The sequence below is a fragment of the Nicotiana tabacum genome, chromosome 9 (genome assembly GCF_000715075.1).
Source record: "Nicotiana tabacum cultivar K326 chromosome 9, ASM71507v2, whole genome shotgun sequence".
In the NCBI taxonomy this organism is placed as follows: domain Eukaryota; kingdom Viridiplantae; phylum Streptophyta; class Magnoliopsida; order Solanales; family Solanaceae; genus Nicotiana; species Nicotiana tabacum.
In genome coordinates, this window is record NC_134088.1 from 108,144,916 (window position 1) to 108,289,094 (window position 144,179).

General features: G+C 38.7%; 2 protein-coding genes across 2 annotated transcripts; both read left to right on the plus strand.

Moving 5' to 3' along the window:
• Positions 1 to 56,591: 56,591 nt before the first annotated feature.
• Positions 56,592 to 104,396, plus strand: LOC107796255 (heavy metal-associated isoprenylated plant protein 3-like). Its single transcript, XM_075221250.1, has 5 exons — positions 56,592 to 56,703; positions 103,054 to 103,176; positions 103,289 to 103,473; positions 103,939 to 104,026; positions 104,125 to 104,396. Exons 1-5 carry the CDS (start codon positions 56,592 to 56,594, stop codon positions 104,394 to 104,396), a joined length of 780 nt encoding a protein of 259 aa, XP_075077351.1.
• Positions 104,397 to 141,712: 37,316 nt separating this feature from the next.
• LOC107796260 (uncharacterized) lies at positions 141,713 to 142,663 on the plus strand. Its single transcript, XM_016619011.2, has one exon. It carries the CDS (start codon positions 141,713 to 141,715, stop codon positions 142,661 to 142,663), a length of 951 nt encoding a protein of 316 aa, XP_016474497.2.
• The last annotated feature ends 1,516 nt before the right edge of the window (positions 142,664 to 144,179 follow it).

Sequence of the window (144,179 nt, forward strand, 5' to 3'; positions counted from 1 at the left end):
TGAGCATACGCTTAGTAACATTTATGTTTGCAATGTCATTACTCATTATCAGCATATCATCCACATATAGGCAAAAAATGACTATGTGATTTGGAACATTTTTAATGTACACACATTTATCACATTCATTTATCTTAAAACCATTTGACAACATTGTTTGGTCATTTCGCATGCCATTGTTTGGGTTCTTGTTTTACAACATTGTTTTCCTCCAACTCTCAATTTAAGAAGGTCGTCTTAACATCCATTTGATAAATTTCAAGACCATACACTACAACTAATGCTACTAACATCCGTATGGACGTAATTCTTGTAACTGGAGAGTATGTATCAAAGTAGTCTAGACCTTCTTGTTGTCTATACCCTTTGACTACGAGTCTTGCCTTGAATTTATCATTAGTGCCATCATCTTTGATTTTTCTCTTAAAAATCTATTTAGAACCCAAAGGTTTATTTCCAGGAGGAAGATCAACCAATTCCCATGTATGGTTGTTCAATATGGATTCTATTTCATTATTGACTGCCTCTTTCCAAAACAATGATTCGGAAGAAGTCATAGCTTCTTTAAATGTTTGAGGTTCATTCTCCAATAAGAAAGTCACAAAATCTGGTCCAAATGAAGTAGACGTTCTTTGACGTTTACTACGTCTTGGATCCTCCTGATTACATATACTTTCTTTTGTTTCTTCCCGAGGTCGTTTAGATCCTTCACCAAACGACTCACATTCCTTTTTATACGGATATATATTTTCAAAGAACTCAGCATTATCTGATTCTAAAACCGTATTATTATGAATGTCGGGATTTTCTGATTTATGAACCAGAAATCGATATGCTTTATTAATTGTCGCATATCCTATGAAAACACAATCAACGGTTTTCGGTCCTATCTTTACCCTTTTGGGTTTAGGAACTTGCACTTTTGCCAAACACCCCCACACTTTAAAATAATTCAAGTTGGGCTTCCTTCCTTTCCATTTTTCATATGGAATGGATTGTGTTTTGCTATGGGTAACTCGATTTAATATTCTATTAGCCATAAGAATGGCTTCCCCCCCCCACAAGTTCTGTGGCAAACCAGAACTTATCAACAATGTGTTCATCATCTCCTTTAATGTGCGATTCTTTCTTACCGCAATCCCATTAGATTGGGGCGTGTAAGGGGCTATTGTTTGATGAATAATTCCATATTCTAAAAATATTTCTTCAAAAGGAGATTCATATTCACCACCCCTATCACTTCTTATCATTTTTACTTTCTTGTTAAGTTGCGTTTCAACTTCATTTTTGTATTGCCTGAATGTGTCTATTGCTTCATCTTTACTATTCAGTAAGTAAACATAGCAATATCGAGTACCATCGTCAATAAAAGTTATAAAATACTTCTTTCCACCGCGAGATGGTATTGACTTCATGTCACAAATATCTGTGTGAATTAAGTCTAAAGGATTTGAATTCCTTTCAACTGACTTATAAGGATGTTTAACATACTTAGATTCCACACATGTTTGACATTTTGATTTTTCGCATTCAAACTTATGCAGTACTTCCAAGTTAATCATTTTCCGCAAGGTTTTATAATTGACATGACCCAAACGTACATGCCATAAATCATTTGACTCAAGTAAGTAAGAAGAAGCTGAAATATTATTATTGTTTTCCACAACCATTACATTTAGATTGAAAAGGCCTTCGGTGAGGTAACCTTTTCCTACAAATATTTCATTCTTACTTATGACAACCTTGTTAGACACAAAAATGCACTTAAAACCGTGCTTAACAAGAAGTCCAGTAGAGACTAAATTCTTTCTCATTTCGGGAACATGGACATTGTTCAAAGTCATGACCTTGCCAGAAGTCATTTTCAGAAATATCTTCCCATATTCTTCAACTTTTGCTGTTGAAGCATTTCCCATATAAACTGTCTCTTCGGGTCCAGCAGGAGCATAAGTAGCAAAAGCTTCTCTAACTGCACAAACATGGCGAGTGGCTCCCGAATCAAACCACCACAATTTAGGATTTCCCACAAAGTTACATTCAGAAAGCATGGCATACAAGTTATCAACATCATCATGCTTTACTACCATGTTTGCTTGATCCCTTTTCTTGTCTTTCTACGGAGCACGACACTCCGTAGATTTGTGTCCGATTTTCCCACAGTTGTAGCAGTTTCCACTGAACCGCTTCTTGCTTGGGTTGTATTTGGGACCAGAAGCATACTTCCTCTTTTTGTTATCTTCAACAATATTTGCTCCCATTATTGTTGAATTTCCACGGCCTCTCCTTTCAGCAGCTTTATTGTCCTCTTCGATTCTCAACCGAACAATGAGATCTTCAAGGGACATTTCCTTTCGTTTGTGTTTCAAATAATTTTTGAAGTCCTTCCACAACGGAGGTAACTTCTCAATCATTGCTGCTACTTGGAATGCTTCATTGATGACAAGACCTTCAGCAAGTAGATCATGAATAATCACTTGCAATTCCTGAACTTGGGTAATAACAGACTTGCTATCTACCATTTTGTAGTCCAAACATTTTGCGGCAACGAATTTCTTCATCCCGACATCTTCAGTTTTATATTTCCTTTCAAGCGCATCCCACAATTCTTTTGACGTCTCCACGCCACTATATACATTATACAGATTATCATCCAGTCCGCTAAGAATATAATTCTTGCATAAAAAATCAGAATGCTTCCACGCTTCAATCACGATAAAGCGTTCATTCTCTGGAGTTTTATCTGGCAGATCAGGAACATCTTCCTTGATGAACTTCTGTAGACATAACGTAGTTAAATGGAAGAACGTCTTCTGCTGCCAGCGCTTGAAATCAATCCCGGAAAATTTTCTGGGTTTTTCTGCCGGTGCCAACGCCGGTGTTCGGCTTGTCGATGCGTTGGCAGTCAGCGTCGGAACAACTTAGTTTTCGCTTTCAGTCGTCATTTTTTCCTGTAAAAGAATGACACAAACAAACGTTTAATAAATGTTTTCAAACTGGAGTAAAAATCACGTAGATTTTAATCTCCAACAAAACGCCACAAAGGCTTTACTCTCCAAAACGGGAGTACACAAAACCACAAAGGTTTTAGTTTGCAGAATAATAAGAATAAAACAACAGAATAAAAAGAATAAAACAAATTACAGAAATAAATATTAAAATCCTTAATATTGTTAGTCCCGCCAATATTGCTGTATTTGTAAATAATAATTCTGAAAAATATAAGTTATCGTAATGAAACAGTAATTAATTCGAGCCCACTGAATTCACAGTGTTTCCTTAAGGAATTTAATCCCCTCCGAGTACCCAAGGTTATGGATTATTTCCTCCCAGGATAGAACGAATAACACACTGGTGTAGCGGTACTTCAAACCCCAGTGTTTCAGCGAACACAAAGTTCGGTAGCAAATCACACTTACAGTTGCTTTGTTTGAAGTTAAAACAATGCAGAACAAAGTAGTAGAAACTCAGAAAATCGTATGGAAATGCTGAGAGGAAGGAGTGCAATGTATAGCCAAAGTTGAGCGTTTTCAGTTTGGTGTTTGTGTTGTGTTTTTGTGTCTTTCTTCAACAGCTGCTTCACATATATATAGCAGCTAGCTTTGAAGATGAACGACCCTCCACCCTCCATGGTGGAGCATGCACTAGCTTGTTTGTGGAGCAAGCACTTGGCCATGGTGGAAAGAGTGGAGCAAGCACTTGGCCATGGTGGGAAGAGCATTAGGCGGCTGCTATTGCAGCTGGTGGTCAATACACGGATTGGAACATATCCGTTACAAATGCGGATAATCTTACATTAATATTTACTATTAACAAATAAATTTGGTCCAAAAAATTAATCAATCAATCGATCATTTGACAAAATCTGAATCTGAATCTGAATCCGAATCCGAAGCCGAAGCCGAGTAGAGCGAGCGACGACGACGACGACGTGAGGCTTGCTTTCTTCTTAACTCTTTAAGAGCTACAAGAAGAGCAATAATATATATACCCACCAAAAATCTTTTCCTCTTCCAATATGGGACAATGTCTCATTGTCAAGAGGGGGAAACTTAAAATTTTACTCAAAAATTTCATTTTCTCTCCATTTCCCATTCACCCTTATTTTAAGACTCTTACATAAAAACCTCAACAATCCCCCACATGAATGGGGAATGGCTATATCACGGAAGTATGCATGGAAAAACTGTGTGATTTGCAAGCAAGGATTAATCGCATCTGGATAAGTAGGTTTCCCTTTGAACTTTCCGTAGTAAACTTATGTCGGATATACTCGGTCAATCGGTTGATTTGATATCTTTGAACCGTCTATCTTTGGTGTATACCTAGACAACCATAAGTCATACAACCGACCCTTAACCGTCTTTGGCTCTCATTGTTGTGTTCGTTTCAGCCATGAACACCGCCTGGTTTCATAAGTGCGTAGAGAACTGGCCTTACAAAGTTCTCCTTGAAGCGGCTAATACTTCACACTTACATAGGTGATTCCTAAACGTGTCATCCTGTACATACACTATTTGATATACCCCGTATCAAATTTAGAAATCATAAAAAGCCTTAATGCTTTATCCTTGGTACTGACCATTGTCTCATCACGAGAACGGACTAAAGTTTTATTTGACAATGTTGAACCGTCATTAATGACTTTGTTTGATCTCCTTGAACCTAGATCTTGGGATCTCCAGTCTTCTAGGTAGAGTTACCGCCACAATGACTTGTTCTATGCCATAACCCCGTTCCCCTTGATGATTTCTCAACTACCTCTCTAATTAGGCCTTTTGTAAGTGGATCCGACACATTATCACTTGACTTTACATAGTCAATTGTGATAATTCCTCTAGAGAGTAATTGCCTAACGGTTTTATGTCTTCGTCGTATATGACGAGATTTACCGTTATACATAACGCTCCCAGCCTTTCCAATTGCCGCTTGACTATCACAATGTATGCATATTGGTGCCAACGGTTTGGGCCAAAATGGAATGTCTTCCAAGAAATTCCGGAGCTATTCAGCTTCTTCACCGGCTTTATCTAAGGCTATGAATTCAGCCTCCATTGTAGAGAGGGCAATACATGTTTGTTTGGACGACTTCCAAGATACCGCTCCTCCACCAATAGTGAATACATATCCACTCGTGGACTTAGAATCAATTGAACCGGTGATCCAATTTGCATCACAGTATCTCTCAATCACCGCAGGGAATTTACTGTAGTGCAAGTCAAAGTTCTGGGTATGTTCTTTATCCCAAAACTCATTTCATTGCCATCCAATGAGATTGGCCTGGACTGCTCGTATATTGACTCAATTTACTTATAGCACAAGCTATATCTGGTCGTGTACAATTCATGATATACATTAAACATCCCAACACACGAGCATAATCCAATTGTGATATGCTTTTGCCTTTATTCTTTGCTAATGCAAGATTCACGTCAATTGGAGTCTTTGCAACTTTAAAGCCCAATTGCTTGAATTTTTTAAGTACTGTCTTAATATAATGAGATTGTGACAATGCCAGACCTTGAGGAGTCTTATGGATCTTAATTCCCAAAATTAAATCAGCAACGCCCAAGTCTTTCATATCAAAGTTGCTATTGAGCATACGCTTAGTAGCATTTATGTTGGCAATGTCATTACTCATTATCAGCATACCATCCACATATAGGCAAACAATGACTATGTGATTTGGAACATTTTTAATGTACACACATTTATCACATTCATTTATCTTAAAACCATTTGACAATATTGTTTGGTCAAATTTCGCATGCCATTGTTTGGATGCTTGTTTTAGTTCGTAAAGAGACTTAACAAGTCTACATACCTTCTTTTCTTTACCTGGAAGCACAAACCCTTCAGGTTTTTCCATGTAAATTTCTTCCTCCAACTCTCCATTTAAGAAGGCCGTCTTAACATCCATTTGATGAATTTCAAGACCATACACTGTCGCTAATGCTACTAACATCCGTATGGACGTAATTCTTGAAACTGGAGAGTATGGCACACAATCTATCAACATCATCATGCTTTACTACATGTTTGCTTGACCCATTTTCTTGACTTTCTTCGGAGCACGACACTCCGTAGATTTGTGTCCGATTTTCCCACAGTTGTAGCAGTTTCCACTGAACCGCTTCTTGCTTGGGTTGTATTTCGGACCAGAAGCCTTCTTCCTCTTTTTGTTATCTTCAACAATATTTGCTCCCATTATTGTTGAATTTCCACGGCCTCTCCTTTCAGCAGCTTTATTGTCCTCTTCGATTCTCAACCGAACAATGAGATCTTCAAGGGACATTTCCTTTCGTTTGTGTTTCAAATAATTTTTGAAGTCCTTCCACAACGGAGGCAACTTCTCAATCATTGCTGCTACTTGGAATGCTTCATTTATGACTAGACCTTCAGCAAGTAGATCATGAATAATCACTTGCAATTCCTGAACTTGGGTAATAACAGACTTGCTATCTACCATTTTGAAGTCCAAAAGTTTTGCGGCAACGAATTTCTTCATCCCGGCATCTTCAGTTTTATATTTATTTTCAAGAGCATTCCACAATTCTTTTGACGTCTCCACGCCACTGTATACATTATACAGATTATCATCCAGTCCACTAAGAATATAATTCTTGAATAAAAAATCAGAATGCTTCCACGCTTTAATCACGATAAACTTGGTTTTCGCTTTCAGTCGTCATTTTTTCCTGTAAAAGAATGACACAAACAAACGTTTAATAAACATTTTCAAACTGGAGTAAAATCACGTAGATTTTAATCTCCAACAAAATGCCACAAAGGCTTTACTCTCCAAAACGGGAGTACACAAAACCACAAAGGTTTTAGTTTGCAGAATAATAAGAATAACACAAATACCGAAATAAATATTAAATTCCTTAAGATTGTTAGTCCCGCCAATATTGCTGTATTTGTAAATAATAATTCTGGAAAATATAAGTTATCGTAATGAAACAGTAATTAATTCGAGCCCACTGAATTCACAGTGTTTCCTTAAGGAATTTAATCCCCTCTTACTACCCAAGGTTATGGATTATTTTCTCCCAAGATAGAACGAATAACACACTGGTATAGCGGTACTTCAAACCCCAGTGTTTCAGCGAACACAAAGTTCGGTAGCAAATCACACTTACAGTTGCTTTGTTTGAAGTTAAAACAATGCAGAACAAAGTAGTAGAAACTCAGAAAATCGTATGGAAATGCTGAGAGGAAGGAGTGCAATGTATAGCCAAAGTTGAGCGTTTTCAGTTTGGTGTTTGTGTTGTGTTTTTGTGTCTTTCTTCAATAGTTGTTGCACATATATATAGCAGTTATATTTATAGCAGTCAGCTTTGAAGATGAACGACCCTCCACCCTCCATGGTGGAGCATGCACTAGCTTGTTTGTGGAGCAAGCACTTGGCCATGGTGGGAAGAGCATTAGGCGGCTGCTATTGCAGCTGGTGGTCAATACACGGATTGGAACATATCCGTTACAAATGCGGATAATCTTACGTTAATATTTACTATTAACAAATAAATTTGGTCCAAAAAATAAATCAATTAATCGATCATTTGACCAAATCCGAATTCGAATCCGAATTCGAAGCCGAAGCCGAGCCGAGCAAGCGACGACGACGACGGCGCGAGACTTGCTTTCTTCTTAACTCTTTAAGAGCTACAAGAAGAGAAATTATATATATACCCACCAAAAATCTTTTCCTCTTCCAATATAGGACAATGTCTCATTTTCAAGAGGGGAAAACTTAAAATTTTACTCAAAAATTTCATTTTTCCTCCATTTCCCATTCACCCTCATTTTAAGACTCTTTCATAAAAACCTCAACAATCTCCCACATGAATGGGGAATGGCTATATCACGGAAGTATGCATGGAAAACCTGTGTGATTTGCAAGCAAGGATTAATCGCATATGGATAAGTAGGTTTCCCTTTGAACTTTCCGTAGTAAACTTATGTCGGATATACTCGGTCAATCGGTAGATTTGATATCTTTGAACCGTCGATCTTTGGTGTATACCTAGACAACCATAAGTCACACAATCAACCCTTAACCGATGTTGGTTCTTATTGTTGTGTTCGTTTCAGCCATGAACATCGCCTGGTTTCATAACTGCGTAGAGAACTGGCCTTACAAAGTTCTCCTTGAAGCGGCTATCACTTCACACTTACATAGGTGATTCCTAAACGTGTCATCCTGTAGATACACTATTTGATATATCCCGTACCAATTTAGAAATCATTAAAAAGCCTTAATGCTTTATCCTTGGTACTGAACATTGTCTCATCACGAGAACGGACTAAAATTTTATTTGACAATGTTGAACTGTCATTAATAACTTTGGTTGATCTCCTTGAACCTAGATCTTGGGATCTCCAGTCTTCTAGGTAGAGTTACCGCCACAATGACTTGTTCTCGGCCATAGCCCCATTCCCCTTGATGATTTCTCAACTACCTCTCTAGTTAGGCCTTTTGTAAGTGGATCCGACACATTATCACTTGACTTTACATAGTCAATCTTGATAATTCCTCTAGAGAGTAGTTGCCAAACGGTTTTTTGTCTTCGTCGTATATGACGAGATTTACCGTTATAAATAACGCTCCCAGCCCTTCCAATTGCCGCTTGACTATCACAATGTATGCATATTGGTGTGCCAACGGTTTGGGCCAAAATGGAATGTCTTCCAAGAAATTTCGGAGCCATTCAGCTTCTTCACCGGCTTTATCTAAGGCTATGAATTCAGCCTCCATTGTAGAGCGGGCAATACATGTTTGTTTGGACAACTTCCAAGATACCGCTCCTCCACCAATAGTGAATACATATCCACTCGTGGACTTAGAATCAATTGAACCGGTGATCCAATTTGCATCACAGTATCCCTCAATCACCGCAGGGAATTTACTGTAGTGCAAAGTCAAAGTTCTGGGTATGTTCTAAATATCCCAAAACTCGTTTCATTGCCATCCAATGAGATTGGCCTGGATTGCTAGTATATCGACTCAATTTACTTATAGCACAAGATATATCTGGTCGTGTACAATTCATGATATACATTAAGAATCCCAACACACGAGCATAATCTAATTGTGATATACTTTGGCCTTTATTCTTTGCTAATGCAAGATTCACGTCAATTGGAGTCTTTGCAACTTTAAAGCCCAAGTGCTTGAATTTTTCAAGTACTGTCTTAATATAATGAGATTGTGACAATGCCAGACCTTGAGGAGTCTTATGGATCTTAATTCCCAGAATTAAATCAGCAACTCCCAAGTCTTTCATATCAAACTTGCTATTGAGCATACGCTTAGTAGCATTTATGTTTGCAATGTCATTACTCATTATCAGCATATCATCCACATATAGGCAAACAATGACTTTGTGATTTGGAACATTTTTAATGTACACACATTTATCACATTCATTTATCTTAAAACCATTTGACAACATTGTTTGGTCAAATTTCTCATGCCATTGTTTGGGTTCTTGTTTTAGTCCGTAAAGAGACTTAACAAGTCTACATACCTTCTTTTCTTTACCTGGAACCACAAACCCTTCAGGTAAATTTCTTCCTCCAACTCTCCATTTAAGAAGGCTGTCTTAACATCCATTTGATGAATTTCAAGACCATACACTGCTGCTAATGCTACTAACCACAGTTTAGGATTTCCCACCAAGTTACATTCAGAAAGCATGGCACACAAGTTATCAACATCATCATGCTTTACTACCATGTTTGCTTGACCCCTTTTCTTGTCTTTCTTCGGAGCACGACACTCCATAGATTTGTGTCCGATTTTCCCACAGTTGTAGCAGTTTTCACTGAACCGCTTCTTGCTTGGGTTGTATTTCAGACCAGAAGCCTTCTTCCTCTTTTTGTTATCTTCAACAATATTTGCTCCCATTATTGTTGAATTTCCACGGCCTCTCCTTTCAGCAGCTTTATTGTCCTCTTCGATTCCCAACCGAACAATGAGATCTTCAAGGGACATTTCCTTTCGTTTGTGTTACAAATAATTTTTGAAGTCCTTCCACAACGGAGGCAACTTCTCAATCATTCCTGCTACTTGGAATGCTTCATTGATGACAAGACCTTCAGCAAGTAGATCATGAATAATCATTGCAATTCCTGAACTTGGGTAATAACAGACTTGCTATCTACCATTTTGTAGTCCAAATATTTTGCGGCAACGAATTTCTTCATCCCGGCATCTTCAGTTTTATATTTCTTTTCAAGCGCATTCCACAATTCTTTTTACGTCTCCACGCCACTGTATACATTATACAGATTATCATCCAGTCCGCTAAGAATATAATTCATGCATAAAAAATCAGAATGCTTCCACGCTTCAATCGCGATAAACTTGGTTTTCGCTTTCAGTCGTCATTTTTTCCTGTAAAAGAATGACACAAACAAACGTTTTCAAAATGGAGTAAAAATCACCTAGATTTTAATCTCCAACAAAACGCTACAAAGGCTTTACTCTCCAAAACGGGAGTACACAAAACCACAAAGGTTTTAGTTTGCAGAATAATAAGAATAACACAAATACAAAAATAAATATTAAATTCCTTAAGATTGTTAGTCCCGCCAATATTGCTGTATTTGTAAATAATAATTCTGGAAAATATAAGTTATCGTAATGAAACAGTAATTAATTCGAGCCCACTGAATTCACAGTGTTTCCTTAAGGAATTTAATCCCCTCCTAGTACCCAAGGTTATGGATTATTTCCTCCCAGGATAGAACGAATAACACACTGGTGTAGCGGTACTTCAAACCCCAGTGTTTCAGCGAACACAAAGTTCGGTAGCAAATCACACTTACAGTTGCTTTGTTTGAAGTTAAAACAATGCAGAACAAAGTAGTAGAAACTCAGAAAATTGTATGGAAATGCTGAGAGGAAGGAGTGCAATGTATAGCCAAAGTTGAGTGTTTTCAGTTTGGTGTTTGTGTTGTGTTTTTGTGTCTTTCTTCAACAGCTGCTACACATATGTATAGCAGCTAGCTTTGAATATGAACGACCCTCCACCCTCCATGGTGGAGCATGCACTAGCTTGTTTGTGGAGCAAGCACTTGGCCATGGTAGGAAGAGCATTAGGCGGCTGCTATTGCAGCTGGTGATCAATACACGGATTGGAACATATCCGTTACAAATGCGGATAATCTTACGTTATTATTTACTATTAACAAATAAATTTGGTCCAAACAATTAATCAATCAATCGATCATTTGACCAAATCCGAATCCGAATCCGAATCCGAATACGTATCCGAATCCGAAGCCGAAGACGAGCCGAGCTAGCGATGACGACGGCACGAGACTTGCTTTCTTCTTAACTCTTTATATACCCACCAAAAATCTTTTCCTCTTCCAATATGGGACAATGTCTCATTGTCAAGAGAGGGAAACTTAAAATTTTACTCAAAAATTTTATTTTCCCTCCATTTCCCATTCACCCTCATTTTAAGACTATTTCATAAAAACCTCAACAATCCCCCACATGAATGGGGAATGGCTATATCACGGAAGTATGCATGGAAAAACTGTGTGATTTGCAAGCAAGGATTAATCGCATCTGGATAAGTAGGTTTCCCTTTGAACTTTTCGTAGTAAACTTATGCCGGATATACTCGGTCAATCGGTAGATTTGATATCTTTGAACCGTTGATCTTTGGTGTATACCTAGACAACCATAAGTCGCACAATCAATCCTTAACCATCTTTGGTTCTCATTGTTGTGTTCGTTTCATCCATGAACACCGCCTGGTTTCATAAGTGCGTAGAGAACTGGCCTTACAAAGTTCTCCTTGAAGCGGCTAACACTTCACACTTACATAGGTGATTCCTAAACGTGTCATCCTGTAGATACATTATTTGATATACCCCGTATCAAATTTAGAAATCGTTAAAAAGCCTTAATGATTTATCCTTGGTACTGAACATTGTCTCATCACGAGAACGGACTAAAATTTTATTTGACAATGTTGAACCGTCATTAATGACTTTGTTTGATCTCCTTGAACCTAGATCTTGGGATCTCCAGTCTTCTAGGTAGAGTTACCGCCACAATGACCTTTTCTCGGCCATAGCCCCATTCCCCTTGATGATTTCTCAACTACCTCTCTAGTTAGGCCTTTTGTAAGTGGATCCGACACATTATCACTTGACTTTACATAGTCAATCGTGATAATTCCTCTAGAGAGTAATTGCCTAACGGTTTTATGTCTTCGTCGTATATGACGAGATTTACCGTTATACATAACGCTCCCAGCCCTTCCAATTGCCGCTTGACTAACACAATGTATGCATATTGGTGCCAATGGTTTGGGCCAAAATGGAATGTCTTCCAAGAAATTCCGGAGCCATTCAGCTTCTTCACCGGCTTTATCTAAGGCTATGAATTCAGCCTCCATTGTAGAGCGGGCAATACATATTTGTTTGGACGACTTCCAAGATACCGCTCCTCCACCAATAGTAAATACATATCCACTCATGGACTTAGAATCAGTTGAACCGGTGATCCAATTTGCATCACAGTATCCCTCAATCACCGCAGGGAATTTACTGTAGTGCAAGTCAAAGTTCTGGGTATGTTCTAAATATCCCAAAACTCGTTTCATTGCCATCCAATGAGATTGTCCTGGATTGCTCGTATATCGACTCAATTTACTTATAGCACAAGCTATATCTGGTCGTGTACAATTCATGATATACATTAAGCATCCCAACACACGAGCATAATCCAATTGTAATATGCTTTGGCCTTTATTCTTTGCTAATGCAAGATTCACGTCAATTGGAGTCTTTGCAACTTTAAAGCCCAAGTGCTTGAATTTTTCAAGTACTGTCTTAATATAATGAGATTGTGACAATGCCAGACCATGATGAGTCTTATGGATCTTAATTCCCAGAATTAAATCAGCAACTCCTAAGTCTTTCATATCAAACTTGCTATTGAGCATACGCTTAGTAGCGTTTATGTTGGCAATGTCATTACTCATTATCAGCATATCATCCACATATAGGCAAACAATGACTTGGTGATTTGGAACATTTTTAATGTACACACATTTATCACATTCATTTATCTTAAAACCATTTGACAACATTGTTTGGTCAAATTTCTCATGCCATTGTTTGGGTTCTTGTTTTAGTCCGTAAAGAGACTTAACCAGTCTACATACCTTCTTTTCTTTACCTGGAACCACAAACCCTTCAGGTTGTTCCATGTAAATTTCTTCCTCCAACTCTCCATTTAAGAAGGCCGTCTTAACATCCATTTGATGAATTTCAAGACCATACACTGCAGTTAATGCTACTAACATCCGTATGGACGTAATTCTTGTAACTGGAGAGTATGGCGCACAGGTTATCAACATCATCATGCTTTACTACCATGTTTGATTAACCCCTTTTCTTGTCTTTCTTCGGATCACGACACTCCGTAGATTTGTGTCCGATTTTCCCGCAGTTGTAGCAGTTTCCACTGAACCGCTTCTTGCTTGGGTTGTATTTCGGGCCAGAAGCCTTCTTCCTCTTTTTGTTATCTTCAACAATATTTGCTCCCTTTATTGTTGAATTTCCACGGCCTCTCCTTTCAGCAGCTTTAATGTCCTCTTCGATTCCCAACCGAACAATGAGATCTTCAAGGGACATTTCCTTTCGTTTGTGTTTCAAATAATTTTTGAAGTCCTTCCATAACGGAGGCAACTTCTCAATCATTCCTGCTACTTGGAATGCTTCATTGATGACAAGACCTTTAGCAAGTAGATCATGAATAATCACTTGCAATTCCTGAACTTGAGTAATAACAGACTTGCTATCTACCATTTTGTGGTCCAAAAATTTTGCGGCAACGAATTTCTTCATCCTGACATCTTCAGTTTTATATTTCTTTTCAAGCGCATTCCACAATTCTTTTGACGTCTCCACGCCACTGTATATATCATACAGATTATCATTCAGTCCGCTAAGAATATAATTCTTGCATAAAAAATCAGAATGCTTCCACGCTTCAATCACGATAAACTTGGTTTTCGCTTTCAATTGTCATTTTTTCCTGTAAAAGAATGACACAAACAAACGTTTAATAAACGTTTTCAAACTGGAGTAAAAATCACGTAGATTTTAATCTCCAACAAAACGCCACAAAGGCTTTACTCTCCAAAATAGGAGTACACAAAACCACAAAGGTTTTAGTTTGCAGAATAATAAGAATAACACAAATACAGAAATAAATATTAAATTCCTTAAGATTGTTAGTCCCGCCAATATTGTTGTATTTGTAAATAATAATTCTGGAAAATATAAGTTATCGTAATGAAACAGTAATTAATTCTAGCCCACTGAATTCACAGTGTTTCCTTAAGGAATTTAATCCCCTCCTAGTACCCAAGGTTATGGATTATTTCCTCCCAGGATAGAACGAATAACACACTGGTGTAGCGGTACTTCAAACCCCAGTGTTTCAGCGAACACAAAGTTCGGTAGCAAATTACACTTACAGTTGCTTTGTTTGAAGTTAAAACAATGCAGAACAAAGTAGTAGAAACTCATAAAATCGTATGGAAATGCTGAGAGGAAGGAGTGCAATGTATAGCCAAAGTTGAGCGTTTTCAGTTTGGTGTTTGTGTTGTGTTTTTGTGTCTTTCTTCAACAGCTGCTGCACATATATATATATCAGCTATCTTTGAAGATGAACGACCCTCCACCCTCCATGGTGGAGCATGCACTAGCTTGTTTGTGGAGCAAGCACTTGGCCATGGTGGGAAGAGCATTAGGCGGCTGCTATTGCAGCTGGTGGTCAATACACGGATTGGAACATATCCGTTACAAATGCGGATAATCGTACGTTAATATTTACTATTAACAAATAAATTTGGTCCAAAAAATTAATCAATCAATCGATCATTTGACCGAATCCGAATCCGAATCCGAATCCGAAGTCGAGCCGAGCAAGCGATGACGATGGCACGAGGCTTGCTTTCTTCTTAACTCTTTAAGATCTACAAGAAGAGTAATTATATATATACCCACCAAAAATCTTTTCCTCTTCCAATATGGGACAATGTCTAATTGTCAAGAGGGGAAAACTTAAAATTTTACTCAAAAGTTTCATTTTTCCTCCATTTCCCATTCACCCTCATTTTAAGACTATTTCATAAAAACCTCAACAATCCCCCACATGAATGGGGAATGGCTATATCACGGAAGTATGCATGGAAAAGCTGTGTGATTTGCAAGCAAGGATTAATCGCATCTGGATAAGTAGGTTTCCCTTTGAACTTTCCGTAGTAAACTTATGTCGGATATACTCGGTCAATCGGTAGATTTGATATCTTTGAACCGTCGATCTTTGGTGTATACCTAGACAACCATAAGTCACACAATCAACCCTTAACCGTCTTTGGTTCATATTGTTGTGTTCGTTTCAGCCATGAACACCGCCTGGTTTTATAAATGCGTAGAGAACTGGCCTGACAAAGTTCTCCTTGAAGCGGCTAAAACTTCACACTTACATAGGTGATTCCTAAACGTGTCATCCTGTAGATACACTATTTGATATACCCCGTATCAAATTTAGAAATCATTCAAAAGCCTTAATGCTTTATCCTTGGTACTGAACATTGTCTCATCACGAAAAGGGACTAAAATCTTATTTGACAATGTTGAACCGTCATTAATGACTTTGTTTGATCTCCTTGAACCTAGATCTTGGGATCTCCAGTCTTCTAGGTAGAGTTACCGCCACAATGACTTGTTCTCGGCCATAGCCCCATTCCCCTTGATGATTTCTCAACTACCTCTCTAGTTAGGCCTTTTGTAAGTGGATCCGACACATTATCACTTGACTTTACATAGTCAATCGTGATAATTCCTCTAGAGAGTAATTGCCTAACGGTTTTATGTCTTCGTCGTATATGACGAGATTTACCGTTATACATAACGCTCCCAGCCCTTCCAATTGCCGCTTGACTATCACAATGTATGCATATTGGTGCCAACGGTTTGGGCCAAAATGGAATGTCTTCCAAGAAATTCCGGAGCCATTCAGCTTCTTCACCGGCTTTATCTAAGGCTATGAATTCAGCCTCCATTGTAGAGCGGGCAATACATGTTTGTTTGGACGACTTCCAAGATACCGCTCCTCCACCAATAGTGAATACATATCCACTTGTGGACTTAGAATCAGTTGAACCGGTGATCCAATTTGCATCACAGTATCCCTCAATCACCGCAGGGAATTTACTGTAGTGCAATTCAAAGTTCTGGGTATGTTCTAAATATCCCAAAACTCGTTTCATTGCCATCCAATGAGATTGGCCTGGATTGCTCGTATATCGACTCAATTTACTTATAGCACAAGCTATATCTTGTCGTTTACAATTCATGATATACATTAAGCATCCCAACACACGAGCATAATCCAATTGTGATATGCTTTGGCCTTTATTCTTTGCTAATGCAAGATTCACGTCAATTGGAGTCTTTGCAACTTTAAAGTCCAAGTGCTTGAATTTTTCAAGTACTGTCTTAATATAATGAGATTGTAACAATGCCAGACCTTGAGGAGTCTTATGGATCTTAATTCCCAGAATTAAATCAGCAGCTCCCAAGTCTTTCATATCAAACTTGCTATTGAGCATACGCTTAGTAGCGTTTATGTTGGCAATGTCATTACTCATTATCAGCATATCATCCACATATAGGCAAACAATGACTATGTGATTTGGAACATTTTTAATGTACACACATTTATCACATTCATTTATCTTAAAACCATTTGACAACATTATTTGGTCAAATTTCGCATGCCATTGTTTGGGTGCTCGTTTTAGTCCGTAAAGAGACTTAACAAGTCTACATACCTTCTTTTGTTTACCTGGAACCACAAACCCTTCAGGTTGTTCCATGTAAATTTCTTTCTCCAACTCTCTATTTAAGAAGGCCGTCTTAACATCCATTTGATGAATTTCAAGACCATACACTGCAGCTAATGCTACTAACATCCGTATGGACGTAATTCTTGTAACTGGAGAGTATGGCACACAAGTTATCAACATCATCATGTTTACTACCATGTTTGCTTGACACATTTGCTTGTCTTTCTTCGGAGAACAACACTCTGTATATTTGTGTCCAATTTTCCCACAGTTGTAGCAGTTTTCACTGAACCGCTTCTTGCTTGGGTTGTATTTCGGACCAGAAGCCTTCTTCCTCTTTTTGTTATCTTCAACAATATTTGCTCCCATTATTGTTGAATTTCCACGGCCTCTCCTTTCAGCAGCTTTATTGTCCTCTTCGATTCTCAACCGAACAATGAGATCTTCAAGGGACATTTCCTTTTGTTTGTGTTTCAAATAATTTTTGAAGTCCTTCCACAACGGAGGCAACTTCTCAATCATTCCTGCTACTTGGAATGCTTCATTGATGACAAGACCTTCAGCAAGTAGATCATGAATAATCATTGCAATTCCTGAACTTGGGTAATAACAGACTTGCTATCTACCATTTTGTAGTCCAAATATTTTGCGGCAACGAATTTCTTCATCCCGGCATCTTCAGTTTTATATTTCTTTTCAAGCGCATTCCACAATTCTTTTTACGTCTCCACGCCACTGTATACATTATACAGATTATCATCCAGTCCGCTAAGAATATAATTCATGCATAAAAAATCAGAATGCTTCCACGCTTCAATCGCGATAAACTTGGTTTTCGCTTTCAGTCGTCATTTTTTCCTGTAAAAGAATGACATAAACAAACGTTTAATAAACGTTTTCAAAATGGAGTAAAAATCACCTAGATTTTAATCTCCAACAAAACGCTACAAAGGCTTTACTCTCCAAAATGGGAGTACACAAAACCACAAAGGTTTTAGTTTGCAGAATAATAAGAATAACACAAATACAAAAATAAATATTAAATTCCTTAAGATTGTTAGTCCCGCCAATATTGCTGTATTTGTAAATAATAATTCTGGAAAATATAAGTTATCGTAATGAAACAGTAATTAATTCGAGCCCACTGAATTCACAGTGTTTCCTTAAGGAATTTAATCCCCTCCTAGTACCCAAGGTTATGGATTATTTTCTCCTAGGATAGAACGAATAACACACTGGTGTAGCGGTACTTCAAACCCCAGTGTTTCAGCGAACACAAAGTTCGGTAGCAAATCACACTTACAGTTGCTTTGTTTGAAGTTAAAACAATGCAGAACAAAGTAGTAGAAACTCAGAAAATTGTATGGAAATGCTGAGAGGAAGGAGTGCAATGTATAGTCAAAGTTGAGTGTTTTCAGTTTGGTGTTTGTGTTGTGTTTTTGTGTCTTTCTTCAACAGCTGCTGCACATATTTATAGCAGTCAGCTTTGAAGATGAACGACCCTCCACCCTCCATGGTGGAGCATGCACTAGCTTGTTTGTGGAGCAAGCACTTGGCCATGGTGGGAAGAGCATTAGGCGGCTGCTATTGCAGCTGGTGGTCAATACACGGATTGGAACATATCCGTTACAAATGCGGATAATCTTACGTTAATATTTACTATTAACAAATAAATTTGGTCCAAAAAATTAATCAATCAATCGATCATTTGACCAAATCCGAATCCGAATCCGAATACGAATCCGAATCCGAAGCCGAAACCGAAGCCGAAGACGAGCCGAGCTAGCGATGACGACGGCACGAGACTTGCTTTCTTCTTAACTCTTTAAGAGCTACAAGAAGAGCAATTATATATATACCCACCAAAAATCTTTTCCTCTTCCAATATGGGACAATGTCTCATTGTCAAGAGAGGAAAACTTAAAATTTTACTCAAAAATTTTATTTTCCCTCCAATTCCCATTCATTTCATCTTAAATAACAAAAACCTCAACAATCCCCCACATGAATGGGGAATGGCTATATCACGGAAGTATGCATGGAAAAACTGTGTGATTTGCAAGCAAGGATTAATCGCATCTGGATAAGTAGGTTTTCCTTTGAACTTTCCGTAGTAAACTTATGTCGGATATGCTCGGTCAATCGGTAGATTTGATATCTTTGAACCGTTGATCTTTGGTGTATACCTAGACAACCATAAGTCACACAATCAACCTTAACCATCTTTGGTTCTCATTGTTGTGTTCGTTTCAGCCATGAACACCGCCTGGTTTTATAAATGCGTAGAGAACTAGCCTTACAAAGTTCTCCTTGAAGCGGCTAACACTTCACACTTACATAGGTGATTCTTAAACGTGTCATCCTGTAGATACACTATTTGATATACCCCGTATCAAATTTAGAAATCGTTAAAAAGCCTTAATGATTTATCCTTGGTACTGAACATTGTCTCATCACGAGAACGGACTAAAATTTTATTTGACAATGTTGAACCGTCATTAATGACTTTGTTTGATCTCCTTGAACCTAGATCTTGGGATCTCCAGTCTTCTAGGTAGAGTTACCGCCACAATGACTTGTTCTCGGCCATAGCCCCATTCCCCTTGATGATTTCTCAACTACCTCTCTAGTTAGGCCTTTTGTAAGTGGATCCGACACATTATCACTTGACTTTACATAGTCAATCGTGATAATTCCTCTAGAGAGTAATTGCCTAACGGTTTTATGTCTTCGTCGTATATGACGAGATTTACCGTTATACATAACGCTCCCAGCCCTTCCAATTGCCGCTTGACTATCACAATGTATGCATATTGGTGCCAACGGTTTGGGCCAAAATGGAATGTCTTCCAAGAAATTCCGGAGCCATTCAGCTTCTTCACCGGCTTTATCTAAGGCTATGAATTCAGCCTCCATTGTAGAGCGGGCAATACATGTTTGTTTGGACGACTTCCAAGATGCCGCTCCTCCACCAATAGTAAATACATATCCACTCATGGACTTAGAATCAGTTGAACCGGTGATCCAATTTGCATCACAGTATCCCTCAATCACCGCAGGGAATTTACTGTAGTGCAAGTCAAAGTTCTGGGTATGTTCTAAATATCCCAAAACTCGTTTCATTGCCATCCAATGAGATTGGCCTGGATTGCTCGTATATCGACTCAATTTACTTATAGCACAAGCTATATCTGGTCGTGTACAATTCATGATATACATTAAGCATCCCAACACACGAGCATAATCCAATTGTGATATGCTTTGGCCTTTACTCTTTGCTAATGCAAGATTCACGTCAATTGGAGTCTTTGCAACTTTAAAGCCCAAGTGCTTGAATTTTTCAAGTACTGTCTTAATATAATGAGATTGTGAAAATGCCAGACCTTGATGAGTTTTATGGATCTTAATTCCCAGAATTAAATCAGCAACTCCCAAGTCTTTCATATCAAGCTTGCTATTGAGCATACGCTTAGTAGCATTTATGTTGGCAATGTCATTACTCATTATCAGCATATCATCCACATATAGGCAAACTATGACTATGTGATTTGGAACATTTTTAATGTACACACATTTATCACATTCATTTATCTTAAAACCATTTGACAACATTGTTTGGTCAAATTTCGCATGCCATTGTTTGGGTGCTTGTTTTAGTCCGTAAAGAGACTTTACAAGTCTACATACCTTCTTTTCTTTACCTGGAACCACAAACCCTTCAGGTTGTTCCATGTAAATTTCTTCCTCCAACTCTCCATTTAAGAAGGCCGTCTTAACATTCATTTGATGAATTTCAAGACCATACACTGCAGCTAATGCTACTAACATCCGTATGGACGTAATTCTTGTTACTGGAGAGTATGGTACACAAGTTATCAACATCATCATGCATTACTACCATGTTTGCTTGACCACTTTTCTTGTCTTTCTTCGGAGCACGACACTCCGTAGATTTGTGTCCGATTTTTCCACAGTTGTAACAGTTTCCACTGAACCGCTTCTTGCTTGGGTTGTATTTCGGACCAGAAGCCTTCTTCCTCTTTTTGTTATCTTCAACAATATTTTCTCCCATTATTGTTGAATTTTCACGGCCTCTCCTTTCAGCAGCTTTATTGTCCTCTTCGATTCTCAACCGAACAATGAGATCTTCAAGGGACATTTCCTTTCGTTTGTGTTTCAAATAATTTTTGAAGTCCTTCCACAACGGAGGCAACTTCTCAATCATTGCTCCTACTTGGAATGCTTCATTGATGTCAAGACCTTCAGCAAGTAGATCATGAATAATCACTTGCAATTCCTGAACTTGGGTAATAACAGACTTGCTATCTACCATTTTGTAGTCCAAAAATTTTGCGGCAACGAATTTCTTCATCCCGGCATCTTCAGTTTTATATTTCTTTTCAAGCGCATTCCACAATTCTTTTGACGTCTCCACGCCACTGTATACATTATACAGATTATCATCCAATCCGCTAAGAATATAATTCTTGCATAAAAAATAAGAATGCTTCCACGCTTCAATCACGATAAAGTTGGTTTTCGCTTTCAATCGTCATTTTTTCTTGTAAAAGAATGATACAAACAAACGTTTAATAAACGTTTTCAAACTGGAGTAAAAATCACGTAGATTTTAATCTCCAACAAAACGCCACAAAGGCTTTACTCTCCAAAACGGGAGTACACAAAACCACAAAGGTTTTAGTTTGCAGAATAATAAGAATAACACAAATACAGAAATAAATATTAAATTCCTTAAGATTGTTAGTCCCGCCAATATTGTTGTACTTGTAAATAATAATTCTGGAAAATATAAGTTATCGTAATGAAACAGTAATTAATTCGAGCCCATTGAATTCACAGTGTTTCCTTAAGGAATTTAATCCCCTCCTAGTACCTAAGGTTATAGATTATTTTCTCCCAGGATAGAACGAATAACACACTGGTTGTAGCGGTACTTCAAACCCCAGTGTTTCAGCGAACACAAAGTTCGGTAGCAAATCACACTTACAGTTGCTTTGTTTGAAGTTAAAACAATGCAGAACAAAGTAGTAGAAACTCAAAAAATCGTATGGAAATGCTGAGAGGAAGGAGTGTGTGTCTTTCTTCAACAGCTGCTCCACATATATATAGCAGCTAGCTTTGAAGATGATCTTACGTTAATATTTACTATTAACAAATAAATTTGGTCCAAAAAATTTGACCGAATCCGAAGCCGAAGCCGAGCGAGCGACGACGACGGCGCGAGGCTTGCTTTCTTCTTAACTCTTTAAGAGTTACAAGAAGAGCAATTATATATATACCCCACCAAAAATCTTTTCCTCTTCCAATATGGGACAATGTCTCATTGTCAAGAGGGGAAACTTAAAATTTTACTCAAAAATTTTATTTTCCCTCCATTTCTCATTCATCCTCATTTTAAGACTATTTCATAAAAACCTCAACAATCCGAACTTTTAAGTAATCCAAAACTATGTTCTATGGTTTAACTATTCCAACTGTAATACCATTTGATCATCTTCTTAAGGAAAAATAAATTTATGATCTGAGATATCTTAGAATGTAATGAGAACTATTTTTCATCGTTTACTGGGCATAGGTAATATGTTTACTGTAATAATACCAATCCAATGTAGTGGAAGAGGGGTTAGGTCGGGGAGCAGGGGAAGTGACCTTATTTTTCTTTTTTTATCTTGCAACATCTTTACATGTCACTTATAAAAAAATATTTTTCTTTGCATGTATGGATAGGTATTCTAACTAATGGTAGTTTCTATTTTGTCTATTCTTCATTCTTTGTGTGTCTTTCTTTATGATCTTACGTTTCTCTTGATCTTTTCTTTTGTCGAGACCATCTTTTTCTTCAATAAATTGAACCGTACACTAGGTAGTCATTAGATGAGAGCTGAACTTTCGATTTTTTGATAGCCACTGGCAAGCTATATCATGGCCATCACAGTTATTTCTGTTCGATTTTGATCTCTATTCGTTTTTCCAGTTGCTGGATTTTGTAGAAACATCAAGTTAAGCTCATTGAGCAGGTTGTCTTCTCGGATCCCTACAAAATGTCACAATATAATCACTGCACATCTCCTTATGTAGATGCTGATGCAAAGGCAGTTCGCAACAATAATGGTTTAAAGATTGAAGTTGCTGAGCTTAAATCCAAGTACGTTTGTGATTCTATCAGATGTTGCCTTATAGTCCATCTAATTCATGTGCTTGACTATTATTTGTATTGCTGATAATTTGATTGTTTTATTTGACTATACAACTGATGGTTATGAAATTTGTTAGGAAAACATGAATGGAAACCAATAGAATTTAAGTAGATCCTAATTTATGGTTTTACTCTCCTCTCTGCTAAGCCACAGACTATACATAAAGACTTTTTGACTACCATAGGAAATCACCACATGCAATGACAAACATATTAGATGTATTGGGACATATAATCTTTTCTGCCTATCGAGTATGAAACAAAAATCTGATTCTTCTCTTTGAAGTCGATATGTTAGTTAAAGCACATAGTAGTTTAATATTTTCAACATGTCTGCTTAGGATTTACTGGATAATTTGGTTATTTCATCTTTCGATTAATATTACTGCTTTATTAGCTGACTCCTTGTATATTCCTTTTTCCAAGGCGACTACGAAACCAAAAAGCGCTAAATCACCAACTGGCTTTTGATTACCACTTGATCGACTACTAGTTGTTCAAGCAACTTCAAAGAAAGAAAAAGTACACATTACAGTTTACAAGCTTTCTGAATACTCCTACCAATCTGAATGTTTAGATGAAAGCTTTAGTTTATTTTGTAATTCTAATCTAAACATTGATAAAACTCAAAAGCAGATGTCACTTCTTTTTACTTAGGTACTGTTGTTTTAAAGTGTTTAATAGTTGAATCATTTGTACAATATCAGGTATCTATATCATTGATACTAAAATTGTTTTCTGCAAATACCTTCTACACAAACACACTGACCAATATATTCAAAGGGTATTATTTTGTTAGCCAAAGTTAACTGGTTTAAGATGTCCCTAGAGCCCACAGACAGTTGTAGTTTCTACTGGATGTCTTATTGCGCTTTGACAAATTTGAAACATTTGAAAATGAAGACTTCTCTTAATTATTTACAACTATGTATCAGCGGATGCTACGGGAAAGCTAGACATTTTTGGATGACATATGAATTAGAAATAAAAGGATTAGAAAGAGTAGCATTTTTGTAATAGCTCTGTAGTCTTTTATTTCACTGTCAAGTAACATCTTTGTAGCAAATCTGTATCTTCTATTTCTCTTCTAGACACAAAACTTATTCCTTGCTGATAACAGTATAGCTTTGTTGATGTTGGGCCCGGGCTATGCCTCCACTAGTGTATATATACACATGACTTGTACAAAAATAATTGGGGTATTATCACTTTTAGCCCGCGCCAAAAATTATTTATATTTGATAGCCAAAAAAGTATATAAAATTTATATATTATTTGTATATAATATAACGAAAATATTATTTTAATAGCGCCTATACAATATCATTTTCCCGAAAGAATTCAATTTGAATATACTAAAAAAGATTTCAGCTACACAAAATTCTCTCCTACGTCAATGAATTTTATTATGCGATCGATCAGAAAAGTTGATCTGTTAATGCTGAGGGGAAAAGTGGAGCAGAAAACACACAGGCATGTTGAACTGGTTTTGCCGGTACCAAAGGACGGCAAGGGAAACGATGGCGACGGCGTCAACAGAGGCAACGACGGAGGAGGAGAAGAGAAGAAGAAGATTTTTCGGAACAAATTGATTCGGAACTATGTTTTCCACAACATGTATTCGATCTATCTTAATTACTATACTACTTATTACTAATATTATCGACCGATTCTCTTTTCTCGATTTGTTCAACTTTTCGCGTTTGCTTAATTTCTGATCGAACAGCTTTCAGTGACTACTGCAGTACTGTTTAAACTTCCTCTGCGACTAGTGGTGGCAAAATGATTAAAAAAAATAGTTATCCACTAATATTATCCGCTAAAAAAATAGTTTGGATAATGAACTTTTTTAAAATGGATCAAATATGGGTAAGAACTATATTATCTATTTTGAAAATGAATAACTAATTGGTTTAACTTTTACATTTGTAAAGCCTAAAATTGGGGGTTGCTCAAGTTTGGGAGACTAGGAATTCTTCCAAAAGTAGGGGTTGGCATAAAAACCGAAAAAACAGACCATATCAAACTAATTTGGTTCTTCGTTTTCGGTACGCTATTCGATATTGGTATATTAATATTTCGATATTTCAGTTCGATTCTCGGTATTAGGGTATCGATATTTCGGTATTTTGGTATATACCGAAATACCAAAATTTTTAAGTTACTACCTGAATTCTTTTGACTGCTCAAGCTTGCGGCTTCCCTTGATGTTGGATTCCATATCTGCAAACCCATAAAGAATTGACTCATCATGAGGAGGTTTTAGATTACCCTTGATATCGATCTTTATATTTATTTTCCTTTAATATTCAAAATCGCTTTCTCTTCAGCTAGTACGCGAGCCCTCTTATTAATTTTCTTGTTCTTATGGGTTTCTCTTCTGCGTCAGGCCTTTACTTGGCTTGTACGCTCTTAGTCTCTTATTGTCACTAATTCTTTTTCTCCTTTTTCTTCTTTTCTTGTTCTCTGATTTGTTACGGTATCACTAACAACTACTGAAACTTCCTAAAGTTAGTCTCAAAAGTAGAAAATGGAGGTTCCCAAAAGGTTTCAAATATCCACGCAATAGAAGTACAAAACAGTAGTATTTAAAATAGACATGATTCTGTTAATGTTTTAAATCAAAACCATACCGAAATCATACCGAACCAAATAAGAAATATTGAACCGTACTGAACCAAAGTTCAAAATTGTCACGACCCAATTCCCACTATAAGTCGTGATGGCGTCCAACGTAGTCGTTAAACAAGCCAATGGTGAACTATCAATTCAATTATTCATTTTTATTATTTTTGAAATCGTAAATTTTATTAAGTAAAGAATTCAATGCATTTAGGTGCCATAACACACCATAATCCGTTAGGTGACAACTCTTCAAATACCCAATTCCCAAAAAAGAAACGAGTTATTTCCCCCATGAATGTCGAAACCCGGACTTCCCCGCTAAAGGAAAAAAGGGGGTGCAACAAATACAAAATAGACAGAATAAAGTAAATAAATAAGATGGAGACACTGAGGGCTGCGGTGCGTAGCATAGAAAGCAGCTCACCATAAAGTTCCCTTAGCAGTTGCGCGTACGAGCCAAGATGACCATCAAATGAACCTGTCAGATCCTACACATTTAGTACAAAAGTGCAGCATGAGTACGTAAATCAATGCGTACCCAGAAGTATCTAGCCTAAACCTGAAGAAGTAGTGACGAGGAGTCGATATCGACACTTACTAGTAGTCCAATAATTAAAATGCAGGAATCATAAATAGGATTGAATTACAGCAGGATCAATAGAATAAGGAACAGTAGATAAAAAATCAGTTAACATCAATTATCTGTTAAAATGTCCACAAGGGCCACACGCTATCACAACAAATAAGAACCCTCAATTAGACTTCTGATCTCATGTCATAAAGAAAGTATTACGTAATCTCCATGTTTAATTAAAAGGGTAATCTCGTTGGTGCTCGGACTCTTAGCGATTTTACGCACGAATTATGCTGAGGTCGTTTGGCCCGATCCATATAGTAGTGTACATACAATGCCGAGGTCATACGACCCGATCCATGGATACATCCCATAATATATATAAATATTGATGAGGCGTGCAGTACGATCCAAAGGAATAGAGAAACTCTTCGAATTTGCGAATTATGTATTTACAACCTCAAGGTAAGCCCATAAAAGAATATAAATTCTCATAAATGATTAACAGTCCACCAGATCTCTAGATAATGAAGCTCGATTTAATATAATCTTTAACCAAATTCTTACTTATTAATTCAAGCAATTCAAACTAGAAAATTGAGGTCAAATAGTGCAAGTAATAGCATAAATAAGGACTACGTCTACCTGGACATAACGTGAATCTAGCTACGTACGGACTCTCATCACTTCATGTGTACGTAGAACCCACAACAACTAGCACACATCAAATACATCACCTAGGGGGTAGTTTCCCCCTCACATGGTTAGATAAGAGACTTACTTCACTCCAAAGTCCTAATCACCGGCTCAAATGCCTCTCTAGCTCCTCAATTCAAAAGCCAAATGATCCGAAACTACTCAAACAACATGCAAACTAATAAAAATATACTCCAACCCTCATATTTAATTAATTTGTAACAATTCCCAACTCCGCTAGAAAAGTCAACAAAGTCAAACCCCGGGCCCACGTACCCAAATTCCGAAAGTTTTCAAAGATAAACTTTACCCATAACATCACCAACTCAAATATATAATCTATTCTAAATTTCATGTCCAATTTCGTGGTCAAAATTCAAAATGCCAAATTTTAGGTTTTCTCTTAAAATCCCACAATTGCTGCAATAAGTGGGAATCACTTACCTCGTGTTGCTTGACAAATAACTCCTCAAACTAGCTCCCTAAATCCGGCCATCCAAGTGTAAAATGAGAGAAATGAGAGCTAAGTCCTGATTTAAAAACAAGTCTGCACAGGTCCTTCTTCTTCGCGATCGTGGGAATACCTTCGCGGTCGCGAAGGCCAAATTCAACTGCCCTAGATTTCCCTTTATGCGAACGCGACCAAAGCAACGCAATCGCGAACCTCTTACTCTCTTCCTGATCAGCCTACGCGAATGCGAGCCCAGCTCCGCGAATGCGAAGGCCAAACCTTCATGCCTCAGACCAACACCTTCCGCGATCGCGAACCTATCCATGCGATCGCGAAGAACAACCTTCCAATCCCAGGCCAACCCGCTAACACTTATGTGTTCGCGACCCTTGCCACGTAAACGTGATGAACCATTAGACCAAACTCCGCGATTGCAATCCACTATGCGCGATTGCGAAGAAGAGCTTCCTAGTCAACACTACGCGATAAAAAACCGAAACAGCTGAAACCAGCAATCACAAAACAAAGAAAAATGGTCTGAAACCATCTCGAGACACACCCGAGGCCCCCGGGACCCCGTCCAATCTCACCAACCAGTCCCAAAATATAACACGAACCTGCTCGAGGCCTCAAATAACACCAAACGACATCAAAACTACGAATCAATGATCGAAACCTTTCTTTAAACTTATAAACTTCGACGAACGCGTCCAAATTACACTTAAACATTCCGGAATAACACCAAACCTTACGTACAAGTCATAAATCACGATACGAACCTATTCCAAAGCTCAGAATTCCAAACGGACATCTGTAACATCAAGTCCACTTCAAATCAAACTTAGAAAATTCTAAAACCTTCAAAATACTAACTTTCCACAATAAGCGCCGAAATGCTCCCAGGCCATCCGATACTCAACCCGAGAACACGCCCAAGTCCGAAATCATCATAGAAACGTATTGGAACCTTCAAATCTTGATTCCGAAGTCGTTTATCAAAAGTCAAACCTTGGTCAACTCTTTTAACTTAAAGCTTCCCAATTGAGAATTTTCATTGCGAATCAACTCCGAACTTCCCGAAATTCAATTCCGACCACATGTACAACTCATAGAATATGAAATGAAGCTACTCTAGGCCTCAGACCAATGAACGACGCGCTAGAGCTCAAAACGACCGGTCGGGTCGTTACATTCTCCCCTACTTAAACATACGTTCATCCTCGAACATGCCAAGAACCATTCCGGAGTTGCCCAAAATCATTATTTAACATTTCGTGCACCTACCCGTGCCACCGCATCCCACATGAGCGCATTAGCTCGATCCAAACTGAAGACCCTTCCTTTTTTACCTTGGCCAACAAGCCTTAGAACCATATTCTATGAGACCCGATTCTAACATACGAACATCGTATCAGTCTTAACCCACTGTATCAAATATGATCATGCACCCATGCCGAAACAACGCAATGCACTGCGTGATTTATATGCCCATAATAACATCCCCCAACCACAATAGCTAAAATTTTACTAATCTGATGCCCGTAATACACCTCTTAATGCATATAAGCCCTGTTCCGACTCTCGTAATACAACCACGACAAATGAGACCCATAGAAGCCCATAATCGCTTGCCAAAACAATAAATTATGGGGTCTCTCTACTCGATAAGAGACATTAACTCATTCTGAACTGAATAGTGATATTTTCTCTTTAATATACCTTACTTGAATCATCACACTGATCTCAGGTCCAATAACCCCGTCTCACCCAGTACAAGCTGCTTGTGCAACAAGCCACCTCAAACACTGTCTAAAATCTCATATGACGCCATCAATACGCTAACAAGCTACAACTCAAATATGAACCATAAGGAAAAACTAACTCTAGCAGGGAAGTAACGAGCCAACGTAGCGAATAAAACGGCCGAATAGATGCTATGAACATATCTGAGAGATGAGAAACAAGACACACAAAATAAGTATAAGGAACCGTACTCAATATCTCACTGTTGCGGCGTGCAACCCGATCCACACATGATTCCGTTGTGGCGTGAAACCCGATCCAAACATGATACTCTTGGCGGCGTGCCACCCGAACCGTACATAGCCATCAATAAGGAAGTACCTACCGAGCCAAACTATTCCTACCTACGAAAAGCCCAAATATGGACAACAAGCACGACAAGTGCATAAACACAACCTTGGGGACAGAAGCCAAGCTCGACTAAGGTGCATCAAATGGCCAACATCTTGCTCATATAATACCACAAGCTACGTCAAATCACCACACACACACGAATAATCAAGCCGTATCTCAACACATATGACATAAAAATAGTAGTATCTGAAATAGACGATGCTAGGAATATCATCCACTATGCCCGAAGAATCATCCACAAGCAATGCTATGCTGGACGGTCACATCTGACCTGATGTAGAGCATATGTTCACATTAGATCTACTAATGGACCTCACGGCGATTCCGATCATCCCACGTTGGGCCAATAACCTTTCAATAATCCACAATGACCTCATCCATGACAAATACAAACAATCATCCAATCCGGAACAAACTTCAACAGTCCACAACCAAAGGAATAAAGCGTCTCTCGATCATAACCTCTTTCACTGGCGACAATACCAAAATCCCCATACCCGATGTCAATCTCTAACAATCAAATGACTAACTCGTCACACCTATACGACCTTCTTGTGGGATATACTTCCACAACCTTTCGCACTGGGTAATGAAATCTGAACATCAATGGCCATCGACCATGCTATATATGCAGTGCCAAATTAAGAATCCACAAACCAATGCACAATGCCTCTCTTACAGAACACCTTTCTTAGGCGACATTAAGTTAACATCAGCTTACTCTGAACTTCTAAATCCTTTCCCCCGCTCCTCCAATATCAGGACATTCTTATCAAAACTAAACCATAACATTAATCCTTAACTTCCAATTTCCATTGCTCACTGCACCTATAATGCCGCTAGAGTCCAAGAATTTCATCATAACCTCTGAACCACCAGTAGAATAAACACTTCATTGGCTAGAACCCCTTTCACTCCGCTCACCCCAGAAGAACTATTGCAACTCGTAATCGAATTCCCACAACCCTAGATAATACAAACCTCGAGTCGTAGTCTAAACCGCCATAACTCTTCTGGGATCCATTTACACATAACAAGGCCATCAGAATCGAAGACTTCCCAAATCAATCAAATTATTGTGACTGTCAAGCCTGCACATACAACCACGTATCACCTATATAACTAATTGACTCAACTCCATTACTAATTGACTCAACTCCTTCCAATTTACTCTTGACTTGCCCTTGGAACAATAGTCCTATTCAAACACTTAACGGACCTCAAACAACACTCATCCCGAGTGACCAAAATCACGAGGCCACATCGTCTCGATACCCATAAGCCATATCATACCCTTCTCGTGCACTCCATAGTATCTTCAACTAATACACCCCTTCCGGAAGACATTCTGTGAATCCAAAGCTATTTCTCTAACACTGCACCATAGATCTGATGATAACATAAAAATTCCCCAAGTATTCTTCACCCTATGCTGAAAAATCCCCGGCTTTCAGCCACATAACGAACCCAAAATCCTTAGACACGTCACTTTAATTTTTGAACGCACTAGAACCATCGTTGAGAGTCACCCAATATGACCTAGTGTCGAATGTATAACCAAACACTGGTGCTCTACTAGCACATGAACACTTCCAAAGGAACAATCAGACTAATTATTTTACATGTACATCACATCCACAAGAAGCATAAACTCTGATTCATCCAAAAATCTGTATGGAAATCGATAGGGCAAAATGTAGCACACAATCATCAAGTCTTTTGCCCGAACTACCCTTGATGTTTTCTTTCCTTATTCATAACCAATCTACCAACGTACCAATAGCCCGATACTACCAAGGCACACAATCATGTGACTTAATCACAGACGGTGGGATCCACCACTTAGCTTCAAGCCACAATTACATCAATCCATAATTCACAATGACTCTTCCTCCTCGGTTACCATGATTTCGCACTGTCGCTCCGCCAATTTCCTCGTAATATCTTGTTAAACTTGCACAACATAACTCGAATTATCATCTCCAATCACACACTCGACCTCCTGACCGCTACACCATCTTATCAAAGTGATCCCATCTCACATCGCAATACATACTTCATGTTAGACAGAAAGTAAAGTTCTTCTGAGGACCTTTACTAGAAATCACACAACTCCTAACACTTCATATGAGATAGCCCACCCGTGTAACCCCATATTGACATTTTCCAACTATATTGCCCTGATTACAGCCATCAAAAAATTAATTAATCCTCCTGAGTCCGCGATCGCCCAACAGCCAAAAACGCCCGCCCATTTCTATCAACATCAAACGAAGGTCCAGCGGCACATCCAAAACTCGAAGTCACATTACATCCCAAGCAACTCCTTTTGTCATATTCAAACTTCCGGAATATGAATCCCCATCTCAAATGATTTACACAATTTTAGTCATTATCCAACATGATCCCCAAATCGCACTAAAATTTCTCAAAGTATGTCGCTATCTTACCACGTAATTGGTACGCTACGCTAACATTCCCACTCTAAGTCAACCATCTTCCGAAGCACACTTTTCGACCTCTAGCAATTCAACCTCCGCGAGACACATCCCACCATGTCCTACCACATCCTTCGTTGCCCAAATACTCCCTCAAGTCATAATCCATCTCTATAGCACCCAAACTAGTAGATTGCTACCAATTCTAAGCCTCCTCGAAAATCATCTTTCTCGAGCCGTCAATATTAGAAATATTGATTCGACTCTGAAACCGCTACATATCGCCATCTGACAACCGCTGTTGATACTCAATTTTTCCTTCATATTATATAAATATCATATATACTTTTAGAATATCATTCTTGCATCATCACCAATTTACAAGAATAATATAAGTATTTTCTATAATTTTTCATAATTTTTAAGGCTTTAAATTTGATTTTCTTGCATTTAAATTGTTCAAATATTTATTAATTACTCCTTCAAATTAATGTGTGATGACTTAATCATCCAAATTTATTATTTATACCTACATATATGCCTTAATATATTTTACTTCATTACAACTGCATTTTTTAACTATTTACGCATTTATTACAATAATAGCATGTACTTTACAATTAATTACATGTTGTCATTTTATTCAGAGTGAAAATAATTTTTTTTATATTTTTATAACCTGCAGCTATTATTTTAAAATGTCAATGTTTATAAATAATATTTTTATATTTATTAAATTATTCTCCCTTAATTTCTTGTATTTAAAATCTAGTCCAATCCCCAAGCCAATATTTGGACCAAATAGGTAGCCCAAGGACCCCAGACCTTAGCCGAATAGCTCTCAGCCCAAACAAAACAAACCTCATTCACCTAACTCGGTTGTGACCCACCTTATTATCCACCCTACTTCTCCTTTAATCATGTTCGTTGATCTTAGATGATCAACGCCCCACAATAGCCCTTCCCCATTCTTTATATCTCCCTAACTCAAACCCTGGAGACATTTCTCTCACCCATCCGCCTCTACATTCTCTCATCTCTCCACTCTCACACCAAACCCTAGCCGACCATGGAGATCCTTTCTTATTCTCTCCTTATACGTGTTCATAAGCGGGTTATACTTACCTTTCCTGCTACTTTCACTCATTTATGGTAACTTTCATTACCATGGTACTTATGGCAAGCTCGATTCTCATAAATTTGGCTTTGATTCTATGGTTCTTGGTGCGTTTGTGGTTCTATACACTAGAGAAGAGAAATATCTCTCTTGTGTATAGTATATCTCCGTTGATTCCGTCGTGATTAGGGCTTGTGAACGATTCGCCCTGAGTTCGATTCTTACTAGGGTTTGGATTCCGATATTTTTTTACTGTTTCTATCATTGACTGCATGTGATATTTTCTTTCCTTATTTTGTGCTTAATTGAATATCTTGTATGTTTGTCCGTTCAACTTCTACCACTATTTAAACTCCTCCCCTAATTCCCTAGGACAAGGGGGTTGATTCACTGAAATTAACCATTACTACTCTCTTATTCTCTCATTCTATATTTATTCGAACTTTGGCTATTGGCTAGCTGAAAGCCAAGGCCATCGAAATTTGACTAGTTAACCTTTTTTAGTGCGATCACTGCTCGGGGTTCATCTGAAACCCTTGGGAACTATGATGCACTAAGATTATTTTGGGTTATGTTTCTCTATTGACATTTGAATTACCACTGAGACTATTCTGCATGTTTATTGGTCTGTCAATTGATAGCTGGTAAGTTCTTTGACCTTAGCATTTCATCCTCTTGCATTTGTGTTCATATTTAGTATATTCATGCCATTGAAAATTTTGTGAATCAATATGTTCCTATGCTATCTATGTTTGCAACCTTATTAGCTCTAAAGATGTTTTATGACTCTAAACTCTCTTTCTAGCATTCAAACTTGCCTACAATTCCCAACTTTGATATATGTGTTCAGTATGAATAATTTCTGACCCTCTAAAGCATGTTTACCCTAATGTGTGTGTTCGAATGCTTATCACTTGCTACTCTTCCCGAGTTTATTCCTTACCTTTTTCTGCATCCTTACAATAAACCAACTCATGTGTTCTAATGTGTTTGATACCCTACTGCGACCAATTCTTAACTGTGATGTCATCCAATTGTGAGCTTTACTATATTTTCCATGCTTAATTCAATCCTGTGTTATTTAATCATACTTATAGTCTATAAGATGAAATGCAATTTGCAGCCTTTATATGGCAATCTAGTCCTTAATATGCCCTTGATTATTGAGAGTTTGGGCTCTACTAAACCTGTTTAGTCTGCTATGTTATGCTGATGTTTGTTGTTTGCTTTCCCACATGTAATGGATTGTTATGTCAACCAAACTCATGCCTAGGAAGTCCATTCTTAACTTGTTACTCTGCTGATCATGTTGTTCATGAGGGCCTGTTATTATGTGTTTATGAACCTATTGTGTATTTGCTAACTTTTTCAATCCTGCATTCCTTAGTACCAGTCAAAACCTTAGGAATAAATCTTACAGCTAACATTCTTTTACCACACATGGCCAAATAGTATTATATTTGATGCTTGCTTTCTCTTACTATTGAAGTTTGATATCATCTCTTATACTTTGATTAATGTTCAGTATGATAAGTTTCTCACGTTAAGTAATTACTCGACCATGAACCTACATTGTCAGTACTTATGTTAAACCTAATATATTAAGGTTGTTATCTGTTGATTCCCTAGCTTTCACGATTAGATCCCTTGTTTGAAAATGGCCTTAAGTTGTTTTTGACCATGTTAGTGTTTGAAACTTCTCTTGAAAGAGTCTGTTATCCTATGATGATCAATCATGTCCCCCTAAACCTTTAAAATACAAACATGAACATTCCTTATGTGTGCCCTGCCAGCATGCCACATGAATCTGTATGTATGTCTTAGTGATAATTAGTTTTACAGTCCTAAGAAATAAGTGGATGAATTTCCTGCTCTGTTTAGTTAATTCAACATATATTCTGTTGTTGTTAGGGTGTGATTCATTTGTTTGGGCCTGGTGTTTGGTTTTATATGATGTTGGTTTTGGCTGTTGGATTCCGACTTAATATATTGGTCTTATGAGGTGGGAATTGAGTCTATTGGTCATTGCAAAGGGAGTTGTCGAAGGCCCAGAAAACACTGGGTTATTTTTTATGGGGCCTATCATTAGGCCTATAGTTTCTCTTTCTTAAACTGCTCATATTTGGTTTGTATTATTCCATTTGGGCTGTAATAACTTGTAATAACAAATAATAGGGAAATTATTAAAAAGGGGTTGGGGTACTCTAATATTTACATAAAAGGGTTAGAAAACAAGCATATATGGTCTACGTGTTTTGTTTGTTATCTTTTTCAGCATGACTTACATGTTATTTAGTATGTTGCATATTAATCATGTCTATAGGGATTACACACACCTCACTCGTACTCTGTTCAAGCATGTTAATCCAAGGTATTTGCCCCACTTGTTTCTATGTTACTACTATGCACTTAGACAACATTCTTATAGGTCGTGACGACATATTCTTTGTAAATCGAGATACCATGCCTATATGACCCCAATTAATCAATGAATCACTTGCTTCTGTTACGCTACTCCTTTAGATATCATGCATATAGGATCTTAATCAACTACTTGGTGACTTTTTCGCTTTACCATACTTAGACGACATGACAATAAGGATAAATATATTTCAACTGTTAGAAACCATGTCTATAGGACACTTTCATTTTCCTAAGAAGCATGCCTATAAATTGGTAATTCAGATCGTTTTACTGCCTCGTTGTGTAAACAAACCGAAATCATGCCTATAGGACCTGCAATACTTTAACCTACCTATACATTGTAGTATTGCCTATGTAATATTAATTAGAATCACATAGGAGCCATGCCTATAGGATTTAACAACCCAAATATGTCTTAACTCTGAAACTGTCTAACCAGAAATCTGAACGCATGCTTTTGTGCTTATGTGTGGAGGCTAATTTGAAACTTTCATTGCTATTATGTGCAGTCCTACCTGTTTTGAATGTCTTCTAGTTTTATCATTTTGAGCACCTTAAGTAAAGTCTATAACCACTCAAATAGTAGGTCCAAAGGCTCTTAGACCATAGGCATGGGACGGGTAGTGCATACATAGGATACGGCTTAGAATTGAATTAAAGCGCCTTTAAGTAAACAACTTCAACATAGTACTTGGGTAGGAGGAGATGATAGTCTGTGCACGCTGAATAATATGAGTAACCCCTACCTTAAGGGAGTTGCGAATTATTATTTATCTTACATGGGGTGATCCTTTAGGGTGAAAAACTTAGAACCCCTTCCCTTTATATGCTTGTGTTCACACTTAATCATTAAATATAGACCAACACAATTGTGTCCCTGTAACCTCTAAGACTTGTATTGATTTATTTTAACTCTTATGTTGTTTTCTTCCCACTTGTTATAATATAACTTCCAATTCCCACATCTTTCTTCCCTCATATGATCACCTAGCCTAATTATCCAATCCATATAGTTTAAAATTTTTCCGGAAACCACAGTTGTGGACCTCGAAGAGTACCTAACTCCTTCTCTTTGAGGTAATTTGAACCCTAATCCGATCTTTGTTGACGTAGACTAGTTAAACAGAGTTGTTTTTGAGTAGGTGACCTAACGCACCTTAAAAAGTATTAGGTGGCGACTATTCTCTTTTAATACCTCATTTAAAAGAGTTGTCACATGTCAAAACCCGAATGCGCGAGAAAACATGGCGCGACAGCATATCTACTCTGCTGGGGATACTTAGGCTCTTACCATAACGAAATTGGATGTTTGAATGGTTTCCTAGTAGTGAGTTCATCATCATATCGAAAGTAAATACTCACTTGGTATTAATCGGGCCGCGAGGCATCTACCCTTACACTCTTATAAGGGTAATGATTGAAAAAAAAACAAGTCATACCTCAGGTTTCCAACATGGTTCAGTACAAGGAAGATTTCAAGGGAGATGTCATCCCATTCAAGTTCAAAGCGCAACACATGTAGAACCAAAAGATCATCGTGGAAGGATAAACTATTGAGCCAGACAGGTATCACGCCGACCATATGTACTACTATCTTAAGATGACATAGCTGGGGACGTCAAACTAGGAGTCAATCTGAAGGATAGGATCATAGATGAAGTGGCTGAGGCACAGGTGAAGTACAAGGGGCTATGCAAAAGGGTGTTCGAACCCGAAGCTAAGCGTCTAGAACAACATAAAGTGAACATGGAGGCGATAAGGGAATGGAAAGAGATTGCCAATAAGTCGATAGTGAGGTTAGAATACTTGGAGCAAGGATTGATGGAGCTAGAAGGGAAGGTGAAGAAGAGACTTTGGGATTGTTAAGGCATGGACGATGATGAAGGAGGGAAGCTAGCGAAGGCTTACTTACTACTGGACATGCGCGATTTGGGAAATATGATTAATGGGGTTAAGAGATCCTAGCATGGATAAGGTCCTTCACGGACCAAGTAGATTAGGAGATGATATTCTTTACTGATTTCTAGCTTAGATTAGATTTCAAAGTAATAAGGCTTAATGCCATTAGTAACTTTATTATTATTATTATTATTATTATTATTATTATTATTATTATTATTATTATTATTATTATTATTATTATTATTATTATTATTATTATTATTATTATTATTATTGTCGATTTAGTGGAAGATTATTTTGGCTTGTTTTCACACTAATGAAATGAAGCAAATGTTGGCATCAATTTTCTCCAAGTGTATGTGTCACTTAGGCCTACCTCGGGCACCATGAGGTCCTCAAAATTAGGATGCGAATTATTGCATGACTTTTTGTGATACGTGCTTAAATATTGCAAACACTCTTTTACTTCGCCATACTGACTTGGTTACCTTTTATTGTTATTTCTTGTATTTATTCCCATTCCCGAAGGTTGATTCGCGCATACTGGCATCATCAGCATACCACACTAGATTCAGAGGTCCTCCACCTCCTCTTCCACCTAGCGACCCAAAGAGCAAAGGGAAGATGGATGATTTAAGTGGTATTCGGAAAGATAATACTACTGCGGCAGAGAATGTTGAAACCTCAGATGGTAGAAGTACTCCCGAACATAATTAGTTGTTCTTACGTTTGGAGCAGAAAATCCTGGAGCTACAGGGTGAGCTTGAGCAGGTCCAAAATCTAGAAACCCTTTCCCTTACTCTAAATGTTCCTGACATCAACCAACAAAACCCAACCACTCAAAACCAAACATCATTACAAAACACACAAAATCTTAATCCACCACCCAAAGCTCCGAATCCTCCCGCACCGCACCAGTATCACCATCCTGCACCTCCCCAAAACCTTAACCCACCACCAATGGAAACTCCCCAACAACACCACCATACCCTAACTCAATATTTGCAAACCACCACTTATCACACTTCCCAAAATGCACCACAACCTACTCCCGATCCCAAAACCTCAATCAATGATCACCCATATACCCAAGTTCCAGAAACTCATCAAAGCAACCCAATATACGTGGAAACCTTACCCCATACCCCGTAAAAAACCCTATACATACCTGAGTCAACTGAGAAGGACCTGCTCATTCGAAAGATGGCAGAGGAACTCAATAATTGACAGGGAGAGTCCATAATATTGAAGGAGGGAAAGGCGTTAAAGGTTTAAACTATGAAGATTTATATATCCAGCCAAATGTAGAATAGTCGGAAGGTTTTGAGATATTTGATGGCGCTAGTGATCAGAAGGTACATCTGAGAACCTACTACGACAAGCTTGTAAGAGTGGGTAAGAAAGAATCAATCCGCATAAAACTGTTCATGTGAAGTCTTACATGAGACCCTTTGTCTTGGTATATCAGTCAAAACTCGAATAAGTGGGAAATTGGGTAAGTATGGCATCGGATTTCATGGATAGATTTAGGTTCAATACAGAGAATACGTGAGACGTTTTCTATATTCAAAACCTTAAGAAGAAGTTGATAGAAATGTTCCGCGAGTATGCTACTCGTTGGAGAACAGAGGCCGCAAAGGTAAGTCCAGCACTTGAAGAAGAACAAATGAACAAATTCTTTATTAGAGCTCAAGATCCCCAGTATTATGAAAGGTTGATGGTCATCGAGAATCACAAGTTCTCAGACATCATCATGTTAGGAGAAAGAATAGAAGAAAGAATCAAGAATGGGATGGTGAAAAATTTTAAGGCACTGTAAGCCACAAATAAGGCCTTGCAATCACGAGGTATTTCAAAGCAGAAAGAAGTGGGTGCCGTGATGGTAGCCCAAGGCCCTAAGTCTCCCCTTACATACCAAACACCTCCACCCACATATCAACCATCACCTCTAAAATACCAATACCCTGCCAACACCTACCATACCTATAACACTCAACCTGCATATTACCATTCACCTCCACTCGCCCGCCAAAACTGCCCAAATCCACGCCCAAACTTCGACCATAGAGCTCCCAAACAATACACCCCAATTGTTGAACCCGTAGCCTAATTGTATGAGAGACTAAAGGCCGCTGGTTACTTCACCCTTATTTCTGTTGTTGTTGTCGAGAATCCTTCCCAGTGGATTAACCCCAACAAAACTTGTGCCTATAACTCAGGCATGAAGGGTCATACCATTGAGGAGTTTCAAAAGTTAAATGACAAGATTCAGACACTGATCGACACCAAAGTTATACATGCAAAGGAAGCCGCACCAAATGTCTGCAATAACCCTCTCTCGGACCATAGGGGAGAGAGAGTGAATATGATAGAAACAGACAAGGAGCGGGATTAGGAAAGATCCATCAGACTTATTCGAGAGGGAGATACTCCTAAAACATCTCCCATCACCCTCACACCAATTGTGGTACAAACCCAGACACTATTTGAGGTTGAGGTAGCTACACCTTTCACTGTGATGGTAGCTCCCACACAATCTTAAAAGTCTGATGTCGTCCCATGGGATTATGTTGCGGAGGTGGGAAGAAAGAGAAAATCCAGGATGGAAGAGACAAGTATCGCGCAAGGTATGACTAAAACTAGAAGAGTTTATACACCTGAGAATCTGGGAGGAACGAGTAAAGAAGTTGCATCTAAGCCGCATGTCATTAAGATAGGCACTGACGATCTTTGGAGGAAGGTACAAGCAAGGGAATATTCTATTGTTGACCACCTAAACAAGACCCCCGCCCAGACTACTGCAAAATTCAGATGCACATAAGAATGCCTTGATGAAAGTGTTAAGTGAAACTTATGTACCCGCCGACATCACTAGAGGATAGAGGGCTAACATGGTTGGACAGGTACTAGAGAGTCACAAAATTACTTTCCATGAGGATGAGTTACCAGAAGAAGGGTTGAGTCACAACAAAGCGTTGCATATCACCGTGCAATTCGAGGATAAGTTCATTGTTATGGTCCTGATAGATGGAGGTTAGTCCTGATAGATGGAGGTTCGAGCCTAAACATATGTCCGCTGACCACTCTGAAAATATTAGGTAAAGGCCTACATGAGATATGAATGGGAAGCATGAATGTGAAAGCATTCGAGGGATCCCATAGAGCCACTATCAGAGAAATCAACCTTAATCTACATATAGGCCCGACTTGGTTTGATATCCAATTCCAAGTGCTAGATATATCTGCTATTTACAACCTGTTGTTGGGACGACCATGGATATATGCAGCTGGGGCAGTGGCTTATACTCTGCACCAGTTTGTGAAGTTCGAGTGGAATCATCTGGAAGTGATTATTCATGGAGACGGAAGCAACCCTATCTACCCCAACCAGGTCATTCCAATCATCAAAAACAGGAGAAAACTAGGCGGAGAAACATATCACCACATTGAGTGGGTGAACATGATTGAAAAGGATCGATGGTGGAGAAATAACATAGAAAGAATATTTTTGTGGACTAGATATGAACCAGGAAAGGGTCTTGGCCGAAAGCATCATGGGATCACAAAACCCATACAGCCACGTATCATGGTATGGCCTTTGGACTCAGGTGTTAGGATTGGATACCGGCCTGGTGCGTCAATACTATCCATTAGAACAACCTATACCACCTTTGCACCAGACATTCCGTCAGGCTGATATGATGTGGGGATCCGAGGAAGATGAGATTTTCCCCAGCATGAGGAAGTTGTTTCTGGATGATGAAGACATGGACTGCAGTGTAATTATGGAGGAGGAGGAGGAAGATCTTACTATTGAGATAATAGGAGAAGGAGTTGTTCTCAGGAATTGGACCGCCACACCATCCCGGGCTTACCGAGTACCTGGGTAGCCTGGCAAAATTAGCATAACTTTTTTTTAAATTGTTTTTGTGCATTTAAAACATTTTTAGTATTTTGTTTTGAAATAATTACTCGAGCCATCGAGTCGTACTTGTTGACAGTTTTAAGCTCTATTAATGCATTACTTATTTTAGTATTTATTATTATCTTTCTACATTCTTTTGAGCATAATATTACATTTTCTCATGAAACTACGACTGTGACATGTAATAAGACAACTCAACATAAGGACAGTGATTTAGAATATCTGGAAGATGATGTAATACCCGAGAAAATTATCAAAGAAGTAGAGAATTTTGAAAACAGACTGAAGTCTAACTTGGAAAAAAATGAGGCTATTAACTTGGGGGATTTTGAAACAATCAAAGAAACTCTCCTAAGCATTCATCTATCACCCTCAGAGAAGGAAGAGTATATCAGGTTTCTAAAGGAATATGAGGATACTTTTGCATGGTCCTATGATGACATGACTGGATTAAGCACATCCGTAGTAGCTCACAAGTTACCTACCAATCCCATGTGTCCGCCGGTAAAGCAGAAGCTCAGAAAGTTCAAGCCAGATATGAGTTTGAAAATAAAAGAGGAGGTTACCAAGCAAATAAAATCCAAGGTTCTTCGAGTGGTCGACTACCCGACCTGGTTAGCCAACATTGTCGGTTCTAAAGAAAAACGGAAAAGTTAGAGTATGTGTCGACTACCGAGATTTGAACAGAGAAAGTCCTAATGATGATTTTCTGTTGTCCAATATACACATACTAATCGACAATTGCGCTAAGCATGAACTCCAATATTTTGTGGATTGCTTCGCAAGATACCACCAGATTTTGATGGACGAAGAGGATGCCGAAAAGATAGCCTTTATCATACCTTGGAGGATATATTGTTAAAACATGATGTCGTTTGGTTTGAAGAATGATGTGTCTGCCTACATGAGGGTCATGACGACTATCTTCGATGATATGATACACAAGTAAATAGAGGTGTACGTGGATGATGTTATTATCAGATCCAAAACGAGTTCAGACCACATAGCAGACCTGAAGAAGTTTTTCGACCGACTTCGAAAATACAATTTGAAGTTAAACTCCGCAAAATGTGCCTTCAGAGTCCCTACTGGAAAGTTGCTAGGTTTCATGGTCAGCCGCCGGTGTATTGAGCTAGATCCATCAAAAATCAAAGTTATTCAGGACTTGCCACTTCCAAAGAACAAGAAGGATGTGATGAGTCTTCTAGGATGCCCTAACTACATCAGCCGCTTTATAGCACAATCAACGGTGATATGTGAGTCGATCTTCAAGATGCTGAGGAAAGATGCTGCAATAAGTTGGACTGAAGAATGCGAGAAAGCCTTCGACAAAATCAATGAGGATTATCTAAACCGCTCGTGTTGGTCCTGCTAGAACTAGGAAGACCTTTGATGCTCTATCTTTCCATGTTGGATGGAGCTTTCGGTTGTGTTCTGGGAAACATGATGAAACTGGGAGGAAAGATCAGGCAATATATTATCTGAGCAAGAAGTTCACAGCTTACGAGGCCCGGTACTCTCTATTGGAACGCACCTGTTGTGCTTTGACATGGATAGCCCAGAAGTTGAGACATTATTTATGTACGTTCACTACATATCTCATATCAAGGATAGATCTACTAAAATAGATCTTTCAGAAACCTATGCCCACGGGTAAGTTAGCAAAGTGGCAGATACTGCTAAGCAAGTTCGACATCATCTATGTGACCCAGAAGGCAATCAAGGGGCAAGTGTTGGCTGATCACTTGGCGGAGAATTTCGTAGACGGAGAATATGAACCATTAAAGACGTATTTTCTGGATGAGGAAGTGTCGTTTATAGGTAAAGATATTAACGAAGTATACGACGATTGGAGGATGTTCTTCGACAGAGCAGCAAACTTCAAAGGAATAGGCATTGGAGTTGTTTTAGTATCAAAAACCGGTCAACATTATCCGCTATCCGCAAAACTCAAGTTCTCGTGCACCAACAATATGGAATAATATGAGGCCTGCATCTTGGGACTCAGGTTGTCCATCGACATGAACGTTTAGGAGTTGCTAGTAATCAAATATTTTGATCTGTTGGTACACCAGGTACTAGGAGAGTGGGCTGCCAAGAACACTAAAATATTGCCATACTTGCACTATGTACAAGAATTGACCAAGAGGTTAACAAAGATAGAATTCAAGCATATTCCAAGGATTCAGAATGAGTTTGCAGATGCATTAGCTAGCTTGTATTCCATGATACAACATCCAGACAAGAATTTCATCAATCATATCCCAATAGGAATTCATAAGTAGCCAACTTATTGTGCTCATGTTGAAGAAGAGTTTGATGGAAATCCATGGTTACACGATATCAAGGAATACTTGGAAAAGGATACCCAGAGAATGCTATACACACTCAGAAGCACACACTTCGAAGATTGAACAACTATTTCTTTCAGAGTGGAGAAATTCTATATAGAAGGATTTCTGATTTAGGATTATTGCGATGTGTTGATGTCGAGGAGGTGTCTAGATTCCTTGAAGAAATACACGTTGGAACTTGTGGACATCAAAAGAACAGTTTTATTTTGGCCAAGAAGATATTAAGAGCAGGATATTTCTGGATGACTATGGAGAAAGACTGCATCAAATATGTTCAAAAATATCACTAATGCCAGATAAATGCTAATATGATACGAGTGCCGCCCAACAAACTCAATGCAACGATTTGGCCCTAGCCTTTCTCTGCTTGGGGCATAGATGTCATCGGGCCAATTGAACACGCTGCTTCAAACAGACACAGATTCATTTTGGTGGCTAAAGACTACTTCACGAAATGGGTTGAAGTCGTTTCCTATAATGTTGTGCTAAGAAGCTCATAGCAGATTTTGTTAGGGATTGCATTGTTTGTCGATTTCGAGTACTTGAGTCAATCATTACTGACAATACCGCCAATCTCAATAGTGATTTGATGAAAGCTATGTGTGAAACATTCAAAATCATGCATCAGCATTCTACATTATACAGGCCGCAAATGAATAGAACCGTAGAAGCTGCAAAAATATATCATAAAGATATTGAGGAAAATGGTGGACAACTACAAGAAATTGCACGAGAATCTACCATTTTCTTTGCTCGGGTATAGCACGACAGTTCGTACGTCAATTGGGGCATCTCCCTATCTACTGATCTACGGTACTGAAGCTGTTATTCCCACCGAAGTGGAGATTACCTCCTTAAGAATCATACAAGAAGCCGAGCTTAGCGATGCGGAATGGATATGAAACTAGTATGAATAACTGACTCTTATTGATGGTAAGAGAATGAACACGAACGCGGTATGTCACGGTAAACTCTACAAAAATAGAATGGCAGGGCTTTTAACAAAAAGGTTAGATCGAGAAAATTCACACCGGGGCAATTCGTGTTGAAACAAATCTTCCCACATCGGGATGAACCAAAGGGAAAATTCTCACCCAACTGGAAAGGTCCTTACATGGTTCAGCGAGTACTGACAGGAGGAGCACTTATACTTGTAGAGATGGATGGAGAAATATGGCTAAAACCTATCAACTCGGATGCAGTTAAGAGATATTATGTTTAAGATTATGTTTGCACTTTCTATGTGATGTATCCTGAACTACACTTGACCTGATTTCCATTTAAGAAGGGATACATAGGGAGACTTGTGGATTCAGTTATATCATAATACAATTTTCCTTCCCCTCTATGGTCAGAAACTAGGGAAAAATCTCGAGTTTGTCAGATCTCATTATGTTAAGGATCACCAAGAAGTGTATCGCCAGAAGTGCTGTAACATCCAAATTTTTTACTAATATTTACATTTTTGATTGAGTATCTTTATAATGAAGATATATTTTACTTCGCACTTCCTAAACGTGAAATTGACAATACATGAAAATTCCTTACTTTAGGTTGTGTTAATATTGACAAAGAAGTTCCATGGTGTTGATATGTGTAACACTTAATATTATTTTGATGAATTGTTATTAAATACATTATATTATTAAGGTTTTGGGCTGCCACCCTTTCGTATTTATTTAAAGATATTTAGTAGGTTGGGCAGCCACATCTTTCATATTTCTCCAAACTTTAGATATTACTTTAGTTGACTTGCTTTTCCATAACGTCCTCTCATATTTTATTCTTTCAAGACAAAGAAAACCCCTACCCTCTCTCCTTCTTATCACTTGAAAAACTTCATGAAAATCATCATAAATTTTCACTAAACTAACCAGCAAAATCCGTTCTTAGTGAAACTCAAGTTGCTCCTCTCTTTTGTGGTAAGTTACTAAACCTGTTTTTATACTAGACAACTATTAGTCTTTCCTTCATATCTTTTTGTATAGAGATCCATTTTAAGTGATCTATGACTTTATGAAAAGTTATTTCATAGATATATAACTCTTATTCAGGAACCAAAATTTAATTTTTTCGGTATATACCCGAAAAGGGATCATGAAATACAGGGCAGGTGCTACCCAAATTTTTAATTTTAAAAATACTCCATGTACTACTGTTAGTAATGTTAGCATAAACTTTTGTACGAAATTGATATTGGGATGATTCAAGATGTTATGAAATTCTAAGACATATATCTACAACTTTAAAGATGACCATACAGTCTAGTTTGTCCTTTTTTATCTTCAAAACGGAGTCACAACACAAGACAGTGATACTGTCCAAAATTTCTGTTTCAAAACTTTTGGGCAATTTTCACCAATATCATGTTTAGTTTGACATGTTAAATCACTGAACTTATATATATATTTGATTATGTATTTAAGGTATATATACCCTTGTAAAATCTAAGGGGAAGTGTTTGAGGAAGTTGACGGATTTGGTTTAGTTATGGCATAGACGATTCGATTGTCCTCAAGTTATGGTTGAACTATTTTGTTGTAAAACACCAAGGTTTGTGTATAAATTTTATACTTTTTTACTTGCTAGAATACTTTGAAATAAACTTATATTTTATTTTTTTTGTCTTCAATTTATATCGTTGTATTCATGTTATATCAAGTATTGTAAGATATTCGCTAAATCACCCACTTGTACGGTACTTGATCATTTTGCATTCTTGTTAGGACTTTGTTATTCTTGTAGCTGTGAATTTGTCACTCATCTTGGCATGCCTCTTGATTTGGATCTTTTGCCATCTTGACTTTGGATTTGTAGTTCGTCTTAAATTATGGAACTTGTCTGTATTAAGTATGAACTAGGAAGCCATTTTTAATATGGTTCTTGATTCTCTTGACTATTAGGTTTTGACCCTACTTGATTTGGGGATTCGGTTCATCTTGATATCTGATTATGCTTAGTGTGATGGCATGATGTACATATTGGGCAAAAAATGGATATGGCAAACTCTCTTGAATTGATAGTATACGCTTTCTCGACTCTTGAACGTTGTTATTGATATTTTATACGTTTGATATATTTGTTCACTTGTTTTAAATTATGTTAAATTTGAGCTACCTATGACTAAAAAGGGGAAATTTAAAAATTTAATGGTTCCAAGCCCAAAGTTTATATGCCACTAAGCTTTATGCTTAGCGATATTTGTTTTCTATCGTAGATAATGTACGAGATGAAATTTGAAGATGGTCTTATGACGTAGTCTTTTTGGTAGCACTTATAGAGATCACATTTGCATATGCACGTTGGTTTTGTATAAATTCAGCATATTACAAGACTTGAATTATTAACACACCCTAAAACAATAAAACTAGTTACCAAATTTAAGTTACAATATTTTGGTCTTAAGTACATACAAGACTTGTATGTTATCTGGAGGCTTGTTGGATCTTAAGACCAAAATATTGTAACTTAAATTTGGTAACTTATTTTGATGTTTTAGGGTGTGTTAATAACTCAAGTCTTGTATGTTATTTGGAAGCTTGTTGGATCTTAAAACCAAAATATTGTAATTTGAAGTTGATAACTTGTTTTGCTGTTTTATGGTGTGTTAATAACTCAAGTCTTGTAATATGCTGAATTTATACTTTGTCTTATAATTATATACAAAAGAAAAAATTATTTTTCCTTTTTATACCAGATAGTTTGAAATTTATGTACAATACAAACTTGCAGTGATGTGAAATGAAAGTATAATTTTGTTAGGAAGTTACTTTAAGGTGTTGATTATTCAAGAAGGGTTATATCACCTTATGTTGATATTTTGACACTGTATTTTATTTTAAAAATAAAATTAAGAAGTGTATTTTCAAAAAAATAAAAAAATAAAAAAATTTCATTTTGAACTTTATCGCATGGGCCTATTTCCACTACTAAATTATTCTGAATTTTTCTAAACTAATATCTTCTTAATGTTGTAAGTAGAAAATTAGATTTATTTTGTAAGTAGCACCCTCCCAAAGGGGTTGCTACAAGGTTTGGTATCAGAGTCTAGGTTTGTGATTCTAGGATTTTTGTTGTGATCGTACCTAATATTTTCTTTCTTCAAAATGACTTGGAGATTATAAATTTTTGCATACTTGTTTATTGTTATTTGTTCTATTCCTTGTGCATATGCATCATGTACATGTCCCTAATGCAATGTGATCTTATCTTTTATAGGAATTTTAATATGGCCTCTTTTTTGAATAGAGTTATTGAATCCGTTGATGAAAGTCAGGCCCATTATAATGCTCCACCTCATCTCCAGGAAGGAGATGAGGAACCCTTGCCTAACCTAAATCATCATCGTGTTAGTGAAAATGAAGTGAGCAATAATCCAAGAGCAATGGGTCATAGTACTCCTATTATGACTCCTCCATTTCAGCAGATGATTGAGTTCTTTCGTCACTTGGGTGGGACAATGTCAGAACCTAGTGAATTGAATTTTGACAAGATGAGAAAAATGGGTGGAGTTGAATTTAAAGGCACTACTGATCCCACGGTAGCTGAACAACGGCTTGAGCGCATGGAGAGGGTCTTTGAACAACTAGAGTGTACTAATGCTGCCAAATTTAAGTATGCTATATCTCTTTTATAAAACGATGCCTATTATTGGTGGGTAATTATGCGAAATGCAAAAGCAAAACCTCTGGTGCTGACTTGGGATGACTTTGTGAAAGCCTTTCATGCGAAATATGTCCCCCCCTGTCTATTGTGATGCTAATAAGAAAAAGTTTCTGAATTTAAGACAAGGGAGTATGTCTATTGCAGATTATCAACAAAACATTCTCAGGCTTTCTCGCTATGCTGGAAGTATTATTGATGGTGAAAGAGACAAGTGTAGAAGATTTGAAAAAGGTTTGAATGGTTACATTCGAAAGTCTGTGCCAATCTTGCAACTTTAGGATTTTTCCAAGCTAATTTCAGCTGCTCTTAATAGGGAAAGAATTGACAGGGAAGAAGCTAGTAGGAGAGAAAACATGTTTAGGAAGGGTACTTCAGATTCTGGCGGTCCATCCAAGAAGGGAAAGTTTGACTATTCTAAGACTGAAAGTGCACAGAAGTCATCATATCATAAGCAGAATAAGCCAAATTTCTCTACTTCTAGTACTCCAAGTTATGTTCAAGGCAAAACTTATACACCTACTTGTGCGCACAGTGCAGGAAGAATCACTATTGTGCCTGCAGAAGGGCTTCTGGTGCTTGTTTTAATTGTGGAAGTCTAGATCATAAAGTGAAGGATTATACTAATACTAATCCTCTTTGTTATACACATACAGAGGGCTCAGTTCAAAAGCCTGTCACTACTCATTCTCAAGCTAATAGCGGTGCAAGACCGATAATCAGGATGGATATAATCAGGCTAGTGGGTCGAGATATACATTTTCGATTGAGCATCTTTATAATGAGGATATATTTTATTTTGCACTTCCTAAACATGAAATTGACAATACATAAAAATTCCTTACTTTAGGTTGTATTAATATTGACAAAGAAGTTACATAATGTTGCTATGTGTACCACTTAATTTTATTTTGATGAATTGTTATTAAATATGTTATATTATTAAGGTTTTGGGATACTACCCTTTTATATCTATCTAAAGATATTTAGTAGGTTGGGCAGCCACATCTTTCATATTTCTCCAAAGTTTAGATATTACTTTGGTTGAGTTGCTTTTTCATAACCTTCTCTCATATTTCATTCTTTCAAGATAAAGAAAACCCCTACCCTCTCTTCTTCTTATCACCTGAAAAATTTCATGAAAACCATCATAAATTTTTACTAAACCAACCGGCAAAACTCGTTCTTGGTGAAACTCAAGTTGCTCCTCTCTTTTGTGGTAAGTTACTAAATCTGTTTTTACACTAGACATTTATTAGTGTTTACTTCATATCTTTTTATTTAAAGATCCAATTTAAGTTATCTAAGACTTTCTGGAAAGCTAATTCATAGATCTATAACTCTTATTCAGGAACTAAAATTTAGTTTTGCTTGTATATACTCGAAATGGGATTATAAAGTACAGGGCAGGTGCTGCCCAGATTTTCAGTTTTAAAAATACTCCTTGTACTATTGTTAGTAATTTTGCATAATATTTTTTACGAAACTGATATTGGGGTGATTCAAGATGTTCAAAAACGTTAAGACATATATCTACAACTGTAACGAAGACCATACAGTCTAGTTTGTCCTTTTTATCTTCAAAATTGAGTCACAACACAAGATAGTGATACTGTCCAGAATTTCTGTTTCAAATATTTTGGGCAATTTTTACCAATATCATATTTAGTTTGACATGTTAAATCACTGAACTTATATAGATTTTGGATTATATATTTAAGGTGTATATATCCTTGTAAAATCTAAGGGGAAGTGTTTGAGGAAGTGGAAGAATTTGGTTTGTCTATGGCGTAGACGATTCGATTGTCCTCAAGTTGTGGTTGAATTGTTTTGTGGTAAAACACAAAGGTTTGTGTATAAACTTTGTACTCTTTTTATTTTCTTGAATACTTTGAAATAACCTAATATTTTATTTTTCTTGTCTTCAATTTATATCGTTGTATTCGTGTTATATCAAGTATTGTAAGATATTCGCTAAATCGCCTACTCGTATGGATTTGCTTGACCATTTTGCATTCTTATTGGAACTTTGTCCTTCTTGTGGTGACTTTGTCACACATCTTAGAATGCCTATTTTTTGGAACTTCTTCCATCTTGACATTGGATTTGTAGTTCGTCTTAAATTATGGAACTTGTCCGTGTTAAGTACGAACTAGGAAGCCATTTTTAATATAGTTCTTGATTCTCTTGACTTTTGGGTTTTGACCCTACTTGATTTGGGACTTCGGTACATCTTGATATCTGAATATACTTAGTATGATGGAATGACGTACATATTGGGCGAAAAATGGATATTTGACAAACTCTTTTGAATTGATAGTATACATTTTCTCGACTCTTGAATATTATTATTGATATTTGGAAATACTTCAAGGGTTGATATTTGATACATTTGATATATTTGTTCACTTGTTTTAAATTATTTTAAATTTGAGCTACCTATAACTGAAAAGGGAAAATTGGAGAATTTAATGGCTCCAAGCCCAAAGTTTATATGCCATTAAGCTTTATGCTTAGCGATAGTTGTTTTCTATCGTAGGTAATGTACGGGATAAAATTTGAAGACGGCCTTATGAAGTAGTCTTTTTGGGAGCACTTATGGAGATCACATTTGCATATGCACCTTGGTTTTGTATAGTTTTGGGACACGTACATGATATATATATGTAGATATATATATATATATGTCACACTTATGTATGTTATTTGGAGGCTTGTTGGATCTTAAGACCAAAATCTTGTAACTTGAATTTGGTAACTTGTTTTGCTGTTTTAGGGCGTGTTAATAATTCAAGTCCTGTAATATGCTGAATTTACACTTTGCCTTGTAATTATGTACAAAGGAGAAAACTAGTTTTCCTTTTTATACTCGATAGTTTGAAATTTATGTACAATACAAACTTGAAGTGATATGGAATGAAAGTATAATTTTGTTGGAAAGTTGCTTTAACGTATCGATTATTCAAGAAGGGTTATATCACCTTATGTTGATATTTTGACACTGTATTTCATTTTTAAAAGAAAATTATGAAGTATATTTTCAAAAAGAAATAAAAAAATAAAAATATTGCACTTTGAACCTTATCGCATGGCCTTATTTCCACTACTAAATTATTCTGAATTTTTTTAACTAATATCTTCTTAATGTTGTAAGTATTAAATTAGATTTGTTTCGTAAGTAGAACCCTCCAAAAGGGATTGCTACAAGTACGCATATAAACTGGGACAGAATTTTGAGGAGGGTCCTCAAAATTCAAGTTGAGGAGGTTGCAATGTCTCAAAAGCATGTCATAGTCTCCGATTCGAACATTATTTATGCATCATCACATATTTTGAACAAACTACATTTTTATATAAAACGATTTATCATAAATGCATATTTTTCAAAAAATTTATTTTTTTGTAGTAGCCAGACGTTACCCAGGCTCACTCAAACATGGCCTCAAGATAAGGAGCAAAGACGAAGCGAAGAATCGAAGACACGAACTAACCTTTCCCCCACAAATCACGATTTTTCTCTGGATGCAGGCATAAGGGATATAACAAACATGTCCACAAACAGATACATACAATAAGATCAATATCTTCACACCGACAGAATTCGCCAAACATAAACACGTCAAGCTAAGAATCACTTTTCCCTCTCACATTTAATTGTTGCTCTTCCTGCATAAGGCTAAGCATTGCCTTTCCCTACATGAAACTAAGTATTGACTCCATTATTGCATGAGGCTAAGCATTGCCTCCATTATTGCATGAGGCTAAGCATTGCCTCCATCATTGCATAAGTCTAAGCACTGCCTTTTCCCTGCATAAGACTAAGCATTATCTCCACTCCTTGCATAGAGCTAAGCACTTCCCTCGCCATTGCATAAGGCTAAACAATGTCTTTCCCTGCATGAGAATAAGCATTGTCTTCACTCTTTGCATGAGGCTAAGAAATGCCTCCATTATTGCATAAGGCTAAGCACTGCCTTTCCTTGCATAAGACTAAACACTTCCTTTCCCCGCATGAGACTAAGCATTGTCTCCATCCTTTGCATGATGCTAAGCACTGCCTCCATATTGCATACGGCTAAACATTGCCTTCCTTGTATGAGACTAAGCATTGACTCCATTATTTGCATGAGTCTAAGCAATGCCTCCATTATTGCATAAGACTAAGAACTGCCCTTCCTTGCATAAGACTAAGTACTGCCCTTCCTTGCATGAGACTAAGCACTGTCTCCATTCCTTGTGTGAGGCTAAGCGCTGCCTCCATACTGCATAAGGCTAAGAGCTGCCTTCCCTTGCATAAGGCTAAGAACTGCCTTTCCTCGCATAAAACTAAACACTGTCTCCACTACACTGCATAGGACTAAGTATTGTCTCCACTCTTTGCATCGGGCTAAGAATTTCCCTCATCACATACAAGAATAAGCCTTGTCTCATCTCGTTCTCGCATATGACCAAGCATTACCTGTTTCCTCTATCAAACGATCGATATCACCGCATCTTTGCATTTCATGGGATGAAATATCGCCATATTGTCCGAAGGCACCATAGTATGAGGGCATCATCCTCATATCCCGAAGACACCATGCCATGGCCAAAGGATCTATCAAAACAACATATCATTATTCAAAGGCTTCATAGTCTATAGACATCATCCTTATGGACCGAGGACACCATTTCATGGCCTGCGTATCCCTTATCACACGCTTCATGGCCCAGGATGTCATGGTCTAAAGACATTATCCTCGTCATCCAAAGACAACTCTCATGGTCCGAAGGGAATTTGCATCATGTATAAATTTTCGCAATAATCTTGTATATTCACGTATATCATGTTTTAATTTTTACAGGCAACTCGGGCGGTAATCGTTATACAAATAGGAGCAATTCTCGCTCTGATTTCTGTTCACAACATTCACATCTTTCAATCATCTCAAACATAACCGATGATCATAAATTGATTACCCTTTATCCCGTAACCTCTCAAATACTTGCCTTATACATCCGTAACATTGAAATTAGCATTCATAACTCCACTTGAAATTATCAGTTACTCACGACACTATCACATCCAAAAGATCTTTTTTTGAAATACACGACCATTGTGACTACTCCATCAGTTTCGTTCGTCGTTGGATCCAGAACTACACACGGCCTGATTCCCGTAACACCAAAGATATGTAGGCAACTCAAGAATCAGGGTTCGACCCCTATTTTATAAAACGCATCATCCCCCACTCATCTCGGACAAAATGCATCATAACCCTTACGACCCGCCCCACTTCCCCTTTAATCATGGTCGTTGATCTTAGATGATCAACGGCCCACAGTAGCCCTTCCCATTTCCTTATATCTCTCTAACCCAAACCCTAGAAATATTTCTCCCACCCAGCCGCCTCTGCATTCTCTCATCTGTCAACTCTCACACCAAACCTTACCCGACCATGGAGATCCTTTCTTATTCTTTCGTTATACGCGTTCATACTCGGGTTATACTTACCTTTCCTGCTACTATCACTCATTTATGGTAACTTTCGTTACCATGGCACTTATGGCAAGCTCGATTCTCATAAATCTGGCTTTGATTCTATGGTTCTGGGTGCGTTTGTCATTCTATACAATGGAGAAGAGAAAAATCTCTCTTGTATATAATATATCTTCGTTGTATCCGTCGTGATTGGGGCTTGTGAACGATTCGCCTTGAGTTCGTTTCCAACTTGAGTTTGGATTCCGTGTTTTCTTTTACTGGTTCTATCATTGATTGCATGTGGTATTTTCTTTCCTTATTTTGTCCTTAACTGACTGTCTTCTATGTTTGTCCGTTCAACTTTCACCACTATATAAACCCCTCCCCTAATTCCCTAGGACAAGGGGGGCTGATTCACTGAAATTAACCACTATTACTCTCTTATTCTCTCATTCTATATTGTTCTGAACTTTGGCTCTTGGCCGGCTGAAAGCCAAGGCCACCGAAATTGGACTAGTTTAACCTTTCTTATTGCGAGCGCTGCCCGGGGTTCATCTGAAACCATTGGGAACTCTGACGCACTAAGATTAGTTTGGGTTTTGTTGCTCTATTGACATTTTAATTACCGCTGAGACTGTTCTGCCTGTTTATTGGTCTGTCAATTGATAGCTGGTAAGTTCTTTGACCTTAGCATTTCTCACTCTTGCATTTGCGTTCATATTCAGTATATTCATATCATTGAAACTTTTGTGAATCAATATGTTCCTATGCTATCTATGTTTGCAACCTTATTAGCTCTGAAGATGTTTTATGACTCTAAACTCTCTTTCTAGCATTCAAACTTGTCTATAATTCCCAACCTCGATATATGTGTTCAGTATGAATTATTTATGACCCTCTTAAGCATGTTTACCCTAATGTGTGTGTTCGAATGCTTATTACTTGCTACTCTCCCTGATTTTATTCCCTACTTTTTTAATCATACTTACAATAGACCAACTCATGTGTTCTAATATATCTAATACCCTACTGTGACCAATTTTTAACTGTGATGTCAGCCAATTATGAGCTTTACTGTGTGTTCCATGCTTAATTCAATCATGTGTTGTTTAATAATACTTATAGTCTATAAGATGAAATGCAATTTCCAGCCTTTATATGGCAATCTAGTCATTAATGTGCCCTTGACTATCAATGGTTCTGGCTCTACTAACTCTATTTAGTCTGATATGTTATGCTGATATTTGTTATTTTCTTTCCCACCATGTCCTGGATTGTTATGTCAACCAAACTCATGCCTAGGAAGTCCATGCTTAACTTGTTACTCTGTTAATCCCGTTGTTCATAAGGACCTGTTATTATGTGTTTGTTAACCTATTGTGTATTTGCTAACTTGCTCAATCCTGCATTCCTTAGTACCAGTCAAGACCTTAGGAATAAATCTTACAGTTGACATTCTTTCACCACACATGGCCAAATAGTGTTAGATTCGATGCTTGCTTTCTCTTACCATTGAAGTTTGATATCATCTCTTATACTTCGATTAATGTTCAGTATGATAACTTTCTCCTGTTAAGTAATTACTCGACCATGAACCTATATTGTCTGTCCTTATGTTAAACCTACTATATTAAGGTTGTTCTCTATTGATTCCCTAGCTTTCACGATTAGATCCCTTGTTTAAAAATGGCCTTAAGCTGTTTTTAACCATGTTAGTATTTGAAACTTCTTAAAAGAGACTGTTATCCTATGATGATCAATCATGTCCCCCTAAACCTTTGAAATACAAATATGAACTTGCCTTATGTGTGTCCTGCCAGCATGCCACATGAATTTGTTTGTATGTCTTAGAGATAATTAGTTTTACAGTCCTAAGAACTAAGTGGATGAATTTCCTGCTTTGTTTAAGTAATTCAACATATAGTCCATTGTTGTTCGGGTGTGAGTCATTCGTTTGGGTTTGGTGTTTGGTTCTATATGATGTTAGTTTTAGCTGTTGGATTCATACTTACTATACTGGTCTTATGAGCTGGGGATTTGAGTCTACTGGTCATATGAAAGGGAGTTATTGAAGGCCCACAAAACACTGGTTATATTGTATGGTGCCTATCATTGGGCCTATAGTTGACTCTTTCTGAAACCGTTCATATTTGCTTTGTATTGTTCCATTTGGGCTGTAATAACTTGTAATAATGAATAATGGAGAAATTATTGAAAAGGGATTAGGATATTCTAATATTTACATAAAAGGGTTAGAAAACATGCCTATATGGTCTACATGTTCTGTTTGTTATCTTGTTCAGCATGACTTACATGTTATTTAGTATGATGCATATTAATCATGCCTATTGGGATTACACACACCTCACGCATACAATGTTCAAGCATGTTAATCTAAGGTATTTACCCCACTTGTTTCTGTGTTACTACTATGCACTTAGACAACATTCTTATAGGTCGTGATGACATATGCTTTGTAAATCTAGATACCATGACTATAGGACCCCAATTAATCAATGAATCACTTGCTTCTGTTATGCTGCTCCTTTAGATATCATGCCTATAGGATCTTAATCAACTATTCGGTGACTTTGTCGCTTTACCACACTTAGACGACATGACTATAAAGATAAATATATTTCAACTGTTAGAAACTATGCCTATAGACACTGCCATTTTCCTAAGAAGCATGCTTATAAATGAATACTGGTAATTCAGATCGTTTCACTACCTCATTGTGTAAACAATCAGAAATCATGCCTATAGGACCTGCAATGCTTGAACCTACCTATACGCTGCAGTATTGCCTGGGTAATATTAATTAGAATCACATAGGAACCATGCCTATAGGATTTAACAACCCAAGTATGTCTTAATTTTGAAACTGTCTAACCAGAAATCTGATCGCGTGCTTTTGTGCTTATGTGTGGAGGCTAACTTGAGCCTTTCATTGCTATTATGTGCAGTCCTACCTGTTTTGAATATCGTCTAGTTTTATCGTTTTGAGCACCTTAAGTAAAGTGTAGAACCACCCAAATAGTAGGTCTAAAGCCTCCTCACTACAAGAAAAATGTGAATTATATGGGGATTTTCCTAAGGATTATACTGGATCGGATTTTCCTACCAAAAAGAATCTGATAGAAAAACCTTCGTAAGTAATTACTACCGGCAAAATTTAAAATCCCCAGGTACATTATCTAGCGATTTTTAATCCGTATGTAAATTACCTGCGGATTTTTCGCACCAAATACTAAAAATTCGCAAGAAAGTTTTGTTAAAAGTTTGTGAAAAAAAGGAAATTTCTTGCGGATTGTCCGCAAGTAATTCCCCATGAAAAGTTTCAACGAAATTTTGGCAAAATATTTCTGAAAAAGAGATTTATTATTTCATTTTCATAATTTAATTTATTTCATATTAATTCTTTTGTTACTAGAATATTTCCTAGATTAGATTAACACCAATATTCTCTTCCTTACTTCTCAATTATTAATTTCTATAATTATCTTGTAATTATAGTATGATGGATTTAATATATTAATAACACTAATATATCTTCCTCTATCAAACCCACCCCACGGAAAGATACCATGGCCCATGATATTCGTCACTCCCACAAATCACAATCCACAAACTCAATTGTCCGTGTTTAAATCCGATGTGGTAAAAAAGAGAGACTAAATTACTGGCAGCCATATCTCTTCCAAAATCAGGATATAAAAGTATTATTTTCTCTATCTTTCTTTTGTTTGAAGAAAGATACAGTAAAAACGAAATTTTCAAGTATAACCAAATGGATCAAAATAAGATAATTTTTAATGATTAATTGACATCTCATACCATGTGTAATTGTTTTCCTTCGAGGAACACAATTTTGGACATTAGAGGTCTTATATAGGAAAAATACATAATGGTACATTTATATACCTTGAGTAACACATTAAATTTTTTATATAATAATTTCTTTAAACAAGAAGTAAACACACTTTATATAATTAAGTAATTGGTAAAGATTATTAGCTAATTCTAACCATGTATACAAGATCCACTTATTTCAATAATATTAGAAGTTAATCAAGAGGATATTTAGAAATAAAATTAGAATGTTACTCAATACTTAAGTCACACCTACAATATGTACAAATAAATATCATTTAAGTAATATCCTATAAGTAAATTATATTATTTTTAATACATGTAAAAATAAGATAACATATAAGTAAGATATACAGCTAAAATATTACTACTATTTTCCCTTGTACATATTGTCTATTCGAAGAGACAATTAAATTTCATGCCAATGATAATTGTAGCTGAATATGTTTTCTGCTTAAAAGTTATACTTAAATTATTTAACAATACCAAATTAAGTATATTTTCTAATGATATTAGCTAAACAATATTTGGATTTATGATAATTAATATGTTATTCAATTAGTAACTGGCGTCATTCTGTTGTAATATTCAATCCAAAAAATATTACACCATTGATCCTTGTATGAGATCAAGTTCTAACTACATTTATATTTAATAAAGAATGATAAATATGCAGGACATTGCCATCAATAATAAATATGATAAATTATTAATAATTCTATCAATATTGTTGCTTTAATCCTTTATCTTTTCAACAACTTTTTAGAGTGAGATTATTGCATAATAACTTATTTGACTTGAAAAAGGAAGTAAATGTATAAAAATAATATTCACTTGTGATATCAGTATCATTTTTTGATATTATTATAATTTAATTTCTTAAATATATTTTTTTAAAATTATTTTCAGGTAAATCTCCAGCTAAGTCAATCCCCAATAAATAATCTTCAGCTAAACTTGTAGCAGCAAAATCCCCGCGTAAATCAACAAGTAAATCCTCCAAAAAAGAAAAGAGCTCTCAAGTAAATGCGCAATAATAAAATCCCCAAGTAATTTTCAGGTAAACAAATCCCCAAGTAAATCCTCAAGAAATAAATCACCAGCTAAATTTGCATATTAAATTCTCTGGTACTATCATAGGTAAGTATATCCCCAGGTAAATACCCAAGGAAGTATCCCTAGCTAAATCTGCAGGTACATTTACCTAGAGATTTTCTTGCGAATTGACAAAAGAATTTATTTTTGTTCATTACTCGCGGATTTACTTATGAAAACGATACTTGCATATTTATTTCCCAAATAATTCCCCAGGTAACATTTTGCGCAAAATGGCGCCAAATTTACCTACGGATATTTCTGGGGAAAAACTTTTCGCATGTAAAATATTCTAAAATTTAGGAATTTCGTATTTTTGCATGAAAATTCGTAGGAAATATCTGCGAAAAGAATTCCCACGTAATTCGCACTTTTCTTGTAGTGTCTGGACCATAGGCATGGGACGGGTAATGCACGCATAGGATACGACTTAGAATTGAATTAGAGCACTTTTAAGTAAACAACTTCAACATAACAATTGGGTAGCCGAAGATGATAGTCTGTGCCCGCTGAATAAAATGAGCAACCCCTACCCTAAGGAAGTTGCGAACTATTATTTATGTTACAGGGGGTGATCTTTTAGGCTAAAAAACTTACGACCCCCTTCTCTTTATATGCTTGTTGTTCACACTTAGTCATTAAATATAGACCAACGCAGTTGTGTCCGTATAACCTCTAGGACACGTATTGATTTAGTTTAATTTTTATGTTATTTTCTTTCCACTTATTATAATAGAACTTTTAATTCCCACATCTTTCTTAACTCATATGATCACCTAGCCTAATTATCTAATCCACATAGTTTAGAATTTGGTCGGGAACCACAGTTGTGGGCCTCGAAGAGTGCCTAACCCCTTCTCTTTGAGATAATTTGAGCCCTTACCCGATCTTTGGTGACGTAGACTAGTTAAACAGAGTTATTTGCAAGTAGGTGCCCTAACGCACTTTAAAAATCGTTAGGTGGCGACTCTTCTCTTTTAATACCTCATTTAAAAAAGTTATCACATGTCAAAACCCACTTTCGTGAGAACATGGGATGCGACAACCGCTTCTTAGGCACCATTTCACAACACCCTGTCCCGAAGGCAAATCAAAGAAGACTGTAACATTGACGGGCCTTAATGCGCCCCAACAAGAACGACGACACCACACCACAGTGAGAATTCCATCACGCTCGAAAATATCAAGTCTCGTAATTCCGCAAACCAAGGCTTGAACACCCAGAGTCCCTTTGATTTTCCTTCCCTGGAATTAAATGTCAAACCTCTAAACCATGAACCAAGAAATCCTCCTTTCGACCATTCATTGTCGCGACACATACATAAGCACTCTACTATTTACACTAATACAATGCGATAACAACTCACAAACATCATAACATACTGTGCATAGGCTCGAAACTGTAGGCAAGCCCAAAATTCCACCACAGGCGTCATGATGGCACTTAGTCTCTAATACTAGGTAAGCCAATTACAATTACATTTCAAGCCATTTTTTTTAAAATATATAATTTAGTACATGTGTCGTAACCAACAACGAAAATATTCAACAAACAACCTCCCAATACTAGTAATACTGAGTCACGAACTCTAACTGAATATATCAAATGATCTCAAGGATCGAATACTCAATACTGTTTGAATAATAATTAACAGTATAAGAAAATGAAAAGACTCCAAGGAACTACGACGACCAAGCAGCTCAACCTTGAATCCTTGCGATCTCACTCTAACTCTGTCTGAGTCTGATATCTTCAATACCTGGCTCTCCACAAAAATATGCAGAAGTATAGTATGAGTACACCACGGTCGGTTCCCAGTAAGTATCAAGACTAACCTCAGTGGAGTAGTGATGAGGTACAGTCAAGACACTCACTAGTCTAATAATATGTGCAATATAATATACAAAATAGTAGGAAACAAATAACAATAAAGGCAACACAAATCAACTAGTGGTATGCACAGCAGGGCAACAAGAACACTATTAATATTTCTCAACAAATAATAATTACAACTACACCCAATTAAATCAAGTCCTTCAAATATAAATCTTTCGTCTATATGCTTCTCAAATAATACTCTTCAGGATATAATACTTTTCAATAAATATATTTCGAATATACTCCCTTCAAATAAATATCTTTCAAATATAATTCTTTCAAATAAATCCTATTCAAATATAATTCCTTCAAATGAATATCTTTTGAATAAAAGTCACCCCGTGAAACCTTATTTCAAAATCATAAAGTACGAGTCTCAGCCCAATTTCATATTTTCACAGAACCTCATACCAATTTCTCTATCACAACTGCACAGACAACTCATGTGCCAAATATCATTATCATTTAATCACGGCACCTCGTGCCCACATTTCATATCACAACTGCACGGACAATTCATGTGCCAATATCATCATTATTTACTCACGGCACCTCGTGCCCACATTTCTCTTCATAATCCTCCTGGCAATAGCCATAGGACCCCAATCTCAACATAAATCAGATTGTTATCAATTTACCAACAATAAGACAAATTGCACAAGGTATAAAAATAAACACACGAAAAATCATAACATCATATAAAAATTACCAACGCAACAACTCCACCCTATCACATATCATCCCTGACAATAACCACTCTTATCTCTCCTATAGCCACCCTTATCACTCCTATAATTGCCTCACTTATCCCTCCGCCCTGACAATATCAATAACCATCCTTATCGCTCATATAGCCACCATTATCTCTCCTATAGCCACCATTATTACTCCGTCCAAATAATATCCAACACACATAACAGCAATGAAATGTCACCCTTATACCTACATAATATCAACAGTGAAATGCCACATTTATATCCTCAAAATAATAACTCAATTACACCAACAATTTACACGGAATATTATCATGGCAACGTAACAAAATCAATTCATATCACAATTTTCTCAATGACCACAACCAATCCCAAGGATATAACAAAATCAATTAATTTTACAACAAATAGCCCAAGGCTCCACACAATATATATAAACCCTCAAAAACAATCAACAGAGATAGAAAATAATCAGCCTAGGGCAACGCCTTTATTAATCCAAATTTTAATAATTATATTAATACTTCTTCTTAAGCTTGCTTAATTAATTATTTGAAGAGGAAAAATTCATAATGAAATTAAATTCCAAGAAATATCAAACCATCAAACTCACAAAATTCACATAAATATACAAGTAATAATTACATCAAATTATCATATAAAAATATGATAATTTGTCATGACCCAAAATCCCACCACAGGCGTTGTGATAGCACTTAGTCTCTAAGACTAGGTAAGCCAATTACAATTACATTTCAAGTCATATATTTTTTTTAAAACATATAATGTAATACACGTGTCGAAACCAACAGCGGAAATATTCAACAAACAACCTCCCAAGACTGGTAATACTGAATCGCGCACTCTAACTGGATACATGAAATGATCTCAAGAATCGAATACTCAATACTATTTGAATAATAATTAACAGTATAATAAAATGGAAAGATTCCAAGGAACTGCGACGACCAAGCAGCTCTACCTTGAATCCTTGCGATCCAACTCTAACTCTGTCTGAGTCCGATATCTTTAATACCTGGCTCTGCACAAAAATATACAGAAGTGTAGTATGAGTACACCACGGTCAGTACCCAGTAAGTATCAACCTCAGTGGAGTAGTGACGAGGTACAGTCAAGACACTCACTAGTCTAATAACCTGTGCAATAGAGTATACAAAATAATAGAAAATAAATAACAATAAAGGCAACACAAATCAACCAGTGGTATGCACAACAGGGCAACAAGAACACCATTAATATTGTTCAACAAATAATAATTACAAGTACACCGAATTAAATCAAGTCTTTCAAATATAAATCTTTCGTCTGTATGCTTCTCAAATAATATTCTTTAGGATATAATACTTTTCAATAAATATATTTCGAATATACTTCATTCAAATAAATATCTTTCAATAAATGTAATTTGAGGCATGACAAATAGATGATTAAATAAATGCCAACGATTATCCAATTTACTACACAATATGCTCAAGACTTTAACTCAATAAATTTTACACATATAAGCCCGGGTACATACTCGTCACCTCGCGTACACGGCTTTTCACATTTCACAAATGGCACATAAGACTCAATGCCTAAGGGGTAATTCCCCCACTCAAGGTTAGACTAGATACTTACCTTTTTGAAGTTATGCCAATATTCTGAAATTGTCTTGTTGCTTGAATTGACCTCCGGACAGATCAAATCTATCCAAATTAAACGTACAACTTCATTAAAATTAATCTGAAATAATTCCGAATAATAATACGTCGACTTAAAAATTTATTCCAAAAAGTCAACAAAAGTCAATGCAGAGCTCGCCTCTCGGAACCCGACATAATTTTTATGAAATCCGAACACACATTCCAATACGAGTTCAACCATACCAATTTTATCAAATTCCGATAACAACTCGACCTCCAAATCTTAAATTTTTATTTTTGGAAGATTTTGCCAAAATCTTGATTTCTTCCATTAAAATTCGAATTAAACGATGAATATAATCATATATTCATGAAATATAAACACTTTAGGATATAGAACCCTTACCCCAATCCATATGGTGAAAATGGCCTCAAAATTCGCTTCAATCCAAGCTCCATAGCTCCAAATATGTTAAAAATTGCTGAAACCTCGAAATATAGCTACTGCCCAGGTATTTACTCTTTGCGATCGCGGAAAATGCTTCCCGATCGCGAACCGCAACTTTTCTCAGCCCAAAATTTGCCTATCGCAATAGCGGAAAATGCTTTGCGATCGCGAAGAACAAGTGCCCAGCTCTTCCAGACAGCCTCTAGTATAATGGTCATAACATTTTGTATAAAACTCCAAATTGCAAATGGTTTAACTTTATGAAAATTATACACCAAGGACTACAACTTTTATGCTTTTCTCATCTCCTAGTTCCTTTTGTCTTGCGAGATATAAGCTACCAAAGTTAGCCTTGTGCAACACAAATTTCTTCTTAGCGATTTCCAAACTCTTCCCAGACAGCCTGTAGTATATCAACCATACCTTTTTGTACATAATTCTAAATGCCAAATGGTTTAATGTTCTGAAAACTAGACACGACGAGCTATAACTTTTATTTTCGGATCATCTCCAAATTCCTTATAGATTGCGAGATATAAGCTTTCAAAGTCGGGTCAGTGCAGCAGGAGTTTCCTCTACGCGATCGCGAAAAGTCTTCCGCGATCGCGATTCACATTGTCCAAACAACAAAATTACTCTTCGCGATCGTTTGTCCACGATTGCGATGCATATCTCTGTGGCCAAAAACAAGCAACTAAAAATGGCCTAGAAATAGTCTGAAACCACCCCGAAACTCAACCGAGCCACTCAGGATCCCGTCCGAACATATCAACAAGTCTCAAAACATATTACGGACTTAGTCGAAACCTCAAATCACATCAAACAATGCTAAAACCAAGAATCATACCCCAATTCAAGCTTAATGAAACTAAGAAATTTTAACTTCTACATTCGAGCTGAAACCTATCAAATCAAGTCTGATTGACCTCAAATTTTGCACACAAGTCATAAATGACATAACGGACCTATGAAAATTTTCAGAACTGGATTCTGACCGCGATATCAAAAATTCAACTCCCTGGTCAAACTTCCAACTTAAATTTCTTATTTTCGCCATTTCAAGCCTAATTTAACTACGAGCTTCCAAATAATTTTTCGGATACACTCCTAAGTCCAAAATCATCATACGAAACTATTGGAATAATCAAAACTCTATTCCGGGGTCGTTTACTCAAAATTCCAACTCTGGTCAACTCTTTTCATTTAAGTTTCAAAATTGAGAATTGTTCTTTCAATTTAATCCTGAATCATCCGAAAACCAAACTCGACCATACACGCAAATCATAATACACATTACAAAGTTGTTCATGACCTTAAGTTGTTGAGCGAGATGCTAATCCTTAAAAGAACAAGTCGGGTCGTTACAAACAACAACAAAAAACCCAGTGTAATCCCATAAATGGGGTCTGAGAGGGTAGTGTGTACGCAGAGCTTACCCATACCTTATAAAGGTAAGCTCAAAAAAGAATATTATTTCTCATCAATGATTAACAGTCCGCCAGATCTCTAGATAATGAATCTCAGTTTAACATAATCTTTAACCAAATTCTTACTTATTAATTCAAGCAATTCAAACTAGAAAATTGAGTTCAAATAGTGCAAGTAATAGCATAAATAAGGCCTACGTCTACCGGACATAACGTGAATCTAGCTAGGTACGGACTCTCATCATCTCGTGTATATGTAGCTCCCACAACAAGTAGCACATATCAAATACATCACCTAGGGGTAGTTTTCCCCTCACAGGGTTAGACTGGAGACTTACCTCACTCTGAAGTGTCAAGTGACAATAACCGATTCCAATGCCTCTCTAACTCCTCATTTCAAAAGTCAAACGATCTGAAACTAGTAAAACAACATGCAAACTAATAAAAATATACTCCAACCATCATAATTAATTAATTTATAATAATTCTCAACTCCGCTTAAAAAGTCAACAAATTTAAACCTTATCACGACCCGAAATTTCCCATCGACGGGACTGTGATGGCGCCTAACATATCACTTGCTAGGCAAGCTAACGTTAGAGAATTATTAAACCAATTCCTTATTTCCATTCAGTAATTAACAATAATTAACTAAGATAAAATATAATACGTGCGAAATATCATAAAACTGTATTCATTACTACCACCCGGATCTAGAGTCACAATTCACGAGCATTCTAGAATTTACTACAAGTAATAGACTGAAAGAAATACAACTGTCTGAATGAAAGAAACAGTAGAACAGAAAATATAGACAGGGACTTCAAGGTCTGTGAACACCGACAGATCTATCTTGAGTCTCCGGATAGCGGATCGATAGCAAAATCTCAATCAACCCGAGCCAGTATCAAAATCTGCACAGAAATTGCAGAGTGCAGTATCACTACAACTGACCCCATGTACTGGTAAGTGTCGATCCTAACCTCGACGAAGTAGTGACGAGGTTAAGGCAAGGCACCTACAATTCCACCTGTTCAATTTAACAGTGTATATACACATAACAGAAATGAAGAACTAAACAGGAAATGTCGGGAGGGGAACATACTGAGGGGAATACAAGATAAAGAACTACGACAGAATAATCACTGGAGCAGTCAATATACCATGAATCAACAGGAATAGTGAATACAGTAAGGAAAAATGTACGGCATCACCCTTCGTGCTTTTACTCTTAATCTCACCATAAAATTAATAAAAATGGCACGACATCATCATTCGTGCATTAACTCTCATATCATGACACGGCATCACCCTTCGTACATTAACACTCACAATATGGCACGGCATCACCCTTCGTGCAGTAACACTCACAATATGATACTGCATCACTCTTCGTGCATTAACACTCTCCCTTACCATAATGCAATGCATAAATAACAACAGGGAGATAGAATAACAAGTACAAACCTTACTTCAATATTTGGTTCCATAATATCAATCTCAACTTTGAAATAAAAACTCAATTATCACCAGAAAATCCGTAAACATGATAAGAACGATAAATTGAACAACACTAGTATAACACGTAGCAATTAGGCATAGGAATGAGACAATATAAGAAAAAAAAAATAGAGAAACATGGAAAACAGGTAAATTGGCGGCAATTTAGGCATCGAGCCTAAATTACCTGCTGGCAATTTAGGCATCGAGCTACATAGGCAACTATGTCTTTCTTCATCCTTCTTCACTAATAATGTTGCCGCAGGTCCTGGTATATCTTGCCAGCGCCCGGGTGAATAGAATACAGAGAACTGTGAGCCTCATCAAGGATCAACTCACGAAGCCCATCCACATTAGGCACACAAATACGAACCTGCATCCTCAAAACTCTGTCATCTCCTACAGTAACCTGCTTGGCACTATTGTGCCGCATTGTGTCTCTAAGGACAAGTGAATGAGGATCGTCATCCTGCCGATCTTTGATACGCTCAAACAAAGAAGACCGAGCAACTATACAAGCTAGGACACGGCTGGGCTCAGAAACATCCAACCTCACGAACTGGTTGGCCAAGGCCTGAACATCCAATGCAAGCGGTCTCTCACCAACTGGAATATATGCAAGGCTACCCATACTGACTGACTTTCTACTCAAAGCATCGGCCACCACATTGGCTTTCCCGGGATGATACAATATGGTGATATCATAGTATTTCAATAGCTACAGCCACCTCCTCTGCCTCAAATTGAGTTCCTTCTGCTTGAACAAATACTGCAAGCTCTGATGATCAGTGAATACCTCACATGGCATGTCGTAAAGATAGTGCCTCCAAATCTTCAGCGCGTGAACAATGGCTGCCCGCTCTAGATCATGAACATCGTAATTCTTCTTGTGAACCTTCAGCTGCCGTGAAGCATACGCAATAACCTTTCCACCCTGCATCAACACCACACCCAGACCAATATGAAATGTGTCACAATATACTGTATAAGATCCTGTACCTGTGGGTAATACCAATACCGGTGCCGTAGTCAAAGCTGTCTTGAGCTTCTAAAAGCTCGCTTCACACTCGTCTGACCACCTGAACGGGACACCCTTCTGGGTCAATCTGGTCAACAAGGCTGCTATGGATGAAATCCCCTCCACAAATCGACGGTAATAGCCCGCCAAACCCAGAAAACTACGAATCTCTGTAGCTGATATGGGTCTAGGCCAGTTCTGAACTACCTCAACCTTCTTAGGATCCACCTGAATACCCGTTGTTGATACAACGTGACCCAAGAAAGCAACTGAACTAAACCAAAACTAGCATTTTGAGAACTTAGCATATAACTGGCTGTCTTTTAGAGTCTGAAGAACGATCCGAAGGTGCTGCTCATGCTCCTCTCGACTGTGGGAGTAGATCAAGATATCATCAATAAACAAAACCACAAAGGAATCCAATTAGGGTTTGAACACTCGGTTCATCAAACCCATGAATGTTGCTGGGGGCATTTGTCAGCCCAAATGACATCACTAGAAACTCATAATGCCCATACCGAGTCCGAAAAGCTGTCTTAGGAACATCGGATGCCCCAATCCTCAACTGATGGTAGCTAGATCTCAAATCAATCTTTGAAAACACCTTGGCACCCTGAAGCTAATCAAATAAATCATCAATCCTCGGCAATGGATACTTGTTCTTGACGGTGACTTTGTTTAACTGCCGATAATCTATACACATCCTCATCGATCCATCTTTCTTCTTCACAAACAGCACGGGTGCACCCCAGGGCGAGACACTAGGTCTAACGTAGCCCTTATCAAGAAAATCTTGCAACTTCTCCTTCAATTCTTTCAACTCTAGCGGGGCCATGCGATATGGCGGAATGGAAATAGGCTGAGTGCCCGAAGTCAAATCAATGCAGAAATCAATATCCTTGTCGGGTGGTATTCCCGACATGTATGCAGGAAACACCTCTAGAAACTCACAAACAACCGGCACCGAATCCATGGAAGGAACCTCTGCACTAGAATCGTGGACATGAGCCAAATAAGCTAGACACCCCTTCTTGACCATATGTCGAGCCTTCACATAAGAGATGACCCTACTGGCAGAATGGCTAAGATTCCCTCTCCACTCTAATCAAGGCAACCCCTGCAAGGCTAAGGTCACCGTCTTGGCATAACAATCTAATATAGCATGATAAGGTGACAGCCAATCCATACCTAGTATGACATCAAAATCAACCATGTCGAGAAGTAGAAGATCTACACGAGTCTCAAGACTCCCAATGGTGACCACACACGAACGATAAACACGATCTACAACAATAGCATCTCCCACTGGTATGGACACATACACAGGAGCACTCAAAGAATCACGGGGCACAACCAAATAGGAAGCAAAATAGGATGACACATAGGAGTAAGTAGATCTCGGATCAAATAGAACTGAAGCATCTCTACTGCAAACTAAAACAATACCTGTGATAACAGCGTCAGATGACTCAGCCTCAGGCCTGGCTGGGAAAGCATAACACCGGGGCTGGGCCCCACTACCCCGAACTACATCTCTAGGATGACCTCTAACTGGCTGGTCTCCACCTCTAACGGTCTGACCTCCACCTCTAACAGTCTGGCCTCTACCTCTGGCTGCCTGACCCTTGCCTCTGGTTGGCTGAGCAGGTGGTGCAGCAACTGGTTCCGGGACCATGGCACATGAACTCTGATGCTGTGAGCTGCCCGTTGCTCGAGGGCAAAATCTAGCAATGTGCCTCGAATCACCACAAGTATAACATAACCTCGGCTATTATGACTGCTGACCCAGAAACTGATCCTGTCGACCTGAATAACCACCCTGATAACTCTGGAGTGGAGGTGAACGTGCACCATAGGCTAGCTGATCGGAATAATACATTTGAGGGCCACGACCACCTGAGGCACCATGGGATGCCTGGAGTGCTGAATGAAACGGCCTGGGAGGATGGCCTCTACCAAAAGTACTCCTTCCTCTAGATGAGGCACCGCTGAACTCACTGAAATGACGAGGCCTCTTGTCAGACCCCTGACTTCCCTGAGTAAGAACCATCTTGACTCGTCTGGCAACATTAGTAGCCGCCTGAAAAGAAATCTCACTCCCAGTCTCCTTAGCCATCTGCAATCTGATAGGCTGAGCAAGTCCATCAATAAACCTCCTCACCCTCTCTCTCTCGGTGGGAAGCAGAAGAATGTCATGATGGGCCAAATCCACAAAACAGGTCTCATACTAAGTAACAGTCATATCGCCCTGCTGAAGATGCTCAAACTGACAGCGACACTCCTCTCTCAATGTGATAGGCAGAAACTTCTCCATGAAGAGCTGAGAGAACTGGTCCCAAGTAAGAGCAGGCGACCCAACTGGTCTGGGAAACAAGTAATATCTCCACCATTTCTTAGTGGAACCAGTCATCTGAAGTGCAGCAAAATCGACCCCATTGGTCTCCACTATACCCATGTTTCGTAGAACCTCGTGACTTCTGTCAAGATACTCCTGGGGGTCCTCTGAAGGAGCACCACTGAAGTGAACAGGAAAGAACTTGGTAAACCTGTCCAATCTCCATAAAGCCTCAGAAGACATAGCTGGCCCATCCCCGACCTGTGCCGCAATAACCGGCTGAACTAATCCGATTGGCTGAGCTGCTGGAGCCTGATACTGGGGAGCTATCTGCTCCGTAGTGGGAGTGGTGGGAGTCTGGGTTCCTCCTCCAGCCTGAGAGACTGCTAGTGCCATGGAAAATGTGTCAGTCTGGGCCACACTCTCCATAAGACCCACCAAACGGACCAAAGCGTCCTGAAGTACTAGGGTGGCAATGAACCCCTCCGGAACCTGTGCTGGTCCAGTAGGAACAGTCTGTGCTGGAACCTCCTTGTCAAGATCTATCTGAGGCTCCACTGCTGGGGATGCTGCTCGGGCCCTAGGCTAAGCACTGCCCCTGCCTCGGCCTCTGGCACGGCCTCGGCCTCGACCTCTGCCCCGCATAGGAGCTGTCACTGGAGGCTCTGGCTGTTGCTCAGCTGAGGAAGTGGTACGTGTTCTCGCCATCTGCGAGAGAATAAGAGTAGAAGAGTTCAATCAGTATTGAGAAAGAAATTTCGCACGACAGAGAAGAATATAAGTGAAACTTGTTCCTAAACTTCATAGCTTCTGGAAGATAAGCACAGACGTCTCCGTACCGATCCTCCAGACTCTACTAAGCTTGCTCGTGAATCGTGAGACCTAGGCAACCTAGTGATCCACAATTTTCCACCGACGGGACCGTGATGGTGCCTAACATTTTATTTGCTAGGCAAGCCAATGTTAGAATAATATTATCCATTTTTAAAATAATTTTTACATTTGTTAAACAAAGAACAAATGCGAAAGTAATGTCTAAAATATAGTGAATAATCCATAAAAATAACGGTGTCTAAATACCATCCGAGAATTTGTGTCATAAGTGCCCGAGCTTCTAGAATAAATACAAATAAAGGTCTGAATAAAATAAAGCTGTCTGAAAATAAACACACAGCTAAAGTAAAATAGACGGGGACTTCAGAACTGCGGAAGACATGCAGTTATACCTCAAGTCTCCTCTGGTAGCTGAAATCCGAGCAAGTCTATGGCACACCGCTAGGACCAACTCCGAAATCTGCACAAGAAGTGCAGAGTATAGTATCAGTACAACTGACCCCATGTACTGGTAAGTGCTGAGCCTAACCTCGACGAAGTAGTGACGAGGCTAAGGCGGTTCACTTACATTAACTTGTACGCAATATTAATAACAACAACAAATAATAGAAATAACTCAGGTAACTCATTTATAATAATTGAAGCCAACTCAGCAGTCAAAATCTATTATTAATTCACCCAATTCTGTTGCAGCGTGCAACCCGCTCTCACAATATATTCACATTCAATTCTGTTGCAGCGTGCAACCCGCTTTTCCAATATTTTCCTTTTAATCAAGTCTGTCATATATTTATTTCAATCAAGTATATATATAGACTTTTAAATAAGTCTATTGCAGCGTGCAATCCGATCCCCCAATTGACTTTTAATAAGTCTATTACGGCGTACAACCAGATCCTCCAATATGGACTTTTTAATAAGTCTGTTGCGGCGTGCAACTCGATCCACCAATATTAACTTTTAATAAGTCTGTTGCGGCGTGGATCCCGATCCTCCAATATGGACTTTTTAATAAGTCTGTTGCGGCGTGCAACCCGATCCTCCAATATTGACTTTTAATAAGTCTGTTGCGGCGTGCAACCCGATCCTCCAATATGGACTTTTAATAAATAAGTCTGTTGCGGCGTGCAACCCGATCCTCCAATATTGACTTTTAATAAGTCTGTTGCGGCTTGCAACCCGATCCACCAATATTGACTTTTAATAAGTCTGTTACGGCGTGTAACCCGATCCTCCAATATGTACATTTCAATCAATTCTTATAGAAGATATTTTCCCAATAAATGCAACAATTAATATAAAATTATAAGACAACAAGCATACAACAATTATGATTTAATTATGAAACAAACAATGACAAATAGCAAATTATTATAGAAATCAGGGAAAAAATAGGCAGTTTAATATTTAATATGCTAAATATCAAGTAGCAATTAATACATATAATTCAAATAAGATGTAACAATTAATTCAGGAATTCAAGAATTATTATTTGACAAAGAATAGGAGTGAAACAATTATTATAACAATTAATTCATGATTTAAAATAATTTATGATTTTTCAAGTAATTATGCAAACAATCAATTTGACGACGTATAGACACTCGTCACCTCGCCTATACGTCGTTCACATACATTTCACATAACAAATAATTTAAGGGTTCTATTCCCTCAAGTCAAGGTTAACCACGACACTTACCTCGCTTTGCAAATTTCCAATCAATTATTCAATCATATCTTTTCCTTTTAAATTTCTCTCTGAAATCTTCAAATCTATTCACAAACAATTCGATATATTCAATACTAATCATAGGAATTAATTCCATATGAATTTACTAATTTTTCGGATAAAAATCTAAAATTCAATTAAATATTCGACAGTGAGACCCATGTCTCAAATCACAGAAAAATTCATGAAATCCGAACACCCGTTCCGATACGAGTTCAACAATACAAAAATTGTCCAATTCCGATATCAAATAGACCATCAAATCTTAACTTTTAGTTTTTGAAAGATTTTATAAAAAGTCCAATTTCTTCCATCTAAATCCGAAATAAATGATGAATATAGATATGGATTTTTGAAATATAATCACTTTTGGTTAAAGAACACTTACCCAATTCAAAGTCGTGAAAATTCCCCTTGAAATCGCCTAAATCCGAGACTTGAAACTCAAAAATGAGTAAAAATGGCTAAGACCCGATTTTATGTATTTTGCCCAGCATTTTCGCATCTGCGGGCTATATTTTCGCACCCGCAGTCACGTATTTGCGAGAAAAATCTCACATTTGTGAAGTAGGGCTGCCAGGCGAGGTTCCGCATCTGCGGACATTTCTATCGCACCTGCGACGTCGCAGAAGCGACCAAACGACCGCAGAAGCGATGCAGCCTTCGCAGAAGCGGTCGCGAATTTGTGCCCTATTTCTCCGCAGAAGCGATGCAACTGGCCAGTGCCCAGGTCCCAATAGCGACCAGTTTCTCCCAGATGTGGTTGCGCACCTGCGATCACCATTGCGCAGGTGCGATTACACTAGGTTCTGCCAAGAACCTGCTGCTTTCAACATGCTCTAAACAATCCGAAATTCGTCCAAAACTCACCCGAGCCCCTCGAAACCTTATCCAAGTATCCCAACAAGTCCCGTAACATAATACGGACTTACTCGAGGTCTCAAATCATATCAAATAACATCGAAATTGCAATTCACACCTCGATTCGGACTTTGAGTTTTAAACTTTTCAATTTGCAAACCTCGTGCCAAAACATATTAAATGAATTTGGAATGACTTTAAATTTGGCACAAAAATCATAAATGACATAATGGAGCTGTTCAAATTTACAGAATCAGATTCCGGCTCCGATATCAAAAAGTCAATCCCGTGGTCAAACTTGAAATCTTTAGCCTTTAAATTGCTAGTTCCGTTAAATTGTCATAACTTGAGCTAGGGACCTCCAAATTAAATTTCGGGCATACACTCAAGTCCCAAATCACGATACGGATATATTGAAACTGTCAAAATACTGATCCGGATCTGTTTACTAAAAATGTTGACCAAAGTTAACTTAGTTGAGTTTTAAAGCTCTATTTCACATTTTAATCCATTTTCACATGAAAACTTTTCGAAAAATTCTACGGACTGCGCACGCAAGTCGAGGAATGATAAACGGTACTCTTCAAGGTCTTAGAGCACAGAATTACTTATTAAATTTAAAGATGACATTTTGGGTCATCACATAAAGTCGGTCGAAAATCAGTCGATTTTTTTAATTTTCTGACCGATTTCGGTCGGTATTTCTGAACGATTTTAGGCAGTTTTCTAGTAGTGTCAGTTCTTTATTCATGTATATAATCTTTTGATAAATTTAATTTATTGGTCTATTGCATGAATGATTGACTAAAGATTTACGTGCAACGCACGTACATAAAGACTAGTACTATATTAAAAGTACGAAGGTCGTTTGCGAAATGTCGTTTTTCTTTTTTACCCTTTAAAAAATCGATTTCACACTAGAAAAAATAGTCATTTAACTATTTTTCTAATTTTTTGGAATTTCAAATCAACTAAAATTTGATTATTAAAATCTTTCCTTACTAGAATAATGTAAGTATTCCTGATATTTAGACTTTAAAATCAATTAAGACTTACAAATATCCTTTCCAACTATGTAACAATAACTATACTAGAAGTAAGGAAAAACGTAAAAATATCAAAAATAGAAGATCTAAATAATAAGGAATATAGAAACTTTTAACCATTCTAATCAAAAAAATAAATTTTAAAGAAAAACATAAAGCACATACATAGTATATTTCATTCTACAATATCAATATGATAACTTCATTTTCTTAACTAAAATATTCATCATCATATCCAACTAGAATTCCTTTTGCCTAATAACCCTCAAGATGTATGTAACGACCCTACCGGTCGATTTGCTTTCTAGGTCCCCGTTTTTCTAATTAAGACTCCTGGTATGTGCTTTTACTGTTTTATGACTTGCGAGAATGGTTGACTTGGGTTTGGAAGGGTTCGGGTTGAAATTCGAACACTTGATTCCTTAATAGTGGCATAAGATGGCCAAGTTTGACTTGAGTCAACGCTTTTAGTAAACGACATCGAAATCATGATTTGACGGTTCCAATAGGTTCGTATGATGATTTTGGACTTGGACGTATGTTCAGATTAGTTTCGGATGACCCGGGAGCGTTTCGGCGCCTAATGTTGAAAGTTGGCACATTGAAGGTTTATAGTTCTTTAAATTTGGTTTGGAATAGACTTTAGTGTTATTAAGATCTGTTTGGGATTAAGAGCATGAGAATAGTTCCGTATAGTGATTTATGACTTGTATGCAAAATCTGGTATCATTCCGAGTAGTCTAAGCATGATTCGGCACTTTCGGAGTAAGTTGAAAAGCTTAAAGTTCATAATTTGATTCAATTGGGTTTTGGGGTGCAATTCTTAGTTTTGATATTGTTTTATGTATTCCGAGAGTTTGAGCAGGTCCGTATAATGTTTATGGACTTATTGGTGCATTTAGACGGGGTCCCGGGTGGCTCGGGTGAGTTTTGGACCTCAGGGAGCTAAGTCCAAAAATATGGTATTGCTGGTTTTGGTTTCCTTCTTCGCGATCGCGAAGGATGTGTCGCGTTCGCGGAGAAGGAAAATATGGGGTCTATGGTTTCTCTTCATGTTCGTGACCCCTTGCCCGCGTTCGCAAAGGTCTCGTACATGTGGCCTTCGTGTTCACGTAAGGAAAAAGGGCATGGGTGTGGGTTTCATTTCCTCTTTGCGTTCGCGAGTTGGACCCCGCATTCGCGAAGTTCTGGTATGTTAAGCCTATGCGTTGGCGTTTGGGTCCTCGCATTCATGTTGCCCATTTTTCTGGGGCCTGGGCAGCTTGACTTCGTGATCGTGAGACCTCTTCCTCGATCGCGAAGAAGAAATGGCGGGGCAGTGTTGTTTTAAAAATCAGGACTTATGCTTATTTGGTTCATTTCTCTCAACTTGTGGCCGCCGATTTTAGAGCTCTTTGAAGAGGGTTTCTCATCTAACACCTTGACATTCGTATTTTCTACACAATATGAGTTTAATACAAAAATTATGGGTAGATTTTAACATAGAAATTATAGAATTTTTATGATTTTGTTGAAAAAGCTAGGTTTTGATAAAAATGGGATTAGAATACAAAAATAATTATGGAATTGAGTAGAAATTATATAATTGAGTTCATGAGGTTATGGGTAATATTTATCTTCAAAAATTTCCGGAATCCGAAAACATGGGCCCGGGGGTAAAATTTAGGAATCTTCAAATTGAGTTGAGTAATTACTCTAATAGCGAAATTATGAACTTTTGAGTATATATTGATAAATTTATACAATATTTGACTAGTTTTGGATTATTCGGCACCGACTTGAGGCTTTTAGGGTGGTTTGTGGACTGAAAAGGGAACTTAGGAACGAGGTAAGTCTCTTTCCTAACCTTGTAAGAGGGAATTTACCCCATAGATGTTTAAAATACTATTTGCTACTAATTGTGGGTGCTACGTACGCGCGAAGTGACGAGAGTCCGTGCATAGCTAAAAATCATATTTATGTCCGAGTACTTTTAGGACTCTATCATGTAATACTTGTATTATTTGTACTCTACTTGTTAGTTTAAGTGATTAAATTATATTAATACTCGATAAAGGATTCGTAATGACCAAACTTCATTTACTTTGAGTTTTGGTGGGTTACTTGACCGTTAGTAAAAATTGTGCCTCCTTGTGTATTATTGTTGTAGTAGCTGTTAAATCATAGTTCATAGAGTATTCTCTCTTCTTGTGGATCTGGCCTAACGCCTCGCCAGTATAATAGATGCATCTATGGTTCGCACCGCTTGACCCTTGGTAGTGTACACACTATTTTGGATCGGGTCGTACGACCTCGGCATAAATCGTGCGTGATAATGCTCGGAGACTGAATTCACTTGATATTACTTTCATGACTTGAGAAATTATAATTTACTTGATAGGTCTTATTTGTTGAAGTTATTATGTGTTAGTTGGAGATCGTAATTGACATCTAGTTAAAGAATCACTTATTTATTGTCCATTATTGCGTTATTAATATTGATGTATTCTATGCCTATTTAGAATTTATGTACTTTATTTATTGGCCCATAGTAAGTGTCGATGTCGACCCTTCGTCACTACTTTTTTGAGGATAGACTAGATACTTATTGGATACATGTTATTTGTGTATTCACGCTACATTTCTACACTAATCATGCAGGATCTAAGGTAGGTGCATCTGGTGGTCATCCAGGCGCGTACCCCCGTTACCCCGAGGCTTAGTAGTGAGCTGCTCTCTGTGCCCGTCCTGCAGTGCCCGCAATCTCTCTTTTGTATTAATTTGTTTGTCTATCTTACTCCAGACAGCAGTATAGGAGATCTTTGTATATTTTACTAGTTGCTCATACACTTGTGACAGTGGGTTTTGGGATTAGTCTAGTAGACATTTTATGATTTTGAATAGTAAATTCACTATATTACTCTTTCGCTAATTTATGCTTTAATTAACTATAACATTCTATTGATCATCCTTTTAATAAATAAAGTCAACTACTTTAAAAAATTTAAAAAGAACAATTACATGGCTAGTTCACTGTTGGCTTGCCTAGCGGCAACGTTGGGTGCCATCACGGCCTATAGTGGAAATTGGGTCGTGACAACTTGGTATCAGAGCTCTAGGTTTACGTAAGTCTCACAAATCATGAGCAGGCCTAATAGAGTATTGTGAATCGATGCGGAGACATATGTACTTATCTGCGAGAGGCTATAGTGTGTTAGGAAACTTCTCTTTCTTCATCTCCTATCATGCAGTTGATGTTGTGCTAAGTATCATTATCTTATTCTCTCACAGATGGTCAGGATGCGTGCGGTAGATGTTCCCGACCGTAGAGGAACTGCTCTCCCTGTTACTAGAGGCTGAGGGAGGGCTCCAGCTCCTGCCAGAGAATGAGGGCGTCCTAGAGTTGCTCTAGTTATGCCACCAGTGGAGGATCATGTTATTGAGGAACAGGGCGAGGTACCTGCAGCTGAGCTGGCCCTAGCAGATTTTATGTCCGCACCAGGATTCCAGGAGGTCATGGGCCGTATGTTGTGGTTCATGGAATCTATGACACATACTGGTTTATTTCCAATGGACCAAGTCACTTCTCAGGCGGGAGGTGGAGCACAGACCCCTACTGTTCAAGCTCTAGGGCATGCTGATGCCATAATTAGACCCCGGGTGCACTACCCGTAGGCAGGGCTAAGCCAGTTGCAGCGGCTATACTGGAGCCCAAACCAACCGCGACCAGCGAGCCGCAGGAGCTATTGGATAGATGGACCAGGTTACATCCTCCTGCCTTTGACGGTGAGAGATATGAGGACCTCTATGACTTTATTTATCGTTGCAGGGACATACTGCACAACATGGGAGTATAGGAGTACCATGGGGTGGACCTTACCACCTTTCATCTAGAGGGCAAGGCTCGTAGATGGTGCCAGTCCTATCTTCTCAGCATACCAGTGGGTTCTCCTCCCTTGACTTGGGACCAGTTTATACATCTCTTTCTGTAGAGATATATCTCACCCTCTCAAAGGGATGAGTTACGGGGTCAGTTCGAGCGGCTTTAGCAGGGTCAGATGTTTGTGACTAACTATGAGGCGAGATTCTCTAAGTTGTCTCACCATGAACTTATGATACTCCTCACTGATGTAGAGAGAGTGCAGAGGTTTATTGCAGGCTTGCACTATGGTATCCAGGTCACTATGGCCCGAGAGATTGAGATGGGGACCCCTTATGAGCATGTTATAGAGATAGCTCAGAGGATCGGGTTTTTTCTCCAGCATAGTCGAGAGCAGGTGTCGAGGGACAAACAGTCTCGATATTCTGGAGGGTCCGGTGGTGCTCTGTCTGGGGGGCAGTGATCAGTTTGTGAGGGGCCAATCTAGCAGGTCAATGTATCTGACATCGCCTCCTTCTTGGGGTGCTCTAGTGCGGCCCTATTTCAGTGCCATTCCAGAGAGCTTCTACCGTCCACCAGCTATTTTGGGTTCTTCTAGTGGGCGTTCAGGTTCCTAGAGCCAGATTCAGGGTCAGTCATCTTCCGCACCGAAAGGTTGTTTGAGTGCGAGGAGCTTGGTCATGTGAGGAGATTCCGCCCCAGGCTTCTCGGAGAGGTAGTACACCAGGGTCATCAGCCAATGATTACCTCACCAGCTGCCGCACCAGCCGTCCGGCCGCCCAGAGGCAGAGGGCAAGTGGGTAGCGTTACACCTTGTACGTCCCAAGGTGACATATAATGAATATGAGACTTGTTAATCATGATTTAAATGATTTTAAATTTATAATATGACTATATATGATGTCTAGATAAAGCACATAAAGTTTGAGAAAAATCGGATTAAAGTTGCGGAAAAACCAACTAAGAATTTGCCCTGTAATAGAGCTTTTTGATAAATAGATTTCTTGTTCTATATGAGGTCTTTTTGGGACATATTATATACAAATTGAAGGTCTTAGAATATAGTTTCCAACGCTCTTAACCGTTTATTCATACAATATTCGGGTAAAACAATATAAGCATCGGAAGATGGGCAAATCAGAGGGTGCCAAGCTAGCAACTTTTGACTTTTAAAAAATTGATAAATTCGTTTCCTAATAGTTAGACCTCACGAGACGGTGATCGAAAGTCGTGAGTTCACGTTATTTGATTTGTAATAGACTGTTTTGTGTTGCTTTTGGGCTGTCTATTGTGCTGCTGATTTATGGAGTTTGGAAGGATAAAAATGGCATGGAGAAATGCCACATGTGGTAGGGTAGTAGGTTGGTCGCTCGTCGTTGTAGTTGCAGGCTAATTGATAATTTGTTGATTGGGTGTATTACGGTATATTTGGGGGTTTTGTTGTATTGAAGGGCTCGGATTGTAATTAGGTTGGTTTTGAGTTGCTGATTCTATTATGTTTGTATCTCGCCTATAGTAGGCTTGAGGGAGCAGTAAAATCAAGGGAAATGCTGCCCGTTTTATTTTAGAATCGAGTTATTGTTTGAGATACGTAATATACTACCGCAATCTAAATTGTACACGTATTTCTTTACTATAGGGTTGGTGCGCTAGTTGTCATAAGCTTGTTGTTGAGTTGCATTGACGACTTGAGGTATGTTAAGGCTATCCTTTTTTTTGGCATGATCCAAATGATACAAACGAAACGAGCAAAATACGCAACGTTCATAAATGACTCTATTCATAGAAATACTAGAGGTGTCTATATTCTTGATTCCCCATGTGAAGTATTATTATATCCTCTGTTCATGGGTCTCAGAAAAATACGTATTTGATAAAGTTTGTCCGAAAGGCATATTGACTTTATGATATTCGAGAAATCTTATTAACATATTTATTATGCATTTCATGCCTTTATACATGTACATTGACCCATGACCAGAAGGCGTTATATACGTGTATATTATATGTATATGGGATATGGGAAAAGGTTAAGGCGTTATATACGCACCACCACCTGATCAGCTGGTATATGTTGATGATATTGCCCACAATGGCCGAGATGATATGATGGGATACCCTCAGAGGCTTGATGATGTTATGTACATCTATACCTATACATGATACGACATTTACACGCACGTGCATGATATTATAAATGTTTCAGAATTCACAGGTGGAATTCTTTACCACATGTTTTATCTATGTCTTTTATGTACTGATTTTCATGCTTTACATACTCAGTACATTATTTGTACTGACGTCCCTTTTTGCCTGGGGACGCTGCGTTTCATGCCCGCAGGTGCAGGTAGACAGGCTGACGGTCCCCCTTCTTAGGATCCTTGATCAGCGAGAGTTGGTGTGCTCCATTTGATCCGAAGATGCTTTGAGTTTTGGTACGATGTGTTTACATATATATATATATATGGGTAAGGCAGGGCCCAGTCTCGTCCTTTATACAGTTGTACACTCTAATAGAGGTCTGTAGACAGACATATATAGTTATATAGTATGTGGCCTTGTCGGTTAGCCCTACCGTATTCCATATATATATATATATATATATGTGTGTGTCTTTTAGGCATGTTTTCTCACGTAGGTAGTTCATATGAATTAGTAGTTTATTTCCAGACTTTATACATGACCTACACTTATTTCATGTTTATATCTTAGACGAATGCTTAGGGGTGTTCGATAGGTAGAACTCGGGCACTCGTCACGGCCCATCGGTTTGGGTCGTGACAAAAGTGGTATCAGAGCAGTTCTGTCCTAGTGTTGTCTACAGACCGTGTCTAGTAGAGTCTTGTTTATGGGTGTGTTGTGCACCACACTTATAGACAGGAGGCTACAAGATATTTAGGATGGTTACTCTTCTTTCTTATCTTAGATCGTGCGATATAAGAATTCATTTTCCTAACGACATGTTATATTTTCAGCGATGCCCAAGAAGGGTACAACCACCTAGAAGGGCAAGTCCGTGGATGATGAGACTACAAGTAGAGCGCCACGAGTTACCAGGTCTCGAGGAGAGTCGCATAGTGAGACTCCATCTCAGACTTCACATACCCTGCCCTTTCTAGAGGAGATCCGAGGGGCACCAGCTCCAACACTCGCTCCAGTACCCCCAGCTCCTCATCCAGATGCACCGGGTCAGGAGATGAGAGATGTTATTTAGTTATTGACTCGGTTAGTGGCCGCACAAGCTCGACGTCAGAAGGTTGGTATTGGTCATGCTAATAGGGTCATTAGTTATAGGGTTCGTGATTTCATTAATTTAGACCCTCCGATATTCACTGGAGCAGATCTAAATGAGGACCCTCAGTTATTTATCGATAGGATGTAGAGGACTTTGAGGGTAATGAAGGCCAATGCGACTAAGTCAGTTGAGCTAGCTTCCTATAGACTTAGGGATATTGCAATTAATTAGTACGAGTCTTGGGAGTTGTCCAGAGGTGAGGATACCCTTCCAGCAGTATGGCAGGATTTTACAACGGCTTTTCTTCATCACTATTTGCCACTAGAGCTTAGATGGGCCAGAGTTGATAGGTTCTTAACCCTTCGAGAGGGTAATATGAGTGTTCAGGAGTACAACCTTTAGTTTGATTCTTTGGTGAGGTATGCTCCCACTATTGTAGCTAAGATGGAGGATCGGGTTCACCGGTTCGTGATAGGGTTGGAGCCGCACCTGCTCAATGACTGTATGTCGGTCTCACTTCATCCATGCATTGATATTTCTTGTATTCAGGCATACGCTCAGGGTGTAGAAGAGCGTAAGTAGAAGCAGAGGGCCGATTGTGAGCATGATAGGGGCCAGAGTAAGAGAGCGAGATCTTCAGGTCCTTCTGGTAAATTTCGAGGTGGTCAGAGATAGCAGTACCTGAGGTATTCAACTCAGCCATCAGCTAGTTCACCCCCTCAGTTTTCCGGTAGGAGATTTGATCATTCCACATATTCAGGGCCCAGTCAGAGTTCCAGGGTCTCTCATTCTCAGTATAGGGGTGAGTCAAGTCAGATGAGGCCACCCATGCCACGATGTGCTCAGTGTGGTAAGCATTATGTCGGGCAGTGTCTCGTGGGGTTGGGTGTTTGTTACACTTGTGGTTATCCAGGCCACGTTATGAGAGATTGTCCGACGAGAGGTGGTGCAGGTATAGTTCAGTCAGTGAGATCTGTAGCCAGTTCGTCATCATTAGTACGCCCCCCGGGCAAGGTTCATAGGCACCAGTTGGTCGTGGTAGAGGCAGAAGTGGAGCATCTAGCTCGAGCGATCCTCAGAATCGCATTTATGCATTAGCGGGTCGACAGGATCAGGAGTCGTCACCTGATGTTGTTATAGGTTTATTATCAGTCTCTTCATATGATGTATATGCATTGATTAATCCAGGTTCCACTTTATCATATGTCACTCTGTTGGTTGCTAGTAATTTTGGGATAAAACCTGAGTTGATTAAACCTTTTGAGGTGTCTACACCTGTTGGGGATCCAGTGATAGCTAGACGGGTATATAGAGATTGTATAGTAGGAGTTCTTAGTCATTCTATAGTAGCGGACCTGATTGAGCTAGATATGGTAGAATTTGATGTTATAATGGGTATGGATTGGTTGGCTTCTTGTTATGCTAACGTTGATTGTAGATCAAAGATGGTTCGGTTCCAGTTTCCAGGGGAGCCAGTTCTAGAATGGAAAGGTAATACTGCATCGCCGAGAGGTAGATTTATTTCCTATCTCAAGGCAAGGAAGATGATCAGAAAGGGCTATATTTATCACTTAGTTTGGGTACAGGATATGAAAGCAGAGTCACCGACCCTTCAATCTATTCCGGTGGTTAATGAGTTTTCTGATGTTTTTCTCGATGAGCTTCTAGGCCTTCCGCCAGAGCGGGAGATTAAGTTTGCTATTGACACATTACCAGATACTCAGCTGATATCTATTCCTCCTTATAGAACGGAACCTGCAAAGCTGAGAGAGTTGAAAGAACAACTGAGGGATTTGCTTGAAAAAGGTTTTATCAGACCAAGTACATCACCGTGGGGAGCATCTGTGTTATTTGTGAGAAAGAAAGATGATTCCTTGCGGATGTGTATTGATTACAAACAGTTGAATAAGGCGACGATCAATAATAAGTACCCACTCCCGAGGATTGATGATTTATTTGATCATTTGCAGGGTGCCAGGTGTTTCTCAAAGATAGACCTGAGGTCGGGGTACTATCAGCTAAGGGTTAGAGAGAAGGATATTCCGAAGACAGCATTTAGGACCAGATATGGACACTTTGAGTTTCGTGTTCTGTCATTCGGTTTGACTAATGCCCCAGTGGTATTCATGGACTTGATAAACCGTGTGTTCAGACCCTTTCTAGATCTGTTCGTGATTGTATTTATAGATGATATTTTGGTTTATTCTCGTTCAGAGGCTGAGCATGCAGATCATTTGCGTACTATGCTCAGAGATCTACAAGAAAGGAAGTTGTATGCAAAGTTCTCTAAATGTGAATTTTGGTTGAATTCTGTAGCCTTCCTTGGTCATATTATTTCGGGTAAGGGTATCTGGGTCGATACATAGAAGATTGAGGCAGTGAAGACTTGGCCTAGACCCACGACACCGATAGAAGTTCATAGCTTCCTAGATTTGGCAGGTTATTACAGGAGATTTGTAGAGGGGTTTTCTTCCCTTTCAGCACCATTGACAAAGTTGACTCAGAAGACAACCAAGTTTCAGTGGACTGATGCTTGTGAAGTGAGTTTCCAGGCATTGAAGGACAAATTGACTTCAGCACCGGTTCTGACACTTCCAGAAGGGACCGATTGTTATGCTATCTATTGTGACACGTCGGGCATTGGATTAACTAGTGTATTGATGCAGCATGGTAAGGTTATCGCTTATGCTTCTAGAAAACTAAGAAACCATAAGAAGAATTACCCCACCCATGATTTAGAGTTAGCCGCGGTGATTCATGCACTAAAGATGTGGAGGCACGATTTGTATGGAATTCATGTTGATATCTATACGGACCATAAGAGTTTTCAGTATATATTCAAGCAAAAGGAATTAAATTTACGTCAGAGGCGATGGTTGGAGTTACTAAAAGACTATGATGTTGATATTTTATACCATCTAGGAAAGGCGAATGTAGTAGTCGAGGCCCTCAACCATAGATCTATGGGTAGCTTATCATATTTATAGCCAGAGAAGAGTGAGATAACTTATGAGATTCATCAGCTAGCTAATCTTGGAGTTCGATTATTAGATTCAGGTGGTACTGGAGTTACTATTCAGGACACGACAACATCCTCTCTAGTAACTGAAGTGAAGGAATGCCAGTATGAAGATCCTGTGCTAGCTCACTACAGAGATACAACCCCTCAAAAGGAGAAGACACCATTGGAGATTACAGGAGATGGATTCCTCAGATATCGAGGTCGATTATGTGTTCCTAATGTAGCAGGGTTGTGCCAGTAGGTTATGGGAGAAACTCACTATTCTCGTTATTCCATTCATCCAAGAGCGGCGAAGATGTATCATGATATTAGGGGAATATACTGGTGGGACGGAATGAAGAAGGATATAGCAGAGTTTGTTGCTCAGTGCCCAAATTATCAGCAGGTTGAAACCCGGTGGATTATTGCAGGCTATAGAGATTCCGACTTGAAAATAGGAAGTGATTAACATGGATTTCATCATAGGCTTATCTCGTACCCAGCGTAAGTTTGATTCTATATGGGTTATTATTGATAGACTTATAAAATCAGCCCATTTTTTTGCATGACGGGACTACGTATTCAGCAGAGGATTATGCAATGATTTAAATTAAGGAGATAGTATGACTTCATGGTGTCCCTTTATCTATTATCTCAGATAGAGGTGCTCAATTTACATCCAATTTCTGGAGGTCCTTCCAAAAAGGATTGGGGACTCAAATAAGTCTTAGTACAACATTTCATCCCCAAACAGACGATCAGGCTGAGCGTACTATTTAGACACTGGAGGATATGCTACGGGCTTGTGTGATGAACTTCAGGGGTAACTAGGATGATCATCTCCACTTATTGAGTTCGCATATAATAATAGTTATCATTCTAACATTCAGATGGCTCCATACGAAGCTCTTTACGGATAAAAGTGTAGGTCACCTATCGGATGGTTCGAGTTTGGGGAAAATAAGTTAGTAGGACCAGAGTTGGTACAACATGCAGTTGAGAAGATTAAGCTTATACAGGAAAGGCTATTAGCAGCTCAGAGTAGACAGAAGTCATATGCAGATAATCGACGATGAGACTTGGGGTTTTGGGTAAATGGCTGGGTATTCCTAAAGGTATCATCGATGAAAGGCATTATGAGATTCGGTAAGAAAGGAAAGCTTAGCCGTCGGTACATTGGACCTTATAAGATCATACGCAGAGTAGGCCATGTAGCATATGAGTTAGACCTGCCTTCCAACTTGGAGTCAGTACATCCGGTTTTTCACGTGTCTATGCTCCGCAAGTGTGTTGGAGATATTTCTAGATTTGTTCCAGTTGACGATATTCAGGTCACAGAGCATCTATCATATGAGGAAGCTCCCATTGCTATTCTAGATTGACAAGTTCGGATATTGAGAACTAAAGACGTATCTTCGATTAAAGTACTTTGGAGGAACCATAATGTGGAGGAGATGACTTGGGAAGCTGAAGAAGATATGAAGTCTAGGTATCCTCACTTTTTTCCGCTTTCGGAGGAGGATCAGACTGAGACATCACAACCTTAGGTACGTATATGGTACTTGATTCTTATGTTAGTTATTGTCATTGGTAATATGATACAATTGGTGTAATTGATGATTGTGGACCTATGTGTCTTTGTATTGTTGGGGTTTTCTGTCTGACAGGTTGGTAGTGGTACCATTACAGAGGAGACTCTACCAAAATTTCTATAAATCTCTAGGAGTTTAACATTCGAGGACGAATGTTTCTAAGAGGGGAATATTGTTACACCTTGTACGTCCCAAGGTGATGTATAATGAATATGAGACTTGTTAATCATGATTTAAATAAGTTTAAAGTAATAATATGACTATATATGATGTTTGGATAAAACACATAAAGTTTAGGAAAAATCGGATTAAAGTTGCGGAAAAACCAACTAAGAATTTTCCCTATAATAGAGCTTTTTGAGAAATAGATTTTGTGTGCTATATGAGGTCTTTTTGGGGTATATTATATACCAAATTGAAGGTCTTGGAATGTAGTTTCCAATGCTCTTAGCCGTTCGTTCATACGATATCCGGATAAAATGATATAAGCGTTGGAAAATGAGCGAATCAGAGGGTGCCAAGCTAGCACCTTTTGACTTTTCAAAAGTTGATAAATTTGTTTTCTAATAGCTAGACCTCACGGGATGGTTATCGGAAGCCATGAGTTCGAGTTATTTGATTTGTAGTGGACTGTTTTGTGTTGCTTTTGGACTGTCTATTATGCTGTTGATTTATGGAGTTTGGAGGGATAAAAATGGCATGGAGAAATGCCACATGTGGTAGGGTAGTAGGTTGTTCACTCGTCATTATAGTTGCATGCTAATTGATAATTTGTTGATTGGGTGTATTATGGTATATTTGGGGGTTTTGTTGTATTGAAGGTCTCGGATTGTAATTAGGTTAGTTTTGAGTTGCTGATTCTATTATGTTTGTATCTCGCCTATAGTAGGCTTGAGGGAGCAGTAAAATCAGGGAAAATGCTGCCCATTTTATTTTAGAATCGAGTTATCGTTTGAGATACGTAATATACTACCACCATCTAAATTGTACACATATGTCTTTGCTATAGGGTTGGCGCGCTAGTTGTCATAAGCTTGTTGTTGAGTTGCATTGATGAATTGAGGTATGTTAAGGCTATCCTTTTTTTTGGCATGATCCAAATGATACAAACGAAACGAGAAAAATACGCAATGTTCATAAATGACTTTATTCATAGAAATACTAGAGGTGTCTATATTCTTGATTCCCCATGTGAATTATTATCATATCCTCTGTTCATGGGTCTCAGAAAAATACGTATTTGATGAAGTTTGTCCAAAAGGCATATTGATTTTATGATATTCGAGAAATCTTATTAACGTATTTCTTATACATTTCATGCATTTATACATGTACATTGACTCATATCCAGAAGGCGTTATATATGCGTATATTATATGTATATGGGATATGGGAAAAGGTTAAGGCGTTATATACGCACCACCACCTGATCAGTTGGTATATGTTGATGATTTTTCCCACAATGGCCGAGATGATATGATGGGATGCCCTCAGAGGATTGATGATGTTATGTACACCTATACCTATGCATGAAACGACATTTACATGCACGTGCATGATATTATAAATGTTTCAGGATTCACAAAGTTATTTAGACTCACAGGTGGAATTCTTTACCCCATGTTTCATCTATGTCTTTTATGTACTGATTTTCATGCTTTACATACTCAGTACATTATTCATACTGACGTCCCTTTTTTTCCTGGGGACGTTGTGTTTCATGCCCGCAGATGCAGGTAGACAGGCTGACGGTCCCCCTTCTTAGGATCCTTGATCAGCGAGAGTTGGTGTGCTTCATTTGATCCGAAGCTGCGTTGAGTTTTGATAGAGTTGGTGTGGTCCATTTGATCCGGAGCTGCTTTGAGTTTCGGTACGATGTGTTTGCATACATATATGGGTACGACGGGGCCCAGTCTCGTCCTTTATACAGTTGTACACTCTAATAGAGGTCTGTAGACAGTCATGTATAGTTAGATAGTATGTGGCCTTGTCGGCTAGCCCTACCGTATTCCGTATATATATATATATGTCTTTTGGGCATGTTTTTTTCACGTTGGTTGTTCATATGAATTAGTAGTTTATTTCCAGACTTTATGCATGTCCTATACTTATTTCATGTTTATATCTAGAACTCGGGCACTCGTCACGGCTCATCGGTTCGGGTCGCGACAAAAGTGGTATCAGAGCAGTTCTGTCCTAGGGTTGTCTACAGACCGTGTCTAGTAGAGTCTTGTTTATGGGTGTGTTGTACACCACACTTATAGACAGGAGGCTATAAGATATTTAGGATGGTTACTCTTCTTTCTTATCTTAGATCGTGCGATATAAGAATTCATTTTCCTACAGCCGCCCAGAAGGGCAAGTCCGTGGATGATGAGACTACAAGTAGAGCGCCACGAGTTATAGGTAGGGGCCACCCTAGAGGTGGCGCACCAGGTAGGTTCTACGCCTTTCCAGCCATACCAGATGCAGTAGCCTCAGATGCCGTGATCACAGGTATTATTTTTATCTGCGATAGGGATGATTCGATATTATTTGATCCAGGGTCTTCATATTTTCATATGCTTCATCTCTATTTGCTCATTTTCTAAGTGTTCCTCATGAGTCCTTGGGTACTCATGTATATGTGTCCACGCTAGTGGGCGATTTCGTTATTGTGGATCGGATTTTCTGATCCTGTATCATGACTTTTTGTGGTTATGAGACCAGAGCGGATCTTCTGTTGCTCGACATGATCGACTTTGAGGTCATCCTGGGCATGAATTGGTTGTCTCTATACCATGTCGTCCTTGATTTCCATGCCAAGATTGTTACCTTGGCGATGTTAGAGTTGCCTAGATTAGAATGGAAGGGTTCATCTATCAGTTCATCTAGCCGGGTTATCTCTTTCTTAAAGGCTCGACATATGGTCGAGAAGGGTTGTTTGGCTTATCTGGCTTATGTTCGAGATACTGCTACAAAGACTCCCATGATTGATTCAGTGCCTATTGTGCGAGAGTTCTCCGATGTGTTTCCTTTTGATCGACCAAGCATGCCATCAGATCTGGATATCGACTTCTATATTGATTTGGCTCCAGGTACCCGGTCTATCTCTATTCCACCATATCGCATAGCTCCGAAGGAGTTGAAGGAGTTGAAAGAACATCTTGAGGAGTTGTTAGTTAAGGGGTTCGTCAGGCCGAGTGTGTCACCTTGGGGTGCTACGGTGTTGTTCTTGAAAAAAAAGGATGGGACTATGCAGATATGCATTGATTACCACCAATTGAACAAGGCTACGAATAAGAACAAGTACCCATTGTCGCGTATTGATGATTTGTTTGACCAGTTACAAGGTTCCGGGGTGTTCTCTAAGATCGACTTGAGATCGGGGTATCATCAGCTGAAGATTTGTGCTTTGGATGTTCCGAACACGGCTTTCTGGACTAGATATGGACAATATGAGTTTCTAGTGATGTCCTTTGTCTTGACGAACGCCCCGGCAGCATTTATGGATTTGATGAACCGGGTGTTCAGGCCATATATTGACTCATTTGTCATTGTCTTCATTTATGAAATATTGATCTACTCGTGTAGGATGGAGGAGAACAAGCAGTATTTGAGAGTTGTGCTTCAGACCTTGTGAGAACAGAAGTTATATGCTAAGTTCTCCAAGTGCGAGTTCTGGTTAGATTCTGTGGAATTCTTAGGGCATGTTGTATCAGGCGAGGGTATTAAGGTAGATCCCAGGAAGATCGAGGCAGTCCAGAGTTGGCCTCGTCCTACCACAGCGACCTGAATCAGGAGTTTCTTGGGGTTAGTAGGTTATTATCGCCAATTTGTGGAGGGTTTCTCATCTATTGTAGCATCTTTAACTAGATTGACCCAGAAGGGTGCTCTATTCCGATGTTCCAATGATTGCGAGGCGAGCTTTCAAAAACTCAAGATCGCATTTACTACAACACTGGTGATAGTATTGCATTCTGGTTCAGGAATGTATAGGGTGTATTACGACGCTTCATGTGTTGGCTTAGGTTGTGTATTGATGCAGGAGGGGTGAGTTATTGCATATGATTCACGTCAATTGAAGCCCCGTGAGAAGAATTACCCCATACATGATTTGGAGTTGGTCGCGATAGTTCATGCTCTCAAGATCTAGAGGCATTATCTTTACGGGGTGTCCTGCAAGGTTTACACTGATCATCGCAGCTTGCAGCATTTGTTCAAGAAGAGGGATATCAATTTAAGGCAGCGCAGGTGGCTTGAGTTACTAAATGACTATAATATTACCATTCTTTATCATCAGTGCAAGGCGAATGTGGTTGCGGATTCCTTGAGCAGAAAGGCTAAGAGGATGGGTAGTTTGGCATTCATTGCAGCAGAGGAGAGGCCATTGTCTTTGGACATTCAGTCCTTGGCTAATAGACTTGTGAGGTTGGATATTTCAGAGCTCAGTCGAGTTCTTGCATGCGTCGTGGCTCAGTCTTCATTATTTGAGCGGATCAAGGCTTTTCAGTATGATGATTTGCACTTGTTGGTTCTTAGGGAGACGGTACTACAAGGTGGTGCCAAGGAGGCTACTATCGGTAAGGATGGTGTTCTGCGACTCTAGGGTTGTCTATGTGTTCTTAATGTTGATGGATTGAGGGAAACAATTCTACAGAAGGTACACAGTTCTCGGTATTCTATACATCCAGGTGCTACGAAGATGTATCGCGAACTGAGGCAGTATTATTTGTGGTGGTGGATGAAGAAAGACATAGTTGAGTATGTAGCAAGATGCCAAAATTGCTAGTAGGTTAAGTATGAGCACTAGAGATTAGGTGGCCTACTTCAGCAAATGGTTATACCTGAGTGGAAATAGGAGTGCATCACTATGGACTTCGTAGTTGAGTTTCCGTGGACGTTGAGGAAGTTTGATGTCGTTTGGGTCATTGTCGACAGGTTGACCAAGTCGACACACTTTATTCCAGTGATGACTACGTACTCATCAGAGAGGTTGGCCTAGATTTACACTCAGAAGATTGTCCAGTTGCATGGTGTGCATGTTTCTATCATTTCAGATAAAGACCCTCAGTTCACTTCGCACTTCTGGAGAGTAGTACAGAGCGAGTTGGGTACCTGGGTAGAGCTCAGCATAGCCTTTCATCTGCAGACCGACGGGCAGTCAGAGCGGATGGTTCAGATCCTGAACGATATGCTTAGAGCATGTGTGATTGACTTCGGAGGTCAGTGGGATCGATTCTCGCCTTTGGCCAAGTTTGCTTATAACAACAGTTATCAGCCCAGCATTGAGATGGCTCCATTTAAGGCTTTGTATGGTCGACGATGTTGTTCGCCCCTCGGATGGTTTGAACCCGACGAGGCTAGGTTATTTGGCACTGATTTAGTGAAGGATGCCTTGGAGAATGTGAAGTTGATTCAGGATCGACTTCGCACATCACAATCCAGATAGAAGAGTTACGCGAATTAGAAGGCACGTGATTTAACATTTATGATAGGCGAGAAGGTTCTCTTGAAAGTCTCACCAATGAAGGGAATCATGAGGTTCGAGAAAAAGGACAAGCTGAGCTGAAGGTTTATTAGTCCATTTGAAGTGTTGAGGCGAGTTGGGGAGGTTGCTTATGAGCTTGCTTTGCCTCCCAGTCTGTCAGGAGTTCATCTAGTTTTCTACGTGTCTATGCTCCAAAAGGATCATGTCGTGGTTCAGTTAGATATGAGTCTGGGTTATGAGGAGGAGCCAGTTGCGATTGTTGACAGGAAGTTTCACCAGTTGAGGTCTAAGAAGATTTATGAGATAAAGGTCCAGTGGAGGGGTCAATTAGTCAAGGAGGTGACTTGGGAGACTGAGGAGGACATGCGGAGCAGATAACCACACCTATTCAGCACTCCACATATGATTCTAGACCCATTCGAGGACGAACGTTTGTTTAAGAAGTGGAGAATGTAACGACCCGACCGATCGTTTTACTTTCTAGGTCCTTGTTCCCCTAATTAAGACTCCTCATATGTGCGTTTACTATTTATGACTTGCGGGGATGGTTTACTTGGGTTTGGAAGGGTTCGGGTTGAAATCGGAATACTTGGTTCCTTAATAGTGTCACGACCCAAAATCTAACCATGGTCGTGATGGCGCCTATCGTGTTACAAGGCAAGCCTACTTCCCAAAATATTTCTACTAAACCGATTATAAGAATTTAATAAAACATTTCAACATTTGAATTTCTCATAAACTAAATCAACTCTAATATAATTTTAGAAATACGGAAACGAGCCCCAAACATCGGGGTGTCACTAAGTCATGAGCGTCTAAATCTATGAACTAAGAAATGAAACTGTCTAACTGTCAATACAATCCAAAATAAGAAATGATAAAAGGAGTAACAAGGTCCTGCAGACGCTAGCAGCTACCTTGCAATCTCCACATATAGCCGTCCTGAACTCAACGATCACCGCGCTCTAACTCACTTGAATCTGCACATAAAGTGCAGGGTGTAGTATGAGTACAACCACCTCAGCAAATAACAGAAATAACTAAGGAACTGAGCAATAGTGACGAGCTAAGTAAAACAATCCAATTATTTATTTTTCACAATTTAAAATATATATAGAAATAAACAGGTAAATTCCATAACTCAGCAAATGCCACAAAGAAGTTTAATAGATAAATGCAGCAACAACACAAATAAATACAACCTCACAGCAGTGCCACTCTATCACTCATCACTTACACTCAGCAATCAATACTCAAAATACTCAACACTCTGCGCTCACTGGGGGTGAGTACAGACTACGGAGGGGCTCCCAAAGCCCAAGCGCTAAGCACGGACAACTCACGTGCCATCATATCAATACCTGAATCCGCACGGTCAACTCATGTGCTATGCGGACAACTCACGCGCTATGGTATCAATACCTGGATCCGCACGGTCAACTCACGTGCTACGCAGACAACTCACGCGCTATGGCATTAATATCCTCACAACCGGGCCCTCGTCCTCACTCAATTAATATCAGTTCCTGGATCCGCACGGTCAACTCACGCGCTACGCGGACAACTCACGCGCTATGGTATCAATACCTGGACCCGCACGGTCAACTCACGTGCTACACGGACAACTCACGTGCTATGGTATTAATATCCTCACAACCAGGCCCTCGGCCTCACTCAATCATGTACCTCACTAGCCTCACCATCACCAACAAATAAGGGAACACAGCCCACATTAAGTATCACCGCATATTAGCAAATAATAGAGACTGAGGTAAACAGGTACAATAATTTCTATGACTGAGTACAAATAATGTGAGCATGAATAAAGCCTAAGCATGATCTCTAACATGAAGGCAAACAAGTTCAACAACAAATAAACACATAACCACAGATAATAGCCAGTAGGCCTCACAGCCTCACGGGACGGACCACGTCTCAATACCTCGCGGTGCGCACCACACGCTCGTCACCTAGCATGGGTATCACTTCCAAACCATCACGTGATGTCAAATCTCCGGGTTTATACCCTCAAAGCCAGAGTTAAAACTGTTACTTACCTTAACCGCGTAAAAATCCTACCCCGGGATGCCCTCGTCTCTGGACCCTTTCTCCAAATGCTCCGAATCTAATCACAATCAGTACAATACCATCAATATACGCTAATGGAAAGAATTCCACAAGAAAAACTACAAAATATGCCAAAATTCTGAAACCGACCAAAACCCGACCCCCGGGCCCACGTCTCGAAAACAGTCAAAAATGGAAGAATAATAAACCTTGTCCTCTCCCGAGTCTAACCATATAAAATTCATCAAAATCCGACATCATTTGGTCCTTCAAATTCTTAAATTACTTCTCCAACATCCCAAGCCCTAATCCCTCATTTTCACTAATTACCATGATTAAAACAATGGGAAATCACCATATATACAAGTATTAGGGCTCAAGTAACTTACCTCAACGAAACCCCCTTGATTCCCTCTTCAAATCTCTCCCAAAAGCTCAAAAAATCGAATAGAAATGGTGAAGAACGCACCAAAGTTCACGAAGTGTGATATATAGGGTCTGCCCCAGGGATTCCGCACCTGCGGACCCTTTTTCGCACCTGCGCTTCCGCATATGCGGACACTGGTGTGCACCTGCGCATCCCACTTAACTGGCCAGACTTCGCACCTGCGGAAGTCTCCTCGCACCTACGAGCCCGCAGGTGCGATCCATTCTTCGCATCTGCGACCATCTCCGCATCTGCGAGCCTCCCATGCACCTGCGATCATCGTACCTGCGGTTCCCAATTCGCAGGTGTGGACACACCGGAATAGCAGCTCCAGCTGCATTTTCCAACTTCCAAACTCCCCGATATCCATTCGAAATCATCCCGAGCCCCTAGGGACCTCAACCAAAAATACCAACAAGTCATATATTGACATACCAACTTAGTCGAACCTTCGAATCACTCGAAACAACACCAAATCATCAAATTACCCTCGGATTCAAGCCTAAGAACTTCTAAATTTTCAAATTCGGCAACCGATGTCGAAACCAACCAAACCACGTTCGAATGACCTCAAATTTTGCACACACATCACAAATGAAATTACGAACCTACTCCCACTTCCGAATTCCATTCCGACCCCGATATCAAAATTTTCCACTGCCGACTGAAATCGCCAAATTTCCAATTTCTCCAGTTCAAGCTTAATTCTACCACTGACCTCCAAATCACATTCCGGACGCACTCCTAAGTCCAAAATCACCTAACGGAGCTAACGGAACCATCAGAATTCAAATTCGAGATCGTTTACACATAGGTCCATATCCGGTCCACTTTTCTAACTTAAATGTTTTTTTTAATTATTAGACTAAGTGCCTCATTTCACTCCAAAACTACTCCGGACCCAAACCTACCAACTCGATACAACTCAACACAGTTGAACAACACATAAATAAGCATAGATGGGGGGAAATGGGGCTATAATTCTCAGAACGAATGACCGGGTCATTACATCATCCCCCTCTTAAACAAACGTTCGTCCTCGAACGAGCCAAGAGTTGTTCTAAAAACCATCAAACCACCGCATAACCTTATCTTGCACATACCCGGGGGTGATCCCATGCCACCCCTATCCAATGTAGGTCCGATAACACAACATAAGTGAAATTTCTCAATTCAACCAAACCTACCAGCCTTGGAATTAATTTGTTTTACTCATCTGAAATTTCATATAAAAATCTAAATCCTACAACCTATACACTGTAGAACTCATTACCTCATACACACCCAAAGAACTAATCATACTCATTACCATGCCGATCCAACCTACTACCAAGATGTCCTATATATCCGAGTCCCTTCTGAATTACCTTCAAATTGATACTTTGCCCCGCCATAACACCACAATCCTCAACCCAGACTCACTGCACGAGACCCAAGCATAAAACCACACCGCCTTAAGGCTCATAAGCCGTTGAATACTCTCTTAAATATCCCCAAAAGTACCACAAGCATGCGCTCACACAATCAACACCTCAGTGCTCAATCTATAGTCAAACCTCGGCCTTGAGTCCTCCAGACTGGCCCAACATCAACACACAGAAATCATATCTCGCACCTCATCCCGGGAATCACAAGTCGTCGAGGCAGAACTGATATTGAGCGCTCATGTGCGCATACGAATGTGTGGAAGGAATTCAAAGAATTACACTTCAAGCTGAATCAATACCGCACGAAAAGAATTCAAGAATGTGAAGTTTTCCTAAAGGTTCTGCAGCCTCTCGAAGATAAGTACAGACGTCTCTGTACCGATCCGCAAGACTCTACTAAACCCGCTCATGACTCGTGAGACCTATGTAACCTAGAGCTCTGATACCAATCTATCATGACCCAAAATCTAACCATGGTCGTGATGGCGCCTATCGTATTACAAGGCAAGCCTACTTCCAAGAATATTTCTACTAAACCGATTATAAGAATTTAATAAAATATTTTAACATTTGAATTTCTCATAAACTAAATCAACTCTAAATATAATTTTAGAAATATGGAAACGAGCCCCAAACATCGGGGTGTCACTAAGTCATGAGTGTCTAAATCTATGAACTAAGAAATGAAACTGTCTAACTGTCAATACAATCCAAAAGAAGAAATGATAAAAGGAGTAACAAGGTCCTGTAGACGCTAGCAGCTACCTTGCAATCTCCACATATAGCCGGCCTGAACTCAACGATCACCGCGCTCTAACTCACCTGAATCTGCACAAAAAGTACAAGGTGTAGCATGAGTACAACCACCTCAGCAAGTAACAGAAATAACTAAGGAACTGAGCAATAGTGACGAGCTAAGTAAAACAGTCTAATTATTTATTTTTCACAATTTAAAATATATACAAAAATAAACAGGTAAATTCCATAACTCAGCAAATGCCACAAAGAAGTTTAATAGATAAATGCAGCAACAACACAAATAAATACAACCTTACAACAGTGCCACTCCATCACTCATCACTCGCACTCAGCAATCAATACTCAAAACACTCAACACCCTGCGCTCAATGGGGGTGTGTACAGACTCCGGAGGGGATCCCAAAGCCCAAGCGCTAAGCACGGACAACTCACGTGCCATCATATCAATACCTAGATCCGCACGGTCAACTCACGTGCTACGCGGACAACTCACGCGCTATGGTATCAATACCTGGACACCACGGTCAACTCACGTGCTACGCGGACAACTCACATGCTATGGTATTAATATCCTCACAACCAGGCCCTCGGCCTCACTCAATCATGTACCTCACTAGCCTCACCATCATCAACAAATAAGGGAACACAACCCACATCAAGTATCTATGGTATCAATACCTCGATCCGCACGGTCAACTCATGTGCTACGCGGACAACTCACGCGCTATGGTATTAATATCCTCACAACCAGGCCCTCGGCCTCACTCAATCATGTACCTCACTAGCCTCACCATCACCAACAAATAAGAGAACACATCCCACATCAAGTATCACCGCATATTAGCAAATAATAGAGACTGAGGTAAACAAGTAAAATAATTTCTATAACTGAGTACAAATAATGTGAGCATGAATAAAGCTTAAGCATGATCTCTAACATGAAGGAAAACAAGTTCAACAACAAATAAACACATAACCACAGATAATAGCCAGTAGGCCTCACAGCCTCACGGGACGGACCAAGTCTCAATCCCTCACGGTGCGCACCCATACGCTCGTCACCTAGCATGGGTATCACTTCCAAACTATCACGTGATGTCAAATCTCCGGGTTTATACCCTCAAAGCCAGAGTTAAAACTGTTACTTACCTTAACCACGTAAAAATCCTACCCCGGGATGCCCTCGTCTCTGGACCCGTTCTCCAAATGCTCCGAATCTAATCACAATCAGTACAATACCATCAATATACGCTAATGGAATGAATTTTACAAGGAAAACTACAAAATATGCCAAAAATAAAAAAATCGACCAAAATTCGAACCTCGGCCCCACGTCTCGAAATTAGTCAAAAATGGCAGAATAATAAACCTTGTCCTCTCCCGAGTCTAACCATATAAAATTCATCAAAATCCGACATCGTTTTGTCCTTCAAACTCTTAAATTACTTCTCTAAAATTCCAAGCCCTAACCCCTCATTTTCACTAATTACCATGATTAAAACAACGGGAAATTACCATATATACAAGTATTAGGGCTCAAGTAACTTACCTCAATGAAACTCCCTTGATTCCCTCTTCAAATCTCTCCCAAAAGCTCCAAAAACCGAATAGAAATGGTGAAGAACGCACCAAAATTCACGAAGTGTGATATATAGGGTCTGCCCCAGGGATTCCGCACCTGCGGACCCTCTTTTCGCACCTGCGCTTTCACATTTGCGGACTCCAGTGCGCACCTGCGCATCCCACTTAACTAGCCAGACTTCGCACCTGCGGAAGTCTCCTCGCACCTGCGATCCCGCAGGTGCGATCCCCTCTTTGCATCTGCGACCATCTCCGCATTTGTGATCCTCCCACGCACCTGCAATCATCGCACCTACGGTTCCCAATCCGCAGGTGCGGACACACCAGAATAGCAGCTCCAGCTGCATTTTCCAACTTCCAAACTCCCCGGTACCCATCCGAAACCATCCCGAGCCCCTCGGGACCTCAACCAAAAATACCAACAAGTCATATATCAACATACCAACTTAGTCGAACCTTCGAATCACTCGAAACAACACCAAATCATCAAATTACCCTCGGATTCAAGCCTAAGAACTTCTAAATTTCCAAATTCGGTAACCGATGCCGAAACTAACCAAACCACGTCCGAATGACCTCAAATTTTTCACACACATCACAAATGACATTACGAACCTACTCCCACTTCCGAAATTCTATTCCGACCCCGATATCAAAGTTTTCCACTGCCGACCGAAATCGCCAAATTTCCAATTTCGCCAGTTCAAGGCTAATTCTACCACGGACCTCCAAATCATATTCCGGACGCACTCCTAAGTCCGAAATCACCTAACGAAGCTAACGAAATCATTAGAATTCAAATCCGAGATCGTTTACACATAGGTCCATATCCGGTCCACTTTTCTAACTTAAATGTGTTTTTCTATTATGAGACTAAGTGCCTCATTTCACTCCAAAACTATTCCGGACCCAAACCTACCAACTCGATACAACTCAACACAGCTAAAAAACTCATAAATAAGCATATATGTGGGAAATGGGGCTATAAATCTCAGAACGAACGATCGGGTCATTACAAATAGTGGCCTAAGATGGCCAAGTTTGACTTGAGTCAACATTTTTAGTAAACGACCTCGGAATCAGGATTTGATGATTCCAATAGGTTTGTATGATAATTTTGGACTTAGACGTATATTCAGATCAGGTTTCGGATGACCCGGGAGCATTTCAGCGTTTAATATTGAAAGTTGGCACAATGAAGGTTTCTAGTTCTTTAGATTTAGTTTGGAGTAGACTTTAGTGTAATCAAGATCCGTTTGGGATTTTGAGCCTGAGAATAGTTCCATACGGTGATTTATGACTTGTACGCAAAATTTGGTATCATTCCGAGTAGTCTAAGTATGATTCGGCGCATTCGGAGTAAGTTAAAAAGCTTAAAGTTCATAATTTAATTCAATTGGGTTTTAGGGTGCGATTCTTCGTTTTGATGTTGTTTTACGTGTTCCGAGAGTTCGAGAAGGTCCATAATATTTTATGTACTTATTGGTGCATTTAGAAGGGGTCCCGGGTGGCTCGGATGAGTTTCGAACCACCGGGAGCTAAGTCCAAAAATCTGGTATTGCTGGTTCTGGTTTTCTTCTTTGCAATCGCTAGGGCTGTGTCGTGTTCGCAAAGAAGGAAAATGTGGGGGGATGTGGTTGCTCTTCACGTTCCCGACCCCTTGCCTGCGTTTGCGAAGGTCTGGGACATATGGCCTTCGCGTTCACGTGAAAGGGACAGTGTTCACATCAGGAAAAAGATCTGGGGTGTGAACTTCATTTTCTCTTCACGTTCACGAGTTGGACCCCACGTTCGCGAAGCTATGATGTGTCAAGCCTTAGCGTTTGCGTGTGAGTCCTCGCGTTCACGTTTCCCATTTTCCTGGGGCCTGAGCAGCTTGCCTTCGCGATCGTGAGGCCTCTTCTGCGATCGCGAAGAAGAAATATATGGGCAGTGTTGTTTTAAAAATCGAGACTTAGGCTTATTTGTTTAATTTCTCTCAACTTGTGACCGATTTTAGAGTTCTTTGAAGAGATTTTTTATCTACCACCTTGAAGCAAGTATTTTCTACATAATATGAATTTAATACATACATTATGGGTAGATTTTAACATAGTAATTGTGAAAATTTTACGATTTTGTTGAAAAATTTAGGTTTTGATAAAAATGGGATTAGACCACGAAAATGATTATGCAACTGAGCAGAAATTGTATATTTGAGTCTGTGAGGTTATTGGTAAAATTTATCTTTAAATATTTTTGGAATCTGGGTACGTGTTGTGTTGGGTAATTACTCTAATAGCTTAATTATGAATTTTTGAGTATATATTGATTAATTTATACAATATTTGGCTAGTTTCGGATTGTTCGGCACCGACTTGAGGCTTTTAGGGTGGTTTGTGGACCTAAAAGGGAACTTGGGAACAAGGTAAGTTACTTGCCTAACCTTGTAAAAGGAAATTTATCCCATAAGTGTTTAAATTGCTATTTGCTACTAATTGTGGCTGCTACGTACGCACTAAGTGATGAGAGTTCGTGCGTAGATAAAAATCATGCTTATGTCAGAGTAGTTTTAGGACTCTATCATGTAATACTTGTATTATTTTTACTCTACTTGTTAGTTTAAGTGCTTAAATTATATTGATACTCGATAAAGGATTCGTAAGGACCGAATTTTATTTACTTTGAGTTTTGGAAAGTTACTTGTCCGTTAGTAGAAATTGTGCCTCCTTTTATATTATTCTTGTAGTAGCCGTTAAATCGGAGTTCATAGAGAATTCTTTCTTCTTGTGGATCGGGTCGAACGCCTTGGCAGTATAATAGATGCATCTATGGTTCGCGTCGGTCGACCCTCGGCAGTGTACACTATTCTGGATCGGGCCATACGACCTCGGCATAAATCGTGTGTGATAATGATCGAAGTCTGAATTCACTTGATATTACTTTCATGACTTGAGAAATTATAATTTACTTGATGGCTCGTATTTGTTGAAGTTAGTATTTGTTAGTTGGAGATCTTAATTGACATCTAGTTAAAGAATTACTTATTTATTGTCCATTATTGCAGTATTATTGTTGATGTATTCTATGCCTATTTAGAATTCATATACTTTATTTATTGGCCCATAGTAAGTATCGATGTCGACCCCTCATCACTACTTCTTTGAGATTAGACTAGATACTTACTCGGTACATGTTATTTATGTACTCACACTATACTTCTGCACTAATCATGCAGGATCTGAGGTAGGTGTATCTGGTGGTCATCCAGGCGCGTATCCCCGTTACTCCGAGGCTTAGTGGTGAGCTGCTCTCTGTGCCCGTCCTGCAGCGCTCACAGTCTCTCTTTTGTATTTATTTTTCTGTCTATCTTACTCCAGACAGTAATATAGGAGGTTTTTGTATATTCTACTAGTTGCTCATACATTTGTGATATCGGGTTTTGGGATTAGTCTAGTAGACATTTTATGGTTTTGAATTGTAAATTCACTATATTACTCTTTCGTTAATTTATGCGTTACTTCACTATAATTTTCTATTGATCTTCCTCTTAATAAATAAAATCAACTACTTTAAAATCTTTAAAAGAAACAATTACATGGTTAGTTCTCCGTTGACTTGCCTAGCGGCGATGTTGGATGTCATCACGGCCTATAGTGAAAATTGAATCGTGACAATGTATACATGATTTTCACACGAAAGGTGCAACATTATTATGTAGTTTAAACATAGACTATATTGATTATCAATTTATTTTTGGTTATAAGAATTTATCATCGTATTACATATCTTCACAAGTGTTATGAACAAAATAACATAATTATAGTTCTCTCCATATTATTTTAAAACTATACAATATTAATACATTTATATATTAAGTGATACACAGTATTCAAATTGTTAAGTTATTTCTTGTAGAATACACAGTCAATTTATTATTTTTAGCATTATATTATTATTTATTCATTTTTTCTCTAGGAGCTATCGAACCAAACCCTTTTATTCCCAAAATTTTTTTAGACTACCAAAAGATTCAATCTTTAAATTTGTGTTATTTGACTAATATTTAAAGAATCGTGATAAATTTTATATATATAGTAATATATAACCGCATTTCAATTTTAGTATTAAGTCATATAAATTAAATAATCGCAATTTTATAAGATATTTACTAGACATCAGTGTTAATTCATCCATGTTTATTGTCTGAATGTTTATATAGTTTTTAAAAATATTATCCTTATTGATATGAGGTGCACGCCTAACATGCACCTTAAATTCAATTTACTAAATTATTTCATTTAAAAATAGATTTTTCTCATGACAAAGCCATCTAAGTAATAAATGAGAACATATATCAAGGACATCATTTGTGAATTACGTGAAATAATATTTAATTAGTTGAACTCAAGTGATATGCCACTGGAATATTACCAGAAAATAAATTTTTAATAATTAATTCTATTCTATTTTATAACACACAAAAAATATCTTAAAATGTATATGCAAATAAACATAAGTATTTTAAACACTATTATAATTATTTATATGAATGACACTAAATAGCTATAAGCATTATTTCATAACGTTCTGTGACAGTCATTTTATTTCTTTCTACAAAAACTTCAGTTGGATTTAATTTTTGATCCAATTAAATTCTTCCTATGATAACTACACCAAATAATATGGAGTCTCTTTTTGTTTTTCAAATTTTTTCATTTGAGTTCCCATAGAAACGATAAATTTCATATTAGATAGAGTACTTTTGATTAAATAGAACTCATTTTTGTAAGGCCGTGAAGAAATTTTGCTGCATGATAGATGAATACAATTCAACATATTATTCTACTATGTTTCAACTATAAAAATAGATGTACAACTCATATATCAGAGTTATGATAAAGCATTAGTATACTTTGTTATGACATAATGTTTTAAATTTTAAGCTGGTTTAGCTTGATCAATATTCATCATTTTCAAGAGTTTATGTTTTTTAATATTTTGTAATTCATTTACATAGTCTAATAATAATTGCATGATTTTGAAATTTTTATATTCACGCGTTTATTTTTCGGAAAGCTTTTCACAGTAATAAAGATTTATTTTTCTTCATTTTCTTTATCCAATAAAGAGGTGACTATTGTACCACTTAGTTCTCACTGAATCCTGTATTTTCTTTAGTTATTTTTTAATTGTAATGCCTAAAATACACAAGAACAAAAAATAACCCCCCACAAAAAAGAAACTGCACCAGACTAACAGGCCAAACAAGATAACCTCGCGCCAAAAAGCCCAAAACCAAATTTTATAAGTAGTAAACGACAGTAAAAGCCAAATCCCATTGTATGAAAAAACAAAAGTTTCACTCGAAATGGGAGAAAACGAAGAAGGCAAAAATGTTACCGCAATTCTCCAAATAGCCATGCATTGTTCCTGTGAAGGTTGCTCCGAAAGAGTTCTCAAATGCGCTCACGATTTGCATGGTAATGATGAATCTAATGTTTAAATTTCTAATGAATAAACTTTCTTCAATATTCTTTTGTTTCTGTTTAAATTTATTTTTTGATTTTCCTTTTTCAAATTTCTATTGAGAAGACCTGAATTTGTCTCTGAAGATAGAGACAAATGGAACGGCATACAAGGTGACGGTGGTCAGAAATTTTGATCCGGTGAAACTCCGGCAGAAAATGGAGAAGAAACTGAACAAGAAAGTGACGCTTATTTCACCTAAGCCGGATAAAGAAGAAAATAAGATTGACCAGAAGCATAAATGCAAGGAGGTAATACGCTACACACTGACAACTTTCTACTCCGTTCCCGGCGCAATTTACGCCTTGAGCATTTTAGTTAACTGCAGAAAGTTTTTTATCTGTTTCTCTATGAACTGAATTGAATTGATTCAGAATTGCATTTTCCATAGCTTGTTTAATTCATAGTATGTTAATTGTTAATATTACGGATTGATTCTCAATTTGTTCGTATATGGGCTAAATACGGAATTGAAATCACTAGTCACTAATCTGTTACCGGCGCATTTTGCACCGTGCGCATTTTAGTCAAATGCGGGAAGCATTTTTATCTGTTTCACCCAGTGAATTGAATTGATTCGGAATCAAATTTTCCGTAGCTTGTATTCTTTAATTTCTATCTTAATTACTACTACTTATAATTACTAATATTATCGACCGATTCTCATTTCTCGATTTGTTCAACTTTTCTCGTTTGCTCAATTTCCGATCGAACAGCTTTCAGTGACGACTGCAGTGTTTAAACTACCTCTGAACTGCGACGCTTGCAATGAGCAGATTTACAAAATTATCACTCGAACCGGAGGTAATATATCATTATCGAACTCATCGCTGATATATTTCGTGCAACTTCAAACCACAAAATTCGACTCGCTACGTGTTGATAAATTCTCTAAAGCACAGGATGTAGGAAGATGAAAATGGATTGGGAAAAGAATTTGGTGACTGTAACGGGAACGATAGATGTGAAATCTTTAGCGGAATCACTGAGATATCGCCTGAGGAAAGATGTTGAAATTTTGACAGTGAAGGACAGCAGAACTGGTGTTTACCTGCCGGAGTTTGAATATCTGTACCGGTGCTCAACTACGTGCAGGTCGGTGACAGCTGGAGATTTGTATCACGCTGCGGAGGTGTTCAGTGATGAGAATCCAAATGCTTGCACAATTCTGTGAATAATTTTTGGTAAGTGGAAGAAACTTCTAGTAGTATATATAATTGCAAATATTAAATAATTAATTACCTAGATTAGCAAAATTCATGCACTGTTATGCTAGTAGTAATGAGGGACTTCGTTGATTTTGTTCTGTCCGATTAAAAGGCATACTTGTTACATAACAGGTTTCAAAACTTTGCTTACAAGCTACAACAGAGATTAGATTTGTGAGACCTATTTTGCTCATTGTTAAAAACTGAATGGTGAGAACTGAGAAATTTATATTTAACTTTCTTAGTTTTGGTTAAATGAAGTGTTGAGATTGGATAACGATAGATACTTCTAAATTGGTGAGATTAATCACATGATCATATCTTAGGTCGACCTGCAACATCAAGCCAGAATTAGGTAGTCAACAAAAAGGCATATGCTTCAACTTAATGTTAGAGAGTAAATGTTGGTAATGCAGACAGTATACCTTTAGACGACATAGGTAGTCAATTTTTTCGTAGAGAAACTACGCAAAAATAGTTGAAAAACAATCTCAGTAAAAAGAAACCTTGGTTAATATATCAAGTTGTGGTATGATGATTCACCAAAAATGCAGTCTCAGCAATATGCAAAGAACTGCAGCCTTCCAAATATCCTTCCCATTGCTTCATAGACACAAAAAAACCATGAGTATAGATTTGGCATGGTAACCTGCAACAATCAAACTAGAATCATGTTTTTGCTCAACAAAGACAGTGATGCTTAAAATTTCAACAGGTGAATTTACCCCCCCCCCCTCCCCCCAGGCCAATTATAGCACACATTCATTAAATCCTTTGCTCAAATCACCACTGAAAAGCATGAAGTTTGATTAAGAAGAAGCTCTAGTAGGGCAAGCAACTACTCGAAATGATTGATAGAGTACATTTTGCCAGGCAGTCCAAAACTAATGGTGTCTACAATGATCCTTCTCCCTTAAAGAATACTGATGTTTCGTTTCTCTAAATGATCCTTCTCTCTTGAATGATGACTCCTTTTCGTGGATTTATCCGTGTCCCTTTCAATGTCTTCTCGCTCCCTTTTTCTATCAAATTCCCTTCCCCTATCACGTTCACGAAACTTTAGTCTTTCCTTATCCCTCTGTCTTTCCCTGTTCCTATCTCTATCCTTGTTCTTTTTCTGCACCAGCATCTGTTATCTGATCAATTTTTGCATGCTCTTCTTTTGACTCCCCATCTTTAGACTCGTCATTACTCTTCTTTGAGTCCTTCAACTTATCAAGAGCAGCTTTTATTACTACCTCCTTAGCCACTTCTTGTCTTCTATTGGACGTAGCAATCGAGCCTCCTTCCTTGCATACAGGGATATATTGGGCTTTTGGAAGACTGTAAAGATGAGCGAGAACTCTGCAAACTTCATCTATGCCAACCTTTTCTACATCAAACACTTTCCACCGAGGATTCTCGGGGAGCGACACGTGACATCTACGGGCTGCAGCATATACTTGGCAGTGGATATTTTCACAACATGGGAAAATGTCTCAGTGAAATCAACACCCTCCACCTGTGTATCACCTCTAATCACAAGCCTAGCCTTATACATTTCTACACCACCATCAGCTTTATATTTCACCTTATAAACTCATTTGCAACCAATGGCTTTCTTGCCTTTAGGTAATTCTACAATATCCCAAGTGTGATTCGCATCTAGAGCCTCAAATTCCTTTCTCATTACATCTTGCCAAGCAAGAATGGAGGTTGCCTGAGAATATGTATTAGGTTCAAATTAAGCATGCTCAAGAATGGAATTAGAACAAGAATGGGAAGATGTTATTAAAAAGAACAAACATAGTCCTGAAGATAGGTGGGAAGATGATGGTCCCTGGAGGATCTTCTCAGAGGAGGAGAAGGAACAGAAGATGAAGGAGTGGAAGAGATAAGGGCAGGAGAAATAGAAGAAGAATGAGAGGTAGGAGAGGAAGAAGGAGTGACAGTAATAGAAGGAGGAGAGGTAGGAGAGGAATAAGGAGCAGCAGTAATAGAAGGGGGAGAGGAAGAGGAGGGAGATAAAGGATTAGCAGTATCAAAAAAGTAAGAGGAGGATGGAGAGGGGGAAAAATAAGAGGATTCGGGATAAGCAGTAGAAGGGGCAGAAACATGTATACAAGGAGATGGAATAGGAGTGGTTGTAGGATGGGATTGAGAGAAAGGACAATAGTGCTCATGAAATATGACATCCCTAGAAATGAGACATATCTTATTGGTTAAATTGTAGAGTTTGTAACCCTTCTTAGCAAATGGATATCCAAGAAAGATGCATGGGGCAACCTTGGTTTTAACTTGTCCCTATGAGGTATAGGAATTGTGACATAGCATAATCAACCAAAATATCTCAAATGAGAATAGGTGGGGGCACCTTACCATACAACATTTCAAAAGGGAATTTTTCATTGAGAACTTTAGAGGGTAACATATTAATGATATAAGTGGTAGTCAATAAACAATCACTACAAAATTGTAATGGTAAACTAGAGTGAAATAGCAATGCTCTAGAGGCCTCAAGAAGTGTTCTATGTTTTCTTTCAGCTACCCCATTTTGTTGAGAAGTATATAGGCAACTAGTTTAATGAATTATTCCATGCTCTGAGTAGAAGGTAGAGGCAGAAGGGCTTGAACCCAATTCTAAGGCACTGTTACTTCTAATGGTTTGAACTTTAGTATTGAATTGAGTCTGGACCATTGCAAGGAATGCTTTTATCAAAGGAAATGCATTGCTTTTAGCCCCCATTAGATGTGTCCAAGTAGCTCTTGTATAATCATCTACAATGGTAAGGAAGTATTTATCCCCAGAATATGTAGTTGTATGAAAAGGCCCACATGTATCAATGTGTATGAGTTGGAAAGGTTTGGTAGTAGTAATGGAGCTATCTGGAAAAGGCATCCTAGTTTGCCTTGACATAGGACAAACATTGCAAATAAAAGGTTGTTTGGATGATAGTTGAGATAAGCCAGAAATCAATTTCATTCTAACAAAAGGAACATGAGCAAGTCTTTGATGCCAAAGAACATCCATTTTATTCATTTCAATGGTATTACAACTAGGTATAACAATGCACATATTTGGTAAGCTAGGACAACTATAGTTACAAGTTGATGCAGAAACATGAGAAACATGGATGGAACTAGAAACAGGAGAATTACAAGTAAATGTAGAACTAGGAACAGCAAATGAAGAATTAGCATTATTCATGAATGGTAAATCTGTAAAGAGTTGAGATTGAGATGGTCTTTTCCAAACAAGCTTGTAAAGACCACTGTCTAATTTACCAAGATCTAGAGGCTTCTTCAGAGAAAGGCCCTGTGGTATAAGTAAACAAGATTCATAAGCAAACAGGACAAAGCATCTGAACTGTTAAATGATCCTATGCACAGAAATAGATTGTGCTGGAAAGAAGGAATATATAGAATATTGTGAAGAATGAGGGATGGATGCGAGGCAAAAGAACCAATTCTGGTCACTTTTACTTTGTATCCATTAGGTAAAGACACAAGAGAAGGAACAGGTAAAGGAGTAAGATTAGTAAGAAAATTTTTATTAGATGTCATGTGATCAGTAGCCTCATAATCAATTATCCAAGTTAGATTAATTGTTTGAGAAAGCATGCATGAACTAGAACTAGCAACATTCAACAGATCACCAGATAGTAATGTACCAGCAAAATTGGCAGAAGCAATGAGATTAGACTGAGGAGAAGTATCTGACACATGGGACTGTTGTAATAGAGCCAGCAATTGATTGTATTGATCCATGGACAACCCAGGAATCATGGAAGTATGTTCAGACATATCGGAAGAATCAGAATGAGAAGAACCATCAGCATTATGCCCAGCAGTAGTGAACTCAGGTTCAGCAGTGGCATTTGCTGTAATTCTTCTCCCCTTTGTGAACTTGAAATTGAGAAAAAACCCATGAACCTTGTAACACTTTTCAATTAAGTGCCCAGGCTTCTTACAGTATTTGCAAAACATGGGGACTTTGCCCTGATCAACATTTTTCCTTTGATCGAAATTTATCTTTTGATTATTCTATGGTTTTGGAGGAGGAGGAAACTTGGCATAATTGTTGATTGTTGCATTGAATGAGGCGGAGTCTGAATTGAATTAAGGAGTATAACTAATATGCCTCTGACTCTCATCTTGGAGCAATATATTGGTAGGCAATATCAAGAAAAGGAAGTAGTTGTCTCATAAAAAGATTGCTCCTAACACTGACATATATTTCATTAAGTCCCATTAAAAATTGATATAACTTGTCCTCCTCCAATTCCTTTTGCAAGGGACAATTACAAGGATTTACAGAATGCTGGCGCTTGAAGGCCAATTCATCCCACAGCCTCTTCAATTTATTAAAATAGGATGCAATATCCAAAGATCCCAGACAAGTGGAAGCTAATTCTTTCTTAATCTCAAATATTTTGGCCCCATTAACAGTACCATATCTGATTTCGAGTTGCTTCCAAATACACTCAGCAGACTCAGAGTATTGAACGCTCTCAGCAATCTCAGGAGAGAGAGAACTAGTGAACAAGGATATCACCATATTATTACATCTATTCTAAAATTTTAATTCTGGTGCATTATCAGATGGTTTGGGACAAGTGCTATCTATAAAAGCTATTTTATTCTTTGCCGACAAAGCAACTATGATTTTTCTCTTCCAACCCCCAAACCCGGTACCAGCAAATGGTATGGGCACTAAGGAAGTGCCATGAATATCATATGAATGTATAAACAGAGGACTTGAAGGGTCTGGAAAGTATGTAGAAGAGGAGCAGGTACTATCTCCCAGAGTCATATTGAAAACAACAGAATCACGCCAATTTTATGCGAAAATATACACATGCAAAACCCTAGGACAAGGGAAAATCAATTGTAACAGATAAATGAGTGATAACAGGTTCAGATTTACCACACTTCTTCGCTACTAAAAGAAGAACGGCCTTCAAAATGAGAGCAAACAACAAAAAAATCAACGAATCTGACGAAGCACAGATGAGATGAAGATGAGAGAAAATCCACAAAATTGTGTGAGGCTACCATCGGACGAAAGCTGTGCGCGAGATCTACGTGAATCCTCGCTCTGATACCATGGTAAATTTGAAAATCCACAAAATTGCCATGAAAACTCCGGTAGGGTTAAGGAGAATAGAGAGAAGAAAAAGATGGAAGCTACTCAATTAAATCTGTTATGTTCTGTCCAAAAGAATGAAAACTCTATTACAAAACATGTATAAAATGATATATATACTTTGGGCCTAAGTGCTACTGCCCATCCACTATTAACTATACAAAATAAAATTATACAAGTTGGGCTCCTTTGTGGCGAGGCCCAGATGCCAAATTTTCTCCCGGTCTAACAAGATTCCATGCCCTTTGTATCAATTCTGTTTCGGGTGTTAATTCAAGAGTTGCAAGGTAAATTGATAAAAATTTATGAGGATGCTCGACATGGCAGATGAAAGCCAATTCTATTAGAATATACCTTTCTGTCCTGATTAGCTCTGCTTTCAAATCATCATATTTTTTGGCAGATGTATCGAGATGCTCTAAGGGTAAGTTTTCTCTCCTACATTCAATTATGTGGAAAACATTAAGTACCTCACTTGCTTTCTTAGGAATTTCTTCGACAAGCACCCTCCACTTTCAACCAAGAGGTTGTGAGTTTGAGTCACCCCAAGAGCAAGGTGGGGAGTTCTTGGAGGGAGGGAGCCGAGGGTCTATCGGAAACAGCCTCTCTACCTCAGGGTAGGGGTAAGGTCTGCGTACACACTACCATCCCCAGACCCCACTAGTGGGATTATACTGGGTTGTTGTTGTTGTTATTGTTTGATGCAATCCAAACACAACTAGCAGCATCCCTCTTCACATTAAAACATGCAAACAATTTCTTGCAGTAAAAATGATGAAATAGTACTTGTCCTGTTGACATTACAACTTGGAGTAATTTGAGTAAAATCCCACTTTCTTGGATGAGATCACAGCCGTAGATTCTAAGTGTGGTTTCTGTAACTTCGTCTATCCCATCTTTCATTGAAGGCGAGCTTTTAATCTGCTCGCCTGTTAGATAAAATGTGTCCATTATCGCCATGTAAATCATAGTAAAAGAATAATCCCTTGTACAAGCTCAAAAGTAATCCCCTATCCCTTATGTGGTTGATTGAAAGAATCAAAGAGGGAGGAAGATGGAGCAAAGCTAGTTTCTATATATGGTTTATTTCGGAGTATTAGTTAATGTAGATAGAAAAGGAAAATTAAGTCCACGAAGGGATAGGAGATAGAAAATAGGATTTCTGTTATTATGAAATTACTTGGGGAGAAAGTCATGAACTACTCTAGTTATTTTGGAACTAAGTTGGTTACTTGGTTACAAAGCTACTTACTTGGTCACCAAGCTATTTTTCGTCGTATAAGTAGGAGATTTCTTTACCCATTTGGAAGACATCAAATGTTGTAATAAAATTGTATATGGTCGAAATAGATTTTGGCCTTAGCACGTTCGATCTAGTTCGAACGATGATTTATCGAAGTAAGATCCCGAAGGTGGAACAAACTAACCTCGAACCTGGGGAGGCCAATCCGTGTCGAGTTCGATATCATTATCGAGCTCGAATCAAAATCGAACCATGATGCAGAGTAGATCTATCATGCTGATAATCCAGAGACCAACCAACATTGACCTCGAATCAATTCGAGGGCTCGAGCCAGGATCGGGCTCGAACCAAGATCACGAGTTCGAGCCGAAATCAAGCTCAAACCAAAATCGAGGGTTCTAAGCAAGATCGACCTCGCAGACAAAAGCCGTTGCAATCCCACTAGAGAGAATCTTGGCAGAAATTATGGAAAAGCTGACTTATCATGGGTCTCCCACTGAATGTTTATTTTATTATGCTTAGAGCCAAATCCCTCCACTATAAAAGGGCTTGGTTACTATTTCTGTAGGACAAGTTTTTCTGAGGCTTACATTATAATAAAAGTGCTATATTCTTCTACATTAAAGAATTGTTCCTTCAGATTTCTTAGATTGATTCTATTTGTTAAATCCTAAGATTCATTGTTCCTGACAACCTTATCTATTTCGCATTCTCTGCAATCTATATTTATATTTCTATATATCCTTACATTTTGTGTTAAGTTACGCCACATATCCTCGGAACTGCGTATAAATTCAACTCTATCTATTTTTTAAGTAAACAGTTTGGCGCCCACCGTGGGGCCGAGGATAACATTGGTTATTTGATACAAATTTGAAAAAACATGCCATTATGCTTTGCACTTATTTCCAAAAATATCTTGAATTTCGGATCAGCTACGAATAACCAACAATCAAATGGCTTCACCGATCGATTACGAAGCCGGCCTTCAAGATGAAACCAACAACTTGGCACCCGGGGCCGAAAGGACAATTAACGATGGCACCGAGGCTCGAATCGAAGTACCCGAAATTTGAGCCGAAATACCATTGGATGTCAATTCACAAATAGCTTTGGAGGCAAATCAGCGCTCCGAACCGGAAAGAAGCATTCAGGGCGGTACTCGATCCGTAGCCCGAGACACCCAAAACACGGGGAAAATTGGGGCCAGCTTACGTATGATCTTCGAGATACTACAAGCCCAACAAGTAGCGATAGCTCAGCTACAGAGCCAAACTCGCGCACAAAGCAGGCCGGATTCCAATCCACTTTAAGAAGTCACCCCTAGAACAGAGCCCGCCATAGTGAAATCTAACGAGCAAGAATGGGGGACTACTCCCGGAATTACTAAATTGCTCGAGAAACTCACAAAACGAGTCGAAGCCAATGACAAGAGGGTGGAAAAGTACAATGCCAGGGTCGATCAAATTCCGAGGGCTCCTCCAATGATAAAGGGGCTCGATTCAAAAAAATTCATACAAAAGCCTTTCCCGTCGAGTGCGGCACTGAAGCTAATCCCCAAATAATTGACCCGTTCATCAGAACAGGACAGTTACTAAAAACCAAAAGGAGATCAACAGAGAATAAAGGTCGAACAGAGACCGATATCGACCGTACGTCGCAGATCGGGTGAACAACGGTTCAGAACGCAATACAGTTCGAAATAATCGAAGGATTGATCGAGGACAAAATTCTCGGGGGCTTATGAGTAAGAGCGGCTTCGATAAATATGTCAATCCTATAGAAGCACCTCGATTATCAGAATATAACTTCAGCGTTGGTGCATCCGCTCTCGTGTCAGCCATCGGACGCATCAAAGACACTAAATGGCCCCGACCCATGTAGACCGATCCTGCCCGAAGAAATCCCAATCAAATGTGCGAATATCATGGTACCTATGGCCAGAGAACAGAAGATTGCAAGCAACTAAGAGAGGAAATAGCTCGCTTGTTCAACAAAGGGAACCTTCGGGAATTTCTGAGTGATAGGGCAAAGAACCATTTTAAAAGCAGGGATTTCAGCAAGCAAAACGAGCAAGAAGAACCGCAGCACGTCATCCACATGATCATCGGCGGCATCGATACCCCTCATGGACCAGTACTTAAACGCACTAAAACATCGATGGTGAGGGAAAAGCGATCTCGGGCTCAAGATTACGCACCCATGGGGACTTTGTCCTTTGATGATGAAGATGCAGAGGGGGTCATCCAACCTCATAACAACGCACTGGTAATATCCGTACTCATGAATAAAACTAAAATAAAGCGTGTGTTAATCGATCCAGGTAGCTCGGCCAACATCATCCGATTGAAGGTAGTAGAGCAGCTCGGCCTACAGGATCAGATCGTACCCGCAACTCTGGTCCTAAACGGGTTTAATATGGCATGCGAAACCACCAAGGGTGAGATAATCCTACCAATAAACGTGGCCGGAACCATCCAGGAAACAAAGTTTCACGTGATCGAAGGCTATATGAGATATAACGCCCTTTTTGAAAGGCCATGGATCCACAACATGAGAGCTGTGCCTTCGACCCTACACCAGGCCCTCAAATTTCCGACATCGGGAGGTGTCAAAATGGTGTACGGAGAATAGCCAGCCATAAAGGAAATGTTCGCCGTCGATGAAGCTAAACCAATGTCCTCACTTTCACCGACAAAAGTATCGGTCCCAGAAGGAGAATGGGACACCAAATAGCAATCACAGACATCGGCTTCGACCCAGCCAGACAACCAGAAAATCGAAGAGGATGATGATCAAAGGGTCCCTCGATCTTTTTGATTCCCGATGACTCCGACGCCACCAAATTAACAATCGAGGAGCTAGAGCAAGTCATATTAATCGAGCACTGGCCCGAGCGAAAGGTATACTTGGGAACAGGATTGAGCCCCGAACTCAGGAAGAAACTCGTTCAATTTCTTATCGATAACATTGATTGTTTTGCCTGGTCCCATTTAGATATAATAGGGATCCTGCCGGACATAACGATGCATCGGCTAAGTTTGGACCCCGGGTTCGGACCGGTTAAGCAAAAGAGAAGACCCTAGTCAAAGAGAAAGTACACATTCATAAAGGACGAGGTAACCAAGCTTCTCAAAGTAGGGTCCATTCGGGAGGTGAAATATCCTGAATGGCTAGCCAATATAGTTATAGTCCCTAAAAAAGGGAACAAACTTAGAATGTGTGTGGACAATAAGGATTTGAACAAAGCATGCCCCAAAGATTCCTTTCCACTGCCCAACATCGATCGCATGATCGACGCCACGGCCGACCACGAGATCCTCACTTTTCTCGATGCTTATTCCGGGTATAATCAAATCCAGATGAACCCGAAGGACCAGGAAAAGACTTCATTTGTCACCAAATATGGAACGTATTGTTATAATGTGATGCCTTTCGGGCTAAAAAATGCAGGGGCTACTTACCAACGCCTAGTAAATAAAATGTTCGAAGAACAAATAGGAAAATCAATGGAAGTTTATATTGATGACATGTTAGTTAAGTCCCTGCGCGCAGAGGACCATTTGACTCATTTGCAGGAAACGTTCGAGGTTTTAAGAAAATACAACATGAAGCTCAACCCCGAGAAATGTGCTTTCGGGGTCGGTTCGGGAAAGTTCCTCTACTTCATGGTGTCACATCGGGGAATAGAGATTAACCCCGATAAAATCAAGGCCATTTAAAACATCGTCGTTGTGGATAGCGTGAAGGCCATACAAAGGCTAACGGGTCGGATTGCAGCCTTAAGCTGGTTCATCTCAAGATCATCTGACCGAAGTCACAAATTTTTTTCTCTACTCAAAGAGAAGAACGATTTTGCTTGGACCCCAAAGTGCCAACAAGCATTAGAGGAACTAAAGCGATATCTATCAAGCCCACCACTACTTCACACTCCAAAAACAGACGAAAAACTTTGTTTGTACTTAGCAGTATCGGAAGTTGCCGTAAGCGGTGTCCTAGTTCGAGAAGAGCAAGCCATGATTGCAGGTCTCGAGCTAGCTAGAAACTTGGGAGCAGAAGTCATTGAAGCCAATTGCGACTTTTTGCTGGTGGTGAGTCAAGTAAACAAAACCTTCGAAGTCCGAGAAGGTAGAATGCAAAGGTATTTAGATAAACTGCTTGTCACTTTGCACCATTTCAAACAATGGACTTTACGGCATGTACCAAGGGAACAGAATAATGAGGCCGATGCGCTTGCGAATTTGGGGTCGTCAGTCGAGGTATATGATTCGGGCTCGGGGAATGTTGTTCAACTTTCGAGATCGGTAATCGAATAAGGTCACGCCGAAATAAATACTACAAGCTTAACCTGGGATTGGAGAAACAAGTATATTGAATACTTGAAAAGCGGAAAACTCCCATCGGATCCTAAAGATTCCAGAACCCTACGGACTAAAGCTGCTCGATTCACGTTGACTTTGGACGGAACTCTATACCGAAGAATGTTCGATGGACCGTTGGCAGTATGCTTGTATCCGGGAGATACCGATTACATCCTACGGGAAGTACACGAGGGTACTTGCGGGAATCACTCTGGAGCCGATACATTAGTTCAAAAAATAATCAGAGCAGGGTATTATTGGATCGATATGGGCAAATATACGAAGGAATTTATTCGTAAATGTGACAAATGTCAAACGTTTGCACCGATGATCCACCAATCCGGAGAGTAACTCCACTCAGTCCTATCCCCATGGCCGTTCATGAAGTGGGGAATGGATATCGTCGGCCCTCTGCCATCGACCTCAGGTAAAGCCAAATTCATTTTATTTATGACTGACTATTTTTCTAAATGGATTGAAGCGCAGGCGTTCGATAAAATAAGAGAGAAAGAAGTTGTAGACTTTATTTGGGATCATATCATATGCCGATTCGGGATACCCGCCGAAATAGTGTGTGACAATAGAAAATAATTCGTTGGCAGCAAAGTAACAAGATTCCTCGAAGACCACAAGATAAGAAGGATACTATCGATGTCATACCACCCCAATCGGAATGGACAAGCCGAATCAATGAACAAAATTGTCATACAAAACTTAAAGAAGAGGTTGAACGACGCTAAATGGAAATGGAGAGAAATTCTGCCCGAAGTCCTTTGGGCATATCGGACGATGTCAAAATCCAGTACGGGAGCGACCCCATTCTCCTTAGTATATGGGTCTGAAGCATTGATACCAGTCGAAGTTGGTGAACCCAGTGCCAGATTTCGATTCGCGATGGAAGAATCAAATAACGAGGCTATGAATACCAGCCTCGAACTATCGGACGAAAGACGAGAAGCTGCTCTCATCCAATTGGCCGCCCAAAAGCAGCGAAATAAAAGATATTATAACCGAAGAACCAAGCTCCGCCATTTCAAACCTGGGAACTTAGTGTTAAGAAAAAATACCATCAATACCCGAAATTCGAACGAAGGAAAACTAGGACCGAATTGGGAAGGACCATATCAGGTGCTCGAGAACATCGGAAAGGGATCGTATAGGCTCGGCATTATAAACGGCAAACAGCTATCAAGCAGCTGGAATGTATCACATCTAAAACGGTACTATTGATAAGGTACAGCCTTTCCATATTCATTTATATCTCAAAACGGACCCCTGCAGAAGTCTGAACAAGTGCTAAAATGGCTCTCTCGCTTGAAAGCACGCGTTGCACTCTTTTTCCCTTAGACAGGTTTTATCCCAAATGAGTTTTTCGGTAAGGTTTTTAATGAGGTAACGATTGATTGTGCAACATTTACAACAATATCCGAGGCCTCACAAGAAAGTTATTTCACAACAACAGGGTTCCAATAGAAAAAATTATAAGAGCCAAATGGTCGAAGTGAACCATGCTCATATAGATTGGCCCGAACCCAGGCGTGTAATAACGTGCGAAGAAAGTTTTCTTTATCGGCTTCTTATATCCAAGGAAAATTTCTATATTTTGAGATTTATTATGCAATCAGAATCAAGATACACTCGACCACTAAGCCTACGGGCTACTTTTATTTCGAGTTCGAGCAAACGCTCACTCGACCATTACGCCTACGGGCTACACTACTTCGAGTTTGAATCATTCACTCGACTAAGCCTACGGGCTATTTTTATTTCGAGTTCGAGCAAACACTCACTCGACCATTAAGCCTACGGGCTACTTTTATTTCTAGTTCGAGCTAACACTCACTCGACTATTACGCCTACAGGCTACACTACTTCGAGTTCGAATCACTCACTCGATTAAGCCTACGGGCTATTTTTATTTCGAGTTCGAGCAAACACTCACTCTACCATTATGCCTATGGGCTACATTACTTCGAGTTCGAATAAACACTCACTCGACCATTATGCCTAATGCCTACGGACTACTCTACTTCGAGTTCGAATCACTCACTCGATTAAGCCTACGGGCTATTTTTATTTCGAGTTCGAGCAAACACTCACTCGACCATTACGCCTACGGGCTATTTTTATTTCGAGTTCGAGCAAACACTCACTCGACCATTACGCCTACGGGCTACACTACTTCGAGTTCGAATCATTCACTCGACTAAGCCCACAGGCTATTTTTATTTCGAGTTCGAACAAACACTCACTCGACCATTAAGCCTACGGGCTACACTACTTTGAGTTTGAATCGCTCACTCGATTAAGCCTATGGGCTATTTTTATTTCGAGTTCGAGCAAACACTCACTCTACCATTATGCCTACGGGCTACATTACTTCGAGTTCGAATCAATCACTCGACTAAGCCTGTAGGATACTTTTATTTCGAGTTCGAGCAAACATTCACACAACCATTACGCTTACGGGCTACATTACTTCGAGTTCGAATCATTCATTCGATTAATCCAACGAGCTACTTTTATTTCAAGTTCGAGCAAGCACTTACTCGACTATTATGCCTACGGGCTATATTTCTTCAAGATCGAACCATTGACAACTAATAAGACTAGGGCTACATCGCTCCAAGTTTGAGTAAGCGCTCGCTCGGTTACAGAGGCTACGAAGTCCAAATTTGATTAAGTTGTTTAAATCATTATGAAAACATTCATAAGGCGTGAATAAAGTCCTCACAAGACAGGAAACAAAAACAGAAGCAAGTCGGCAAAAAGGGAGATATGTCTATATACAAATTTATCTGCATGGATGATTACAAGGTAAAAACAAAGAACTAAACTTCTCGGTCAGGAGCGGTCTCTTCTTTATCAGGCTCCCCCCCCCATTTTCGGATCCACTCTTGCTCCCATTGTCATCGTCATCGCCATCAGAAACCAGAGCTTCAGCATCGGCTTCGAATTCTTGGCCTTTTTTTATCTCTTCAGCGAGATTGAAGCCACGAGCATGGATCTCCTCGAGAGTTTCCCTTCTGGATCGGCACTTAGCAAGTTCGGCGACCCAATGCGCTCGAATATCGGCGGACTCAGCTGCCTCTCTTGCCTGGACTTGGGCAGCTTCAGCATCGGCCCGATAGACGGCCACGAGCGCATCCGCATCCGCCTTTGCCTTTTCGGCATCGGATTCGGCCTTGGCAAGTACAGAGGCCAACCGATCCTCAAGCTCCTCAATTCTTCTTGCTTGAACCAGGCTTTTTTCCTTCATTTTCTGAAGTTGGGTTTCGGACTATGATAACTGGGCTCGAGCAGTCTCTTTTTCTGCAGCAAAGCGGTCCATACCTTCTTTCCACCGCAAAGACTCTGTTCTTATCACGTCGACCTCCTCACGAAGCTTCCCGATCATCTCGATTTTTTGCTGTAGCTGTAAGACCGAAATGTTAGCTATCGTTCTAGTATCAAGCCCATAGGCTTCAAAAGCATCATTACCTGCTCAGACAAATCGGTTTGATCTCGATAAGCCTTGGCCAGCTTAGCTCGGAGGTCTTTTATTTCCTCTTCTCTCTACCCTAGGGAAAGTCTAAGGGAGTTCCTCTCGTCAGTAGCCCGTTGCAGGTCGGCCACGTATCAATGCAGCTCATTCTGGGATCGAGAACATTGTTCTCGATGAACTGCCACTGCCTACAAAGAAACAAGAAATGTAGTTAACGAAAAACGAACATGAAGATAGTATCGACAAAATAATTTTAAAATCTCACCTGATTCAAAGCCTGCCGCAATCCGTGAAAAAGATTTGATTCATCACCAGCACCGGCAACGTCCTCAATACCGGTAAACAGATCACAAAAGGGATCTTCTTCATCGTGAGGCCTGTCCAAATTGAGGGCTTCCAGAGCTTGAGCTTCCCGAATCACCCCTGCGGAAAAAGCGGGAAAGGTAGGCGAATCCTCGATTATTGCTGCCCCAAATGAATCGCCTAGAGCATTCTCCTCGGTTCGAAGGGGTTCGAGGGCCTCTTCGGTCATATCCCCTGCCGGTTGACTCCGATGAGATGCGTCTTCGATATCCGATAGTTTGGGGACTCTACCCGAATCTTTCTCCGGTATATCTTCAGTTCGAGGTAGAGCCTCATGGAGCATCATCGATCCAGCCAGCGATGAGGCATCGGTGGTTCTCTTCGTTCGGACTGCCAGCGCGGACTCATCGTTCTCTTCTTCTTCTTCTTTATCTTCATCCCTTAGATGCAGAACGGATTCCGCGGTCAAAGGGATGACATTCTTGTTCGGCTTACGAGCCATCCTCTTCTTCGATTTTGGATCTGCGGGAACCGAAGCTCTTTTCCTTTTATTTTCCTTCACCGACTTTGGGACAGAGGCCGAAATTTCCTCCTCATTGGACAAGGGCCTCAAAATCGCGTCTTTACCCAAACCTGCATATGGAAAACCTTAATAAAATATTTTGAAAACCGCCTCTTCGGATCATCAAAGAGTCCGAGAAATGAGCTTACCGTGATTTTTGGCCTCCCACCAACCCTTTCACAAATCACGCCATGAGCGCTCGGCGTATGTGGAAGTCGAAACAAGGGCTCGTACCCAGTTCTTGAGCTCGGGGATTGCTCCGGGCATCCAGGGAACTGCTACATCAAGAAGGAGGAGTGTCGATGAGAGAATAAATGAAAGAAGAAAATAGAAGTAACAGCAAGATCACACTTACGTTTCATATTCCACTCCTCAGGAAAGGGCATCTTTTCAGTCGGAATCAGGTCCGAAGTCCTTACTCGAACAAACATGCCCATCCAACCCCGGTCCCTGTCCTCGTCAATACTCGAGAACAGAGCCTTGGTAGCCCGACGCTGGAGTTTTATTAACCCTTCTCGAAATATTCGAGGACGGTACAATCGGATAAGATGATCGAGGGTGAATGGCATCCCCTCGATCTTGCTCACAAAATATCGGGTCAAGATAACTATCCGCCACAAAAAAGGATGGACCTGAACTAGGGTTACCTGGTATTGTCGACAGAAGTCAATAATAATGGAATCAAGGGGACCCAAAGTGAAAGGGTAACTATACACATTCAGAAACCCTTTCTCGTAAGAAGTGATATCTTCGTCGGGGGTAGAAATTATTATTTCTTTCTCACCCCAATTGCAATCCTTCTTTAGCTGTTCGAGGTACTTCTCAGTTATCGAACACATGTACCTCGATACCGGCTCACACCGGCCAGGGACTGATGAACCTTTATCGACCTTAAAATCTGAAGTAAGGACACACGCCCCGGGAACACACTCCTCAGGCCGTGGTTCTACCGGTGTTTCATCGGCGGCACACTGTGAAGATGAAGCCTTCTCTTTCTGAGGAATGGTTTGCGATGTTTTCGCCATTTTCGAATTCAAAGGTGAGGAGTTGAAGAAAGTGACAAAGATTTGGTAGAATTGAAGAGGGATTTTTGCGGAAAGAAATTACAAATTTACAAGTAAGTTGGAGAGTACTAAGAAGAACTTGGAAAATTTGGAAGATAGAAGATGTAAAAATGGTAAAAGATAAAAGAAAGGGTTATTTATAGGTTCAAGCGATGGCGGTTCAGTATCAACAGTGGCTGACCACCGCTTGACATGCATTAAATGCCTTGAAAGGCTAAACCGACGGGACAGCTACCAAATGCGTCATGGTTGAACCCGATGGAAACGACAGGATATAATCCGATCGAGCTGTTAAAAAATCATATCATTTCTCGCCACATTCTTTCTGAGAAACGAGGGGACTATCTGTATACGGTCGAAATACATTTCGGCCTTAGCACGTCCGATCGAGTTCGAACGATGATTTATCGAAGTAAGATCCCGAAGGTAGAACAAACTAACCTTGAACCTGGGGAGGTCGATCCGTGTCGAGTTCGATATCATTATCGAGCTCGAATCAAAATCGAACCATGATGCAGAGTAGATCTATCATGCTGATAATCTAGAGACCAACAAACATTGACCTCGAATCAATTCGAGGGCTCGAGCCAGGATCGGGCTCGAACCAAGATCATGAGTTCGAGCCGAAATCAAGCTCAAACCAAAATCGAGGGTTCTAAGCAAGATCGACCTCGCAGACAAAAGCCGTTGCAATCCCACTAGAGAGAATCTTGGCAGAAATTATGAAAAAGCTGACTTATCATGGGTCTCCCACTGAATGTTTATTTTATTATGCTTAGAGCCAATCTCTCCACTATAAAAGGACTTGGTTATTATTTCTGTAGGACAAGTTTTTCTCAGGCTTACATTGTAATAAAAGTGCTATATTCTTCTACATTAAAGAATTGTTCCTTCAGATTTCTTAGATTGATTCTATTTGTTGAATCCTAAGATTCATTGTTCCTGACAACCTTATCTATTTCGCATTCTCTGCAATCTATATTTACATTTCTATTGATCCTTACATTTTGTGTTAAGTTACGCCACATATCCTCGGAACTGCGTATAAATTCAACTCTATCTATTTTTCGGGTAAACAAAAATCTTTCTTTAAGTTTCTTGTTTCATTTTTGAAATTTTCCCCCTGATGAACATTTTCTTTGTAAAGCCCATTGTTTACCGTTGCCCAAAACAATAAGGGAAAACTACACAATAAAGTCGCTTTTAAAAATAATAATCGATAATATATATATATATATATATATATATATATATATATATATATATATATATATATATATATATATTATTTATTTATTTATTAATGTAAGTAGCGGAATATAATATACATATTTTATACATATATTTTATATATTTGGCTAGTACATATCATTATTTTTGACAGACTGGCCAAATATGTAACTTGCCCAAACAACAATATTTACCTCGTTTTGTAAAGGCCAAGAATCACTGTTGTTCGCCTCAATATTCAGATGTCCAGTGATAGTTTCTGCGCTATTCCTATCGTTGTTACAGAATTGCTATGTATACTATTATTTAATGTCACTAATCACTTTCTTTCATTAACTTAATGATAAACCAAATAAAAGAAAAATATAAATTGGACAAAAAAAATATAAAATAGCATAGATAGACGTGGAAAAATGAAAAAATAATTAATTTATATGTTTTCCTGTACTCTTCATCATCCGCTTCTTGTTTGTTTCTTTAGTATTCATTTATTTGTTCTATTTTTTCTATTATCGTTGAGTTAATAAGAAAATAGCATTTAGCTGTCAAATAATGGTATGTGAGGTTATTATTCGTAAAAGTGGCACATAAAGAGTCAAAGAAGATACAGAGCTCACTAGTCAAATCATCACATTGCTCTAGTGTTCCTGCTTCTTATTATTGTAATTTTAAATAAATACACTACAATAACAAACAACTTATATTTGGTGTATATGTTTACCACAGTGAAGAGAAAATTTGTAAAGCTAAAGGAAGCTCTGAAGTACAAAACCATGTGATTTGAGTAATTTGTAATGTAAAATACAGTTGTAATAAAAATCCAAATGTTATATGCAAGATCAAAAGCTAAAATTTAGTGTCAAGTTTGTCTAAAAGTCGTTGCCATTTCAAGATTTTAAATTTTATCAATATTCCAACGATTTAATTAGCATTACATTGATTTTGGCTAGAGAACAATTTTGATATAATCTAAAGCTAAAGTGATGCACTTAGGGATAGCTGTTTGACTCAAAATTTAGATCTAGGTTTAACCAATTATATTTAATAAAATAGAGTCAACCTTAGCCAATATTAATGTCCAAAAGATATATTAACTGATTTTGTAGCAATATAATATGTACATTATCTGAATGGCAATAAATGTTGACAATACTAACAATATCCAGTGACTCAAAAAGAAGGAGATAGCATTAACTAACAATAAATAGCAATAGATGGCATTTAAGTAAATAAGAACGTGTGAGTCACTCGAAAAGGAATAGGATCTGTGGATATTCCTTCTGACAATGATGAATGATTAATGAGCCTTCAAATGTTCATATTGTTCTTGGATCGAGTGAAAAGGTTAGGCATGAATCTTAGGAAAAAGTTATTTGTTGTATCTTTGCAATAAAGTTAAATTCTATATAGAAAGTCAATATGTATTCTTACAAGTGAACATCTTATGTCCCCTATTATTATGTTCCTTTCTATTTATAGGGAAATAAATCTAAAAACCTTAATAGTAAAAGTCCTAAGAATATACACTAGAATATTCTCTTTTGTGTCTTCTCCTAAAAACTAGCCGTTATAAATCTGTCTAAGATGTTCGACCTCAACCTTGATCAAGGATGGCTTCTCGACCTTGGTCTTCACTCACTCGTCGATCCCACCCTTCATCTCTTAAGGGAACACTTCGATCTTGGACAAGCCTTTATTGAAGTCGTACTGATAATATGTGGCAGCCTACGGAGGCTCTCTTAATGCTGACACGACTTATTCATATCAAAGACAATTTTTGGCCCATACAGTTATCCATTTGGCGTCGTCTGTGGGGACTTCTTAGCTAATCTTTTAGTTTTTTTTAGATTTATAACTCACGTGAGTTACTAACCTAACAAACCACAAGGTTTTTCTCTTTCTCTGCACGTACGGAAATTTACATAGCAGATAACTAAGGAGACGGGAAAAAAGTGACAGGTGACATCCCCGACAACCTCATGAATGCTATAAACGAGAGTTATGAAACGTTGGACGATGACGTGACATCCACTTCCTCTCCCATACACGGCCTCCCCCATGCGTGAGAGGTCGCCTCCCCCCATTGTAGCATAAAAAAACCAAATGGAAAAGGGGCCTCCACGTCCACAGGAGAAGGGATGCCACCGGCCATGAAAAGGCTCTTCGAAACGTGGTTGACTGAGACATTAGTAAGAGTGCTCAACAAACAAGCTTTATGCACGACCATAGAGACCTTAAGAGCCCACATGGTGCAACGAGCAGATGAGCAGGGAAACCAACCAAACCCTTCAATGCCAGGTACAACTCATATTGTTACTAACAGTGCAGGTGACGGCGTCCTCACTGTTGTTCTAAAAAGAATGGAAGAAATGGAGAATGAGAACAAAAGTCTCAGAGACCAAATGAAAAAATACCAAGAACGGTTCGACAATATACCGGGTGCCCCTAAACTACTACAAAAGAGGGAGGCCAGCAGGTTCGTAGAGCAGTCGTATAGCGAGGAAGCAACCCCACATGCCATACCAAAGACCTTCTAAATTCTGCCAAATCTCAGGATATATGACGGAACAACCGACCTCCAAGATCACATGACTTATTACGTCACCGCCTGTAACGACACGACTTATCATTTTAAAATTTTATGCCCTATTCTGCAACTAAAGGTCTCGATCAGTTTCGTAATATATATTATGACCCGCGGGTGTGGTCGAGTTTGGTTTTCAAAATATTCGGAATTAAATTAAAAGAACAATTCTCATTTTTGAAGCATAAATGGAAAGAGTTGATCGGAGAGTTGACTTTTGAGCAAACGACCCCAGAATAAAATTTCAATGATGTCAATAGCTTAGTATGATGATTTCAGACTTAGGCGTATGTTCGTATTTAGATTTGAAAGTCCATAGGACAATTCGACGTATTTTGGCGAAAGTTGGAAAAATAGAAAATTTTTGGAAAGTTCGACCGAAGGTTGAATTTTTTATAACGAGGTCGGATTTCGATTTCGAAAATTGGAATAGCTCCATTACGTCATTTAAGACTCGTTGTAAAATTTGAAGTCATTCCGGATTGATTTAATACGTTTCAGTACAAATTATAGAATTAGAAAATTTCATAACTCATAATTCAATTCGAGGCGTGATTCATAGATTCGACATTGTTTGATATGATTTGAGGCCTCGACTAAGTTCGTATCATATTTTGGGACTTGTTGGTATGATTTGACGGGGTTCCAAGGGCTTTGGGTATATTTTTGGATCATTGGTTGAGAGACTAGTAAAGTTAAGAAATTTAAAAGTTTGACCATGATCAATATCGGGTCTAGACGACCTCTTTTCAATATTTTGAGTATGCGAGCAGGTCCGTAGCGTGTTTTATGATTGAAAATCATATATGGTTTGTGTCGAGGAGGTTGCGGATGAGTTTCGGGGTGGTTTCGGATCATTTCAGAGAAGTTTGAGTTTGCTGATTTCTGGTGAGATACTATTCATTCACAATTGCGAAAACTGTTCATTGAAGGTTACTTTTCTTTCGCAATTGCGATGATTTTCGGATTTTAGTGAAGTTCGCAATTTCGAACTATTTATCGTAATTACGATTCTTTTTGGATTTTAGTGAAGTTCGCAATTGCGAACAATGTATCGCAATTCCGAACAATGTACCGCAATTGCGAACACTGTTCATGGGAGGTACTATTCATTCACAAATGCGAAATTTTTGTCCGCAAATGCAAACCTGGGCAGAAACATAAGGATTGAAAATCTGTCATTTCTTCATTTTCGATTGAAATTTTCGGAGCTCGATTTTTGGGCGATTTTGAGGATTTCTTCACAAGCTTGACTGGGGTAAGTGTTCTATATCCGAACGTGATTATATTTAATGAATCTATGATTTTATTCATCGTTTAATTCGAGTTTTAATGGAGAAAATTGAGATTTTTGTAAAACTTTTCAAAAAACAAATTCAAGATTTGGAGGATGATTTGTTATTGGAATTCGATAAAATTGGTAGGGTTAAACTCGTATCGGAATGGGTATTTGAATTCCGTAAAACTTCTCTCGGGTTCCGAGAGGCGGATCCCGCGTTGACTTTGGTTGACTTTTTAATGTGAAATTTTAAGTCAATAATTTATTATCCGGAATTATTTTCGATGAATTTAAATGAAATTATACAATTAATTTGGATAGATTTGAGCCGTCTGGAGGTCAATTCAAGCAAGAAAGCTATTTTGAAATATCGGCATAACTTCAAAAAGGTAAGTATCTTGCCTAACCTTGTGTGGGAAATTTTTTCTTAGGCATTGTGTCTTATGTGAAAATTGTGTGATTGAAAATTATTTACTCGAGGTGACGAGTACGTACTTAGTTTATATGTGTAAATTATATCGGTTAAAATTCGTAGACACCCTTATGTATTAAATTGAAAAAATATTGGAACTTATTAAATCCCTTATTTGTCATGCCTCTTTTCCTTGTTTGCTAAGGTTATTTTTATATGATAATTTGGTGTGATTGCCAATTGTCTTTTATGTGAATTCTGTGTTTGTTGAGTTTCTATTTCGTGGATATAATTTCATTACGAATTTTCCATCTGAAAATAATTTATTAAATAATTTTAAAAGGAGGCATTAATCTATTTGCTAAAAATTTAGATTAAAGAAGGTGTTGTTCCTTGATGAATTACTTTTCAACTCATGTCATTGAAATTAGTATTGAGTTATAAAGGTCATAAATCATATTGAGGCGAAGTGTTAAATTGTGAAATATTATTTTGTTGACTTTTTTACTCCCGGATATTTTGTTAAGATTTTTGTGCGCATTATGGCTGAGCCGTGGGTTTTTTATTGTGAAAAAATAATGTATTGTTGATTTTTGTGGCAAATTATAATATTTGGGTACCTGATGTGCAATTTGTGATATGTTATAATATTTGAGCACTTGACGTGCAATTTGTGATATGTTGTGATATGTGAGCACTTGAGGTGCAAGTTGTATTATGCTGTGATATTTGAGCACTTGAGGTGCGATTTGTGAAAAATTGTGATATCGATACACATGCGGTGATATAAAGTCAGGGTGTTGAAACGCATGCGGTGAGATAAGGGTGGCTTGAAATATGTGGCTAGTAGGAGAACTACTAGAAGTCATGCGGTGTGATAATGGTGGCTAAAACGCGGGATGCTATTTCGAAAAAAATAATTTCTTTAAAATTAAAGGTGAAAGCTCCCGCGGTGATATAAGGAAATAAGATATTGTGAATTTATTTATGATTTGGGATAACGAAGCGGTACCTCGGGAATGCCCTGTTGATATTTCTTTATTCTTGTCTTTGGTGATTTTGTTTCATTTAATATATAAATTTTTGTCTTCTTCCGTGATGTACTAGTTGACTTTATTATTATGTGTTTTGTGTTCCTAGTTGTATTGTGTTGGCTTTGGCTTTTTAGCACGAGACTCTGAAAAAGTATATTTCTGATTTTTCTTACTGATTTTCGATGATTGAGTTGTTTAAAATAAAAAATATTATTATTATGTTTAAAATTAAATAGTTTTACATCCAAATCAGTATTTTATCTGATGCTTTAATTTAAGTGCAATGTTATTTTCTTCACCCAAAGGATTTCTAAAATAAATTCATTTCTTTGTTGATTTCTTACTTGATTTAAAAATTGTAAACTTACTTTATTGGAAATAAATTGATCATGTGATCTTATATACATTGATATTATTGCCACGTGAGTTGTCCGTACAGTGGGCTGAGACCCATATTTTTATGATTATCAAATGAGGTGTCACAAGGTGACTTTTATTTGAAGGAATTATATTCCAAAATATTATTTGAAAGAATTATAGTTGAAAGATATTTATTTGAAAGAATTATATTCGAAAGAAATTTATTTGAAGGGAGTATATTTGAAATATATATTTATTTGAGAGGGTTATATTCTAAGAATTTTTATTGAAAAAATTATTTTTGAAAGATTCATACTTGAAGTACTTACGTTGGAAAGACGTATATTTGAGGGACTTGATTGATGGTTGTATTTGTGTTCCTTATTCGTTTGAGAAATATTTATGGTGTTCTTGTTGCCTTGTTGTTTATATCATTTATTTATTCTTGTTTTCATCATTGCCATTTGTTTATATTATTATTATTATATATTGTTATACTGCACAGGTTAATTGATTAGTGAGTGCCTTGACTGTACCTCGTCACTACTCCACCGAGGTTAAGTCTTGATACTTACTGGGTATCGACTGTGGTGTACTCATACTACACTTCTGCATATTTTTTGTAGAGAGCCAGGTATTGGAGATATCGGACTCGGACAGAGTTATAATGTGATCGCAAGGATTCAAGGTAGAGTTGCTTTGTCGTCGCAGCCCCTTGGAGTCTTTCCATTTTATCGTACTGTCAATTATTATTCGAACAATATTGTATATTCGATTTCCTTGAGATCATTTCATGTATTCAGTTAGAGTTTGTGATTCAGTATGACCAGTCTTGGGAGGTTGTATCATTATTTCTGTTGGTGGTTTCGATTATATATGTAAAAAAAATGGCTTGAATTATTGTTATAGTCGGCTTATCTAGTCTTAGAGACTAAGTGTCATCGCGACGCCTGTGGTGGGATATTGGGTCGTGATACCGCCGTGAATGGCAACTATCTCACCAAGGAACATGTGTCATCTATTTTGCTGAAGAAATTTGGCGAAACCCTCACTGGAGGGAAGTTAACATGGTATTCACAGCTACCTACCTGCTCCATATAGACCTTCGAAAAAATGGCTGATAATTTCGTGAAGGCGCATGCCGGGACCAAGAAAGCCAAAACAAGAGTAAACGACATCTTCGCCATCAAGCAATCCCTAGGAGAGGGACTAAGGAAATTCCTTGCCCGATTCAAAGGGTAAGGATGACCTTACCAAATGTATCTGAAGGGATGGCACTCCCAGCCTTTCAGAACGGGTTGAGTAGAGAGGGTTCAAGAGCAACCAGAAAGCTACTGAGCCGGTTGATGAAGTACCCTCCGACCACTTGGGATGAAATCCATAATGCCTATTGTACCAAAGTCTGGACAGATAATGACAACCTCAATGGGCCAACCCGACGGCTCATCTCGATACAAGCCGAACCCAGGAGAGAATGAATAGATAACAATATAACATGAGTAGGGATCACCCAATCTCACGACCAAACAGGTGTGATCATGTATATTTACCCTACCAAAATATTCCTACAAAATTAATAAATAAATTATTCATATTTATTTTTTCTTAGAATTTTGGTTAATTATTCGCAATTATTTGCATTTAGTTGCATTTCTCACGCATTTTTAGCATTTTTGAAATCATAGAAAATAACAAAATATTTAAATCCTCATCATATATCATTATTAGGTTTTTATTGAATTTATCACTTCATTACATGATTTGATCATATTATTAGAAGAAAATCACAAAAATGGTTTATTTTTGATATTTTTAGTTTTAGCGTTAAAATTAGTGATTTTTTCTTTAATAATTGAAGATTAACTAATTATGCAAATAACACAAATAGATAGTTGATTTAATTTTATAAATTAAGATAATTTAGCACTTAATTTAGGATTTTTTTAAATTAAATAGATTTAAAAGTTGATTAAACAAAATAGGTTAGCCTAAATTCGGACTAGGCCAGTGTAAAACTAGCCCAATCCCCAAAATCTAGCCCAAACACCTGAGCCCAATACACAGAATCTGGTCCGCCCCATCACTAAACCAAACGACGTCGTTTAAGTGCCAGGCGATCCTGGCCGTTGATCTTCACAAGATCTAACGGCTCGGAACTCGCTTGTCATTTTGTATATAAATGTCTAAATGACTCCTACACCCCCTCATTTCGTCCCTCCCTTCTCTCACATCTCTCTCTAACCCTAGAGACGACCCCGTCTCTCACCTCTCTCTAACCAAACCCTAGCCGCCCCAATACGCTTCCCTCACACCGCCGCCGGAAATCGCTCTACGGCGGTGGTGGATCTCCAAAGCCACCCAAACTTACCCTAAATACTCTCCTCACCCTCTAGGATCCCACCATAACAACCGATTCCCCAAAAAAAACCCCACCAAAATCAAAAGATTTTAGATCTTAGATCCTAGAAACCGTAATCCCACCGCCGAAAATCGCCCTACGGTAGTGGTGGAACTCTAAACCCACTCAAACTTACACCATACACTCCCCACATCCTCTTAAATCTTATCCTACCAATAGATTTCCCAAAAAAACTACCAAATTTAGTAAATCTTAGATCTAAATTCCCAGAAACTCTACCTAGTCCGTTTAAAGATCCTCAGGACAAGAACTACTTTCACGGATCTCAGATCTCATATAAGGGTCTTGGCATGAGGGTTTTTTCTCCCACTAGATCTGTTTTTTTTTTTTTAAAAACCCTTAAAATCCACCTAGTCGCCAAAACATTCTCCTACCAAGATCTCCCATCAAGGATCTCAGATCCCAGACAGGAGTCTTGGCATGAGGGTTTTTTCACGTTTAGATCTACTCTTTTTTACAAATTTTGGCTATTTTCTGCCATTTTTCTGCTTTTCTTAATTATTTTTATTTTTATTCTTATATTCTGTTCTGTTTTTATTTTTCTTATTAATTATTATTGTCGGCTATATTCCGTTAAAATTAACTAGTTAAACCGGACTTAATTTAAAAATATACAAAATCGGGGTTTAAATATATTCTGTTAATTTCACATCATCTGTTATTTCATTTGCAATAATTAATTAACTAAAGCGGATTAATCAGTGCTAAGTTTATTTATTTTTCTTTTGCTTACTGTTGCGTTTATTTTTTGTTATTTATTTTTAAATTAATTATGTCTGGCTAAATAGACAGGCCCATAACTTTGTTATTTTATTGGGCCTGGCTAAATAGACAGGCCCATAGCTTTGTTAAAAGTTTAAGAGCCCAAGCTCTTTAGGCCCAAAGTCACCTGACTCAGGCCCAGAACTGATCTAGTTTTGAGGTAATTTCAAGACCCTTAAGGGTCAGTTTTGGAAACCTAATTCTAAAATTAATTCAGAAAGTACTAGAACTTTCTAGAATATAGACAACTGTCTCAATGCTGAGTAGGAAAATAGGGATAAGATCCAAAAATATCCAGAAATAGGACACCTATCCATTTTCTGAGATAAGGAAGGTACTAGAAATTGGACAACTGTCCAATTCTGTTAAGAAAATGCCATTTTCCCTAATTTATAGGGAATTCTTACAGATTCTTTCCTATTTCTCATCCCTTTTTTACTCCCTCACTCTATAAATACACTCCTTTTTCATTAAGGAAGAGAGAATATTTTTCTAGATTTGAATACAGATTATAGACACATTATGGATACATTATAGACGGCCTGAAGATTTATTTTAGCTCTCTCTCTCTAAATACATTCCTTTCCTACTTAAAAAATCTGGTCATCTTTCCTGTTTTGCTGGGTTTCACTGTTGTTGTTCTGCTCAAATTCAGAGATTTATTTTCTTTTAGCTGTTTGTTTGTTTGTTGCTATCAAGGTACTCTTTTAACAAATGTAAAGTTTAATTTTGTTCTATCATGATTCTGGTTTGCTAGCCGTCAAAAATCTGGATTTTGTTTACTATTGTTTTAAGTGGTATGGTTAGAAATTATGTGCAAGTTGGTGTAGAATTAATTATTTATATTATTTTTTAGGCAATTTGAGTTATGTTAGTTCCAGTGTTAAAGTGTTCAACAAATTACAAAACTTTATTTAAAGCTTTTATATTTATGAGATTTATACACTCGTATGTGGTAGTAGAAACAAAGAAAAAAAACAGTCTAGAAAATTTGTTCAAGTAGTAACAAGTATATTTATTATTACTGTTTAGCTAGCCAAAAAATATAATAATTTCATTTCTGCTACATTTTTTATACCATGAATTAGTTTAATATATTAGTCATTTACTATACTGTTTTAAATAATTAAATATAGTAATTCAATTTTTTGGGTCATGAAACTGGGTTTTCTACAAGACAATTGATGTAGCAGACCTTAATACAATTTCGGACCCAAATCAGTTGGGTCCCTGAAATTGTATCTTAGGTTCAATCTTTAAATTAAGCAAACAATTTGATTAGAGATAATCACTTTAAGATTTTCAAATGCAATTGATTTTTAAAACTTATCACTTTAACATAAGTTAATAAAAGATTTAGGCAAATCAGAAGAAAAATTATTCAAATTTAACAAAATTTTGATCTATCTTTGTCAGAAATCCTTTTACTTTTAAAAGATAAACAAAATATAGGTAAAATTGTACAAATGTCATCACAAATTTTTATCGCAAGTATGCATTGGGTCAAGAGTAACTTGGACTCATTACCATCAGGCCCAAATCATTCTTAAGTAATTTTATTTATTCGCTCACAAATGGATATTGGGGTAGAGTCATCCGAACTCATTATTAGGCCCAAACCTTCTTGAATCAAATGTGTTTAATTGATTGAATGCTTAATAACATTATTTTGGGCCAGATTCACCTAGACTCAGTCAGGCTCAAGTCCCTTTAGATTTAAATTCATTAACCATTGAGCAATAGACAATATATACCTTGGGCTAGAGTTCATTTGGACTCGGTCCTTGTCAGGCCCCAAACTTTAAAATCTGGGCCAGTTTGACAGCTAATATACAAGCTGCCCCATTTGATTAAATAAATGTCTCACATAGTTTTGGAACCTTTGCACCTAGTTACATAACATAGGGTACTTAGTTTAGAGACATAATCACAATTTTAGGTACACTTTAGATTGGTTTAATTATTACTATTATGCACACGCAAATGTGACATAGTTGCGATGCCCAAGATAAACCAAGGTATACGTTCCCGTGACCATGGTCAAACATTAGTAAATAAAATACACTAATAAAACACTCATAGAAATGCTTTAGGCGCAGATTTTTAAATTGCTATTATGATTACGTTTCTTTCAAATAAATTCAAAGTATGTGTTCGCGCAAATTTGACCAAATCTTTTTCTTAAATAAACTAAGTGTTAGGAATTGGGTATACGTACGCGTAACTCATCTTAAGTTAATTCTTTAAATATGGATTATTAAGTGATTAATAGAGGTAAAAGGTAAAATGCACATAGGTTCTAAAATATATAATTAAATAATTTAATTAAGCCAAGCATGATTAAAAGCGACTGTGCTAAAACTACGGAACTCGAAAATGCCTAACACCTTCTCCCAGATTAACAGAATTCCATACCCGGTCTTCTGGATTCATAGACCAAAAATAGAGTCACTTTCCTCGACTTGGGATTTAAAATAAACCGGTGACTTGGGACACCATAAATTATTCCAAGTGGCGACTCTGAAACTAAATAAATAATCTCATTTCGATTAATGTCACTTTAATTGGAAAAACTCCCCTATCCCCCTCGGAAAAAAGGAGGTGTGACAGCTCTGGCGACTCTCTCGGGGATCAAGAACCCAGAATCTCTAGTTCATGGTTCAAGAATTCGAGCTTGTTAATATGATTTTTATATGGCTTTATTGATTGTTGATATTACTGTATTTTGTGGGCCTAATGTGCTAATTGCCGCTCATTTACCGCTTTAATATTATTTGAACTGTATTAAACTGTCTTCTTACGCCTCCCGGATCCCTAGTAGGAACGTTTGTTTGCATCACGTGCATTTGACTTAGGAGGCTCAACACAGGGGTTGGGTTTGTCTAGGGCAGGTGTACTCGAAATAAAAGACCATCGTGATGCATCTTACCTGCTATGTATACATTTATTTATTTTGGCTTGTTTGTTGACCGGTTAAGGAAAGAAATCAACAGAAAAACTAAGAGTGAGGTAGGATAGAAAATTCACCCGGTTATGAAAATTTCGGTATTTGAAAATGCCTGGAAACTCTGCCAAAATGAAAGTGAGTCAATATCATGTCAAAACTGACCGAACTACGCGGGTCTGATTATGTGAGATACGTAGGCAAAACACATCGGTGCCAACCCAAATTTTTTCTAACTAAATAAAGTATTGTTCATTGGTCAAAAAATAAAACTGACCCAACTTCGGTTAAGTCCTGCGCCGTTTCGCCGGAATAGTCTTAGAATACCTTTAAATTGTCGAAGGGCTATTCTCGCCAAGAACGGACATGTCTGTCAATAAGGCATCACTTTTCCCATAAAATGCTTTACCCTGGCCTCAAAAAGTAGGAGGGGTCATTATTGCAAAGATGACCATTTTGGTTAACCCTACACAAATAGCCCTTTTCAGGCAATTTCCCTTTGAAAAAATCTGAAATTGGTTTTTTGGTCTGTCGTTCGAACTAGAGTCAACCTTAAACCTAACCATTCACAGGTACAAAATGAGAACTGTCCAGAATCCACCATTGAATGTCGTAGAGCAAGCTCCGCTACAGCTCCAAATGTGGTGGTATGATTTAGACAAAGAGGGTCAAGACTGGGTAGTCGAACATCTGGATGCTCTCACCGATATCATGAAAGTTAAGCCACGAAATAATCTGATCAAGGTTTTAGTGACCTTTTGGGGTCCTGTCTGTAATGTCTTCCTCTTCTCAGACTTCGAGCTCACTCCCACCTTGGAGAAAATAGCAGGGTATACAAGTTTTGGTCGGGGTTTGAGAAATTAACAGCTCATATTCCCGAGTCCTATGTCAGTGCGCCATTTCTTGGATCTCATGAACATCATTAAGCAAATAAGAAAGAACCGTGTGAACGAGGGCTACTTCTCATTCTACTTCCTATACTCCCGATATGGGCATCCAGAGGGATTTGAAACACATGAAAAAGGTTTAAACAACAAACAAAGCAAAGACACTTGGAAGGTTCACCGTCGTTTTACCTTCATAGTGGCATTTCTGTGTGTCATGGTCTTCCCAAATAAAAAGGGGACAATTGATATTCATATGGCTAGAATTGCACAAGTCTTAACTGACAAGGAAGATCACACGCTCGCTCCACTAATATTGGCAGATATCTATCGAGCACTGACGCAGTGTAAGGCGGGGGCGATATTCTTCGAAGGTTGCAACATTCTTTTATAAATGTGGTTAATTGAACATCTTCACCATCATCCGAAATTTATGAGCTACGGTCCAAGCAAGAGCAACTTCATTGAAAGCTATGAAGAAAGAGTGAAAGATTACAACTCCCCAGAAGGGGTTGAAGCTTGGATCGCCCACTTGAGAGTTTTAAAGGCAAAGCAGATTGAGTGGACTTTAGGATGGCTCCCGGTGAGGGATGTTATATGTATGCCAGCCACAAAGAATTATTTTCTATAGATGGACTTGCGAAGTGTCCAACCATATGCACCCCAAAGGGTTCTGAGGCTATTGGGAAGATATCAAGTAGTACCCGAGGATGAAAACTTGAGTGTCCAAGTTATTGAGCTACATCCCGAAGCCAAAGTCCCGAAGCTTTAATTCAACAAATCTGGAATGGGTGCCGATACTTGAAAGCGGATACTCAAGTACCCGATCTTGCTAGAGGCAAAGTAGATCCAAGCTATGCCACATGGTTTGAGAAAAGGAATTGCATTGATGAGGAACCAGAGTCCGAGCCAGAAAGGCCCGCCAAAAGTCTACAAAACTAGCTAAGGGAGAAGAAGAACATGCCCACCATTTGAGACAGAAATATGGCAAAGAAATAACAATTCTAAAGGAAAGGTTGTTTGCCCTTGGGAATGAGATGGTCCAGCAAACCAAAGATTTCAAAACTGAAAAAGAGCATTGTTACGCACTAATCTGCCAACTAGAAGAAAGTGTGCAACAGCTACAGGACCAAAACAACACAAGTGCACAAGTGTTGGAAGCCCGGGCACAGCAGATTGGGCGTCTGCTTCAAGAGAAAGGAGTCATCAGAACTAGGATCAAGGAAATGGCTGACTATGTCGTGATGAAATGTCACGAGTGTGAAGACATGACTAGGTCCTTATTTTTCGCTTCTATGATGACCTTCGTCCATCAAGTAATGGATGACTTGGACCGTCTTCAAGAAGACATTGCGCGAAGGCCCGTGCAAAGACCAGCTAATGCCCCACAATCTCCAAGAAGACCAGTAAAAGCTCTCATGTACTTTTGATTAACCAGTTTTCGAGTATGTACTTTACTGCCCTCTAGAGTTTTAAATTGTTTTGAGTTTGTATTGTTGTCAGTACCTTAATCACCTATAATGAAAAACCCAAAAGAAAGCGATATTCTTTATTAATAAAATGAAAAAAATGCACTTTGTTACTTTATATCTATCCCCTGAATTATGTAATGATCTAATTCATGCGGCGTCATGATACATAGGCAATCCATGTAGGATTCGATCATAACCCTAAAAGAAAGTGATTAAGAAAGCAAAAGAGAGAGAGACAATAAAGCTGGGATGAAACACGCAGTTGTTACAAAACATCTTAGCAAAACGTTCAACTGTTTAGGTGCATTGTATCCCCAATATGTGATTCCTATTAAATGTCTCAAACTAACTGGTTTGTTGTGTGTGCTTTAAAAGAACATGTTCTATTTTTAGGTGGTTAGTTTTGTGGTGGTAATCTGGCTTCACGCCCTTATTTCACGAGATCCAAAGGAAGTATCGCCATGGCCTCAGAGAGTCACTTACCTATCATTGAGCTCGAAGATAGCCCTGCATCAGTTATACCACAACTTGAGTCAGCAACTGCTGAGGAGAATAGGCGGTTAAGATGCCGCATGCTAGAAATTTGGGATGCATGGTCCAATGGCAAGGAGCCACCCAGTAATATCCCTGGTTTCCCTAAGTTGGTCCCAAGGACGGGAGGAACTACCAATGTCCCTATCTTACCATTCATGCCATTTGGGTTCCCCACCATGTCAACAAACTTTACTGGAATGCCTTCTGAGGTTCGCCCCCAGGCACCATCTTCGGGAATACCATCTATCGTGTTCACAACACCACCAGCCTCTAGCATGGCACAACCAACACTGCCTCGACAAACCTTCGAACCATCAACTTTTACTTTCCAAGCTCCTTAATTCTAACTGGACACCGCTCGGGTTACCCAAAATGCCTATCCTCAACACCCACAATTTGAATCTCCCGTAGAATAGGAGAGAGTCTTGAGGAATCATGAACAAGAGGAGATAACACGAAAAATGAAAAACATTGAGCAAAGCCTCAAGAATATACAAGACCTCAGTGGCCAAAAGAGCGTGTCATACACTGATCTATGCATATTCCCTCACGTGCATTTACCTGTGGGCCTTAAGACGCCAAAGTTTAAAAGATATGATGGGCATGGAGACCCAATTGCTTACTTAAAGTGATATTATAACCAGCTGAGGGGCGCTGGTGGAAAGGAGGAGTTATGAATGGCCTACTTTGGAGAGAGCCTCACCGGAATTGCTTCTGAATGGTATATAGACCAAGACATCTCCTATTGGCACATATGGGATGACCTGGCCCGCGATTTTGTAAGGCAATTCCAATACAACGTGGACATAGCTCTAGACAGAAATTCTTTGTCCAACCTCAAAAAGAAAACCTAGGAAAGCTTCCGAAAATACGCTCTCAAATGGCGTGAACAAACGACCAGGGTAAAACCCTCGATGGATAAGATCGAGATGGTCAGTGTCTTCTTACAGGCCCAAGAGGGCAATTATTTCCAAAACATGATGGCTGTCAAGGGCAAACCGTTCGCGGAGTCCATCAAAATTGGAGAAATGGTAGAAAACGGCCTAAAACCAGGTTGTATCTTAAGTCAATCTGCTCTAAGAGCCACTTCCCAAGCCATTCAGAGCGGCTCGAGAGGTTTAGCAAGCCGGAAGAAAAAGGAAGAGGAAGCCATGATGGCTTCAAGCTTAAGAAACTCTCGGTGACCCCGGGATTATTCTGGTCCACCTTCCAGGGCCCCGCAACATTATTACCCCCCACCAGGATGTAGCCTATGCCATGGCCCCTCATCCTTATACAGTAATGAACGCTCAACTGTACACCCGACCACAACAACATTATAATCAGAACAGAGCTCCACCTCTAAGAAACATGCCTCCTCACCAAGCTCTGTATAATCCTCGTCCACCACAGAATAATTACCAATATAACACCCGTCCCCGTGAACCACCCAGAAAAGCAGACTTCACACCCATTGGTAAGTCGTACTCCAACCTCTTCCCGAAATTAGTCCAAATGGGTCTGTTGCAGTCTGTACCGCCGAACAGACAAAACCCAAAATCTCCATCCTACAAGCCAGGTACCAGGTACGCTTATCACTCTGGGGCAGAAGGGCATGACACTGAAGATTGTTGCACAATTAAGAGAGCAGTCGAGAGCCTGATCGAATAGAAAAGGGTAGTGCTAAGGGATGAGGAAGTCCCCAAGGTAACCAACAACCCGTTACCAACTCACAACAACGGTCCGGTCATCGGGATGATCTGTGAAGACAAAGAATTTGACCCCGCATTAAATGCGATTATTGCCATTGCTAATTCAAAGAAGAAACCTAAAGCAATGGCAAAATAGGTCAGGGATGAGAAAAAGATGAATTTGGCTCCTCGAAATGAAGAAAAGAACGGGGGAAAAAAGACATGGGCAGCACCTGCCAAAGAGGCCATTCTCTACGTCCCAAGAGCCCCCAGAAAGGGACAGCTCGTGTTAAGCCCTCCCAAGAGATTACAGCGGAGGAAAACCATGCTAAATCTACCAAAAATGTATATACCAAAGTAGACTTACGTGGCACGAAGGCCAGTCATCCTACCTAGACTGGATGAGCCTTTAATCATTAGCCGCATGTCACAAAATCCCATAAAAAACACTACCGCCGTCCCTTGGAACTACGATCAGACAATTGTCACATATAAAGGGAAGGAAGTTAAGGGGGAAGTGAATGAAACAAACTAATCTAGGATGTATCATAACCCAGAAGTATTGATCAAAACCAAGCAGAAGCGTTTCCCCCTCAAAAAGCCTGTAACTACTGAAGAAGCTGAGGAATTCTTCCAGAAGATGAAAACCTCAAAATATGTTGTAATTGATGAAGAGAGAAAGGCCCCCCTCCCAGGTTTCACTCTTGTCTATACTGATGATCTCAAACGAACACCAAAAGGTGCTTCTAAAGACGCTGAATGAGGCGTATGTTCCAATTGAGACCATGGTTGAACAGTTAGAAAGAATGACAGGGCGATTTTTTGAGGTCAACCGAATCTCCTTCAGCCTAAACGACTTGCCTCCCGAAGGATCCGCCCACATTAAGGCCCTTCACTTGACTGTCAAGTGTGAGGGATATTATATAAAAAGGATCATGGTGGATGGCGGGTCCTGAGTCAATATCTGCCCTCTATCAACATTGCAGAGGATGGAAATTGGGACTGAAAGGATAAAACCAAACAATGTTTGCATGTATGCTTTCGATGGTGTCAAGAGGGACACGATATGGGATATTGGCTTAATCCTAATCATTGGCCCCGTAGACTTTGAAGTAACATTCCAAGTTCTGGACATGGACACTTATTATAACATTCTGTTAGGAAGACCATGGATCCATGCAGCAGGAACCGTGCCCTCTACTCTCCATCAAATGTTCAAGTTCGAACATGAGAACCAAGAAATAGTGGTCCATGGAGAAGATGAATAGTCAATCTATAGAGACCCGCCAATCCCATACCTTGAGGCAAGATACGAAAGTGAGCACATCATCTACCAAGCCTTTGAAATTGTGCTCGCCGACCAGTACAATGAAGGAACCCCATGCCCTTAACCTTATTTATCAAGCGCATCAATCATGGTCGACAGCTAAATGATCAAGCATGGGTACAAACCTAGAAAAGAGCTTGGGGTATCCTTACAAGGCATCACAGAACCTGTCACCTTGGCTGCCAACAAGAAATTATTTGGCATAGGTTTCCAAACCACCGATGCCGACGTAATATGGGCCGATAAACATAAGAAAAATGGGTAGGTCTTGCCTCAGCCAATCCCGTACCTCGCCAAATCATTTGTTAAGCAAAGATATATAGAAGAAGAAGAGGCTTTCACGACCGATGAAATTGAGGATATTTGTGAAGCAATGAGGAAAATGCTCTATGAAATCCACATGGTCCAACCGGGCGAAGGCTCAAGCACTGTTGGGGTGCAATACATGAGGCCCAATGCTAAATTGCAAAACTGGCAGGCTACTCCATTCCTAGTCAGGCGCGAATCCCGATAGTTCGGTCTTGCCATCTTTTCTGCATTCCGAGTTATTTCAGGGTGTAACTCGAATATTTTTAGTTTTATTGTCTTTTTAAATTCCAATGTAAACTCTCCTATCTTCAAAATTCAATGAAATCAATATTTCATCATCTATGAATTTTTTTTTTATTCTTTCTGATTTTGCTATTTTTCTTATCTTTCTCTTTTTAGTTCTAATAATGCGGATTTAAATAACATGACATGCTTGTGAACTTCATACCCAGATCCTAAAACGATGTCTAACCCTGAAATAATGAATCAAGAACCAAAATATGATGAAGACGGGGCTTTTAGGCAAATAAATCAAGAATTGGAACAATTTGAGAATAATCCCAAGCCAAACCTAAATGAAACAAGCCAATTAACTTGGGCAATTCAGAAGAGGTCAGGGAGATCATGATAAGCATTCACGCCAGGAAAGAACTAAAGACGCATTGATCCAACATGTGTTTGAATTTAAAGACGTGTTTGCATGGTCCTACGACGATATGCCAGGACTAAGTGTCGACCTCGTAGTACACAAATTGCCAACTTATCCCGATTGTCCGCCTATCCAACAAAAGCAAGGAAAATTCAAAACGGATATCAGCAACAAGATTAAAGAAGAGGTTGCCAAACAATTAAAAGCCAGTGTGATCCGAGTAGTCCGATACAGCACATGATTAGCCAATGTAGTCCCAGTACCAAAGAAGGACGGGAAGATCCGAGTATATGTGGACTATAGAGATTTGAACAAAGCAAGCCCTAAGGACAACTTCCCATTACCTAACATCCACATCCTTGTCGACAATTGTGCCAAACATGAGATACAATCTTTTGTGGATTGTTATGCTGGGTATCACCAAGTCTTGATGGATGAAGAAGATGCAGAAAAGATAGATTTCACCACACCATAGGGCACTTACTGCTACAGGGTCATGCCATTCGGCCTGAAAACTTCTGGGGCAACCTACATGAGGGCTATGACTGCCATTTTCCACGACATGATGCACCAGGAAATAGGTGTATGTGGATAATGTGATCGTTAAGTCCATAATGCAGGAAAACCAAATGAAGGATTTTAGAAAGTTCTTTGAGCGCCTGCGCAGGTATGAATTGAAATTGAATTCGGCTAAATGTGCATTCGGAGTTCCATCTGGGAAGCTTTTAGGGTTTTTAGTCAGTCGGAGGGGTATTGAGTTGGATCCAACAAAGATAAAATCTATCCGAGATCTACCACCTCCGAAAACCAAGAAAGAGGTCATGAGTTTGCTGGGATGGTTAAATTACATCAGTAGGTTCATCGCCTAGCTTACTACCATTTGTGAGCCCATATTTAAGCTACTAAAGAAATACGCAGCAATTAAATGGACGGATGAGTGTCAAGAAGCCTTGGACAAAATCAAAGAATATATGTCAAATCCACCGGTGTTGGTCCTGCCTGAGCCCGGAAGACCGTTGTTCTTATACTTAGCGGTTCTGGAGAATTCTTTTGGCTGCGTCCTCGGGCAACATGATGTGACCGGGAAGAAAGAGCAAGCCATATACTATTTGAGCAAGAAATTTACTGGTTATGAAGCCAAGTACACTTTGCTGGAAAGAACTTTTTGTGCCTTAACTTGGGTCGCTCAAAAGCTTAGACATTATTTGTTGGCCTATACCACATACCTCATAACCAGAATGGACCCTCTAAAGTACATATTCCAAAAACCGATGCCAACAGGAAGGCTAGCCAAATGGCAAATCCTGCTCACTGAGTTTGACTTTGTCTATGTCACCCGCACGGCCATAAAATCCCAAGCCTTAGCCGATCATTTAGATGAGAACCCGGTTGATGATGAATATCAACCCCTAAGCACTTATTTCCCAGACGAGGAAGTGAATTCAGTTGAAGTAATCCCAGAAGACACTAAGACTTGGAAAATGTTCTTTGATGGAGCTGTAAATGCAAAGGGTGTTGGGATTGGGGCAATTTTTATTTCGCCCATGGGTCAGCACTATCCGGCTACAGCCCGTCTTCGATTCTTCTGTATGAATAATACCGCTGAATATGAAGCTTGCATCATGGGCATGAACATGTCAATTGATACGGATGTAGAAGAATTATTAATCATCGGAGATTCTGATTTGATCATTCGGCAAGCACAAGGTGAATGGGAAACTCGAGATATCAAGCTTATCTCATATAGACAACATGTGGAAGATCTTAGCAAACGGTTCAAATCCGTTGAATTTGGGTATATTCCTCGATTCCACAATGAGTTAGCTGATGCACTAGCTACTTTAGCTGCACTGCTGCCGTATCTAGGCAACATCTATATTGACCTGTTGGAGATTCAAATCCGGGAAAGACATGGTTATTGCAACACGGTTAAAGTAAAACCAGATTCCCAACCATGGTATCATGATATTAAAAGGTTCTTGAAAACAAAGGAATACCTTGATCAGGCCAATGGAGACCAAAAGAGAACCATTAGAAGGCTCGCCAGCAGTTTCTTCTTAAGCGGAGAAGTATTGTATAAAAGAACCCCATATTTGAATCTTTCGAGGTGTGTGGATGCCAAAGAAGCTAAAAAGATCATGAACGAAGTGCATTCGGGAGTATGCGAGACCCACATGAATGGATATGTCCTTGCAAAGAAAATCCTGTGGGCAATTGATTAATGGATGACCATGGAAAAGGATTGCTTCAGTTTTGTCCGGAAGTGCCATCAATGTCAGATACACGGTGACCTGATTCATGCACCGCCTTTAGAGTTGCATCCTATGTCAGCACCTTGGATGTTTGTTGCTTGAGGTATGGATGTCATTGGGCCGATCGAGCGGAAAGCCTCAAATGGGCACAGGTTCATCTTGGTTGCCATTGATTATTTCACAAAAATGGGTCGAAGCGGTCACTTTTAAAGCTGTCACCAAGAAAGCAGTGGTGGACTTCGTACATTCCATCATTATTTGTCGTTTTGGTATTCCAAAAACTATCATTACTGTCACGACCCGAAATTTCCCACTGACGGGACCATGATGGCGCCTAACATTTCACTTGCTAGGCAAGCCAACGTTAGAAAATCGTTAAACCAATTCCTTATTTCCATTCAGTAAATAACAATAATTAACTAAGATAAAATATAATAAGTGCGGAATATAGTAAAAACTGTATTAATTACTACTACCCGGATCTGGAGTCACAATTCACGAGCATTCTAGAATTTTCTACAAGTAATAGTCTGAATGAAATACAACTGTCTGAATGAAAGAAAACAGTAGGACATAAAAGATAAATGGGGACTTAAAGGTCTGTGAATGCCGACAGATCTACCTTGAGTATCCGGACAGCGGACCAGTAGAAAATCTCGATCAACCTAAGCCGGTATCAAAATCTGCACAGAAAGTGCAGAGTGCAGCATCAGTACAACCGACCCCATATACTGGTAAGTGTCGAGCCTAACCTTGACGAAGTAGTGACGAGGCTAAGGCAAGGCACCTACAATCAACATGTACAATTTAATAGTGTATACGCAAATAACAGGAATGAAGAACTAAACAGGAAATGTCGGGAGTGGAACATACTGAGGGGAGTACAAGATAAAGAACTACAACAGAATGACCACCGGAGCAGTCAATATACCATGAATCAACAGGAATAGTGAATACAGTAAGAAAAAATGCACGGCATCATCCTTCGTGCTTTTACTCTCAATCTCACCATAAAATTAATAGAAACGGCACGGCATCACCCTTCGTGCATTAACTCTCATATCATGGAACGGCATAACCCTTTGTGCATTAACACTCACAATATGGTACGGCATCACCCTTCGTGCATTAACACTCACAATATGGCACGGCATCACCCTTCGTGCATTAACACTCACAATATGGCACGGCATCACCCTTCGTGCATTAACACTCACAATACGGCACGACATCACCCTTCGTGCATTAACACTCTCCCTTACCATAATGCAATGCATAATTAAAAACAGGGAGATAGAAATACAAGTACAAACCTTACTTCAACATTTGGTTCCATAATATCAATCTCAACTTTGAAATAAAAACTAAATTATCACCAGAAATTCCGTAAACATGATAAGAACAATAAATTGAACAACACTAGTATAACACGTAGCAATTTGGCATAGGAAAGAGACAATATAAGAAAAACAGAGAAACATGAAAA

Excerpts from the sequence above, each read along its gene's own strand:
- LOC107796255 (XM_075221250.1), top strand. The coding sequence starts at position 56,592 with ATGAATACTGGTAATTCAGATCGTTTCACTACCTCATTGTGTAAACAA. Across the intron at positions 56,704-103,053 it reads TACGCTGCAGTATTGCCTGG|TTTCACTCGAAATGGGAGAA; the intron begins GTAATATTAATT and ends AAAAAACAAAAG. Across the intron at positions 103,474-103,938 it reads AGAAGCATAAATGCAAGGAG|CTTTCAGTGACGACTGCAGT; the intron begins GTAATACGCTAC and ends CCGATCGAACAG.
- LOC107796260 (XM_016619011.2), top strand. The coding sequence starts at position 141,713 with ATGCCAACAGGAAGGCTAGCCAAATGGCAAATCCTGCTCACTGAGTTT.